Genomic DNA, 121805 nt, shown 5'->3' on the forward strand with positions numbered 1-121805 from the left:
TTTTATTCGTTGATACAACAAAAAAAAATACCAAGAACAATACTCATCAGTACGCATAAAGTCTCATTCCAGAGTCATGCCTGATCTATTTACTATTTAAATCATTTTCTGTGGCTACCGGAGCTTTGTTACTCTAGTTAAATAAAAGCCAGGGTGCAAAGCCCAGCCAGAGGCTGGCGGCCGAGCTGGGGCAGCCGCGGCCCAGTCCTTCGTTTTACCCCACACAGCTCCTAGCACAGCCTCCCTAACCTTTGGTGCCGATGGGTTTAGCTCCTTCCCAACAACACACAACGGATCCGATGGGTGTTGCACACCTCCACACCAGGCCTCAGAAGCATTTCCACAGCAGCCGGCATCGTTCGGCCCGAGCAGCCTCCTTGAGGCGCTCAGGCTTCAAAGCCGCCAACCTCCAGCAAGCACTTTGTGGGTGAAGATACACCGTGGAGTTTTGTTAGGAGAAAAGAGAACACGGGGAAAGCAGGACGAAGGCGTGTGGGACCACACAGGGTTCCTTCAAACCCTCTGCCGAGCACTGTGTACTCGCACACCCCATTTGGCCTCTCTGTGAAAAGCTCAAGGCAGTACTTCTTGCCAAAAAAAGCATCCTGCACGCCACAGCATGCTGTGGAGCTATGCCATCCCTGTGCCCACCATGCACAGATGGGCATGGGACCACCTCCAAGCCTGGTCTCCAGCCCCAGAGCTCATCAGAGCTCCTGTATGGTGGCACCGTGCCTGCTCAGGCTGCGTGCATGTGAGCCAATGCTACAAGCAGATCAACATCTGCAAATCAAAGAGCAGCTTCGAACCAACACTCAGGAGCTCTAGCAGGACATGTACAAGACACTTCTCATCGTTTAACTCCTGGGACCTTGCAATCACCACAAAATCCTTGGATTCCTCAGTTCAAGGCTGAGGGATGGTATCAGTCACACAAGCCTGCTCCCATTTTTCAGAGCCTTTCCTAAACCTGCCACCCAACATAACGTGCCTGGTGACTGTAGCCAGCATCACCAATGCACACACCCAGCAACATCACCCGAAAGCACACGAACACCACCAGCACCTCTCCCCAGACCTGAACAAGACCCATTTCCCACTGACATCCTAAGACACACCCCAATGCTTTCAAACATTTGGTATTCACTTACCTCAAAGCATGGATAGATGACTGTTACGAGCCCTCCTGTCAATGTATGGGCCAAACTGTAGCTTTTTCATTCTATGACTTGAAATGGAGTTTAGATTTTGTCTTCACCTCTGCTCTGCTGACTAGTTTTGATGCAGCACGGGCTCATTCTGGTGTGCAGGGCGGAATGTCAACTACTAGATGGTCCTACCTGTTCCCAGGGCTGGGACCAGTCACTCTGAGGACACTCGCTTGATCTTTCCCACCAGCTATCAGGATATATCAATGCAGCCATCTACGTCCACTTGGGTTTCCTTAAGAGACTGTTTAAATTAATGTGTTGGCCCCTTTCAGTGAAAACTATGAGACACACAAACGTCTCAAACGAAGTTCCTAATTGACTTTAAAAGTATATTTAAGTAGAAGACAGAGCCACAACATTCCCAGCAAAGGGAAGGCCATAGCACAAAGTTTAATTGCATATCCTTATACACCAGAGAATCCACAGGGAAGAAAGATACTGCAACACAACTGCTTGGAAATTTTTGATCAGAGCTTACACCTTATTAGACACAGGCTAAAGAGGACAAAGCCACACACGCACACAAAAATTAGCCTCAGAATCTCCTTCTCATAGAGCTATTCATACAAAAAAATATTGAGGACTCAAGCTTGAGCCAGACCTGCAGGTCTGCAGCAAACTGTGGCAATTCCCTCTATTTCTGCCTATTCTCAGGCACAACAAGAGGGATCTGAGTGGGAGAAGGGAGCAATGTCCGCTTTACAATTTGGGGTTATTTTGCCACAGATGCTAAACAGGTTGTGCCATCTTTGTCTGTTAAGAAGTTAATTTATTATCCCCTCCTGGTAAAAAATGTGAAAAGCTATATTCTAAACTAGACCAGTAAGATACATAATTACTCCATCTCTTTGGAGGTTTTCAGATACAACTTCAAAGCATATTATTCCACAAAGGAACAGCAAGTACCTTTCTTAAGAAAGGAAACTCTATAATGGGTCAGCCTTTTTCTTTAAAGCAGAAGAAGATGTATCCATTACAGGACTCCCTTTCTGTTTTAGATTACTCCTGTGAAATACCCTAACATCCTCCAGGCGGCACATACAGAAAGTTTTCTAAGGAGAAATATGTCTTTAAAAAGTGACTTCAGGAAACATGTGCAATTTCCTTTTAAATCTGTTTTATAAGAAGGATACCAATGTACATTTTAATAGTTTTATTTTCATTTTCCCCAAGAGGGAACCAAAGGCAGAGAGGTGTTGTGAGATACATCACGCTGTTCTTATGGGTAAATCAATTTGCAAATGTTATTTTACCACTCTATAAAAATACACACAGGAGTGTGAAGGAAGCAAAGTAGTTCAGAGTGGCTGTCATGGAGCAAATATCTTAAATACAATCAGTTTTCTTGCCCTAAAAATCGTGGCTCCTTGTGTTCCATAAAACCAAAGTCTTTAGTAGCCACATGCCACAGGAACAGAAATTTAAGTGGTAGCTTCCTTTGAGCATGTGCACACAAAAGCGTTAGTAAAGAACTGCTCCCATGGGACTAGACAGTAGATGTGAGCAACAAAGCCCCATCCACAGCAGGAAAGAAGATATGCATCTAGTTTTATTGTCTCAGCTTCCCATCCAAACTCCTGTAAACTGGTTCCATACCATTCAGGCATCTCTGATAAGAGTCTATAGTTCTATAAAAAGAAGTCACACTAAGATCGAGATATTTACCCTGTATGTGTTATGCGAGTGCGAAGAGGAACAACCTTCCAATTTCTCAAGATACATCCAAGCAATCTGTAAGTGACCCAATTCCTTTCTCTGTCCAGCTGTGCTGTGTGAAACTCAGTTAAGTGCCTCTTCACAGGTAGAGACAGTTTGCTTTTAAAAATATTAAGGACACATTTTTAACTTTTTTTTTTTTAAAGAACTTCCTGGAAAGTTACTGTGGAAAATGAAAGTGCTCCCATGGTGAGACCAACGTGCAAAGCTCTATAGACTTCCGTCTTTGCTGCTTTCTTAGTATTCCTTCCCTTAGCAGATTCGTTAAGATGAGGCTCAACACGTCGCAATGAGGCCCATCATCCACCTGTAACAAGCAGGTAGACACTGGAAAATGTTTTATGTTTAATCATAAAACGTGGAATAAGCCAAAAAGTATGGTTCAGATATGATCGGTATGGTCTCTTGAGCAGGGTTATATACCAATGGCCTGTAACACTCGCTTTTCGTTCTCATTGAGATGGTCTGAAAACATTGCATAGCAGGGCTGCTGTGCAAACTGACACAGGAAGTCAGTGAGATAGGCCTGAAAGGGAGACAGAAAGATCCAGTTAGCATCACTTCACTTCGCCAATTCTGCTTCTTTCAAGCACCCAAAGGTAAACGCGAACCCGCACCCAACACGAGAAGGGGACTGCAGGGAACAGAGAAGTGATGCAGAAGAGAGAGAGGTGGCAGAGGGGAAAGGCTGACAAACAGCTTCCAGGTGGTGCTAAAAGCAGGAGCAAAGTATGGCACAGGGCCTGTGACTGGATGGGAGCATCTCCAAGGGGAATATGACTCTGTAACATCCAATCTACTTTTTAGGAAATAGCTGTGAAGCTCATGGGTAGAAAAGTCCCATCTCCCTCTATTAAAGAAGTTTTGCTCACTTCCTTTTCCAAGTTATAGATATGATATGAAAAAATAGCTCCAGGCATTGTTTGGATACTTGGCACTTTCCAAAGCGATCTCAAAGAACTGAGTACATTTGGGACAATCATCATTAATTGGTGTTTCCGGTGGTGTCTTGCAGTTTTTTGTTAGAGTACAACATAAAAATAAATAAATTCACAAGGAATGACAGGAATCTGATTTAAAAATAATAATAATTCTAGAGCATCACCTGGAGATCTATTTGGTAAAGAGGGTCCTTTAACGCATCTGGATCATCCTCTTCATCATCTTCATAGTAATCCTCATCTGTCAGAGGCAAATCAGCAGGTTTTAACAACAAACAGAGCAAAGTATCTCAGGGTGTTCTATTGGACTACCATTGAAATCCAAAGATCCACAAAGAAATAGCTTCGGCACTGCTCCATCAACAATTTTGTATCCAGAATATTTGCTTCTTAAGTTCACATGGTTAGAAAAAAAAAAAATACGTCCCAGAACAAGAAGGGTCGCAGCGGGATTCTCAGGGAATGCAGAGGTGAGATGAGCATACACAAGATACCAGACAAGCAAGTTTGTTAGTTACGTGCACTTTTAATCTTACGCCTTGATCTTATGCCAGGGTGACACATTTCCAGTTCTGTGCTAATGTAAGAAGTCTCCCTTACTGTATCAGCCTGTAAGGTTCTCCCCTAAGACTATACGCAAACTGGGGAGGAGAAGAAAGGAGATACTATACACGCTCTGTCTGCTTTATGCCGCAATTATTTCTCAAGATCACTCCACAGGCAAGTTCACCCACTGCTATGACACTGTTGTTCCATCTCCATCACCAATCTACTTCTCCATCTTTGAGCAACAATACTCTCTTCTGAAAGAAACACCTGCACGAACCTCACAGCAATGCAAAGCCTACACAGCATCCAAACTCTCATGTGAAAAATAGTCATTTAATCAGTGTGTTCTTCAAAGACATGTCCCTCTCACACAGGAAAAAAAAAATCCACTTTATTCAAAGTCCCAGTGCATCTCCTTCCCCTTGCCTGCTATCAAGGAAAGAAAACTAAATAGAACATCAGCAACTCTTTTTTAATCTGGAAGTAATGACCTTGAAGTTGTTACTTACCATACTTGTTTGTGGACAGAATATCTGATAAGAACTGTCCTGCTAAGCCTTCATCTTCATCCTCATCTTCTTCCTGATCCTCCCACATATCATTTGAATCATCTGTTTAAAAAAAAAATAAACCTAGAAATAAACAAAATACAAGGCGCCCGGTCTATCAGTCATTATACAGGGACTGTATAGGTTTTAGGCAAACATCCCTGCTTTAGTAGATGGGCAAAGGGAAAAAGCTGCAACCACTGTCATCTCCTTGGAATGACTGACTCAAGAATTGGAGCTAAGCAAAAAGCAGAAGCAAGAATGTATCCCCAAACAGGGAGGAAGAAAAGAAAACTGGATATACCAAGCTAGGATAATTTTAGTGGGATATGGTCAGATCCCATCTTCCAGATAAAGTGACCCAAGGTAATTTCCAGGTATAAGAATACACAATAGTGACTAATCTTATCTTTTGGATTACTATTTAAACCTTTGTAATTACAGGTATAATATTTACTATTGTCAGCTTCTTATTACTGCAAATACTTCTGAAGCAGATTTAAGCCATGCAAAGAGGAAAACCAACCCCATGTTTTACCTTGACTCCAATCTGCGGTTGTCTGTCGTGATGCATTTGCTTCCATTGCGTTAGAAAGTTCATTTATTATTAATTTTAAGATTTTTACTAACAAAGGAATGTTTGTCCAGCGTTCGGGATCTATAAGAGAAGAAAACTACACATTCTCACCGCTTTTAATAAGTTAAAAAAAAAAAAAGCCTTTTTTGTTGATGTTGTGTTGCTTTTTGTTGTTTTTAATTTTACTGTACGTTTAAAATGCTCACAGACAAATCTTTCTCTAAACAGTAACCTCTGATCAAAGATCTTGGGCGCAACCAATTCAGTAGGACAAGTCTTACGCAAGACACTGGTCAAGATGTCCTAAAAAGTGGTCTCTAACTTGTTGACATCACTGCAAATATTTGTTAGTTTGTCTCACGAAAAAATATCACTTTTTTGTTTGTTTGTTTAATCTTTATGTTTACTAAACAAGTTTTCCTCTGAGAGAAGCTACTAAGCATCAGGATATTATCAGTTTATCTCATTAGACGGAACAGGATGATGTGGAACAGCAGCGAATAACTCCCCATCCCATAATCACCTCAGCCCCTTAGATAAAGTCAGAAACAGCAGGAGTTTTCCAGATCAGTCTCTCAAGTACTAGATACATTAAGCACCTGATGTATGGATTAGTTCTAAAAACAAATCTCCCACAGCTCTGCGTGACCTTGAAGATCTATTTTAAGGCCATTCGTAGCCTCCACTAACATTAAAAAAAAAAAAAAAAAAAACAGACTGTTAAGAACAGCAGAGTAATTACTTACTTTTGGCTGATTTTGATCGTGTCCGTATTCCCTCATCCATATTAAATATTTCTTCTCCCTTTACCCTAATGTCCTGAAGTCGCTTGTCATCTGTGTTGATGCCATACTGAAGGAGTTTACACAGTGCTACAGAGCTAGGGAGTAGGGAATAAGAAAATTACCGATCAGAATTTCTCAGAACTACCTGGCTTATACAGAGAACCGTTGATAGGAAACAAATCTCCAGAGCAGGCATTCAGCTGTCCCTTTTTCCACGTTTTCACCAAGAATAAGCATTACAGAATTTTCCTATTTGTCCTGCTTTTTGTCAGTATCCAAAACTGGACTCACCTCCTGACCTGCACAGCAAGCCAAAGCCTAACAAAGCTTTGGATTAAACCCTGCCAAGCAGTGCATACACACATACAAATTTTTTTCAGTTCAGAATGGCCACGAGGTTAAGCACACCCCTGAAACACTGCCTGCACATGAAGAATGAATTAAGAGGTAATCATGTTGGCAACAAGTATTCATTTCACTGATCCACAGCTACAAACATCTCTGTTGCTCTTTTCTAGTCTCAAAGCCCTTAATACTTCTGGTCCTTCGCAGCTCAGCTACTCCCAAACCTCCCAGTTCTGCTCCCTCAGTACCCTCACACATCCTTTCCACCTCTGCTGCTCAGATTTCTGCTCCAGACCTACAGCTGCTTTCAAACCTTCTACAGTCCCAGGCTGTTTTCAAGCCATATTAAGGATATTTGACCACAGGCTAAGGCTGCCAATTTCTACACCCAGCACTCTCAAACCTCTCTTGGCTCCACACTGACGTTTCAGAGCTCTGCATAACTTGTTCTCTTCATGCTCTCACTTCACACCCTTTTTCTCTCCCCACACCATGGCTCCAACTTCCTACACAGCTGGTTTGGACTCAGACCTTACACGCCACCTCTGACTTGCCCAGTGTTTTCCCATCTTCTTTTTTTTTTTTTTTAAATACAAGTTAGAGCAAATAGCCACTTCTTCAACCCACCACTCTCAGGGATAGGGACTGATGCACCCAGGTTTATACAGTGTAAGCTATTCCTGTTTTCCTTTCACTAACTTAGCTTTGCAGGGTCCCCTGCAGGAGGAACTTCTTTTCTTCATTACTCAGAAAACACCTACCATTTTCTAATGCATCAGGAGCTCCACTGTAAATAACACCAAATCAGGGTTTAATACAGTGCACAGACCTGCCAAATCATCCGGACACAAATGGTTCTAACCTCGGACAATACAGCGTTGTACAACAGAGTTTAACCTCGTTCTCCCTGTCAGCTTCAGCTTTGGCTTTTTCCCACGGCCAAAAGCAGCTCCAGAGAACCCTGCAGACAGCCCAGCCCTGCTCTCCTTCAGAGTGGGGATAAACCATAGCTCTCAGGGACAAAACAGACTACACGTGATTGAAAACAGAATGAACACTTATATTTTAAAGATGCTTTTTCTTATTGCTTATGCCACAGTCTATTGGGCTGCCTTGTAACAATGAGACTCCAGCACATAGCAAGATGTGAGCTGGCAGCTGGAATGACCCCCTAACAGTGTTCTGTTGGGCTTCTCACTTCCACAAAGTCAAAGGCATCAGCTGTGGCAAAATTTAAATACCAAGCATTTTGTGCTTTGGAATATTGTACTCGGCCTCCACTGGAACACAAGTGTGCTCCTGCAGGGAAAGGGAGAGAAAATTGTGTTGCAGTTTCTTTATTGACTTTTTAAGAGCTCATTAAATCACCAGATTATTTTAGGAAACCCTCTACAATACCCTGAGCCTCTACCATGGTCTACAAAGGGGATTTCATGGCCTGAAACTATTCTCATCCCATTCACACGAGTTCAACATTAAAAGCAGTCCTGTGCTTGCAACAGCCACCCCCTTCCCGTTGGGATCACGCTGTTCCTGTACAGAAACACGAGGCAGCGAGAGAAGCACTCAGAGGAAGAGCAGGGATTGCTCCAGTTACCACAGCTCTCCTGAGCCAAACTGACAGGGCACAAAAAAATCTCCTCCTGTCCTATGCCTGCACATGAATCCGAGCCTGCAGCAGCTCCCCTTTCCCTCGCCTCCAGAGCATTAACTGCAGTGGGATGATCACTAAGCTAACGTCAGCACATGGATCCTTACAAAATGCCCTACCTGACTTTGCCTTCGTACTGCCCGTAGAACAAGTGCTGCCGGCTCATCCATTCGGCCATCACAAACTCCAAGGCAGGCTTGCCGGTTGGTCCGGGGAGACTGCACAGGAACTCCAGGAGAGGTTCCAGTTGGGAGTGAACCAAGTGAGCAAACACCATAATTAAGGACTGCAAGGGAAAAGGGGAAACATTAGCTGTACATAATTTAACAGCTGAAAATGGTTTTATCAAATATTCAAGTAACTGAGTGCCCTGCAGGAATGGAGACCGTGCTCACCAGCCCTGAGAGGTAAAGGAAGTACAACCAGCTGCGAGGAACGCAGATGTGTGCTGCAAAGCAGGCAAGAATGCTATTACCAGCAGCAGCGATATTTAACTCCACAAAACACACTACAGGAATGAATTTACTCGTGCCCTCAACCAGCAAACCTTCCTAAAGCAAGGATTAACAACTTAAAAAATAAAAATAAAAAATTGGAGGTGGCAGGCTTCTGACTAGCAAAATATCACAAGCCAACACGCAGATACTGCAGGTGCCCTGGTCTGCTCGCTGGACCACATGCTGCACACGTGGTCCTGTACACACAGAGCTCAAGATCTATGCATGGATAACACAAATGTCACAACATCAAGCTAAGATCCACAGCCAGAACCCACAGACTCTTCCCCTTTCACCCATGGTACCCCATCCTCACAGACCACCTTTCTCTCACATCATCAGAATGCAGAGACACTCCTATTTTGAATGCACTTTGAACACAAGTTTTTGGGATAGAACTGCAAGGTTTAGAAAGGTTCTGAACAGTTATGAACAAACAATGTTTCCCAGGGGGGAAAAAAAAAATCAAGGCTTTAAGATAAAATCTGTGCTGACATCTGAATGACCTTCCTGCTTTGCCATGTGCTGGCTTGAAAAATGCACATCTAAAAATCAGAAATGTGCCCAAGATGAAAGGGTTAGAGCAGATGAGCCTCAGCCAAGTGCTTCACTGAGGGCAAAGGTGGGATCTTGCCAAACAACGGGACCTTGCAACAGGGCCAGCAAATTGCCTTCCCACAGCTGCGGCTTGGAAATCAGGGCAGGCATCACTTGATGTTCCACATTAAGGGCACAGACAAGAAAGACAGGATGAAGAATAAAGACTACGGGCATAAAAATGTTCTATAAAACCATGTGACTAAAAGTAAATCAAGCCTAGAAGTGATTGTGAGGCTCTTGTCTGGCCTGATGCAGGCCAACTACACCTCCTGTCACCAAAAGTTCACCTTGTCTCAACTCCAAGATATTCATTCATCCTAGGAAAAAACCACAGAAACACATGAAAACATGCCTTTGCCACAATATCTCTATTCAAGTTCTAAAGATTTCTTCTAAAGGTTCGCTGCTTGCAAGCACAAGGTCATGAGAGACTATTTAAGGTGCATTAAAGCTTACCCAACAAGAACCCAACTTACCAAGTAATCCGGACAACTCTGTATGGATAAAGCAGGCATTTCCCTGACTGCTTCAGGGGATGTGCAGAACCTCCAATTGCACTACCATAAATAATCAGATACACAACTAAAGAAAAAATCTGATTATTTTTTCCTCCTTCACTTCTAATTATTTTCCTGCGTGCCTGGCCTGCTCACCTGCATTACACTGAGCGTCTCCGCTTGCTGCATTTTGCTCAGGATAGCTCTCAGGATCTGGTCCAGGTTCTCTCCCAGCTCACTTCCTGCTTTGGAAATTAAAGTGGAGACCAGCCTGCCCACAAAGGCAGCAGTGAATTCTGACGTCCTTGGATCTAGAAGCTGGCTCACCACCTGCATCACATACCACAACCCATTGTGGCCTTGCTCATCATGCCACTGCGCAATTTGCTCCAGCGCCACCGAGACGTACGCACGCAGACACTCGCCGCCGTTCTAAACAAGAAAGTTATCATGTTAGGATTTGCCTTTCTAGCTGTGTGGAAGATCAACATGGGAAGACATCTCCTTTAACCACTCCCCAAAACCCCTTAGCCAAGATGACAACAATGGGCAAACTGGTGGCACTGTGAAAGATTCAAAGTCTCTTGTATACGATAAGATGGCTGCCTGTATTTCAAAATTATTTTAAAAATATTTCAAAATATTTCCGTTCATTATGAAGACAGACACTCTTCACCTACCCAAACATCAAGAGGATCACCTAGCAAATACAAAGTCAGTCTGAAATAGTTATGTTTGTGTTGCTTTTGTTACTCAGAGAAATTCCAAGAGATTCTAACAAATGAGAGATGAAGACAACAAAGTATAGCATGAACAAAACAAACCAGCAGCCAAGCTGCAATTTTAAAAAAATCTTCTCAAAATGAAGATCCAGCACAGCAACCAGTACACTGGTCTCCACCTTCTTCTTGTTGGTCTCTAATCTATTCTTGCTGGTATGTTATTTATGGAAAGCCATTTCAATGGTCCATGTTCACATGACAAAGGGGATCTTGCACTAAAAAATCCCTGTGTAAGGAAATGAAATTATCTTTGTTATTTAGAAGCCAGCTAGTAGACAGAACGAGAAGGCACTCTGCACTTTTAGCTTCAGAAGTTGTTTTTTTTTTTCCTGCTTGCTTAAATACCCTAAAGCCACCACCAGGTAACAGCAGAGCCTGCCAACAAGCACAGCTCAGGTAAGCATTACCACTGTGAGATGAATCTTTGCTATCCCTCCATTCAATAAGTGGCTCAACCAAGAATAAGTTTGCCCTCTCCTTCCCATCTTTTTCCAACTACGTGAGCACAGGAGAAAACTGCTAGAAGCAAGGTGTAGAAGAAGGTCTTTTGCTTCCCCATGCCTGAGAGTGTTCCTGCAGACTGCCTCTGCCATTCCTAGCTGTCATGAATGTTATTACGAAGGAATGTGAAAAGCAGTAGGTTTTCTAAGTTTTAGGGCTCCTCCAGAGCCCTGAAATAGGATAAAAAAAATCAAGCCTGCTGCTCTACTCACTCTGATCTTCCAAATTAAGGAATGACTGGTAAAAGTCATTGCAAGTACCCAAACAGCAATGCTTTAATGACAAACTGCAGGTGGGGGCCTACAGATAAATTGTAGGCAGCTCCTGAGGAGCTGCCAAAATAGCCATGGGCAAGCAAAGCCTGGGCTCCCTTGAAGGTTTTGCCAACTGTCTCATTTGGTCACCTCTCTTGAACTCGCCTAGCCCTGCTGTTCTTACCACTCCCTGCAGTGTTACCTGCATGGTAGCATTGTCATCTGTGTTCAGGCTGCACTGAGCCACTGCAGGGAATGCTTGGCAGATCAGGAGCTGGGACAGAGGAGGTTTTGTGTTCCTCACAACTGTGGTCAATATATCAATAGAAGTCTGAAAGGAAAACACAAACAAAAGCACTGTTACAACAGAAGCCACAGTATGTGGAGTCAGCATCGGTCAGCACTGCTGATATACAGTGATCAGTACAGCCAGAGAACTCTTCTAGCTAACTTGATCAATTTTGCTCATATCGATTTAATTACCTACTAGTGATTGTTACAGTAATACCACTCAATAGGCAGATAATAAACATATGATAAATGTATTTATGGGCTTACTTCCATACAATTATTCTATACGGTCAGTGCTTAACCTTTTATAAGTGGACTTTTTACAGAAGTGACAAACCTGTATAATTTATCTCCAGCAATTTATACAAGTCATGTATAAATCAAAAAAGGTCTCAGAAAAAAAAAAGGTAGGGAATTGTTACACATCCTGCTGGAGAATATTCCACCAAAAAGGAAAGACTGTCACTGGTGAAACAAGGCTATGGCAAAGCAAAACAACTCAGGATATGCTGCAGAGATTGGGATAAGTCCATAGCAACAGTTTACTTTTGGAAACATCTCCCCCCACCTGCAGTTTGCCTTCTCTCCACAAAGAAACCTCTACCAAGCACTGAAGTCATTGTTCGAAAGCACTTTAAAAGCAGCCTTCCTGCTCTGCAGACCAACCATCCTGTATGTTAAAGAACAGGGAATCATCTCCAGCTAAGACCAGGAACCACTAGAGCACTTACTGCACAAAGCCCTGCTGGGATCTTGTCAGCAGGGGCCTGCATGATGCTGACAAGAGTTGGTATTAGCCTCATCTGCATTGGACCCTGGCAGGCTTCTATCTGAGCTAGCTCCTTAAAGATATCTTGGGCAAGAGAAGCAACAACTGGATCTGGAGAGAGAAAGCACCATTTACTAAAACATACTAACAAAGACATCTCAATTTTTGCTACTGCTATTTCAAATCTGCATAGCAGAAAGTTTCTCTTCTAGCTTTACAATATAAATTATAATGGAACGAACGTTGATTCATTATGTTTTCAGCACAGTGATAATCCTGGCCAGGATCCATTAGCAAAAACAACCGTACTTTGAAAATGTAATTTAAATGCATACCGTTGCTGTACTTCAAAAAGATTGCAATTGTGAAGGGGCAGATTTTGTTCTCCACGCTTGCTGTAAATGCTGGGTCTACCGTACAGACAATGCACAGCGTCTCCATCACAAGGTTGAGGACCTCTGAACTGAACTGAGTTGCCAAGTGGATCAGTCCGTCGAGAATGCTAGGAAGGAAAGGCTGCAACACGTGGGTGCTCTCAGAGATCTTCAGCTGGTCACAGTAGCTAGGCAAGATACATAAAAAGGTGCAGAAGATATTTGAAGAGATTTATACATTTAACACTGGGTCATATATATATGAATGGATATTTCACCCCACCCATCCTTTTTCCTTAAAATCACAGGATCGTACAAGTTGGCAAAGCCCTCCAAGATCATCTGGTCCAACCACTCTGCAAGAGTGTCACTGCTTACACAGTATTTAATTACCATGTTCTACAAGCAAGCTAGGAAAGATGAAACAATTTCAGCAATAACGAAATATCCATGTCATTTCAGTGCAAATAGAAGGCAAGTTGGTTTGGGGTAAGGCTGTGTGTTTATGTGTGTGTGTGTTTTTAAAAACTAATTTTCAATTTTTGCTTTAGAACCAGTAGAGCGGGAGGTTTTATAGCTTCTTTACAAAAAGAGGGTGGGAAAAAGCAAACATTCCTTATTGCCCTGATTTGCTCCACAAGGACAAATTATGTTATTCAGCCATCTTTGTGCCTGCATAGGACTAACCTGGATTTAATTTATATGGTTGTTATCACTCCCTAGTTCTGCTTCTCTTTGGGACTGTATCCATTGTAACATTTTCCTGTAGCTAACTTTGAATCTCAACTTCTTATTCCTTATCAGAATTAGTCTACTTTGAACCTGCTCATTTCCACTTTTAATCTCATATTCATTCCATGTCATATTTTTTAAAATGTTGTATTTTAAAATACCACATTTAGAAGTGTAATTTATACCACCTGGGGCTTTGGAGTTTCTTTGCATTTGCTTACCCCCAGATGGCTCTGACTGCAGAGATTCGGACAGAAGGCGGCTGGGTTTCATGCAGACCGCTGACAGTCGCTTGCAGGAACTGCTGGATTAATTCTGGAGACATGGCCACTGTGAAACGGCTGGCAGCCCAAAGAGCACGGCCCAAGAGAAATGGAGACACTAAAAGAAAACCAACCAAACAAAAACAAAACAGTGGTTTTGAACTAAGTTTAATGAGTTTAAAATTGCAACTGCTTCCATCCATCATCCAAAATCTTCTCACCCCGGCAGCAGAGCAGTTGAGTTATGACACAGAATACCAGTATTCAGGCAAATAATTTTATTCATGGGTAGAATCCTTTTTTTTTCTTAGTTACTTAAAACAATAATTTCTCTTCCGTTTAAAATTACTTTACACTTTCCAAACTATTTCTTCAATCAAAATCAGCTGTGAAAAAAAAACTACTTTGTAATCAGCTGAACAAATGTTTCTTTGATCATCCAGCAATTTATTTTTTTCTGCATTGACCCAACTTAACATAGACTCACTAACACTGTTCATATTCACCTGAACTTCTCAAATACTGTTTATTTGCAAGGACTTTAGAAGTCCAATTTTCAACAACTTTGACTTTTCATGCTGATGTATGACAATATAGAAACCAGAAGCCTGGTTCCCACTAATAAGATCCTACTCAGCTAGAAATATTACTTGAGTTCATCTGCCTTGACTAGCATCAGCCTCAGCTTAAAGAAAATGGGTTGTTATGGCACTGTAGCAATCTTAAGCCTGTTAAATACTGCTGGTGTCTTTCCCAGAAGCTGAACAAGATATTTTCCATAATTGCCCTTCCATCTCCAAGCCAGACAGGTTCAAGGATCCAGATAACTGTTTGAACTGAAGGCACAGTGGTTCACATTTAAATGACTTGCATTAGATTTTGTAACATGTGTGCATCCAGAAGACAAAATGTTGGCCTTTTCAACACGGACAATGTGCCCAACTGCACTCACACCACCACATGCACACAGCAACCTAATTCATCCGATGCTTCCATTTGTAAGAGATTTCCAAAGCACTTAGCAGTTACTTGAATAATAGCCAGGGCCCACGTACCTGAAAGGTTGAGGTCTGCAAGAACAACGTTGGTCAGGAAGCCGTGCATATCAAAATGTATCCGACCATTCTTCACACTGTCTGTAATAATAGACTTCACAGAGCCCAGGGCAAGCATACAAGCTTCATGTATCTTCCACCTGTAAATGAATTCAGATGTTTTTAGGTTTTCCCCACACCATCATCTCAATAAATATACAATAATGTTTTTCCTTCAGCTTTTTTTTTTTTGGCCTAAGCTATCACAACTATTTTCTTGATCCTGAAGCAGAGAATTTCAAGAGACTGAAACAAATGAACGTTCACAAAACTCTACAAGCTCGGGGCCTGGAAACTAACCCAGGATGGGCAGCATTCTCAATTACTTTCTACATTTTTGTTTCAATAAATGTTACCTCTTGTACCACTTCTCCTCCCATTTTAAAAAATAGGAAAGAAATGAGAATTCGCTATGAAGTCTTCGGTCTCCAGCCGTGTCTTGCTTGATTATTCTATGTGCAGAAGCACTATGGTGCCCAGTACTTCAATGATTTTAAGAAGTTTATTTTTAAATTACATTTTGTTAATTAGGAGGAAATGGGGTTATGGGCAAATAACATTCCTCCTTGGTTTTGTCTGTGAAGTAAATAACCTCCTTTACAATTTATCACATTCAAGACAGACAGGGACTCATGTCTGACTGCTCAGGCGTTCAGTTGCTGCTCACTATACAGAGTGGCTATTCTGGCACTGATCTTCAGACCAACACAAACACTGAACTACTGCACTGTAAAACCAAGAGAGAGCAGTTCTGGAACAGCAATCAGGTCCTCTTTCAACTGAGTGTTTTCCTATCCCCAGGTAATATTAAAAATTGTGACTTCAAAGTTCTCAAATTGAACATACGTATTTGCATATAGCACCTAAATCTCCTCTCTACATCACTAAAAACAAAAAACAAAAGATATGCCTGAAATTCTGAGCCCATTTAACTGAACAGAAAGTGAAGGTACTGTCAACATCTCTTCAGATCACATATAACCAATAACAGCTTCCAATGACACGTTTCAGGGAACTGTCAGGACCTGGAGGCAGGGAGCCTGGGACAGATAGCTTGTGCTAGGAGTGGCTGAAACTCTGCCACATGAAGACTTCAGTATCTGGTCTGAGAGCTGCTGTACTTCCTATTTCTTCTTCTTAGAAGTCCCCAAATGCAATCCTTGCCCATCAGCAGTAATGCCACAAGAAGAAAACGTGATTGACTTGTGCTGCACTCAGCGCTCCAAAACAGCCTGCCACTTTTATCACTGTCACTCCCTGCTGCCCCATCTCCTTACCAGTGCTCAGCGCCGTTGTTTTTAGCCTGCTCAGCTTCCTGCAGGTGCCTGGTAGCTGCTGCAGCCAAAGCAGTGGCACTCTCATTCTGGAAATCAGCAGCCACAGCCTGCACAGAAGGAAATAATAATGTTTAATTGCACAGACTCTAAGAAGTTGGACTTTTCTCCAAATGCCCCACATAAAGCTAAATTCATTATTATTGTTACTTTGGCTGCTTCTAAATGTGGAACACCTTTCATACCAGCAACAGATCTTGTGCGGCAATTCTCACAGTATATGAAAAAGTATCATCATCTTCATCCTCCACAAACTGTTGTGGATTTGCAGTCCAAACTTTTATCTGGAACAGAAAGGAGACAAGAAGGACACGGTGAATACCAAATTCAGAAGAACAAGTGTAGAAGACAGCTTTTCTGTTCCCAGTAACCTAACTTTTGCCATAACTACTTTCAGAATTTCTCTGTCATTTTCTGTAGCTGATTTTTCTCATATTCTATCGGAGAAACCTTTGAAAAGAGGAGGCCTGCTCCGTACTGCATTCACCTTGCTCTACTGCTCCTCATTTGAAATCAGAATTTGACAAACTAATGACTGACCTGGAATCAATGCTACATGGCTTTATTTATAGATGAGGAACGGGAGAAGCAGATGAATCTTTAACAGAGTGCCTGTTTTTATGCATGCCTGCCTAAACAAGAGAAGCAGAAGATGGCTCACAGGCTTGGGAGGCCAGAAGGCATGAAGAATTTCAGTAAACATTATTTCATGCTACCCACACAATCCCTTCACTATCACAGAAACCTGGCTAGCCCTTTCAGCATAATAATCCTCATTTTCACAGCATATTCCTTCTTCTGCTGTCCACATTATACTCTGTAGGAACATCTGGATGCTACTGCCCTAATTCCTGGCACAGCAAATTGACAGAACAGCCTATTAGATTACAGCAGCTTCCATTCACTGAAACACTTTCTAGGACATTAACTGTTTTAAATCTCCTATCTCATTTGCTTCCTACACAAGAAAAACATGCTCACCTGCTCCTCTGTGATCTGCATGTAAAGGAGGATGTAATAAATCAGCTCTGGCAAAGCCTTCTTCACCGTGCTCTTAAATTTGTTGTTTTCCAACAAGGCATGAACAAATTCAAATATGCTGAACACCAGATTTTCAAATCCCAATACTTCACCTGAAAAAAGAAGAAAGTGAAAAAAGCAACGTGACTGAATATGCTAACACAGAGAAAGGTAAAAATGGGTGCCAAATATAATTACAGACTGTTAGGCTGTCTGGCGGGGTGATGTTTATTCTTACTCCTGTACTAGCTAGGACAGCAGCAGCCCCAGGAGGATGTCTGACCTCATCACTTTCTGCTCTTTTCCCACATCACTGCACACCCCTCATTAAAAATGATCAAGCCCAACCTAAAACCTGTTCGGTTTTCTTTTGTCCCATTACGTTTACCTCAAAATTGCTGTAAACCTCACTCCTTGAGTCATTAGAAACCTTAAATTATGCAGCTTCATTGATCACAGTCAAATGAAACTTGGAAAGAAGTGATGGATGGTGTCGTAACAGCGTAAATGTACATTATCACAAACTCCTAAGGTGTTTCTGCAACTGTTTTGGCAACAGTAGTATTTAGGTAAGTCCATTCCTCTTCATATGAGAGTGCAGAAGTGCAGTTGAACAAGTTCTTACCATCAGAATCCACAGGATCCTCCACCTCCTCCGTATAATTTACTTCTGTTCTCACATAAGTAGATGGAGTTAAGCAAACATGCGTGTTTCTGAGGAGCTGCATCTACTTAAGAATTAAAATTCCCATTAATTGAGATGTTTTCTTTCTTACAAAACATTGACTTGCACACACTCTTGTGCTTCAAACGGAAGACAAGCCAGGGGAGTTCCTGACTTCGTCCACTGCCCAGCTTCAGAGACCATTTCTCCATCACCTGACAGATCCCCAAGATAATTTGATACATGTAAACCAAATCCTCCAAGGTAACCCAAAACTTCACCTATATTTAAACTTTGCCAGAATGGAACCACTCAGACTCAACCTTCCCAGGGGACAAGGAGCCAATTCTAGACTTCAGGGCTGCTGAGGGTGAGGAGCCACGATGTGCTCCCACACGCTGCCTGGTGCTGGCTCTGCTCCTGCACTGGGAGGTGGCAGAAAACTAAGCTGAGAGCGGAGAGGAAGGAGGATTCTTCTGGGATAGTGAGCTGACAGATCCAACACATGCAAGAGCAAACCCAAGGGAAGGAAGGCCGAGACTCCCCTTTTGCAAACAAAAACTATTTTGTCAGCTCAGCTGCCAGCAGAACTGCAGTGGGAGTCAGGACAGGAGGGGAAGAAATACATTATCAGCAATTTAGCAAACAGCTCCTTGCGTTTTAACAGGTGTCTTTAAAAAAATGCAGTAGGATTGTGAAACGAAAGACTGTCCAGGCAACTTTGGTATGAAAAGGTCTAGATCTGTGCTCTCTTGAACAGCCATGCTTGTTAGATTACAAAGGAAAAATGAAATCAACCCTTGTGTTATTACTGCAACACACTGCCCAGTCCTGGTGCCAATTCAGAAAGTTCACAAAAAGCTACAAGAAGGCTCAGTATTCTCTAACTTACTGCCTCGCTACAAAAAGCTAAACCAGCAACTTCTGGATTAACAATATGGAAAGCTTTGACTTGTCGGTTTGCACGTCCTGGGAAAACTACCAACAGAATGCCTCTTTAACATAGCAGATTGTACTGCAAAGTAATGACTAAGTGATAACATTCAAAATGCAAATCAAATTCAACTTCTGCAGCAAGTATAACCACTCATTCGTACTGCTGCAGCAAGGGATACTGTAGATTCTTCTTTAAAATCTTTACATTGTGACTAGACCTAGAATCATTGGGCAGCTTGGGTTGGAAGGGACCTTAAAGACCACCCTGCTATGGGCAGGGATGTCACCCACTAAATCAGGTTGCCCAGGGCCTCATCCAACCTGGGACAACTTCCTAAGAAGGTAATTTTCAGTGAATAGTACCAGAAATACTGCAGTTTGGCCACAATTCTATAGCCTACAGTTGGTGCTCACGTCATTCAGAGTTGACTTAAGCCAAAAGAAACTTTATGGAGCCTACTAAGTAACAGAAAACCCATAAATCTATCCAACAGACTCGTAGTTCTGGTCCTCGTGGCGTAGGAGACAGTTTGTCTTGGTCTAATTGAGATAAAACCATTCACTGCAAAGGATATAAGGCAGCACTTTCCGTAAGGGTATTCCAGACGATGGGCAGGATCTGCTGCATCGACGAAACCATGTGCTTCGGGTAGTTCTTCACCAGTGCTGTCACAGCCTGGAAAGAAAGAAAAACATCAATCAGAAGGGCAACCAGGTATGACCATCAAAACACACAGCTCACAGGCTGCACTTTCATTAACAACTGAGATAATCCAAAGCCTTGCTGCCACTCAACAGTTTTTCTAGATTTTTTCTGAAGCATTGGGCACATTAATGGAGATAAGGTTAGGGCGATGGTGATGGGCCATGTCCCTCAGGGGTCTGTCCTGGGACCGGTGTTGTTTAATACCTTTATCAACAACACAGACAGTGGGACCAAGTGCACCCTGGGCGAATTTGCAGATGACACCAAGCTGGGTGGTGCAGTCCATACAGCAGAAGGAAGGGATGCCATCCAAAGGGACCTGGGCAGAAGTGGGCCCGCGTGAACCTCATGAGGTTCAACAAGTCCAGGTGCAAGGTGCTGCACTTGGGCTGGGGCAATCCCGGACATGAGGACCAGCTGGGAGAAGAACTCACTGAGAGCAGCCCTGGGGAGAAGTTAGAGCCAAGCCAGGCAGCAACTGGCTGCACCCACACCTGCAGCCAGAGTCACTGCAGGGACTCAGACATCACCACCATCACCACCAGGGTGCAGCAAGGCAGCTCCTTAACCCCTTCCAGCCACTCTGCCAGCCAACAGCCAACTCTATCTCAGCTAATTGTTCAGCATCTCTTTAAAATCACGTCTAACAGCTCTGCATTAAAGCCCTTTCTTTTGCTTCCTTCAAATCCCACTTGCTTCTTTAGAAGGAATCCCAAAGGTGTGGATAAAAGCTTCGCACAGCTCCCCAGCAGCAGGAGAGCTGACTGTTCAGCTCAAGTGCAGCAGGTGCACTTCATGTCCTTTGCTCATAAGCTGAAGAAATTTGCCTCCAAACAACTGACTACAACTTTGTCTTCCATGTTAGAACAAACAAGTTGTGATTAATTAGTTTTTGTACCTAATTACCTGTTCAAACAGCAGGAGAAGCGTGAGCATGAGTTTTCATACCCAACAGGTGTCAAAAGAGCAAATTTTACACATACGCAGCACTACAGCAAGGTTGTCAGATGCTTTAGACTCTTGGTTAATTGGTGCTCTTGATATAATTACTGCACACCAAATAAATCCTATCTGTATTCCCATGTTATGAAATTTGCCTCAACTCTATTACTTGTCATGTTTAATTACTCTGTTTCTCTCAAAACAATCAGCAGCGGCACGTTCAACAACAACATCAGAACTGGGATGCAAGGATCATGGAGCTGCAGATCCTCGAGCCTCAAAGGCAGCAATTTAATTCATGATCAAATACCAAATAACAAAGCAATGAACTACACTACGGGTATTTTGTTCTGGTCTTCACGGTTGAAAATATTTTTGTTCTGGCCAAACCTTCTCCACACCCTACGAGGCTTAAGGGCACTTTCCTGCTGATAACTTATTCTGAACCCGTAACTACACTTGGAAAGATTTGGGACAAATGAACAAACAGTGGTCTCACCCCAATGCCATCCAACCTACTTAACTTTCTTAAACTGGGTAACTGCCCTATGGGATCAGGCAGATGTGTACACTTCAGCAGAATTCAGAAAAGTTTTTGACACTGCCCTGCATAATGTTCTTAGATGAAAAGTACATTTTAGGTCAGTGCTGCCTCTGATTTCCCCTGAGATTTCCATGCACCTTGGAGTACACGGCTCTCAAGAGATAGGAAAGAAAAAAAAATCTTCCTGTCATTTGCTTCCTAGCACTTACACTGAGGGAAGGAAAAAAAAAAAGATTGAGTTTGCATCTGGTTGAAAATTTATTACCAAAAAAAGTCTCGATTCCCTCTCCAATTGCATCTGCATTTCAAGGGGTTCCTATAGTGATCTCATCTGTAGCGCTGGCTTAACTGATCTCTTGAGGTCTCTCACTTCTACATTACAATGACTATAAAATACACTTTCCTAGAATGAAAGGCGATTCATTGGTCTTACACTCAAATCCCTTTTGCCTCAGAAAATTGGTATCATTAGCTTAGAAACCCTAAGTGACAAGATCATGAATTGCCCTGAGCCAACAGCCAGAACACTCATCTCCTCACAAAAAGCGTGCTACAAACCACCCATCAGCAGACGATCTCCAAAATTTACTGTTTAAATCTGTACTGATTTTCTGCTGCCATCAATACCACCCAACGTGAGAGCAGTGTATTCAGATCCAAGTGCTGCACCTGTACCCAACAACGGCCAAAAGCAGATGCCCACACACAACTAAGGAACAGAGCAAGAACACGATGACATTTTCTCAAATACTTTCCCAGCTTGCCACATCTTACAAGAGATTCCTGCTGTATGTCAGTGCAGGCAAAGTAGAAATAGCTCTAGTTCCTGTAAAAAGTTAAGGAAATAACAAAAAAGGCTCCAGCCTGATGCAGAATGTATGAAAGTAATGTGAAAAGAAGGACTGGTCTACGCTTGCAGTCAAACTACCAACCACAAGTGCTTTCAGTGTAGGCTGAAAGCTTTCTCTACTATTAAAAATCCCAACCCGAGGATCTGGAATCAGAGACTCACAAATTCTTGAGCTGGAGCCTGTTCAGAGGTTATGCTGCGGAGTATCCCAGAGCACTCCCTTTATGTTAGCTTTGCTGTTCTGCACAGCCAACGGAGACAACAGCAGCATGAACCATGAACTTCTCATAACGAAGGCAAAACCACCACAAGAGACACTCTCAACAAACCCTGCCAACATCCCAGCCCAAACTCCCTTCCATGTGGTGCTGCACAGTGAGGAACGTGCTCCTCCTGTTTCCAGTACACAAAACCTGCAGCCTTACTGAGGAAAGGCAATAGGAGGGGAAGCGATAGGATGTTGTACCAGGGGACATCTGCCTTTAACAGCACTATGAAAACAAGTCCAACAACACAGACCTTAATAGCTGCTAGTTTGTATAATACAATAGTGTCCTCCCGCAGCTCCCAGCGCTTATTTTCATGGCTCCAGTGTAAAGCTAATAATTATGAAAAACGTGATGCTTCTTTTCAGTAACTCTTCCTTATTGTTTTCTTCAGGAGCATGGCTGAATGGGTTCATAAACCTGTACCCTGTGACCCAAGCAACTTACCCCAGCACACATGCAAGTAAATGAAAACCTGGATTTGATTCTGCAACTTCTGTTTCTGAGCTCCTCTTTTCTTTCCCACGTTGCAGGCAGCAGACCCTACAAGTCCAGTGCTCCCCCAGCAGCTGAAGGGCTCACCGTGCCTACACTGGCACTCTCGTCCCCAGGCAGCGAGCTACACACACACACAGCTCTGCAACCCACTTTCCCTTCTCTTGCAAGGAAACTGAGAGAATACAAAGACCTTCCAACTCCATTTTGCAGAGATAATTTAGTATTAAAGAGTGGGCAAGTTCTAGAAAAGCACCTAAACAAAACAAGCTCCCAAATCCTCATTGCAGCAGAATTCTGCAGCAGCTTTAGGACAGACAGAACTGTAACCACTGAGCAGGGTCCAAACAATGCATGCAAGGTGTCTCAGACCAGCAATCAACAAAGACACACATCCTTATGGATCTTGCAGGCATCTACACTACAGGCAGAATTATTTCAATGTTGTATGGCACTGGGAGCCAAAACAAAACCCTTTGTGTTTCCTAAGACAAGCAGTACCAGGAGAGGTGATGCACGCTCAAGTTTCTCAGTTTTCCAGCACACCTGACAGTGTAGTTGTATTTGATTGTTATTGAATCAGTCTTAACTGACTTACCTTTAAGACTTCCATCTTAAATCCACTGTCTGATGTGGGTCCATCAGGCATTTGCAGGGCCTGAACGAAAGCCTCTGTGAACTGCTGCACCACAGGAAAAATCAGGACTTTGGCAGCACCCTGGTAAAAATCAGTGCAAGCACAGGTCAATTCAAGGCAGAGATCTCCCGTCTGACAAGGAAAGCACCAGAAATAAGAGAAATCGTGTTTTCCTGCTACAAACCCAGAGGGACTCACGACAACTGCAGAAGGCAGTTACAGTGCCACTTGTTTCAGATGTCACTTAGGCTCTCTCCTTGTGCTGGGAACTGATCTCAGCTGAATCCCACCTTCAAACCCACATGGCCCAGACTGCCACAAAGCACGCACCTGCCTCGAAGCCATTCACCTCAGACTCTAAACAGAGACCCAGACAAGCCAGCCAGGAATCTCAGGAGCAGCACACGTCCTCCTGAAGCAGGCACCTCCACCTGATTAGATGAATCACCCCCTGCACCCTCCTGCCCAGGCTCCCCCGACCACAAAGAAGACCCAGGGTGAGCAGCTCACACACCATTAACGCTGAGCCCTGAGGACAGCATTTTCTCTTTTGAGCCACCCTCCCACAAACCAAACAAGCTCCTTCTGAGCCGAGTACCAACAGCTGGCCTCAAGATTACTGGGATGATTCTTCCTAAGAAAATGCAGGAAGTATTTTTCCAGATGTCAAAGCACTCCTTGGCCGAGCAAGTAATAGTGGACAAAAATATTTTTATTGAGAATTTTCATTATAACTCCATATCTAAGACAGCTAAGATGTATGTTTAAATTAACTACAAAATACCACGTTAGCAATTTATACAAGTATTACCTCTCCTTGTACGTGTCTCAAATTTGACCTGATTTTTTTTTTTTTTTATATAATGTAAAGGACACTTTTAGCCCCCCTCTAGAATAAGGCAGTGGGGAGCGAAAAAAGACTGGTACCAGTGGCTATATGGTGTTGCGTAAGTAACTTTGTCAGTGCAGCAGAGATACCCTGTGGCTATCAAAACTTCCCAAAAGCCTGGACTGAATTCCTCCCTGTGCAAACAGGAAGGAAACAGCAGAGAGAGACACTCAGCACAGACTCAAGAAAACCAGATGCTAGAATAAGTCGTTCCCATCTCCCAAAAGTTGGAAAGAGCTATTCAGTGCCTGGGGAGTGCTTTTTATCTTAACTGCTATCCTAAAACTTTTGTTTGGCTTCCATCGCCCCTTTGGGAACAAAGAGCTGATGTATGTTGGAGCAATCGATTAAGTAGCAGGAGCTTGTAACCAACGCCTAATGGGAGGGCCAGAAAACCAGCTATCAAAACCCAGACTGCCCAGGTGTGGAGGTTAGTTAGGACACACCGTCCACCTGGCAACTGGGATTTCCAACCACAGGGGTGATGCACCATCTCCTCCCCACACCGACTCTCCTTCTCTGAGCTCTCACATGCTTATCTGTTGATCTGTCACACGTTAAACTTAGTTAAGGAAACCAAGTCACAGTTTCAAGGCATGCATGTAGATGAGGGAGCGAGCCACTTTGCATGTATTAAATTACACCCTCTCCCCCAGCATTACAGCTGATGGCATATAATTCCCCAGGTGTTTCATTTTCATTATTAACAATTATTTAAAGCCTTGCTCAGTTTGAATTCAATGTATGTTGTAGGGGATGTTACACTCTTGCCTTTTCCAGCTCCTCCATGTTACAGATCATGTGGGCGCACGTGGTAAATATCTCCACTGCACGTGACCTTGTGCGAATACCATACACCTAGAAAAAAATGCCAATAGATCAGGAACATGAGATATGTCAATTTTAAGTCATCCTTCATTTTTTTCTTTTAATTGTATTTTTTTTGCTTTTATTCCCTTTTATTACTAGCTTCAAAAGTTCTATTGAAACGTTAGCTCTCATGAATTACCACAGCATTGAGAAAACTCTAAGTCTAACTCTTACTGTGTTATAGTTTAACTGTTAAACCTGGTGTTTCTGTGCTCCAAGGAACAGCCCCACTAAAATAATTCAGTACCAACTTAATGGTGAAGATCGTACCTCAGCCATTGTGAAAATTTTGTACATCTCTGGAAGAATAACAGGAGCAACATGCGGCATCTGTGTGTCTGTCACTTCTCGTGTGAACTCTAGAAGGTGGAAAAACAGAGCTAAGTTCTTGTAGGAAAACAAATTTGTAGCAGCACAACGGAGAATTTCTGGGAAAGACTAAAGACATTGGAAACACTGATTTCTACTTGACTAGATCGGTTTTGTCTGGCCTACATAATGGTAATCCCTAAAGGCCAGCAGAAAGGTCTCACGCTCTCACATACACGTACCTGTAAGCACTCTCATGGCTCCGTGCACTGCGTTCACATCCCCACTAACCAGCATCTCCATCAAGAGGCTGAACAGCTCGGGCCAGGCTTCAGGCCAGTCCCAGTGGGCGATTGCTGACACTGCATAGGCAACGCTCGAGCGCACTTTGCTGATCGATTCTCTCAGCCCGTTGGGTAGGAGCTCCCTAATTGCAACTTTTGCCTGTAGAAAATAACATTAGTTAGCAAAACACATCCTCAAACATAAGGGAATTTGAAAATATATAGACTTCTATATACCTATGAGCATCTCCTGATGCTGAATTGACATCAGTTTTACAAAATGAACACTCATGAGATAACAAAAGTTTGCATTTTATTTTTTTTTAATGGAAGACTGCAGGGCATGTTGTAAAGTACCCCTCTCTTCATGCAGAGCAGTCAGCCAAGCAAACAGTAAACAGCCTTTCCCAGCTCCCAGCTGCAATTAGATGGGATGTAGATATGGATGGAAAACATCCAGGGTTAGTTAAGATAATTGGCAGTTCCGATGTCAGGGACTGTGTTTGCTTACTTTGGAAGATTTGGTACAGCAGAACTAGTCACCCAACCCTGCAGGGACAGAAGAAATCAAGCCAGCACTTCTGGGGCATAATTCACAGGATCTGGTTCAAGGAACCATCTCTGGGTGGGATGAATCATACCCTAGATGTGAAGGATGGTCTAGCCAACAGTCAAAGGGCTGGAAACTTTGACCATTTTAACTAGTAGATATTTCTACTGAACAGATTTTGAATGAAACCCAGCAGACCTTTCAACTGAAATTTGTCATGGGAAAGTAGCCTGCAAGTCCCAAGCTGGAAAACACAGGATCCAGCAAATACCTGAATAAAAGACTGCCAGAATTTTAAAACTTTCAAAGCAGGTTTCCTTTAGTTTTACTCTCAGAATGACAGCAACATTATGGTTGAGCTTCTCTTACAGAAATCAGCCCAAGTATCCTTAGCCTATCATGGTTTCAAGCGACTGAAAATGCATTTTTGAAGTGGAAAATGTCAGAAAACCTTAACTGGAGTCATTAATCTCTTGTAACACACAAGAGCAATGACACTTTTAAAGCCAACTACAGAGTTAATACCCTTGATGGATAAAACATCTTGAAGTAGACAACGTGGAGTCAAATCTTACCCTTTCTGTGGTCTCTGGAGGTCTGAACTTTTCTGACTGAGAACACCAATGAGTTTCCACATACTGTTTCAAAATGACAGATGCTAGCTGTATTAGAAGAGAGGTCACAAGTCAGTAACAAATCCTGCAACCACGGTCAGGATTACCCCTGCCCCATTTGCTCAGCCTTCCATCCCATGTGCTGCTTTTGGAGGGGTGACAGCCCTTGTCAAAATGCAAAAATCTTTGTGAAATGGAGAAAAAGCCCCCTGCAGTAAGATGACCTGATGGTTGTTTCTTGCACAATGATGGCCTGTACAGCACTGACACAAGATGACAGCTTTATTTTCTCACCCCTAAGAAGGCATGAGACATGGCCACGTGGTAAGCACAGAAATACAGAGCCCAAACCTCCTTTTCAAGGAGGAAAACACCTGCACAATGGCCTGTGAAGACAGGCTGCACTTCTGCTTGCTGATGCCTGCTGCCCACCCACCAGGCTCCCCACGTGCCCACACCCAGCATGCTGCCCTCCCAGCACCAGGTTGACCGAGTCCAAAAAGCACCAGCTTCAAAAAAGGAAAGCTTACGACATCTGGATATATTGAAAGAGAAAGTGACAATTCTGCAGGAATTTAATCATAAATGCAGAACGATGATGAAAAACTACCTTCAATTCTCCACCTGGAAATGCCACAGGACATTCTACAAAGCAAGGAAATTACTGGGGAACTGATTTTTTCCAGTTTTGGGTAAACTCACCTGACGGATGGCCAGGGCACCCTGAGGATCCACAGTCAGTTCTGCTAAATGAACACCGAATTCTGCAATATTAAAATGAAAAAAAGGTTGTATCGTAGCTTTTATTCCCACACAGCAAAACTCATCAGGATTTTTGGAGAAAGAGGTAATACCGATTGAATGACTCATATGTGGGAAGGAGAAGACAATTCCAAAGTACAGCTTCTCACATGAATCACCAGCGTTAATTCTCCCTTGCGTTCTCTGCACAAACTCCATTTATTTTCTCAGCATCTCATTTCTTTCTCTCAAGGGCAAAAATTTTGCAAGCCAGGTTAATAACAAGCAAATGATTTAGAATCTTTACAAAAACTACCTTGCCTACAACAAAATGTCACTAGGCATGGCCCCACATGGGGGATACAGGGATGGGGTCCAGAAGGGAGCAAGAAGCAAGCAGCCACCTGGAGCAGGGGCATCACTGCGGCTGTCCCATGGGCACAAACCTGCACCAGCAGCAGGATCCAGGGCTGCAGGAAGTTTGCTGCTAAGGTTTTTTGTCTGGAAAATGCACAGGATGCTCGTGGTGACCAAGCAAGTTCTACAGCAAGGGCAAAACTGAAATGCTCACACCAATAAGTAAGAGCAGCTGTTGGGATGGTAAATCCACATGCCTCAATAAACGTCCTTTAAATCACAACTTCAAGCTCTGGGATAACTGTACTAAATGCTTCGTTTAATTTCATTCACCTACTTAAGAAATGCATTTGTGGTTTCAGTTCCAGAAAGTGGGGAGCAGAAGGGATGTCCCACGGTCCAGCCAGCACCACCAGACTCCCACGGACAGGACTAAATGTGCTTAAAGCATCCCTGGCCAAAATGGATTGAAAAGTCTTCTCAAATTGTTCTGCAGCCTTCGTCAGTGACGTATCCAATTGTTGCACAAACGTGGTCATCCTGTGGTCCTCCTAATAAGCACCTCATTCACTTTTCTGGCTGGGGAGAGAATTTCCCCTCACCTTCCCGTGCTTACACCAAACAAACCCAGTTCCTTCAACAGATCATGCATTTTAAAAAAGAAAAAGAAAAAAAAAAATCACTCTTATCCCAGCTGCAAAAGCAGGGAGACCCATCCTGAGATGTTCTTGACGTCACACTCCTCTCAACCACAGCATATTCCAGACCCCAACGCAGCACTGAACATCAGGCACATTTTAAAGGGTGTAAGTGAACTAAGAAGCCAGAATAAATACCACGGCTTCACACAGTTGAAGGCAAAACAGTCACACTAATGACATCTCTCAATCTGTCATTTTCCAACCTGCACCAGCGGTGCATTTTAGGGTACCTCAGACCGGTGTGTTTTCCTTGATAGCAACAAAGGCTGAGGCTAATCGCCTCACAAATCTTACCAAACTCTTATCATCCCCCGTGGCAGTTTCCTTAAGCAGCAAGCCGTCCCTTCCATCAAACAAAGCAGACGGATTTATCAAGAACATATCGTATAAAGCTGTACGAGCCGCGCAGCACCTAGTTAGCCAGCTGCTTAATGAGCTGTTCCAAGAATCCCTCTAGGGACTGAAACGACACCGAGTGCTGCATAGCTCACTGGCTCCTCAGTTTTCAAAGAATTGGTTCATTATTGGGTTTTTCCAGTTGACTGGGAACTTTCTGTCTCCGTCGAGGGTAACTGCAATTGAAATGTGCCTCTTCCTAAGCGCTTCCCCCGCTTATGTGCTGCGGATCTGACACACCAGAAACATGAAGTCTTCCTCCTAAGTCTGTAAAACCAAAAGCTCAGAAACTCGTAACGAAAGGCCCGTTACAGGGAGCATTTAGCAAACCCAGTTCCTCCCAGCTCCTCTCCATCAACCTTGCTTTTAACGATCTCCTGCTCTCCAGCTCCTCCACAACCAAGGTTCCCCTAGAGCATCAGCAGTTCACGCCAGCCCCATGCTGCTCCAGGGCAGCGCTGAGCCAGGCTGCAGCAGGGCCGTGCCTGTGCAGAGCAGACCCCAACACCCATGGGCAGGGCTGAACATCCCCAGCACTTCTTGAGGCATCGCTGGGGCTGCCTCCTCCTCCTCACTGATCAGCACCACCTTACACCTCCCATTTGCACACCCCACCACTCGGCTCCCTCCTGTGAAATCCCTCTGTGGTTTTTGCCACCAATTTTTAGGCGAGCCAAACCAAACAGCTCGGTACCACCGGCACCTTGGTCACATCACTGCTCGCTGTTCTGCGCGCCGTTAGGGATGTGCTGAGAAGCACAGCTCTGTGCGGGACTTCTTATCCTCTCCATGCAGTGTAGAACACAACCAGGCTCTTCTGCTTCTCGTCTTCAAGCTTTTAATCAGTTATTAACTCAAGGGCTGTCCGCAGCAGCTTGGTTTCTTCAAAAAGTTTCTGTAAGGGACTTTTCTAAAAGCTTTCTTGCAGTCCCAGGACTCCTTCAAGCAGCTCTTCCATCATGCACAGATCAGCTCTGCCACAAACAGAGCTGTACCCAATTCTACTTGTTCCAGCTCCTGACTTATTTATTTTTCATCAAAAGTGCCAACACCTATGTCCTTTCCTATTGCCTTTGGTTTTACTTTCAGCATCTTCTTTAGCCTGCTTGATGACAGCATGTTCCTGGTTTCTTTAAAGCACTTCTGACCTACATAACCCACACTTCTTCCCCTCACTGACCTGCTGCTGGCAAGCCCTGTGCTCCAGGACCTGACTAGGAAATGCTCTGAGCAACCTGTTCTGATATTGCTGGTGCTGCTTTCATCAGGAGGGCTGGAGACCTCCTGAGGTCCCTTCATTCACATCATTCTGTGCTTCCTTGGTTACTCCTCTCTTGTCACAGTCAAGCAGCACGGGAGGAATAAGCTATGTTTTCCATGTAAAAGTCAGGAGGAGGAGCAGAACTCACTCTCTTTTACTGCTTTCTTGTTCTGGGTGGGGGACAAAACTGGTGTCACCTGCAAACTGCACAAGCGTGCCCTCAGTACCCTTCTCCGGGCCACAGGTAAAGCTTTTAAACAGGACAAGTCCCGCAGTAAAGCCCCGTGGCTCTGGGAGTTGAAAGCAGAAAAGCCTTGGGGCATCCACAGCCTCTCTGGGCTACCATCCCTGGAGCTGCTCAAGGCCGGGTTGGACGAGGCCCTGGGCAACCTGATCTAGTGGGTGGCATCTCTGTCCAAGGCAGGGCTGTTGGAAGTGGGTGATCTTTAAGGGCCCTTCCAACCTGGAGCATTCTGCTACTCTATGACGAGGATATTTGCAAAGCTGTGAAAAAGAGAAGGCAAAGCTGACTCCGTTCCTCTTACCCTAAATGGTCCTGACCAGATGTAGTCCTGTTGTGTTCCTGGGCATCCGTCACCTACAGCCCACAAAAAGTAATGTTTTCTGGAAACCTGGTACTCAAACCTTTACACAAACTTGCTTTGATGTCTTGTGGTAATATTCAGACTGCCAGGAAAGAAGAAAGCTGCCACTGAAGAACACACTGACAACAAGCTCATACTATTGCGCTGCCACCCTTAAACCTCCACCAGCTGCAGCAGAAACAAACAAATTTCTTCCTAATGAACCAAGGAAGACTTGACCTGAGAGTGTTACAACGAATAATAAGGGGCTGTATAACCAGATATGTTTTTATCAAACAATTTGCCTTCCTTTCATCGCCCCGCTTTCACCCAAGGCAATCACAACACTGTTCGGGAGCCAGGCACACCCTTACGCCTTCCTTCTCTTTACCATAAATTGCTTTTGATAACGCGTCTGAGCTCAAGCTGAGGAGCAGAAAGAGTTTAAAGCGCCTCCCAGAACACCAAAATCCGACGGGAGGTGAGGTGAAGCGTGCAGGAGGCACCAGGACCCCACTGAGGAGCCCAGGATGCAGCTCCGTGCCCTCACTGCCTGCAGGACTCCTCGCAGAGCTTCCAGTGCCTTCCACGCCTTTCAGCCCTTGGGGTCAGGTCACCGAATCTGAGCTGATGTGAAGCAAACCCTGAACACCGGCAGCATATTTTAAGCACGGTTTGCAAAAGCATCAAGCACACAACCTGCCTCGATGACCCCACCAAAAGGAGCCAAAGGAGCGGGGGCTGTCAGGCACCGGGGCCTCTCGTGTCAGCTCCATCCCGAGAGCCAGGGCCCGGCCTCAGCACCCAGGGACCGGGTCAGCAACAGGGACCGGGCAGGGGCACAGCCCACAGAGAGGCACCAAGGGAACCCAGGGCACCGGTACCCAGGGAGGGAGGCAGCGGGTCCGGGCCCCCCCCGGTGCTCCCCGTCCCCTCCTCTCCTCCCCCCGGTGCCGGGGGGGCTCTGCAGGAGGCGGGGCGGCCGCGGGGGCTCCGCTCCGTGCAGGCGGCGCTTCCCGCAGGGCCCCGCTTGGGGCCAAGGCCCGGCCCCTCCCCTCCCCGCAGCCCCGGTTCCCGGTGGCCGCCGCCCCGCACTCACCCTCCGTCACCTCCAGCACCTTCACCTGCTCCTCAGCGGCGGCGCGCACCGCCTGCACCGGGCACAGGATCCCGGTCAGCGTCTCCACCAGCGCCTCCTTCAGGCCCTGAGCCACCGGGCCGGGCACGCTCCCTCCTCCTCCTCCTCCTCCTCCACCTCCTCCTCCACCGCCGTTGCCTCCGCCGCCGCCGCCCCCCGGCCCGCCCGCCGCCGCCGCGCCCGCCATGGCCCCCGCTCCCCTCCTCCTCCTCCTCCTCCTCCTCCTCCTCCTCCTCCGCCGCCGCGCGCCAAACGCACGCACGGCGCGCGCGCACCCCGCCGGGATGGCGGCGAGGCCCCGGCGCCGCCCCCACAGCGCCCCCGGGAGGCGCGGAGGGAAAATGGCGGCGGCGCCTCGGTTCCAAGAGAGGGCGGGGCCCGAGCCCTGAGGCGCCGGCTCAGAGGAGAGGGGGAATGGGCACAGGGGGGTGATGGTTGAGAAGCCGTCCAGTGTCACCTGCTCCAGCCGTCCCCTACCGCCACTGTCACCGCTGAGCCGTGTCCCCAAGCACCAGCCCCAACCTCTCCTGGAGCCCCCCCAGGGACGGGGACTCCCCCACCTCCCTGGGCAACCCGTCCCAACGCCTGCCCGCTCTGTCTGAGCAGAAATGGCTCCTCATTGCCCACCTCAACCTCCCCTGGCACAACTCCAGGCCGTTCCCTTTAGCCCTATCCCTGGTTATCTGCGAGCAGAGGCCGACCCCAACTCCCCACAGCTCTCAGGGAGCTGCAGAGAGCCATCAGCTCTGCCCTGAGCCTCCTCTTCCCCAGCCCAAACACCCCCCGTGCCCTCAGCCACGGGACTTGTGTTCCAGGCCCTTCACCAGCTCCGTAGCCCTTCTCTTGACACACTCCAGGGCAGCAACTTTACAAAGCACTACAATACCACAACGCAGTATTAACACTAGGTTGTGAAGGGGCTACCATGGGGAGCAGTGGGCTACTAGCCATAGCCAGGTGCTGTTCAATAGTCAAGCCACCTGTCACTTGCATGCATGTCCCTGTTCCCCTAGCTGCCGTTTTCCATCACGCACCCTTTTTATGTATTTTGTTACATGCCAAGCCAGCCTTGCTGGCCTCTTCTAAGCTGAAGTCCATTCTATTAGGATAACACTTCCAGTCACGTTCTTTCATATTTTGAAATGTTCTCATCCAGAAAGCTGCAAGCATTCGCGTAGATGACATACATAATGGTTGCAGCTTGAGTTCGAGATTTCCTCTAGGAGAAGCAGCAGCCTGATGAACAAGGGGAACACAGGCCCTGCACCCAGCAGGCTCCCCGCAGGCTGGGGCCAGCAGACATCATCTCCCTGAGCACAAATTTCAGTTGAGGTCGGAATTTTGTGCAGGGCAGACCTCGGCTGTAGGGCTCATGGCTACAGGCAGAGAACAGGGCTCCTCTTAACATCCTGGCACGCCGCACCGTGCACACCCCTGCCCCTCCTAGGGCCAGGACAGTTGGTGATAAGGCAGATAAGGATTGTTCCTCTGTCGTTCAAAACAACCTGACAACCCCCTGCCCCCCCACATGGGCTGGCTGATGTCAGAACCAACAAACAATAGGCCTGCACACGTATTTGTCATTTTTGTATCTTGGTAGCAGCCAGAGCTACTGCTTCTGTATTTCAACACTTTGCAGAAAACAAGGCCACAGTTTAGAGACAAAAGCAGTATCCCCAAGCAATGCTTGTCTAGCCCATCATCCTTCCTTTCCGCTCAAGTGACTGTACAGCAGCACTGAATGCTCCAACTTGTCCTTCTGTACCGGTAGAAATTACATTTATTTGAGTCTTCCAGGCTTTTTCAGGTTTGAATTCCCATCTGTTTTGTACATTGCACACTCTCTTCACACGTTTTCTGCACAGATGCTTCCTGCAAAGCCAGCGAACTGAGCTCACCTTTCAAATGCCGTATATTTCGTGTCAAGACCAAATGGGTTTTGGACATTCATCTTTTCTCTTGACATGCTTCAGGGAAGGAAGTTCAGTCACCATAAAAAGATGATACTTTTAGCATGAAGTGTTATTTTGTGATGAACTCCTTGTTTCCTCCTGTGATGCTTTGACTTGAGGTTACTGCAGGGCAAGGTGCACAAGGCTTCAAGTTCCTCTCTGCAAGGAAGACTCCACAGAAAGACCTGCAGCTGATACGGTTATGGTTGTAATCAGGAAAAATACTTCAAGAAAAATCAGGACCAGCACAAGGGACTGGCACAGGATCAGCCTGAATAAGAACAAGGGCATTACATGGTATGCATCCCCCTTTGTTTAAAATTTAACTTCAGGCAGCAAGAAGAAACCCCCCAAACCCAACAGATACTGAAGCAGACCAAACACCTGACATGTATTCTCTGACACTGGGTTGTCCTTAACAAGCCCTGCATGATGGAGGTGCTCACTGAGCTAATTGTGTGAAAAGCTACTGACTTTACTACCTATTTACAATGTTTATATATTTTAGGTGCCCAGCTAGGCAATCACATACATGCAAAAAACTACCCCAACATTGTGATGACACAGCTGGTACCTTTAAAAAAATGTTACTGCAAGCAGTAGGAATACCAAGCTTTTCAGGACTTGAAGGATTGGGGTGCATGAAGTACTTTCATTAAGCTGCATCTCTTAATTTCAGGTATGTCAGGATTTCTTTCCGTCTTTCAGCATACATTCTTCTCAGCATTTGAAATTTGGGCCCGGTATCATAACATCACATACAAATTTGTTTGTTCATAAAGTATTTCCTCCTTCTAACATTTTTTACTGGAACCCACTGATGATGCCAAATTCAATTTTTGTCTGTCTTAAATAGAAGCTGCATGCTGAACCAGTAGTATTAATCAAGCAATGACTGTTTTATCACCTCTTCCAGTTTTTTTTTATGATCTTCTTGCCTTCAGAGACTGACATGTTTACATCCTAGACGAGAACTCAATATGTAGCTTGTTCACTTCTGAAGAAAGAATAAAGCCATTCTTCGAGGCTGCACACCTCAACCCTTCTCTTAGAAGAGCACATTTATAGCTAGAATCATAGAAGAGTCATCTCAGCTTCTTAATTTTGCTTCCAGGTAGCAGCTGCCTGCACATATATTCTGGAACCCTTCCCTTCCTAAATCATGTGTGAGAAGTGTAGTCATGTCCTACTTACCCATTTCTCCTACGGCAGACACAGCAGCCTGATCTTTTTGTCTGCCCTGGTAGGGGTCTGGCCTACAGCTGAAGTCCCTTCCTTAAACTCCCTTTTCTCTGAAGTGTGCTAATGCCTAAACAATCCTCCATGCATCACAGGCAGCTCTAACACAAAACAGCTTTTGTGCCACGCTATAAAATTAACTGCATTTGTTCCTGCATTGTTCACATGAATATATGCATATTTAGTCAGTATTAGATCCCCTCCATCCCCTTTCCTGTTAACAAGTCACTGCTGAAGTCCCACAATGCACAAAGAAGGTATTTCAGGTCTGTTTTTCCTCTCCTAGTGCCATTCAATACATAAAACAACTCCACAGCTGTAAAGGAAATGTTCCCCCTCCCTGAATCAATTGTTTGTACTCCCTAATTTCCCCAGCTGTATATGAAATACTGGGATCTGATGTGTTGTCCTTAAGAAATTACATCCTTTTCTATATTTGAAACTCAGTTTAACCCCTAAGTAGTTTTACTTTTCCCTTTTTCTCAGCCTAAATAGGTCCCTGCACGGAGCATCACCCAGGATGTAACTGGGGAGGAGAGGACCGGGTTGTTTTATGGTCTGTGGAATACAAACAATACGTATGTGTTGTCTAGGTGTGAGTAGCAAAAATGGCTGGCACATTAGGCGGTGTAAGCACAGTGCTTGAAGAAAACCAGCACCACTTCTGGCACCTTTGTTTAGTGAGTGCTGATATAAGACAACCGCCTAACATCTCTTTTGCCACCTCCAGAAGAATCCTTCTGCAGAGATCCACAGCTGCCAATCCACGCAGTCACCGAGCCATCGCTGTGAAGCAGAGCACACAGTGACCAGCCTGGTGACCAGTTTCCCATCTTCCTCCCATCATGAAGGATTTCCTCCTAACGTCTAATCTAAATCTATCCTCTTTTAGTTTAAGACCATTCCCCCTTGTTCTATCATTACCTACCTGAGCAAGGAGTCCTTCTCCATCTTTTTATAAATCTTTTAAGTACTGAAAGGCCACAGTGAGGTCACCCCCTGAGCCTTGTCTTCTCCGGGCTGAGCAGCCTCAGCTCTGATCATCTTTGCAGCCCTCCTCTGGGCTCGCTCTAACAGCCCCACATCCTTCTGGTGCTGGGGGCCCCAAACCTGGATGCAGGACTCCAGGTGGAGCCTCACAAGGGCAGCCTACTTTTCTGTGCTTGGTTCCAGATCCAGGGCATCTCCAATGTCTGCTGGAGTCACGAAGACCCTAAATCCCACTTTTGTATACTAAACAGCCTGCCAGAGCCAAAGAGTGGCCCACAGGCAGCTCTGCTCTTGTGGGCTAACGAGGGGGTGGAGGTCAGAGCACTCCCAAGTCCGTTGCATTCATTGAGCCTGATGAGAAATTTTGTAGTCAGAACCATCAATAAAATCACAACTTTTTCTTGGTCCTTAATTGCATCATATTTCTTATGGCACTTCTTTTTAAACAGCCATCTCTTTAATGGAAATAAAAATAAAAGGAATACCATGAGAGAAAACTTGGTAACATTTTCAGCTACATCAGAACACTGTGCAAGCTCCTTCAAGTTTGTTCATCTACCTTCTTTAAAAGGATGACACTACAGATCAGTTCTTTTTCCACAGCTTGGATTGTTATCTTGGCATTGCACAAAGATTTCTTATCACAAAACATTCTTTTGACAATTACAGTAAAGGATGAAGTCATAATGGGAAAGTATACACACATTTAACTGCTGTAAGTGTGGTCAGGCTGACTGCCTCTGCCCATTTTAGACAAATCATCTATGATTTAATGCAGAAGAATCTAGAACAGTTAAAAATTAACATGAGACTAGAAAGCATAACTAAAGGAGTAAAACCAACAGAAAAAACAACAAAAGACATCTCCCCAAAACCCAACCAACAAAGCTAACAAACAAAAAAAAACCAACTAGGAAATCTAATTGCTACACAGTTCTCACTCACACATCCACCACGTCGTTATCAGCCACGCACTGCTCGAGGGCTTTGCACTGTGCCCAGAACCTGCACATTGTTGCTGCAGGGGAAAGGTCTAAAAATTGTAGAAAAAAAGTTTACCAGCCATTTCCTCTTGCTGATGAACTGAGGGAATACCAACACTGCCACATTTCTGGTGGCGACAGGATGTCCTAAGAGTGCTCTCTCTGATACAAACATCTCCTACACCTCCCATCTTCTAGGACTTCTAAGTTTCACCCTTGGCAGACAATCAGCCCCATCACTGGCATCGGTCCTCTCCCAAAGGAGCAGCTATATTCTGCATTAGCATTTGCTCTCCAGTAAGCCCCAGGTGCTTCAAATTCAAAGCTTTTGGGCTCAGAAAAATAACTTATTCTTAGAGGTCTTGTCCCCTCCAAGGCTGTTGCTACTGCTGCTCCTTCCCTGTGCTCCTGACTCCACTTGCTTTTTGTCCCTTTCCTGTGCCTCTCCTCTCCCTCCAGGCCTGGAGGAGCTCTGGGCATAGTGCACTTGGTTATTTTATTCCTTTCTCCTCCTCCTTACTGCCATCAGCTACACCGTCCCCTTCTTTCCCCACATTAAGGTCCTCAAACACAGCCTTTGATGGAATCATAACCTGGCCAGAAATCTCCTCATTCCTCAGGCTTTTAGCCCAAACACGAGCAGAAGCAGCTGAAAGGAATGAGGGAGCACTCTGTGGACTGCCAACAAGCATGGGCCAGCTGCAATACCTGTGGCAGGGAGAATCCTTCTTGCAGGAGGCAGCTGCACCACGCTGGCAGGAGGAGCTGCTCTGCACCTTTGCCACCTGAGCCAACTGCCCACTCCTTCACCTGCCAAACTGCAGTCGTGACCCTCTGTTCACCCAACCTGTAAATAACCAGTTTTGGAGAAACTTTGAAAAGACTTGAAAAACTTTTTTTTTTTTTGATGTAAGAACCTGAGTATAAAAGGTAAGAAAATACCGTTGCTTTTTTTTTTCTCCTTTAAGAGGGAATTCTCTTGAATATAAGAACCCATTGACCAAGATCTATCCAGAGGGAAATGAAACTGCATTTCAAGCTCTCTAAAAACACCAACATTTAATTTTATAACATAACCAGGGGTTTATTCCACAATATAAACTGCAACATTTGATACAAGCTACCCAAAAAAGGAGAAAGCCAAAATACAGCTGTGGCAATTACTTTACAGAGCTTTTTTTTTTTTTCTCTCCTGTCTTCTACGTCACTGGGCCATCAGTGACTCTAGGATCTAACATTTGCTTTCTGTACATCAACCAATGCTAAAAGCAACACGCTGTTCAGAATTGTCATTCCAGTCACTGAAACCAGACATAGAAGTTATTGCTCAGATAAATAAACCTAGTCTACGAAAAACAAAGTGGAAAAAAACCTAAAGTCTCCAAAGAGTTAACAGAGTAAACAGGGATTTCCTCAAAAGAGGATTTATTGGAAAATCCATGGTGCAGGTTTTTTTGCACCTAAACCAAGCTGAATTAAATATGCCGGTAAATCCCAGAGAGGTAATTTAATGCTGTACAATAAAAGGTGCATGTTTCAAATGCCTTCCAAATTGGTGGGAACCCCTGCTAAACAGTCAGCTTCTCAAACCTCAACAACCACAAAGATCAAGGGAAAAATACAAAAGTGTCAAAAATTGTTTTGAGTTCTGGAAAATGATCCCATGAGGATAGAAGTAGCACCATTTGCAATCTGGTTCTTAAACCAGCCCCTGTGGCTTTATTGGAAAACTCTGATAACCTTCTTTACTCAAGTTCTGAATGGTTTATGGGGAGTTTTACTTCCGATACTGAGAGTCCTTCCCAGTGCAGCTGATGCAGATGTAGTCCTCCTTCTCTGCCATTTCTGGAGAGATGCCCACGCACACCTGGTGGAACCACTGGTTGCAGCTGCCATCGCACTGGACCCAATCCACCTAATGGAGAACAGATACAGCAGGGTTCAGAGAAGGACCAGACAAATACAGCATTCACTAGCTATTTTTCAGCTCTTCATCTATTTAAATGAGTACAGAACACGCCATTCTATGACTGGGTACTGCTGGATACTCATCTTGTGCTCACCACTTTCTGGACTGCTGTAGTCCAGCTCCTCTGAAGCTGAGAGAAGGGCACACTTCTTTTATCCCTCCTGTTTTCCCACCTATAGGAAGTTTATGGCTGATAACTGGCTGTCCCAAGCATCCGGCAATGTCCCTCTTCTCCCCTCTTCAGTATGGATAGACCTATGCAGAACTTTAAGGCGCTGTCTCTATCCATAGAAAATGCAATCCACAGTCTTTCTACACTCGTATTTCAAGAGCACAGTGGATGTGCCTGCACATCCCCATCTCCTTCTTCCAAAACTCCATGCAGATGTTTTGATGTCCACCCACCTTCCCCAATTCTAGTTATTCTTGGAGAAGGTGGGAAGGATCATTACTAAAGGTGTCCAACAACAGCAGACAACGCCTCTGGATTTCTAAATACCTCATGCCCTCTTTGTGAACAGTGTTTCGTAGACAAAACATTTTCAGTGCAGCTGAATGTTCCAGATCCCAGCATTCAGAACACCACAGTGGGTTTGTCTTTACTGACCTCATCTCCCTCAGGCTGGAGACAGTTCACAGCAGGGCAGATGGCATCTTCATCCTCAGAGTCCTCCTGCTCAGAGAATGACATATCTGAGGGAAACAAGTGGCTTTCACTGGAACGCTGCATCTCGAAGAGTCGCTCACGCTCTCTCTCCAGTTTGTTAGTGCAGAGATCCCTTGAGTGATTCAGTTTCAGTTTCTTCTTTTTGGGTGTTCTCATTTTTTTTACCCTTGCTCTCTTCTCATCACAGAAGCTCTCTCTCTCAAAACGCCGCTTTAGTTTTCTTTCCATGTAACTAATTCCATCCTTTTTTCCCCGGCAACATTCATTCTGTTGGGAAGGTATTTTGACAAGCTGTTAAGTATACAACTAACTTAGGTTCGTCATGGAAGTACACACACACAAACCTCATTGTAAAACTATTATGTTCTGGCAGTCAAATATATATTTTTTTCCCAGCTTTGGGACTACACCTCTACTCCCAAGTGACCCCAATCTCATTGCTGTTTTCAGACACTTGCCTTTTCATTTGTCGGTCCAACTGATGACTTCTGCTCTGTTTGTGAAGTGGGGCTTTGCTTTGTGAATAGGATCTGGTACAGCTCCTGTATTTCAGGCAGAGAAACCTGTAGCAGCTGGGCTTCCATCATCAGCTCATCCAGCTCTGTGCTAATGACTATTATGAAAGAGAGAGAAGAAAAGGAATTCTTCCATGTCAGCACTGATGAGAAATGCACAGATAATGAAAATCCTTCTCCGGTAGCACATAAAAAAAAAAAAAGTCTTTCACAGTTTGTTTTTTTTTTCATCTGCAACTCTACAGATTAACTCTTATCTGTTCCCTCTTCACTGCTCATTTTTAACAGCAGGGTTAAAAAGAGATAAAGGCATCCACAGAAGTTACTGAACAGTACAGTGACTCAGTACCCCTCCACGCTTCCATTTCTTGCTGGTTCTAGGGTAAAACACTGCCATCATTATTGGCAATTTCCCCTTCCTCTGAAAATACAAGAAGTGTAATGATCTCACTACAAAACAAGCGGATGAGATGAACAAACTGAGTGGAATTTGTAAGTGAAGCCAAGAGGGGAAAGGAAGAAAAGCTGAGGAGATGAACCTTGCAACTGATTCCTGCTGTACAGCCACCAGCTACTACTACAACGAAGCTTCCAAAACTTGCATCAAGCTTTTGAAATAGACACAGCTAGGGTACGTCAAAATCTCTATTTAATAACTCTTTAATACAGCATGCCAGGAAACTCAAATAAGGCCTGCACAGTTAAACTTGGTAGCCAAAGGACTGCTCTGCTTCATTTTACATTAAACTGTAGTAAATATTTTGTGTAGTCTTACTATGGATTAAGCTGCACTGACTCGAAAACATGAAGGTAAGGACAGACCAGGGTCCCTGTAGCATTATGCATCAAGAGAAAAAACTGCCATCAGCTTCTTGCAGTCCTACAGTGATGTCACTTCTACCATGTCTGGGTTAGTCCAAAATACACAAAGTCTGAGCTAGGAGTGTGCAGAACTGTACCGAACAGCACAGTGCAGCCACAACAGCTAAGGAAGAACTCAAAAGTCTCTGTGGCTGTAACAGCCATGCTGCAAGCAAACGTATGTGGACCTGCATCCTATGGAATAAGCATCCTGTTGTCTCCAGCACTACTTCCCTATGCCTATGTTTTTCCTATCCAGTTCCTACGATTTCAATGGTCTCTTTCTTCCCAAATCCTCTCCCATCCACTTCCGTATCCTGCAACCTGCTTGGCTGGCTTCAGCTCACTTCTGTGCATGTGGGAAGGGGCCAGCTGTCTGCTGATGCCTCTTGTCCTACCATGCCACATCTTCTCATCACACACATGGGAAATCTGTACCAAGAATTTACCTGTCTGCCAAATGGGACATGAAGTTCCAAAGCTCCTGAGGGAATAGAGAAGCAGACACACTGCTGCTCAATTCTGTGCCTCCCTGCCGTAGCCAACTCCTATTGACCAGGACACTCTCTATTCTCTATCAAACGCATGAAAAAAATAAATAAAACAAAATAAATATCAAAGTGAAGATTACAAACCATGAAGTGGGATGCATTGCTGTCCTGTAGAAAATGGAGAATGTAAATATATGGTTCTGTTATCCCAGTCATGAGGCATGGAGAATGACATAGCTCCAATTGTTTGGGAAACCTAGAAAAAAACAAAACATAACATAATGCATAGATATTTTCAGTACACATTTAATTTTGAAGTGTCAAATAGCTGCAAAAATTTGAATTTGTTTCTCTTGCAATTCCTTAAGGCTTGCATTCCTGCAAAATGTTCCATCTGTTACACCTAAATCCTTCATCCTAAACCTGCAAATAGGCAAGAGCAACTTTATTGTCAGAATTCTTCACTGTGAATTAAAATTTCCACAAGATCAGAATCTAGACCTACTGCAGGAAACAGCATGCTCTGCCCGTGGAGCAGAGACTACACAGTCACTGTAGGAATAAACCAACAAATTGTGGAAGCAAGAGCTTCAGCTCTGAAGTTGTAAATATTATCCTTTCTCTTGTTCGTAATACAAAAGTCATTTCTCACAGAAAGTGATCTGTCATGATCTAGTGAGATACCAAGCTGTTTTGAAGAACTTTTCCTTACATCAACACATGCAGAAGACATGCCAATGGTAAAGCTAAAAGGTCCCTTAGGTGTCACATTCAGGATGCTCCATGGCAGTTGTCTCCCTAATCTGCCAAGCTACTTCCAAATGTCTCACCTGATGCCTCCCAAACAATCATTACCTCACTGCCCAAGTGTTTGGGCCCCTTTCAAAATCTGGCTCACACCTCCAGCTGCTCACAACTGTTTTTCAAATCAATTTCTCAAACTCAGTTAAATGCTCTTCACTTTGGCCAGTGCCAAAGAAACCCAACTCCAGTGGATTGCTATGAGCACCTCTGGGGAACAAGTGTTGGATTACCCTGGAGAACCAGGGAAAACAATTGTTATGGGACAAGAGAGCAGTGCTGAGAGCCTTGATTCAAAGGAGAAAAACCTCAAGTCCGTCGAGACTGTGGCTTTGGCTCAGAGCTTGTACTGAGCTGGAGTGGACCTGTGATGTGGTGCCACACTGAGCTAATAAAGCTACGTTAATAAAACCAGCCTGTTTTCTATTTCTGCCCCAAACATCGGTTACATGCCCACAGTGTTGCCCAGCTTTATCAACCATAAAAGTTGGCCTAGTAAAATATACTTTTTATACTCTAAATTACCAGAAAAATTCTCCTGGGTGCCTAAATACAGCTTTGATTTCTAAAGTTAGGCTTGTCTGTTCAAGAAATGTGGTCAACACAGGCAACTTGTTATCACAGCGTTATGTGAGAAGCAGCCTCAACATCTCCTTGAGCACGCATGGCATTTTATATCTAAAGTGAGCATGAAAACACCAACACAGACCATCTTCAGCAGGGTTCAACTAGCAGAAGTAACATTTCTCAGTAAAAACATGAGAGCAACAGCGCATTTAACTTCAAGGTATTTTATATTCTTTAGGCTGCACAGGTCTTTTATTTCACTTTTTTTTTTTTAATGCATTTATTATCTCAAGAAAGCTAGAAAGCTTAACCCACTTTCCTTGCCCTTTTTTTTCTGAGAGATCTCTTTACTGGAGGCAGCTTCTAATTCCCTCGAGATCACACCTAAAACACTTACTGCAGCTTAACTCGGGGTAGCATTAGCCAAGATTCCCCTTGGGAATTCTAGCATAAGTGATAAGGAGAAGGAGCAGCAGTGGATGAGGACACCCTGCTGCAAACAACCTTATCTGAGTTCTAAGCTTGTTATAAACTGGAAGGTTGATGCCTCTGCTACTAATTCTCAACATTAAGATTATATTCAAATACTTGTAAGAAAAGAATATAAAGACTAATTGAATACTGAGAGCTCTTCGAAACAATAGCTTCAGCGACTGTCATATTAATGTTAATGGTGTCATATTAAATCAAAGAAGCAGGGAAAAGGAGAAGGAAAAATAGGCCCTTTACGAGTAATTGTTCTTAGGACTCCAGCAGAAAAAGAACACCAAGCTGTTGCTGGAGGATATGCACACCCTGGCTAACTGTCAAGACAAAAGACTAAGTCCTTATATTTGTAAAGGAACGCACAAACAATCTGTCTCGCCAGTATTTGTGAGCAGATACAACATTCCCAAAAAACAAGAGAGGTGTTTAAGACTGTTCTTGCTGACCACATACCACCCACAGCCAGGAAACCCTGAAGCACTCAGTCTTACCTTATTTGTCTCTGGCAAATGGCCTGCTGTGGCTTGCCATCTGTTGTACAACAATCCTGAGCCAACTTTGTCTTGTATAAGTTTTAGATTCCCTGAATATAACATTTGTTGTGCTCTGTGCTGCCAGTTCACAGTTCTCTCTATCATATACCGTAAGGCATCCCCCTCGGGAAGCCTCACACGGATACGCTGCAAGGAGGCCAGCAATGGCAAGATTTTTTCTAAAGGTGGTTTTTCTGATCGATGACAGTGTGGACAGAGCCATACACGAGGTCCCTGCAAAATGTTGGGCACCGAAACACAGCTGGTGTGGAAGAACCCTCTGCAGAGCTCACACTGAATCATCGGAGCAGCCGGCTCCTTCTGGCACAGACAGACTTTCAGTTCTGCATCCTCTTCATTAGACAGCACCTTCACTTCATTTGCTGCTCGGAGAGACCGCAGCGCTTCCATCTCCTTTAACCGGGCTTCCCCGAGCGTAGCCATCTAAAAGGGAGTTCAGAGAAAGAGATGTAATTTCTTAAGAAACCTTGCTTACTTGAAATGGGGAGACCTCTGCACAATCTTCTGAAAACAGCAGAACAAGCAGAAAGGAGTGAAAGGCAACACTCCTGCACGTGAGGCAAATACAAACATTCAAAGAACTTCCAAGGAACTGCATTTCAAAAAAAAAAAAAGAGTCACATACCGCAGATGCAGTGTCTTTGCTCTCAGAAAGAGCTCTTTCTAAGTCACTCAAGCTCTCTAGCTTAGTGCTTTTCTTCTTCCCACTTGGCACTGGCTCCTTCAGCTTCTTCTGCTTTCTTTTAAGATTCAATATTCCAATATCACACCGGGGACATAATACCTAGTGAACAGGAAAGCAGCATTGTCTGCAACATTTGTAATGCATTCATCTGGCCTTCACACAGCCACATACAACAGGGATTCCTGCATTTTTTTCCATCAAAGATTTGGGAGACTAGGGTGAGGTTATCTGGAAAACAGGGAGAGCTGGAAGGTTAAAAAATCAATTTTATACAATGGGCAGACTGCAAACACCTGGATATTTCACTCAGCCTGCTGGGACATGAGACAACTGATGCACTGAACAGCTTCCTTCCATGCAATTTAAGCTGGAAGCCCTGAAACACAGCACGGGGCTTCACGAGCTGTATCTCATTCCCCAGTCCTAATGGAGAAAGGAAGGTTGAGATGGAAGAGGGGTTCTGTGTAGGCTATAAAGTGTGGATTGCTCAAGAACCGCAGATTTTGACACACATGCAGAGGGACAGCTGAAGCACCTACAACTTCAGCCTTACCCAGCCAAAAAGCCCTGCAGTCATCACAACTGTGGTGGACAAATGAGATACAGATCTACACTCCAGCTGCTGCAGCCTGACACACTGAAGTAAGTTCAGTGACACAAATTTGCAGTCTTCCTATACTCCTCTTGGAAATGTTACTGTGGAACAGGATTCTCACACCACCCGCTTATTAAAAAGAATAGAAAGTAAAAGCTAAATCTTAACCATTTTCAAAGTTTAAAATTAACATGAAAAGCATAGATCAATTAAGTAACTTTAGGATAGGTAATATAATCCTAAAACTTAATATTTATTGCTATTTGATGAGTTAATACCACAACTCAGATGTGCTTTTGCTGTAATATGAATGGTGGTCTAATCCAGAGCTGAGATCTCTTACCTCCAGAAGAGAATAAGGGGAATTCTCGCACAGAAATGTGTTAGCTGCACACTCCTTCCATGCCTGAACTTCTGACACCAAGGACTCAAGCCTCAGCAGGTAGTCCAGGTGCACTGGAATAGATCGACCTCTTGTGACCAGTTCCACTAACGTGTCCAGTACCGGCACACGACCTCCAACCTGTCAGATTATAAATGAGGAAATGCTTGATGTACAGAAGACATAGTATGAATCACAGTAAATTATTTAAATTAACTGAAGATAGAGAATTTATTGCTTAGACACTTTCATCACTTTTGTACCCGTTATTTCAACATTTGAGCTGCTCATACTCTAGCCATTAAGTACACAGACAAAACTAATAGAAGTTAAAAAAACACTTAACAAATGACAGTTAAAAAAAAAAAGACTGAACAATATAGCCAAGCCCCCAGTCTAACAATCTGCATTCCCAGTAGAAAATTAAATTAATTTCAAAATAGACCCAGAAGGCAAATCCAAGCCACTCCTCAGTATGCCAAGAGCAAGGAAGAATTTCAAATATCCAATTTGCCACTTGAAAGTGACCTCTGTTCATTCACGTGGCATCTGATGCTTAAGGCAACAGAGTTCCAAGGTCAGCAGTAGAGCAGGACCAAGAGGTAATTTCTAAAATAGGCAGTGATTTGGGACTTGAGAACCATTCATCCAGAACAACCCTGACATCTCTAGCAGCCAACCTCAAACAACAGATACCATGAGCTGTCAGCAAGTCACAGTGACCTTAGGCATTTACACAAGACTCAAACTGTGCAAAAATTCTTGGCACATACAAACACATTTTTCCATATTCAGTAGGCAGAATTTTCAGAGTCTAAAATATGAAATTAACCAATACCAAGAAAAATTACTTCTCAAGGTAACCCTTAAAGTTAGTGAACTCCGAATACAAACTTTGTTCCTTCAAAAATTTAAAGCCTAAGAATTTTTTTTTTAATTAAAAATGCCTTGACTCATTAAAAATCCCAATTCAAGTCAGATTGGCCTGAGAAAATTATTGCCAGGTTAGAGCTCACTTCATGGAAAAAACATAACAACAAATGAAAACTTCAGAAATCATTTGGCCATTTATGTCGAAATGTGACATCACTGCAATCACAGACCAACCCTTTCATCATCTGTACATCAACCCCTTGCACCAGGACTTGTGAGGCCTGAGACGTGAACCACTTCAAAGAGATGGTCCAGCCTACAATTATTCACTTGGGCTTGAATGAGCAGTGTCTGGCTGCACAAACAACAGCGCTAACATGAGAAAGGAAGTGGGCAGTGAGAAGGAAGGAGAGTTAAGCTGCCACTGAACTGTAAATAAGCAAAAGACCTGAAAACACATGAAAGGAAATTGGATCCTCAAAGAAAACCATCTGAAAGGTCAAAAAGGTCTTCAAGTGAGAAGTCCCAGAAGCCAAGTAAAGACTTGTACAGATCTTTCTCTTTAGAGGACACTTTTTTTTTGCTCATTCAAAGACTTATTTCAGAGTGCAAACATGAAAACTGAAATCACGCAAGGCTGGAAGGAGTTTCAAAAATAGAAAGGGATAGAAGAAACAACGAAGGAGGAAGAAGCCAACTAACTTCCATTTCCAAATTCTGGCAGCACTATATTAAATTACAAGTACTTTAATCTATGAAATCAAAAGCTGACCATAACCAATAGAACAAGAAACAGCTTTGAGACTGAGCACGCTTAATGAGGCCATACCTCTCAACACTACGATATGTGAAATGCCGCTACGATACAGCTGCAGAAACAGCAAATGAATTCTACAGGGCCTCAGAAGAGGCAATTGTACCACCAGCATCAGAATTTCTAGAGCATCAGGTCTCGCTGAGATGTCACTTACTACCAATCCCCAAAAAGCTAACAGCTCATGTTACCTACCTGTAAAGATTCCACTTCCTGCAGCCAGTCTTTGGCCTTCTGCACTGCATCTTTCAGTGCAACACCATTTGGGAGATAGGCTGGGATCTCCTCTATTTCTTTCAGTGCTGCTACAAGACTGCTCAACGACTGCCGTGGTCTAGGTATACAAAACAGCTCAAAATGTAAAATACTGCAATACAGTTCAGGTATACTTAAAATATGATGTTATACCTGGTACTAGCGATGCTTACTGTACAAACACTGCATAAGTAATACAGGTGTTATTACTGAGGGGAGAGAAAAAACTTAAAACCCTTCCTCTGTGGCAAAAGGAGGACTTGCCCAATGATATTGGAGCACCACAAACACTGCAAGCCAACACCAGCATGTAAAATCACTCAGTCACACCTACCACCTCTATCCCTTTCCTTTCAGGATCGGGAAAGTATTTGCCTTTATGTTGTGGACTATATGAAGCCCTTCAGACATAAAGCCAACTATTTCCATCTTAAATAGCTTATGGAACTACAAAATGCAACAGTAAGATTTAGCTTCTACCTGGCCTTTATCAGATTTCTGGCTTTGTCATCCCAGTGTTCAGATACAGTAAGGAGCTCTTGCAGCTTTGCCATTGCTTTCTCAACCGCCGGGTAGGGAGCCAGTCCAACACCTGAGTCTATAAGACGTCTCATATCATCTAGAGTAAGAGAATTTTGGTCTGAGGAAGCCAGTTGCACATCCTCGAGCCAGCGTGCCTGTTCCAGACGTATCCGCAGCTCAGCAAGCTGGGGTAAATCAACATCAAAATCGAAGCTGACATCCAACAGCTCCTGGAGTTCTGCAGCACAAGGCATTTCTTCAGAAAGGAGTTTTTGGCTTTGCTGTTGAAAAGCTTCTACACGATCAAGAAGATCCTGAAATATATAATTTCAACATCAAAACAGAAGAAAACGCACTGCCAAATCTCTTAAACATTTAAGTGTAAGCTTAAACATTAAGTGTAAGTTTCCTGGCAAGCATCACGTTGCCAAGCATACAACATGCCCAGCAAATTATTTTGACATTTGGAACACTTAGTGCATCTTCAACACACAGTATATATCAGCATCTCCTCAGAAATAATGTCTCCACTAGCTGGAGGATCATAATACAAGTGAATTCCACTCAAAATACCTTCAAACTCAGGGACAGGTTTCAAATTCAGAAGAAGCAAAAGGCTCCAAAGGGAAATAAGTGTTCCATCAGTGCTATTTTCTGGCTTTGTTCTGGGATGATGAAGAAGGCTGAAGAACGTCAGCATTAAGAAGGATGCCAGATGTCTGTTTGGGTGTCTGGCATTTTTGAAATTCTGCTTTTTAAGGAATTAGGTACCTTCACAGAGTTATGGTGCTATTAACAAATAACTGTAAATAGCACTATATATTATCTGAATCATACATTCTAGACCTGATAAAGCTTCAGAAACCACTGTCATAAAGCTGGGTTGAACTGGTTACCCAGACTTGTGATCAGATTCAAACAGCTACACGTTACTGTCTGGTCCCTCAACCCTGTATCTATGGACATTCAAGGAATGGTTCAGGAGTGGGCCACTGTTATCTTCTGGTTCTGAGCCTCAGATAAGCAAAGCGACTCTTCTTTAAGACAGGAACCACATCTGCCTAGAATTTATGTCCATTTCCTTGGATTACCCACTTTAGTGCTTCAAGATTCAATTTTCCAAGTTACCTTCAGTAATGGTGTCTGACTGAGGACGCAGGGCAGAGCATACAGCTGCCTTACAAACAACCGGAGCTCGTTCACAGTCAGCTGATTTTGAGATTTCCCTCCTCCAGAGCGATACCTGCAAATGCACACAATAACATTTGTTCTATGCCACTAAAACCAAATCTAAACTTCTCAAAAATCTGCTTATAATTTCTTGTAAATTGAACTTTACTCATAGGCAATGTAATAATCAAAAGGCACCCAAGCAGCCTAGGGCTTACATACATGGGAAAACTTATGTTGGCAATAGCAGAATAAACTATTGTTGCAAACAATCTTTCATATTAAACAGTATTCTGGAACAACTCCTCAGCCTTGGACGGGCACTAGTTATTACAGAATAAACTTAGACTTTTTTCCAGAACACAAAGCAATTGTGGGTAAACTATTCAGTTATGTTGCAATAGCTATTGTAGTAAGCTCTCCCCATGCACATACCAAAAGAGAACAAATCCCAATTTTGAATGGGTTTTGTATTCACAGGTTGTGTAGGCACTTCTGAAAAATCCTCTTTAAACTGAAATCATCATTTTCATTTTTATCCGAAAGCCTTGTATCAAATGAGTGGCTGATAAGTGTTACCAAATCAGCTAGTATTAAAAACCTCTCTAAACTCAAGCCAGTATTAACTAGGTCTGAGTATCCTGAAGAGAAAAGGAAATAAATATCTTACAATGCTGGCTCCATTTAATCCACAATGTCATTTAAATTAAAGAGAAAAACAACCTCCCAGCGGGATATGCCACTAGAATATGAATGCTATAAAATAAAATTAAGTTTACCGCTCTGTGTTAAGAATAGGTATTTCTAAAGGATATGCAAGATAATATTGAGAGTTCCAAAATCCATATTAGGTTAGGCTGGAGACGAGGAAATAAAAATGAATTCAAAGCCTCAGGTAAAACAAAGCTATTTTAAGGTCTACAGAATTTTACTATTTTTGTTTAAGTTCTGCAGTATCTTCCAGGAAAATGCAGAAGTTTTTCAAGTAATCTATGTATGCATACACACACACCCCTACTCTGCAGTATTGTCACAAGATGGTTTTTATAACCAGAGAAGACATGAACTAAAAAAGGTATTCGCAGAAGAAAAGCCCATGATTATCCAGGGTTATTGAGCATACAGATGTACAAGGTCCCTAAACTCCTGGAGTCTCTACTATGCAGAAAAGGTGCCAGGAGACCCGGTGAAGGATTGGGATGGGTATAGTGAGAGCATCCCTTTCTACTTGCCCTGTTGTCATCTTCCAGTATCATCTATAGGCTAGTGCCAGACGAGAATGATTCTGATAGCTGTAGAGGGAATGATTTTCCAAACAGTATCTATTACAGCTGTTTAATCACCTATTACCTTAAGAATCAAAGTACAGCCCACCTACGTTTCTTCAGGTACTACAGACACAGAAGGTGAGCAAGAGTCACAGGATTTACTCAGAGAATGTTGTAGACCTGTTGTAGAACTTTTCTGTTGCTGTGACAGGAAATTCATCCTCTAGAGGTGAATTTGTATTAAGTCTTTGCTACAAAGAAGTAAGCAAGGATGACTAGAAAGGGAAAGTGCAGCTACAAAAGTCATGTCTTAACAATAGTTGAATATTTTGCTGCCAAAGTCCTTAAGAAGTCAGCCTTTAAAGAGCTGCATGAACAGAGTGACAAGCTACAAGATTCCTGCTGAGGGAGGCAACACGAAGAAAGCACACACGTGGGGTTATGCTAAGACATAGAGAAGTTACACTGACAAATACATTGTTCAAAACAGCAGAGAGGTGAAAACTGCCCAGGTGGGCCAAAAGAGAAGCGGTTTTCCCTGAAGTACTTCATGTTATTACATTATTGGACTTGTGTGATATTGTCCTAGACATAGGTAAAAAAGTTTTTGTTAGAAACTTGTCATCCCGTGAGGCTAGATGTAGGTCAGGGAGGGGAATCTGCAACAGAAGATGGCAATCTGTGATTTCTGAGACATCAGCTGGTACATCAATACAGTCACAATAGATTTGGTGCAATCAGGAGATCTGGCCTTGTCCTATACTGGATCTTCTGACTCCTTTTAACACATTTCAGGCTTGGAAAGTGCTAGCAAGACCATGCAGACAGACATCCAGTTCACAAGGACTGTATTACCCAAACGCTGCCCTATCTTTAAATTCCTTGAACAAATAACACGTCTAGAAGATTTAACTTAAGTGCTGCCAAAGAAAGAGCAAGTATTTTTCAAGACCTCTAATACAAGAGCCCCGCTACATCACCTCAGGAAGTGAAGGTAATTTATTTTTCTATGAGGCGTAGAGTGTAATGAATATGACATATGCGCCACTGACAGTTTTTCAGTTCTCACTGCACAAAGGGACTGTATCATCTTGGGAGTTGCTCTGTCTAGAAATATCACACCATTTTTTCCCTTTCAGGGAACAACTGAAAGAATTTACTGCCCAGATGCTCAACAGAGGAGAAGAAGAGATAGGAAGCTCAGGATGTTCAACTTATTGCAATGGCAGATAGGTGGGTCTCCCCTGTAAAAGATGACTCAAAAATTAAAGCTTTTTTTTTTCTTCTCAAGTCTTACAGAACACTGGCATCTATGTCTGATGACTCAATTTTGTTGCAAACATGTAATAACATTTACCTGGTTTGTCTTTTGCCATTAAGAAGCTGTTGTGCAACTGAGGCACACTTGTCCGCATCCTGTGTAACTAGTCTGAGGTGTCGCAGGAGGTCATTATCTGGAAACTTTTTCATTTCTGATTCTTCTATCAAAGCCTTAAAACTGACAAGACCTTTTGGGAAAGATATTAAGTTAACATAAGATAGTAAAGATACTAAGATAACTAAGTTTGTGATGGATTTTAAAAATGGTAAGGCTGAATAATACAACACATTAAATATATTTCTATTTCAACTTCAGTTAAATTTCATGGGAAAAAGTGATTTATAATCTTCTCACACAGGGACAGCTTAGCATAATTTCTGGAACTATAACAGATAAGTATTTACTTTAAAACAAAATTATACACAATTTCCTTCATTGTCATATAACGCAAAATTTGCTAATGTTCAAGAATTAAAAACTTAAAAATTAGTCTTTTAAAATTACGTTTTGCAAACAAAAGGTAAGGTTCTTACTTCTTTTATTGTTAATTTTTGCCTCCAGAGCTTCATTAACATTGGAAGCCCATTCGTTGTATGATTCTGCACGCATCTTCAGTGCATTCATCATTGGATAGAGCTCCTCCAGAGTGTAGCGGTACCTAGAAGTAACACAGAATTCAAACTTGAGCAAAAACTGGGGAGGAACATGAGGATGGGAGGGAGAGGCATCAAGATATGCTGGCCCATACAACACAGATACAATCTACTGTGCACTAAGGTTCATATAGGACCCATGACCACACCATGTTCCACCTGAGACCACTTAAATCATACAATTACTTCAAAAAGCGCACAAGCTACATTCACGTAGGACAAAGATGCAACAAATATCAGGAAAAAAAAATGTGACAGCAGGAAAGAAAGCTAACAACAAATAAAAGATTACTCTGCAAGGACTGGAAGTAATATAGGGGACAATGACATTGTTGCTATAAATAAAAAAAAGCAAACTAATTTATCCAGTAATTTTTGCCCTTATAGAACAAGAGCAGAATGCTGAGAAGAAAATGTCTTTGTCTAAGAGCACAGAAAAGGCACTTTGTTTTGGGGGCACTCTATTTGCAAAGGACTGTGAGAAGCAGAATACTGAGACTAGCACCATTGACAAAACGGCACAGGCACTGGATTGTTAGTCTGCAATATCTACATGTATAATGAATATCTCCAGAACCCAATGTTATTTGCTATCTAAAGCTTACCCCAGTTTATATTTGTAGCTGGGACAGGAACAAAGATCCTCTACATGATACAAGCATACCAGTAATCCAGGTTTACATGGACAATAAACAGCAGACATGAAACAAGTGGTTTTACACTTTAAGCACTGTCGCTCATCATCAGGAAACAACTCAAAAGCCACTCTCTCCGAGTCAGTCACTCCCTGAAAAAGAACACGTTACATCACTTCAAAGTCTAACAAACAGGTGATTATTCCAAACTAAAACATTAGAGGCTTAGTTTATCAAAGGGATAATAAAGTTTAGAAATAAAATATTAAAACCAGGCAGACAAAGATTTTGTTTAATGAAAAATCAGCTATTCTGACAACATTACTAAGAGAATGAACATACTTTAAAGAGAAGTCTGAACGCTATTAAAGGGCAGATGATAAAACAAGACTCATGATAAATGGTTCTTTTTCTAAGCATTCCTCTGAAAGCAAGCGCTACTACTCAGGAAAGTACTATGTAGCTTTAAACCACTGACAACACAGTGAAGTACAAGAACGTATTGTGCACCACTATTTCAATGTTCTTTCATTCATTGTAATATTATTTCCAACAACTCACCAGTTTCTGAACCTTCTCACGCAGCATCTTCTCATCATCAATCATAATAGCCATGTCCTTTTGAACAGTAGATGCTACCACAACATCAAGAAACTCTGCTTTGGAAGCCATTTTACAGATCATCTCATCATGAGAAAACACACAGTAACGGTGTAGCAAACGATAATGTTCTACACATTGGCGACCCAATGGCAGCTGCATTGAAAAAATCATAAAAAAACAACAAAGAATTCTTCGTGAAAATTACATTAAGGTAATGACTTCTTATGTTGCTAACCAAAACTAATCAGATTAGAGGTCAAGACAAATCCTTCCAGCAGCAATACTTATAATTCTGAATGTAAAATAAAAGGGAAGTCAAGACCCTCACTGATTTCTTGTAAACCAGAACTGCTTACAACTCCTTCACAGCAGACATTGTGAATGCAAGTTGTTTAGCTAGGCTCAAGGGGAGAACACACCATCTGCAGAGACCATATCGAGGGGCATCTAAATCATTACATCACAGTATGCCCAGAAAGATAGAAGTTAAAAATCCATGGTGGCTGGGGCACCATGGAGGATGCAAGGCATGCTGGACTTTTAGTCTCAAACCATACGTCTGTTTTACAGAACACATCAACTGTACTTCAGCATGGGAAATCACTGACTCCACAAACAATTACAGTCCCTAATTAACCCCAGACAGACTTAAGAATTCATTAAGAGCTGGGCAGGTTACTCATTGCTTTAATTTAAGGCTCTCTGCTGACCCAGGTGATGCTGATGCTAAGGTTACATGCTAGTCCCATATAAAACTCACAGGAGAGCAAGAGGGAAAAATGAAACCAAACTAAACATTATAAAAATGCAGTCACTGTGCTGCAGAAAGGTTACTTTCGGGTTCAGTCACTTACTTTTTAGTCTCTTTTTTGTTGTTTGGTTGGTTTTAAATATAGCAACACTTTTAGATAGGTCACAATTACAAATAGCTAAGACCACTTGGGGGAGCGGTGGCAGATCATAAGAGGATTCATGATCTAGATGTACACTAGAGGTGTACATCAGCTAGGAACAATTTTGGAACCGCACACTTTATGAAATACCATTTTTGGAACATACCCAATCAACAGTGCAGAAGTTCACAGCTTCAGCAAAATTGAAACCCTGATTGAAGCCACTGTGATAAGCTCTTGGAAAAGTGATCACAAACTCTCCAGCACACTGATTGGTTCGATAAACCTACGAGAAAAGACAGACAACCATTAGGTCAAAACTGAACAGAACTGCATGTTGAGAATACAGATTTCCAGTTCCCAGTTACTTCTGTGGTAACCTCATATAGCTTTCAAACCCAAGAATTACAACTGGCATTCAGTAACACACAAAACCCCAGAAAGCACAGGGATTTCATTCAGCCATACTCGCACTCTGAGCGATTTTGTATCAGCTGTCTGCCTTTTGCACTTTTAGCTCTGTTGACAGTTACACAGGTGAGACTCTCTTCAACATGTAGCTGAAAGGGAAGAGGAATTTGGAACATACTCAAAAGTTTATACACTGCTGTAAATCTAATACTTCTAGTGATAGACAACCGGCATGAGAGCAGGTGAATCATCTTCCTGCATCTTTAAATTTTGAACTCTATCAAATCACAGCAGACACTGTAAATTGTGCCGCTTTTTCCAGATTTTCCTTTAAGTCCCAAGGTCAGCTAGTCAAAAGCTAATTAAGTTGTAAAGGGACATAATTCCCATGAAAAGTCTAATATGGAATATGATGGAAACTGATGAAAAATGTTTTTAAATAGCTGAGAATTTAACCAGGAAAAATAAGAGGATGTGGATGACACACAAAGGAAGAACAGGTTTTGGCCACTTGCCAGAAACTCTATGCCCCAAAAAATGGGTCTGATTAAACTGACATACGAAGAGCTCCTGTCATTGTTTCAAAGGTCATGACTACACTTTCCATCTGAGATACAGAAACAGAAATACTCTAAGGTGGATCTCCAGAGAAGAGTTTGCCAAGCAATTCCAAAAGCAATGATTCCATTGCCCATCTGTTCATACTGGCACATTACACTAGACAAGGAAGATACAACACACATGGAAACTACCACAACATCTCTGTAATAAAAGTGGTTTCAATTATCAACTTTGAAGTAGAATTCAGAGCAAATGAAAGAGGGTTGGGTTTGGGGGAGTAGCACAGGAGTCCAACAACATACAGGCACTCCGTGGGCCATCAAAGTATTCGGGTTCATTATGGTGACAAGTTGGTGCAAGAGATCTGGCTGAGATTCAAATAGCTCTGGAGCAAGCTTCTTCATTACATCCTCCAGCTGTTCTGCTGCATAACCTGGGGCTCCATACCACGTTTTAGGCTCCCCCCTGCAAGATTATTAAAAAAAGTTAAATATAAACAATCTTGTAAGATACATTTTCAGTCTCCTGCTTTAAACACACCATGTCAAAAGAAGAGTATATCACCAGGAAGGAATGTAAAGAATATGCACTTTCCTGAACCTTCACTTTTTATGCAGATCCCTCCTTCAAACCTAAGTTTTTAACTGCCTACATTTCTGAGTGCATACTTTAAATATTCAGGGGGTGGGGTGGGAGAGCGACACATGACTAAAGACGTCCTCAGTGAAGTTCTATTGATTCCAGCACAACTTCAAAATCTAAGCTGTGTACTGTGTAAGCTGTGTACTATGAACACAAATTCCCTGTTGGATCTAACAGCCAAAGCCATTTCTTTTTGTCTTGGTCATAATTGCCATAAAAGCAACGCATAGTAAGCAGAAATTAAGGTTCCATATTATGTAACTATAAGAGAAGCAAAAGACATCAAGGAAAAAAATAAATCCATATCCAGAGTAGGAACAAAGAACCTTTAGCAAGAGTTTAAACCACTGCAAGCCAGTTGAGAAAAATCAAGGTAACACAGATGTTTTCCAACAAATGTTGTTTCAGGTTTACAATGAAGCTGGCTCGCTTCAGAGATGAAAATGCCTCCCAAATGCTTATAAAGAGAGATGTTAGAAAAGGTATTTAGAAATGAAAACAGATCACTTTCACCCAGGACTACTAAAGAGCTGGCAGAATAAAGCCGACCCAGTACTTTTTTCCCTTCTTTTCCTCTGATAAATCATAAAACAACTGGGAGAATTCCAGAAGAAGAGAGTAAGAGATGACAACTCAAGAAGCATATTCTCCATATCTAGGAATTTATTCCTATACTCAAAACAGCACCTCTATCATGGTGAAGAAAACAGCAAGTGGGACTGTGGAAGTAAAACTATATTAATATCACCAGGAGTGGCATAAGTAGAGTCTTTAATACGCAAGTGACTAAATGATTACATGGCCCAGGACTTGACCATCACCTTGGAACAATTCCGTGAGTTCACTAAGAGTAGTCACAGATCCAACTAAAAACTGTCCTGTGTAAACCCAATGCTGGATAGGTGTCAGTGTCAAGTACTGGATGACAAGCAGTTATGAGCTGTTCTAAACCTGCAGCAAGATACCGGGACCAGGGGTTTCTGGACTCAAAGAGAACAGATAGTTTAGAGTTTCTCCACTATGTGTAAGGTTTCAGTCTTATGAAGGCAGCAAGCTGAGGAATGGATAAAGGCGACAGTTCTTTCTGCACTGCCACCAGAGAGCTCCACATTCCTGCCTTTAGTATTATTGGCATCAATGCTAGCAATTCTTCCTCTCATTCATATCATTTACATATTTGCAAGCATCATCAGAAGCAATTCTTTTTCTTCTTGTTTTATCTATTTCAAGAACTAACACAGAATTTACAGCCACGTAGGAAAGCTATTTCCTTCACCCCTGAAGGTCTGCTACTGTAACCTGGTTCACTTGGGACTGTCTACTATAATGTACTAGGAACCAAGCTACTTCAATGCACATGAGAATGCTGAAGAAGGATGTCCCATTCCCAGTACTTTGCAAGAATGAGTCCTGCCTTCTGAAGCCTCTTCAGAGTTTGGAGCACAGTCTCTCCAGCAGCACGTCATTACAACTTACTTCTTCAGCCAAGAACACTATTAACCCCAACTACACATTGTTCTCAAGTAGGCTAAAAGGAACAACAACAAAAAACACATAAGCTTATAAGTTGAAGGGACATACAGAAGAATATCTGCAAAGGAAAAGGGAAGACATCAAAAGACATTCATGTCAGTGTCTGTGATGTATGCACGTGTGCATAAACACATGCATACACCTATGTATATGTCTGGCCTTGACTGCAAATACCAGTGTGATTTAGCACAAGTTATCCAGAAAGCACCACCACTCCAGCTCCCCAGCAAGCTCTCCTAGAAGAGATAAAATTTCTATTTGATCCAAAAATCCCATAGCTTTCAGACTGACAGAAGATCCAGACCAAAAAAAAAGTGACAAATGACAATGAAGAACATTTTTACAATGTGCTCTTGATCAGTTACTTAATCTCTTTCAAAAATTGATTTTAATACTGCCAAATACTAAGAAAGAAAGCCTTCTAAGTCACTGACTACTCAGAGTGTGCTACATTAGAAGCTATTTCAAGGAGCAACAATTGAATAACTGACCAAAAAGACTACCTACTGAATAGTGGCTGGGATGTGGTTTTACCATTTTTATGGAATACGTAAGGAAATAAAAAGGAAAAGAGCTTGACAGGTTTCAGGTAAAGTGACAATTCTGAATAATTCAATCTCTAGAAAAGCTGTTCAAAGGTGAGAAGTTTAAAAAGTTCAACCTATTTAGAATATCAAAGAGATGGCAAAGATATGTCCTGATTACGATTGACAAGTGTTTGCTTGATGAGAGGATTTATGACAAAAATCTAAGAGACAAAAAGTATGCAGGACCCTAGGACTGTTAGTTGAAGCTACATGGTTTTTAAAAAAACTTGCATGATTTTTAGTTTCACACTGAGCATAATAAAACATCTGATGGAGTATCTGCTGCATCTCTCATGATTTTTTTAAAACTGGGAATGGATGTCTCTTTCCAAAATATGACCTCTTGTTCAAATGCAGGGATCATTGCATCAAATTTAAGCCTGTTATTATAGAATTGTAAGGTTTATTCCAGTCTGAACTCTCTGAATCTGGTTTTAGTCCATTAATTAAAAAAGGAAAGGGTGAATAAAAGGGAGATTACTTCTCAGGCTGAGTTGATCCCTCTCACTCACCAATGCAGATAGTTAATCGAATAGCTCCAATGGTCTTCAATATGCCAACAAAATGAAGAAAAGCACATTCCTACATATAGCCAAGGTAATTTCATTCCACATATGTCTGCAGTGATGTGAGCAAGAACAGACTGCTCCATCACAGGCATGTTGTTTAAATTCCAGCCACTATCAAGGTATTCCTGAAAATTGAACAGAACAGTCACAAGTTTAAACAACATGAAGTGCAAAAAAAGGTGAAGCTGCCAAAAGATCAATAGAAGAAAAGCATCTTTCCAAATTGAAAATTGTAAAAAACAGGTCTATGAATCATAGAACAAAACCTCTGTTGACTTCACTCTTTCTCAAAACATTATCTGACCTACGTTAGACTGAGATTAACTAAATAATAATCTCAAAATTATTTATTCACTTTTAATATAAACTCATGACTTTTTAACATAAAAAAACTGATGTAATTCTCTTCCTCAAATGCTATGCCAGATACATAAAACACTTGGCAGACCAGTTCCATTATGTTGGTTTGAATCAAAGAGACCTATTTAATAAAGAGATGATACAAATATACCGAGTGAACTAATAAAGACCTACCTCTTCTTCTGGTCTCACTTTGAATTTCCCATCTCTAACTGGGAAGCCACTGCCAAACTCCTTTGAAGCAATATCAGCTCCATATTCCACTGTAACATCCTCTTCAATGGTACTAACAAGTCTCCAGAATTCCTTTTCAACCAGCTCAGTGGGGACCATCTAGGTATGAGAAAAAGTATAAATGTACAAGGACTCAGGAATCAGTATATAAAGGGGCCACGCATAAAATCTAGCTCAGGGAGGAATCTCCATTAACTTAACACATTTCATGTCTTAATTGCTTCAGCAAAACAAACAAACAAAAAAATGCAACAGAAATGGGTTTGCCCCCCCAGACACGTTGTTTCTTTGTAGTCTCAGCAACAGACAATGGCTGGAAGAGTATTTTCTTACTTACAGATGCTTTTTCAGAAGTGAAAAAAACATGATTTGACATTTCTTCCCATTCAAAACTGGGCTTCCACCCTCCCCCATGAGTTACATAAGCACTAAAAATGAAGTCTACATTATGGCATTAGGGTAAATACATGAACATACATGTACTGGCATGTTAAAATAGTCTGACTTGAATGCATCTGCCATTTCTCCAAAGGTGCGCAGTGTATAGTCTCTTGCTGCTTGTTCAAAACCAAATGCTTCTTGAGGCTTATTACACTCCTGCAATTGAAAAAATAATTACTTTAATGTATTAATAAGACAACCTGCACTCAGATTTTACACAGATGGGTTAGTATTACCCCATTTGGCAGGGGCAGGAAGGCACACCAATATGAAATGACTGCCCCAAGTCACACAGCCAGAGGACAAGTCAGAAAGCACACTCAAAGTGCCCCGACTCCATGCTCTCTGCTTGATTCACCAAACTATGGTATGTATTGGTAAATCTGCACAAACACCAATGAACTAATATGCCAATGCCATAATTTCTCCTTCCTTTAATACAGCTAAGCAAAAAAGATGCAGAAAACTCCGTACTGAAACACAGTGAGATTCCGATTTTAAATACAAAGGGAAGGCACCAACTAAAATGCAAACTATTCTTTGGAATTTCAGCAATGCTAGTGCAGATCATGTTTTGGCTCTGCAGTATTAAGTGATAGCTTTGTGATTTGAAGCACTCCAGGTCTTCATTTTAGTTTCGTCCTTGATCACCTTGTTTGCACAACTAAGCAATAACAAATAGTGTTTTCAATCCCTGGGGCCACATGTAAAACAGACAATTTTCAACCTATCTTTTACAGTTTGTCAAATTACCTGAGCCAAACACTGGGGGCACCTCCAGTCCCCTTTAGGAACATCGTGAAGGGGTGGAATTAAACAAAAAGTATGGTAACTGTCATCACAGCCATCACACAACAGGAGACGATCCTCATCGTTACCACTGCCACATAAGAGACATACATACAAATCCACCTGTAACAAGAAATTGCCAGAGTGGGAATTTGAGCACTTAAGGTAACTCATGGTAAAAGACAAGTTTGGTAACTAAGTCATCCATGACATTTGCCAAAGCTTATTTATTTTCTCTCTGAAATAGAAGTGAGAAAAGCAAACACAACATTTTTATGTCTTTGTAATTTATATAACCCCCTTTGAAATTTAAGGAAACACTACAGAAGTTGCAAGCTCTTCCATGTAGCTTTTTTCAAATGATGGGAAACTTGATGCAGCAGCCAGGACAGTTTCAAATCAGCAGTATGTGGATTTGACAAGAACATTTTAACATCTATCGGTGTCTCACATATCCTTTTTCTTCTTGCTGTCACGCATAACGTGCACAGATGTTTCAGCATCCTCTGAGACCAACTGTTTTGAGTCTCAGAAGAGACAAGAGGGTTCCTCTTGATGGGACTGTTCCTGTTTTTTCTCAGAAATACTACCCAAGACCTTCCTTTTTCTTTGGAAAGGTACTGGCTTCCCAGCAAAGGTATGTACTTTTGGAGAGGGAGGCACAGTTTTGAAAGAAGTCTGATGGAAGTTTCACACAGCAGCTGCAGAGCCCCAAGAAAAAGGTGCAGGCACACCAAACATGTGGGAAGAGAACCCAGGTTGTAGCATAGACAGAAAAAAATCTCAGTATTATCTTCTCACCGGCGAGGCAATACTACCGCTTTGCTGCTTTTGTTGTTGTTTGGTTTTAGTTTAATTTAGGGGTGGTTGTACATTGAAGGCTGGAGCATTAAATTATTTTTATGAAGAATTTTAACAAGAAAGCTTCCAAGTTTGTAGTGAAATGTGAGTAAGTGGCAGGTTTGTTCAAGACCTGGGTGCAAAAGCTCGCATTTAAACTCCCTTTGAGATTAGATAGAGAGATCAGTTCACAGAAAAACAAGCTCTATTTTGACTCTTCTTTCAAAATTATTTTGAGGCTGTACCTTGGAGACAGAAAACAAGTTACATGACTTATAGATAGTGAAGCTCATCTCTCCTGTTATTTTCAGCTTTGTAGCAGCCTGAAGCTTTACAAGTGTCTACACTCCAGCAGGCACAGGCACTGCTTTGTTTCAACCACAGAATTACACAAAGAATACAACAGAGTCTTTACTGCAATCTAAGTGACATGAAAATGTCCCTACATACCCTAAAGAAACCCAGAAACACCTGCAAACAATATGAAGCATCAGGAATGAAGGGCATACTCACAGCATTAGTAGGTTTTTTGGATCGGGCTTTGGATTTGTCTTTCTCTGGCTCCCCAGCATGCTCTCTCTTCTCAGGAAGTTTCACTGAACTATACATTTCCTTTTCTGGTGCAATAGGAGAAAAATAAGGCTATCACAAAACGTGTTAACACTTAGCATCACTGGTTATTACTTATTTTGTTTGCTGTGACTTGTTAAGATTGCCACTCTGTTATTTTTTGGAATTACTTTTGTCCTGTACACACATTGGAAGCACCTCTCTTTCAAAGGGAATTACCATTACTTAAGGTTGTACTAAGAACACTGACGATGCAGGCAAATTCGTAAACTGTTTTAATCTGTCATGTGCAGAGATGGTCACTGATGCCTGATTTTATGATAGTAATGAAACATTAATACAAATAGTTTCAGTTGAATTAAGGCAAGATTTGAACACCTGCAATGCCCACATAAGCCAGTACTATCGGAAAATCTGAACATGCCATCACAACCTAGAAATGACTATGGCAGACACATTTTAGAGTGGGTATTTATCGTCTATTTATCTTCAAAACCGAAATTTGTTTACATGTGGCGTTATCAAATGTGGTTGAATAACTCCATTTTTATGACAGCATGTAACACAGAGAGATGAAACACTGCAACTTCTTGTGATGGTCTTCACACTTCAGTTTCTTGCAGTGGGAGCTTTCACGACAGCGTATGATCAAAGATGACCACGCAACAGAAGTGGCGCTGAGAAAGAAGCATTTCCTCTACATTCTTACATTCCTACCTAATTTGGGCATGCTTCTTCTCAAGCCTTAATTCCTGACATTTTGAACTAACAAAAAGCAAATGTATGTTCGCTTCTATACAGAAGCAGAGTTTGGAGAATCCCAGGGTTCTGGTGTTGAAGACAAGGGGGTAATGGAAGTTCTAAGCTAAACCTACAAGTGAGCTAGAGACCTTTCCACAGGGATGTGAGACAATCCAAAAACATTTCTTGAAGTCCAAGAGCTAACAAATATATTATAAAGAAGAATGTCTACATTTATCAGAAAGAGAAAAATTGACTATAGCTTTTTTGTTCTAAAGATAAAGTAAAAAAGATTAATGCCTAGAGACTTTTTAAGAAAAATATTAAATAAGACCATAATCAACACAAAAATTCTTGAAAGCAGACTATGAATGAAAGAAAGATGACTCATAGCTGCCTAATGTCAATCATTAATTGCATATGCTTGCCATATTTGCTTTGTTAAATTAATTGTCAACAAGCTTATTCTCTCAACTTGATGGCATTAAACATTTCTTCTCAGTCTGAAATTATTTCTTGACAGGTAACAGATTCAGGACTATTGACAGAAGCAATTAAAAATGGTAATATCGGAATTTTATGGTTAGCTTCACAACATAGTATCTTTCATCTTTGTGAGTTTCAATTCCTTATTTCAAATTCTTTCCTAAAAGTTTCTGAAATCTGATACCTTCCTAAATGAGTTTCCTGTATTTAAACCTAACATGTTGATGCTACAAGCGATTTAAAATTCAAAACAGAAATATGGCTTAAATCTCATTTCTGCTTGCTCTATAATAGACACTGAAGATTAAAAAGTACAATTATTCATCTTCAAGAAAACTCAACGATTCACAAAACAAAAGATTTCAAAGTCATAAAATGACTTTTACAACAAATTCCATTTTATTTATTTTATGTATTTTATTTTAACACTCCTGAATTGCTTCAACTGCTGAATTAAAATTTGGTCTTGAAATAAGTTATTACAAAGTAAAAGAACTTGCATTCCCTTTGTTTCACTCGCGACTCACCGTTTTCACACTTTGGAGGTGCACATCCCATCCTGCGTCTCAGATTATGAGTTCTGGCCTCTGAAGGTTCAGATTCACTTTTCATATTGGTTGCCTTCAAAACAACAATAATAATAAATAATTAAAAACCGCAGTAAGATCCTTAAATAGAACGCTGGGCTTTACATTTGTATTTGTGAAACTGTTCACTGCCATACAAGCTCACGACTACTTGCCCAAGTACAGACCTACAGCTTCTGAATGAATTGCCCTGCTGTTAACACCAGCAGCTCCCAAACCACTGGCCACTGCACATGATGCTCCAGGAAAGGCTGCACACCCAAAGAGATCTGCACATCGTTCTGCAAGTCTCTAAGCTGAGTAACTTTGGTGTCAGACCCTTGCAAGGCTTTATATTTTTTAATGCTTTCAAAGCCAAGGAAAAAAAATGAAAAAAAGACAATGGCTTTCAGCCATTAAGGTACTGGTAACCTGACTCCTAGGGAAAAGCCAGGCAGGCAGAAGTCAGGCAGACTTCGAGAACTGTGCTTACACTCCCTTACACTCCCTATTTTATGCTTGTAAATGAATAAATCTAAAAAGGTAACCTAAATTTCTTCAGTGCTTTATAATTTAAGAAAATAAAATTAAAAAATTAGACTTCAGAGAAAAATAACACAGGGAACAACCTGAAGAGACTTAAAAGGAAAGTCTACAAAAAGCCTGTGGCAATATTGGCACCATAATATTTTTAATTTCATCTCACGGGAACTCAATAAATAGCAAAGGAGCAACAAACTACTTTGGCTTTTATAAGATTTGATTTTACTCTTCAAAAGCAGAATACTCCAGTCTTCTAAGCTGGGAACGTGGTGTATTGTGGAGCTTTCAACACAGAATCATGTTTCCATTTAATTCTTTATTTCTTCTCTTTAGTTTTGACACAGAGAGGCCAATTCTCAAACCCCTCGGCACAAAGATGGGTTTCTCCAATACTGTGTTTTTTTAAGCTTAGTTTCTTAAGGAAATGAGGTCATGCAACTTGCTCCTCACACCAGTCAGTCTGTTGTCCACCCCTCCTTGACTCCCAAATAATGCATGGACTTGTTGGCCTAGCTCTAAAAGCTAGGCTTCCATCATTATCAGGTACTTTTTCATTTTGTTAAAGAAGTATATGTGTTTTTGACACTGTTTCCCCACCACTTCGTGTTTAATCTGTCCAAACTCCAGTCTCTATGAGAACAAACAGAGGTCCTATTGCTTAAAATGCACCATAAATAAATAAATAAAAACTGGTAATATTTCAAAGCATGAAATAACCTGAGTTGGAAAAGATCTACAAGGATCATCAAGTCCACCTTCTGGCTTCACAGAGGACCACCCAAAAATCAAACCCTATGCCTGACATTGGAAGGGAACTTTGAAGATCATCCAAGTCCAAACCCCCTCACATCTTCCACTAGATGAGGTAGCCCAAAGCCCCATCCAACTTGACTCTGAACACTTCCAATGATGGGGTAAGCACAACTTGTCTGGCACAACCTGTTCCACTGTCTCACCACCCTCAGTGTAAAAAACATCTTCCTCATCTCCCATCTAAACTTAACCTCTTTCCATTTAGAACCACTGCCCCTCGGCCTGTCCCTGCAGACCCCGGTAAAAAGCCTGTCTTTCATATAGGCTCCTTTTACGTATTGAAAGACCACAGTACGGTCTCCCCACAGCCCTTTTCCAGGCTGAACAACCCCAGCTCCTTCAGCCTAGCTCCATAGCAGAGAGGCTCCAGCCTCTGATGCTCCTCTAGACCCTCTCCAACAGGTCTAACTTTGCACTGAAATGGATCAGAAAAACACATCCCTTAACACATCTTAACTTTTGGAAATTGTCTTAAAACACTACAATTCCTTCCAAAGCAAGCCAGTCCATGCTGCTTACGCCAGCCTTATCTCTGTTTCAACTTTGTTTTTGATCAAGTATTTTCTTTCCAAAAAAATTAGGTGTATGTCAGCCAGTAACAATCAGGAAAAGAACAGAGAGCGTAGCCTTCAATTTTGGCTAGGTATGAGCAGTTAATTTCCACAGACATGATAAAGACATTAATTCTTTGTTAGTGTCATCTGACACCACTGACAGCTAAAATTTTAGTATATATTTCCCATACTTCTTTTTATCTTTAAAAACACTTAAGAACGAACACCTTTCAACCCCAGGCAGATACTTCAAATGGAAAATTTCAGCTCAAACTGCTGAGGTTTTCTCAGAATTATAAACCTACTCATAATAGGCTACGAGTGGAAAAGCTTTAGAAAACCTTAGTTGTAACTTAGAAAAAAAAATATAAGCAGAATTTGCAACAATTAAGCTGTATTGCTTGGTAGTAATAAGAACCACAATTAGAACAATGGGAGTTTAATAGAGACTGAAACTAACTGGATTATAAACAGAGTCAATCATGACCTTCCTAACTCATGATGTCACCACTACTAAGACAGTCTCCTGGGAATGAGCCTCTTCAACTGCTCAAACAAAAGAAATAGTAAGCTCTGTGAAGGCAGTAACATCAGGCTGGAAAGACTGAAATTACAGCAGAACAACAAAGGAAACACAACCATTTTCTAAAATACATCTTCACCGGATAACTCATTGCATACGCATTTTATGTTTAGCCAAGTAAGTATTATTTCTTAAACACATATTAATCTTGTTACAACTATTCTGAGTTAATGTTATGCAATTTTCTCCTCAGATTGCATGGAGAAAGTATCTCAAACTGATGGAAATCACGGGGTCAAAAATGAAGGAAAACAATGCTAATGTCATAAAGAAAATGGTCTCTAATCTAAATTCTGGCTTCAACTCACAAAAGGTTAACAGAAACCTCTCAACACATTAAAAGAATACCTGCTGTTTACTGACTGTTTTCTGAGGAAATTAAGATCAAAGCTGCAAAAAGACAAGCTGCGTTTCTAGAATTTATCACTTGTGTTTTATCTATAAACCCCATATTATAATTATGCTACAATAATATTTTAGCATACACACTCATAACTAGTATGCAAGTGGAACAACTTCATTAGAAGAGCCCCTCAGAACTCCCAACCTTAACATTTTCTTTTCTTTTTAAAGTATCAAACAAGTCTTACTATTTATAGTTCATACATTTATAAATATTTAGGCATGTTTTAATGAAGATTAACAGCTATTTACTATTTATGTATTTGGCAACCTGATAGAAATAAAACGCACACAACTTAGCTAAAACTTGTTGTGCCATTACACCATCGCACTGTTAGGTCAACTATCTCTGGATTACAACTTCAAGCTCAGACACCACGGAGCACTTACCCATATAAAGACAGATTATCTCACCTCTGCTCTTAGGCGTTTTGCTCGACGAGCAGGTGGACAAGTTTCAGATGGCTGAACAGACTGTCTCTGCGGAATATCATGGGGCTTATACTCCTTGTCCTTCGTGTCACTAGCAAGATCTGGTTTCTGCAAACACTGAAGAGACACAATTTGATTATTTAACTTCTGTCTCCACTTCTAATACAAACTGCATAGAACAATTTCCTGGATAATGTGAAAGAATGCAGACAGGACTTTAATATTTACTGTGACGAGTTAATAAAGACAGTATTTATGACAATTTAAATGTTACCATTTTATACAAGTCACAAAATCTCTTTTTCCTGCCCTTTTACTATGTGCAGTACCCTTAATAAAGGCTCTTAAATAAAGCTGAAGTCATCCTTTAAATTTTATGAGCACCAAGCATTTCTCTTCCAGAACGCTGTTCACCAAAATAACAATTGCAGCAGAACGGTATAAAAAGCAGGCAAGCTTCCATCAGAAGATTTTCTCGTTTCCTCCCATGCCTGCCTGTCCAGCAGCCCATACAGTGTGCAATGAAGGTCCTATTTCACTGCGTTTACACAGTCTTTCATAGAGCAACACAACCAGCAAGTCTAGCCTTCTTAATCCTCAACGGTTCATAAAACCAGCCAAGTGGGAAGTTGTGAATTGTAGGACCAAAGCATTCTACACTTGGAATTTCTTGGAAGGCCAACCTAGTTGAGGGCTATCCAAACAGGACTACACAGTGCCCAGGGTGGGAAATTTAACACTTGGAAATTTCATTCTCAGCAAGTGAAACAGCATGTCAAGGTTTCAAAATCATTTGGGGAACCAAGTTATAGTCCCCTGCAACTCTGTAGTATGTTATTAGCTCTTTCTAAAATTCCAACATTTCACTGTGGGACTAATACCAATTCTTTTACTGGATGATGCTTTTGCAGATGGTATCAACCGCATACAGGAAACTGTTGTGGTGTCCTGACATTGCATCACTGTAATGCTAACGTACAGAGTAATACAAAAGTAAGTTACAGCCTATACATCCCTCTCAACTGAAACAGAACTTTGTCTGAAGAACACTAAAAATATGTTCTTTATGTATTTTTGAGAGAACAGGACCGCTGGGTGAATTATGAGCAGAAGGGAAGAAGAGATGCAAGAAGAGCTTTAGTTGTTTCAAGTAATTTCTATCAAAAACTGAAAACTGGGCATACATCTGGCAAATAATAATTAGTACAGCTCTAAGTTTGTCAAGGTACAGAGCCCTCAATAACAGGAGACAAGACATAACACGTTTTGATGGGTAAACAACAAACCCTGAAGAAAGGAAGAATTTTATGTTGTCAGGAAATATCCCACACAAATTGCCGGGATACAGTTTCCCCAGTTCTGTTCATCTGTTCCCAACAGAAGCATTTTGTCAACAACAGAGAAAACAGGATAGGAACTGCAGGAGAACCGTTACAGTGGCATAAGGACCGATTCTCTGTAGACAACACAAAAATCAGACCTTCAGAAACAAATCACAGTCAGTAGCGGGAGGGAAAGAGGAGGGAAAAGCAGTATTTCAGAAGATAAGTCCATGTTTTAAGAAATACACGATTGACAAAAGGGAAACATCAGTCAAGGACAGCAGAATATGATAAACTATCATGCAGAGGAAGTCTACGACACTTCTCAGAGAAGCCTCTGAATTTTTTTTCAGCACAGACTTTGTTAGCTATAGATTGATTCTTTGAAAGCAAATGCGTGACTTCAACACTGAATACACACAGAAAACCACTGAACATTGCAGCTTAAACACAAAATCAGCACACATCCTGGCTGAGGCTCAAAGGCAGGTATGTTCCTATGCTGGGTGCACAGAGCATTGCAGCTAATCCGTCAAAGATCTTGCTCCCTTGAGGCTCGGACTGAAAGAAGATAATGTGAATTATTTCACCTTAACATCAGTGGGAGAAAGTCACAAACAATTTCTCAGGAGAGAAAAAGACCAGCAGAAAAAGACAACTAAGTAGGAGAAATATGAAAACGAGTGACCAGAAAAGTAAAGGAGACCAAAGTCCTGCAGAACACTGACACATTTAATAACTTTTGTAAATTCTGGTTCCTTGAATTATGCGCTCATGTGAAACCTGAACCTTTCACAAAAAAAGAAGTTTGTACTCCTTCTGGTAACAGAGGACATATGATCCTTGAAAGCAAATACCTAGAAGGCAAACAGCTTTTTCTAAACAAAACAATAATGAAACCTGGAAAGAAAAATAACAAAGAGCAGAACTTGCCTTGTTTCATTGGAGTGTCCAAGCAAAAAAAAGAAAAAAAAGAGCACTGCTCATTGAAAAAAAAAAAAAAAAACCTAAGTTTTCAATAACTACTTAAGTAGAAACATTTCCCAGAGCCTCAGTAACCTGAAGGCAAAGCAGCAGTATGAAATGACTGTTAGTTAACATTTTCAATTTTACCTACAAGAGCTAGGAGCTAAAGTCCTGCCTTAAGAATGAGAATTCCTCTGAACCTATATCACTCTGTGACTGACTCTATTAACTGCAAGCACATGTCTTTAACAAAGGCTACTAACTGCTATTTCTTCAGTGCTTTCCTCTCCCAGCCAGCAGAGCGTTTTTGGAAACGTTAAACTTCTACTGCAACTTCTCTGGAGCTACATCCAAGACCTGTCTAGTGAAATATATCAAGTTAAGAATAAAATAAATTTACCCCTGTGAAGAGCTTTGCTGAGTATTAGAAAAACACCAATTTCTGGTGTTTGACTGAACAATAGCTTTAGTAAAAACATGCTACTAGTTCAATACTAAACAGCTCCAGATAATTTCATTACTTTTTCATAGATAATTAAATATTTCCAGATGAGCTACTGGTCAAAACACCTTATGAAGACAGTTTAATATTCATCTAACCCACAAATAAACAAATAATGTTATATTCAGATCTGGACAAGATTTAAGTTACGGCACAGCCAACAGTGGAAATGATATCCTTCCATATTTCCCCACATACAGACCACAGGAAGAAAAACAATATTGCAAATACTACCAATTAAGAAGAAAAATTAGTGAATATAAGCACTAATCCGATGAATGATAATCCTAGCAGCACGGAAAGCTTCTCTTGAAAGGCTTGTTGAAGTATCACAAGAAGAAAGCACACATCTGAAACTGACAGCTGTCAAACCCAATAGCTGTATCTTCTCCCAGCCCCCCCCCCCCCAACAAAAAAAATCACAGATGCTTAGAGTCTCAGTAAATCACTGAACAGACATAAAATAAAATGGATACCTCCACATGAAACATCTAGGAAAGCACCACTTACTGTGAACACATGGAAGAAAGCCAAAACAGAATCTCATCTGAGATTCATCCTAAAAAATGAATTGCAAAACAAACTCAGTTGGAAGACAACATTATCAGGAAGAAAAAAAAATTGAGTGGAAAATGAGCTAAAAAGAAGACTTCTGTGGATTCTCTCAGTTCACTAAAAATGTACATCATTCCCACATGTAGGAGGGAAATATTTTAACAGATTTTATGGGTGGAGTTAAAAAAAAAGCAAAGTTAAACATACCAACATGGCTTTTCCAGAATTAAATGATGCACTAAACACATCAGTTTGGAAAAAAAATATCAGGTGTCAATTGCAAGAGAAAGCTTGGAAAGTTACATTTAAAAAGAAGCATGACCTCATCAAATGAAATCACAAGCAGTCATCTGAGAATGTTTTTCTATTCTGAAAGGGTCCACTACGGAGAACACCATGACCTGTATGATACATCAACTGTACGATAGGCACTTGCACAGGGAACCTACATTTCCATGGAAGTGTAGCACCACGTGAACTGCTTTCTAACCTTTAGATCTCTTTCCCTGAGTAACTGCATCTCAAAAATATGAAACCAAAGACAGGTGTCACAAAACAGACCACTTTGGAAGAACAACAACTCGAGAATTAAAGGTTTTCAGAACAAAAATGCAAACTTTTCAATGACGTGCTTCCAGAAAACAGTACTACTTTCCATGGCTTCGCATGAACACCTCTGAGGCAAGGCAAAATATTTTTGTCACAGCAGTTTCCCTAGCATGTTATCACGAGGCTGCTGTAAACTGTAGATAGAAAATACAGAAACACAGAATTCAAACCAGTCAATAAGTTAGCTTTAAGAATCCTGCTTAGCAATGATTTAAAAAAATATATTTTTGATTAAAAGTTTGACTACGGTTTTCTAAATTGCTTACCGTCACCCACATGCCATAAAACATAAAATGCAGTCTTTGGAAATATGCCATCAAAAAATAAAAAATAAACAGACTGGCAGCTAAATTAACTGGACTTCAGTTAGCTACAAAATAGCTTACCAATAGGCTAGCTCCAGACTGGAACAAGTTGTAAGGATAGAGAATACGCTCATAGTGCGCACGGATGTGCGAACCCACTGCTTTGCCAGGAGCAAATCCCATTCTAGTGGCTATTTTGGTCCATTTTCTCTCCTTGCAAACTACATCAAATCCTCCTTCTTCTGCAACTAGCTGAAAAGAGAAAATAGAATGATTATAAACTTAATACTAAGATGAGCAGCATTTATGGAAAGCATTGCTAGTTTAAATAAGATAAGGACAACACCACAATGTGTATTTTAAAAGAGAGAAGTATAGATTTTTTAAAAAAGTAACAATTGTTCAAAAGCTGTAACTGGAACATATAACTTAATCAGGACATGTAAACATCTTTGAATTACTTTACAAACAAGTCAGCATCTGTATGTGATGACCAAACAGCAATTCAGCCGACTTCTGAGAATTTTTCTGGATGCAATTTGCCATTCCTCTACTTCATATTCCAATAGACCTTCTAGCACAGTACAATCAGCTCTTCTCACTAGAACATTTACTATGAAATAGGCTCAAAACTAATCAAACACTCCCCTGAACGTAAAGAAGCACTGAAAACATACCCTTGAGGGTCAGTGAATCCCATCCCTTGCTATCACAATATATAATCTCCTCCACAAGTTCAACAAGCCTCATCCTAAAAGTAACTGGATGTTGTTCTCTCGTATTCTTAATAGAATAGTTTTCTCACTGCTGTCATGGTTCAGAAGCTTCTTCCAGTTAAGCTTAAGTTTATTCTTTGTATTCAATTTGTATTCAAGTTCAACTTTGAAGAAGACTTGGAAATTTAGTTTAATCTCCCTACTCATATGAAAGCTTCCACAATTATTATATTTCCTATTATTTTGTCACATTAGCTAGGTTAGGTTGAATAAAGTAATACGTTTCCATCTTAGATATACCCCCAAACCTATCTTGATCAATTATGATACCATCCCAAAACTGTGATAATACAACTTTTTAGGAAGACTTTTCTCCATAGTCTTACTCTATTAAGCTGAAATAAATCCAAGATCTTCCTCTCCACATGTGGAATTTTCAGTGTACATCCCTGAAGTTCCCAAAACTTTGCAATCTGGTCCAGGAAATTCAGCTTCACACGGGTTTGGGCCTGAAAAACAAGAATTGAATGGAATGCTAAATACAGATAAAGCTTCTGTTTCCCACAGCTTATAAGGTTGCAGCCTCTATTGCATGTCTGCCTTTTCCCTCTGCAATTGTAATTTTGCATTTTTTCCTTCATGTCATATGCAGGGGAAAAAAAATGTACAAATATCATATGTCTTTCCTGAAGTCACTTATTAACTTTTTGTAACGCATTTAGGAAAGTACTGAGAACAGACAAGCAGCAAGTTATCACTGCTAAAAAAAAAAACAAACGACCTAAATCCTGGTAACGCAGGTACTTTATTACAGGTTGCTTTTGTTAGACTGCATTTGGATCATTTGTATGAAGGAAGTAAACCAGTTATTGCAAGGAAAGCCAACTACTCTGTTTGTAGAGCACGTCACACAGTAACATCGGGCTCTGATTGAACACTTGCTGTGTTAAAGAGTAGTACCTTAAATTTTGCCACATTTCAATTTCATCACAATTTTCTGTGCTTAAGGTAGAGAACAGCCATGTCTATACACACCAGCTTGTTCTTAAGCTCCAGAGAGAGCTCTAAGCCAGTCTGTGTCCATATAAATCTCTTGCTTCCCTTGCACCTGAAGCCAACATTTGAGCTCTTACCCTGCACTTAATATAATCATGACGTCTTTGAAAAGCAAGCGTCCTCTGCTCATGAGGAAAATCAGGCAGGCAAAGAGTCACCATCATTCCAGTTCTTACCAGCAGTGAGCCAACCAGGACTCGCTGCCACTCCCTTCTTCTAGTCTGAATTATGAAAGCAGTGAATCAAAGTGCTTGTGAACAGCAGATTTTGCACCAACTGAACCCAGATTTTGCAATTGTTTCTTCCAAATGGCTTGTTATTTTTAAAGCACTCTGTAAATGCTTCATCTCTTCTACTTTTTAAAAGATGCTGTATACATGGAAAATGCAGACCAAAATTTATGGCACTTGAGAATTTGAGTTTAGCTGCTTATAAATGCCTCTATGTGGAAAAGGCCTGATTTTTTTGTTATTGTTGTTCCTTCGGCGAACATTAACTTTACTTTTTATGGTTGGTATGTTTTCATGTAAATTCTGAAACACATGGATTTGTGTGTGCTAATTCAGAACTGATGTTCAGATGTACCGAATGCTGTGAACTGAAGTCAAACAGAGCTCACGGACAATCAACTGGAAAAAAAAGGGGGGGGGGGGAAGAACATGTAAACATTCTGGAGCAGAAGCAATGTTTAGTTTTACAGCTTACCTCTAGTTCATTAAGCCTCTGGATCCTCGGAGTGAAGTGAAGCTTATCAACATCACATGCAAATGGAGGCTGCCAGTCCTGGAAAAAAAAAAAGTGCTTCATCAACAGACCCGGAAAATAAATGAAACTTCTTTTTAGTCCATTCAAAAGCCAGGTAAGCCTGAAGCACGGAGAGGTCTTTGTGTTTCCAAGCCCACCCCCAGCACCACACAATATAGCACTGTCCTCTGGGACCACAGCTCTCGGCCGTGCAGCCCCTGCTGGCAGCCATCTCCTCCCTCCGCCTCCATGAGGCTGACCCCTTTCCAAAACCCATCGTTATGAACACAACTAGCCAGGGAAACATGCAGCATCAACCCCAGCCAGCCTCACTGTGCAGCATTTCAATATGTCACTGTGCCTTTCAAGTAGACAGACACTGAAATGGTGAAAGAAATGACATTTTGAAATGGAAAACCTGTCCTCAAAGAGCCCTCGGTCCCCCTCCTGCACACACCAGGCAGCAGGGCCCAGGCTGTTTGCCCTATCACTGCAAAGGCCCCACTCCAAAATGGGAACCGTGGGCAGCTGAGGGTTTTGTCCATCCAACAGAGGAGCACTGCCTTCTTGCAACTCAAACCTCCCCAGGGCTTTAGATGGGAGTAACAAACACCCAGTAACAATCCTGAGATACAGCAACAGCTTCATGTGGTTACCACAAAAAAAACATTGAATAAGGAAGAGTTTCATGAACCATGATCCAAAACACAACGCCTGCCCTTACGGGGAAGCCCAGCATTTGGTATCAGGCATTACATGCTCCAGAAGGCCAACGCAGCAGCTAGCTCTGGTAACCGGCGGGCTCAGGAACAACCAGCAGCTGCACTACAGAGCAGAAAGAGTTTCTTAATTCCTTGTCTGCAAACATGTTGGAACAACTGGAATCTGATCAATTAGAAATGATTATTATTACTTAAACAAAATACCTGCAACTGCTAGCGTTATTTATACCTACAACTATAAAGCAATTTTATCTTTTACATCTCTGACATCTATCACATGCAGTTGGTTTGGCAACACGGAGCTTCACAGAACTAAATTAAATTTGATTTGAACTTGACAGTAATTTATTACATATAAAGCTATCTTATTATCGCTAATTACAGAACGAAGATAACGTGCACGAGAGCTTCTGATAGCAGAGGAAGACAAGAGCTGTCTACCAGGAAAGACAACAGCGCTTCCTCAATGCCTGCAGCCTCAGACAACAAAAATAAAACCAGTCACAGGCAGAGTATTTGTTACTTTAGCAGAAGGGCTTAATATGAAAACTAGTGTCAAAAATAACCATAAGGGACATGCAAGGCAATTATCTTATGTACCAACAAGCAGGCTGAATTTGTACTGTGACAATCTCATGCTGTCACTCCAAGCAAAGCCCGCAGCAGAAGCAACTCAAGGGAAGGGACACAAGAGCCGCAGAGTATGCAAAACCTGAGTGTGAAGGCCACCAACCTGTGTGTTTTATCAAGCACACACCAAACCTCAACATTGGTAATGAGAAGCTCTCTGATCCTACAAGGCGTTTTCAGCACATCAAGACTTGGCAAGGTTGAAATTAAGACGTGAACTGGAAGTTGGATGACACCAGGGGGTCTGGATGGCAGATTACCGAGAGGACAGTCAATTCCCAACAGCACGTGCTTCTCCATCATTTCTGTTCCGTGAGCAACACTAAGACTGTTTTCCAATGTCACGATGTTCACAAGGATAAAATTAACCCCACTTTTATTGACTCTTTTATTTCCCAGACCACCAAACCGTGAAAATCCCCAGTCTGACAGGAAAGGCAGGACGTCCTTTTGTGATGTTCAGACACTCGATGAACCATTTCTTGCCACTGAACTGTGAGACACGACTGGGAACATTTGGAGGCAGCCTGGAATGAAGTGTTGTACTTCAGCACAGCGAATCTGCCTTTCAAGCTGGTCCCATGAGCAGTTAGGCACAGCTCTGGGGCTTGCTCTGGGCATGAAGACAGCAGACAGAAGGCCAGCAGCCAGACCGGAGGAGGACAATCGGTGGTAATGACACAAAACACCCATGGGACATTCTGGAGACTAAATCACCCAAGGGAGAGCTGTAAGATCCTAAGTGCTTTGCTTAGGCTGAGAGAGTAAGGGCAAACAAAGAATCGTGTCAACTGGCTGCTTAGCTAAGCCAGGGCTTGCTGCTGATGGGTCATCCACAACCCAGAAAAGGAATCTGCAGAGAGCAAGGAGCAGGAAACGGGAGTGAAAAGAGCAAGAATTCGGATTATGCAGGGCAATGACACCACCTATGGCACTGTTACTGGGCAGAAAGCTGGGTGCCACTGGGACACAACAGGAGGAGCGAGATTCCCACCTGATCCCACAGGTTTCAGCTGATGCTGAAAGACAGAAAGACGCCAGGCTCTGCAGGACAGGCACAGACCTAAGACCCACGGCTAGGAAGGTGCCTGTCTTCAAACAGGACAGAAGCAAGCTTTTCCTCTCCAATGATGAAACCAAATGAAGTTGATGTGCATTATCTAACAGAACACCTCACTGATAACATGGCATACAGAAACAAACTATTGCAGAGCTAGCTAATTAGCTGTACACATCTCTTACTCATTACTGACTGGGGTACATTTTGGGAACTTCTCCCCTTTTTGCCAAAGACACTTGCTCCAACAACAAACTAGTTATCTATATTCTTGGGGGAAATTCACGTGACTCCAGACAACACTGACTTCCCTAACGGTATTTTCTACACCTTTTAGTTTTTAGGCTTCACAACACAGCAGTGAACAATACGCAGAGCAGAATGCTGCGGTGGCACGTCAGCTGCTTTACCAAGAGCAGCTTCAAACTTCATCCACCCGATACACGGCTCCCAGTCCAGCAGGCAGATGGGTCTGTCACCGCAAATTTAACAGCCGTAAAAGAGTGCAACTTTTAGCAAGGAGAAAGTCACTGCAACAACTCCTGTCGAGATACAGTAAATTGGCTTACTGAGAGGTAACACGGGATTTACTCTGGCTCACTGTAAAGCTCTTGACTTTTTTTTTTTTTTAAGCAGGAAGAGCTGAGGGAAATATATGCTAAGCATTATACAGCAGGTCATACTGGTTATTATGAAAAGGCTCCTCTGGCGTCAGAACCACAGCACCGCACACCTCATTTATCGCAGAACCCGTTTCACACGACGTTAGTCTGAGCTGAAGATACACAGCAAGCATCATTTGGAGAAATTACAGCATGAGTGATGAACAGGCAATCCTTACTATCACCGATTCACTTTCAAGTCACAAACAGCTCTATTTGGAGCATTTCAACTGAATTAGAAGTTGGTATAACCCATGAAAATAATATTTCGCATCTTATGTTCCAGCATATGGCAATTGCCTCAATTCCTAAACAAGATTCTTATAACTCTTCTTTAATAACTATGTTATTTACTCAACAAAAAACTCACATGCAATTTGAACCACAATTTACTAAGATAAACACAACTTTCATTAAAAGTGGAGCTACAAGGCATATGTTTGGAAAAAAAAAGCACCTCTGAAATGTAGCAGCACCACAAGAGGGAGCTTTTTCGTGGCGATGCTCATTCTGCCAGGCTGCTGATCCGCACGCCAAGCTGTGCTGAAGACAACAGCCCACACAAACCAGCTCCACAGGCCCATTTCCCTTAAGCCAGTTGCTGGAAAGTCTGTAAAACTTGCCTTTTGCATCCAGCGTGCATTTGCAAGGTCCTCAGTATCAACTGGTCTGGATCCCCTCCTACCCCCTATTTTTATTTAAAAAAACATAAATGTTTAAAAAGGTCGATTTGGCTTACTTTCAACAACCAGTCTAAGCACTAAGGTTAAGGATACACAACAAACAACAGAAAGGAAGAACTGAATTTCCTACAAAATCACGAGTTTTTATAGTGCACAGACTCTTCATCTGAAATGACTCCATGGCTTTCTATCGTCCGTAGATGACTGTAAGAAACCTGCAATAAAGATGAGCAAAATTATTTGCCTATGTTAGATTGCATTTGTTAACCAGATCTCGGCAGAATAAACCTGAACAAATCCATGCAAAAAATACACTGACATCAAAATCTGAAACTTTTCTACAAACTTTATAGGCAAATGTAACTATGCAGAAGGCATACTCCCAGGATCACATTAATATTTAAAGTACCAATGCAAACTACAGACTACAAATGCTTAGGAGAACTATTTCTATACTCTTCCTTCCAGATTCGCTGTTACAGAGATAACAAGCTTCATGTAACTACAGCTGACAAATCTTGTATCTCCGCCCAATTCACTAATTCAAATTTAACACCCCAATTCTCCAAATTCAAGCAAATGAGACTACCACTGTCATGGGTAAGCTGCTCTACAACTTTGTTAGCTTCACTATTTCTTTTTCCCCCCCATCCCCATCTCAGTTTTTTCCATCAAAAATCTTGCTCGCTTAATGTCCAAGAAGCTACTCCTGATCACTTCTTGGAAACAACGTTCAAGATAGTTTTCAATAAACAAATCGTATCTTTTTACATCTCTTCACAAAATCAGCTTTCTAGTGCTGCAAATAATGATTTTCCCCTGGATTTTTTCTGAAGCATCTCCTATTTCTTCAACACCTTTTGAAAATCACAAGTAGCATTTTAGTTGCTATCTCTCCAATGTCAGAAAAAAAAAAAAAAGTCATTATTTTGCTAGACAATGTCTCATAGTAAGATCCAAAAGAATATCTTAGCAATTCTTGCCATAGAAACACGAATTCATTCAGTTAACTACAGCAATTCCCTGCTTCCCAGGATGCCCACCCTGTACGCCTGACCTACATTCTTTGTTCCCCGATCTATGATCTTGCTTTTACAAAGGTGTGACACGATCGTTGGCTCCAAGAGGAAAGGAGCAGACTGGGTGACTCAGGAGGTCCTTTTTAGTCTCGTGTTTTTATGGATGTATTAAAAACACATTCAAAAGACACTCAGATCATCAGAGAATCTATGCAAAACTGGTCTGCACCACCATTTATCATCCCAGCAGTGTCAGTGGGTCATCCACAAAGCTTTCTTTGGAAGGGGAACTAATCCCTCTTTGACCCTGTTAAAAGGCTAACATGAGTTGATAACTCCAATCACCAGCTAACCTAGTTTGTGATGATGCGGTCCTCACTCTGTCATTTGGAGCGAAGGTGATTTTTCCAATAAAAACACTGAATTTCTCCCTGCTGATAAAGGGTCTTGGGTGAAGTAGCATACCGGTTACATGCAGCACTCTTCAGTAAAATGAGCTTGTTGAAGTATTTCTTTTAGTGAATTGAACTGGGCTCTGTTACATACCACAGATTAACAAAGAAAAACAAACAAAAACATGAGTCCTTCCCAACAGAGAACTGCTGCCAAAAAGATGAGCTTGCAATGGGGATCACCTCTCCAGACCCAAGTGTTTCCTGTGCCAGCTCCAAACTTGGAGAGAAACAGAAAACCACATTAACTGGATGATTCTCAAGTGTCAGAGCTGGCTGCTCCTTGGGACCCAAGGGTAGTGGACAGAAACTACAGTGGGATTTGAACAGCAGGACAAAACAGGCACCAGGGTTTGCATACAGATCTGTCTGCTGGAGATCTGGGGACTCCCTGAGCGTGAATAAATGAGTCCAGCCTGAGATGGGGTCAGACAGGAGCTTTATTGCCTATGAATGGTGAGAGGACACTTGGGCAGCACCTCCAGCTCTGCTCCCCCATTTTTTGGGAAATGATTGCAGAGACCCAACCTAAATGCTGATTCAGAGAAAAAAAAAAAATGTGGGGGGAAAGCAACCATTTCAATGTGAACAAAGCTCGGGCTCCATCTCTGGGAAGGATGGACCCTTAAGTAGCTTGCTAAGTGCCACCATCCTGAGGAGGAATGAGGCAGTGAATAGGGACAATATGGAGAGAGCCTTGGTGGAGCCTATAGGAGTGGCACACCCAGCATTGTCTTCACTGGAGGTGGGGAGCTGGAAGCAATCACAGACTATTAGCTTTTAACTGAAATGAATGTGCTTTTAGTTAGGATAAACTTCTCAGCCAAACCTCTCAAGTCTTAAATATTCATAACCCTAACACCACACCTAGCAGACAGCATCCATCTGAGTGGGGCCAGGCTCAGCTGCCAGTGCTGAAGGGCATCAGCCCCCAGAGCTCCGCCACTCTTCCCCCAAGGCCTAAGGGCTGTGGATGGTCTCATTTTTTTGGTCTGGACCTGCTGCTACCTCCAGAACATGTCCAACCGGTGAGCAGCACAACCACGGTGCTGCTTGTGGAGCTCTCCCATCCCAGCGTGTAGGAGCCGCAACCACCAGCTTCCAAAACCATTTTTAATCCCAGTTTAACTCGGATTATGGGAGGATCTGAAGGCACAGCAGGCACCCAACAGACAGACACACGAGAGCCATCTCCAGCACCAGCACCCGGCTGATGATGGCTCCAGCTCTGGGCAGGGTCTCCTCTCTGGCTCAGCAGAGGCCTGAACTCGCCTTTCAGGCTCTCCCTTCAGATTATTTTCACTTGCAAAGCACCTACTTCAAGTGAAGACCATTGCTTAGGCTCCTGTAAGGGTGACAGGTTTTGTAAACCCAGAGGTTCTCCCCAGCTTTTCGAGGCCTTCAGCTTGGCCTCCTGCACACACACCCAGCCCTCGGCCCTGCAGGTCCCAGCAGTGACCCAGAAATTTGGGTCTGAGAGAAGGAACATCCTGCTGGACACACAGGCATAATAAATGTGTTCTGCTCATGGACAGCATTAGTTTCATGGCTGGGGAGGGGGCTGCTTTTAGTTTGAAGCTCTAATTTCAGCTTTTAGCTCACCGACACTGTTTATGTCTCTCAAGTTAAACAAGCAAACTGAAAACCAACAAAAACTCCCCAAACCCTGCACTGCTGCCTCACAATTAGTTTCAGACTAAATCGTTTCATCTGAAGTCTTCTATGAGCTAGACAGAGCGTCTGAACTCCACGCTGGAAGGGACTGACTCGAGGTGAGGATATTCTCTCATCATTCCTCAAGTACACTCCATTTTTTCAGCATTTCTGAACTGCAGAAAACACACCACTGGTCACGCTGCACGGAACAGTTGTCATTAGTAATATAATGTTGCTTTTCCATATTTCCCTGATAATTAAAGCTCTGGGACACCGATAAACAAGCTGCTCTGGATTTACCTTATTTCACAGTATAACCCCTGGATTGAACATAGCAAATTCTTCACGTAAAGACCTCCTGAAGAGCTTCAGTGGCAGATCTCATTTTCTTCACCAGAATTTGACAGCCTGTAAACAGGAGCCTCAGCACCAAGATACCTCTTCCAGAAAACACCCATTCTTGATCTGAATGTGTCAGAAGGTGGCAAACTCATCGTCTCCCTTATTTTTTTCCCCTAACAGCCGATCACCTTCCCTGTTAAAAATGCATGTCCTGTTACCCAACTCGAGTGAACCTGGCTCCGGCTCCACAGGAACCAGCGGCTTGCTGGCGCTTCTCAACCCGACTGCCACGCTATGCTGTACCTATCATTTTCTCCCTATGAAGCTTGCTTATGTATTGTAATTATCTGTTTTCTTTTTGATAAAATAAACAGACCGAGCCTCTGCGCATTATCAAATCCGAGGGATCACCACCATCAGCTTCCTGTTTAGGGCAAACCAGAGCAATTCTCTGCATTAACTCCTGGTGTAGCTGTGCTGCTTTACAACTCCCTCAACAAAGGTGTGCCAGAAGTTAACTGCATTTAGTCCATAGCTTGAAGGAAATCGCTTTATTTCTCCATTAAAAAATAAATAAAATCAAGGAGGAATGTGGGAAGCAGGAGGGACTTTAAATCCAGACCAGCTCCCTCAGCAGGCTGGCCACACAGCTGAATGAGCAGCCTAAATCAACGCTGTTCCTGAAAACGTGCCCCGGAACAACAGCTTCAGTTCTTAGAAGCCCCCGTGCCTTCAGCTCGCCCCACTCAAGCCATGGTACAGTGACATTTTTCAAATTCATTCTTCCGTGTGCAGAACTTTCTCGACACTTCTCCACACCCGCTCTAATTGTCAGATCTCTTTAAATTTCTCAGATGAATGCAGCACTCTAAATGCGGCACTCTTCTCAGAACCGTGCTACTAGAGGTAAAATCATCTTCCTATTCTTTACCAGGAAATTCAAGAGCTGCGTTCGCTGATTTACCCAAAGCAGCTCTCCTAACATCAGACCCGTTTCCACAAGGATTCAATTATTTTTCTGCAATCCCCCCTCCTCTAAGACTGGTCCAGGCTCCTTTGTTCCTAAAGGTAAAAGCTCACATGGAGTCCTACTCAAGTAGTGGTTATTGTTTCGTATCTTCCAGTGTTTATTAGGCAATCGGGATCACCCTGTAACAATGAGGCACCTACCATAAACCTGTGATCTATACAAAATAATTTCCTTTGTTCTTCTAGACCCTTAATGAAAATTACATACTGTTGGCTTGAGGTTTTGAAAGACCATTAGAAACCTATCCTTCATTATAATTTCTCATTAATAGCTGAAATAATTTGTGATTCCTTCGGCGTGGTATCAATTTTGCAGAATAACAATTATTGTAATTAGAATACTGAAACATGCTCAATTATAGTTTATAGATCTCAGATCATGACAACACAACCAATTTAACCAAACACGTAGTCTAATGGAAAACAGGAAAACTAATCTGACAACACCATGCAATCGTATTTCATGGTATCACCTTTTGAGTTCCTGTTCAGGACTGTTATCAGCCATTCTTCCACCCTGAAGGGAGACACAGTTAACATCTCTTGCATGCAAAAGAACTTAAAGCCATGAAGAAGTTAATTCCTCTGGAAAGTTTCCCAGTATTCCAGGATTTATTGGAAATTTGAGTTGATAATTTAGAGAACTCCAGTGCCAATTCCTTCAAGATTTCAGTAACACTAACACAGATAATTTTAAAATATTTTGTTCTACCAGGGCAGACTTCAGGTTACTTGGAAGCCTTAACTGCGCTTCTCCATATTCACATTACTCAAAGCAATGACATTTAGTCTGAATGTTAATGTTTGGCTATTGGAAAAATACAGTGTTTCTAGCCTGTTTTACAGAATTTTGTATTTTGAAACTGATGCATATGGCAAGGAAGGCTTAAGTAATTGTTATCTGTTATTTCTTCACGGCTGCAAAGCAGCTACTCAACCAACTGGAAAGAGGAGTCCATTCTCAAGTCAAATTTGGAGCAGGAACGGTAAGATGTGCACTACTCATTACCTTTTATTCTTGAAGCTATGCTGCGAATTCAAGAGAATGCTTACTTTCATGAATTAATATTAAAAAGCTACCTATTTCAAACAGCACTGATACCATTCTCAAACAATACTTCATTTCATTTAAGTTCCCCTCTCAATGCAGTGCTATCACAAAGTCTTCCAGAATGTAGAGCCAGCACTTGACATGCTGATTTTTGGAATAAGCCACTGTTCCAGCTTACCATTTATAAAGGACAACATAATAAAGGATATTTTCAGTTCACAGAAGAAAATCCAACTGCAACACAGCATGTGAAGGACTGCAAACAAGCTATACGCCATCCAGTTTTCTGCTTCTAGCTTTGCATCTTCCGTTCAGCAGCACAGAGTCAAAAATAATTTTAATTTAGGTAGCACATTAATTACTTGAAACAACCACCACCAGTAAAGCTTTGTATCTGGCTGGCACAGCTGCCAGCAGGACTGTCTCCTCATGTTCAAGGTCATGAACAAGAAGCCTTCAACTTGTTTTTCTATGTCATGCAACACAGTGTCAGGGCACACGGTTACCGGTGTGTCCTCAAGACAGCCATTTCAAGTCCAAACCAGTTAGCGTGGCATTGCTTTGTGCCACAGTCCTCCAAATAAGAGCCAAACTAAGCCATCAGTGATGACTGGAACGAAGAGGAAGAAAGCTGCTTTTGAGCACTCAAGTGGAAACTCTGAAATTCTAGTACTGCTGTGCAGGAATTATACCTGCTGTTAGGTCCCTGGACACCCTTTCATCCCGAGAACAGGCAATGAGCACCTAGAACTTGCTATTTTCCACCTGATGTCTATCAGTATGTCAGGTGCCTTGATATCCCCCTCGCAGAACAGTTCACTGCCCTACAAACCTTCAGCATGGGAAAAGACACCACAGATGTGTTTTCCCAGGCATATCTGGTGCCCAGATAATGCTAGAAGAAAGGTGCCAGAGAAGATATTCCCCATCCTTCAGAGACCACAAAGTTCTTCTCTTTGTGCTCCAGGGCAGAAATATCAAAGCTATCTTAGGAGCACTGACTTCTTCATAAACTTGTGAAGATATGACCGGGCATCACCAGTTCCGTATAACATTACTCCATACTGCAGTTCAGACAGAAAAGCACAATTATTATCCAGCAGAGTTTAAGCTAAAACAATGCAAACCCAGGGATCAAATTAAAAGTTTTTTTTTTTTCTGTCCTGGATCCTGCACAGTTCACAGAGCTGCATACCTGCTGTACAGCAGCCCTGGCAGGTAATCAGACTGAGAACGCAGGCAAAAGCTTCACTTGGATGCAGGAAGATTGCCAAATGTAAGCCATCCCTGAACAGCACGTTTGGCTAGAATGTACACAATTTTGTGAAAAGATTGGTATAATTTGTAGGCCACAGTATTATAAGCCACCTGATTATACTGAATATTCGTTGCACCTCCTGCTTCCAGGGGGAAGGCCAGGAACTACGTCAACTTCAAGGCTTTCTCTGGTAGATTTGGAAGGGCTCCCTCTATGCTTCAGGCCGGTGAACGATCAACTGCACTTGCACAAGTCTCCGGAGTCATTATCTAGGGTAGATAAGAGCTGTAGTAGCTAAGCTCTCATGAAAGCCAGGCCCCATATAACTATTAGGTGTTGTTCCGCCTTCAGCAGCTCCGACTATTTTCATCCTACTTCCAAATACGTTCAGTGAAACATATGAACATAAATACAGACAGATCTTCGCGTTTCAGTAAGTGGAGATGAGAATATGCCGAGAATGCAGTTGTAGTAACTAATTTATTCCTTAGGAGAGCTGTTCATTTATGACTCTCTAACAGATAATGTAGCTCACAGGAAGCTTTATGATAGGGCTCTGACTTTTTTTTTATACAAACAGATGAGAAACATCGATGAGATTTTTAAAACAAGTCACAAAGGAAAAAAGCCTCCATAAAATTTCTGTTCTGCTCAGAGTTGCTGAAATACTGCTGACAATATGCTCTCCAAAAAGATTATTCTACTCAAAAAGATTACATAAGTTCAGTGTTGACGGTATAATGAAAACCATCTTATCCCCTTAACTATGTCAGCACTGCCTGAAAAGGGGCACTGGTATATTCTACCTAGATCTAAATTCAGGAGCGTTCTCACGTACGTTCATACAAACGCAAACCCTTGCTGTGCTCCCAGAAAACAGAAACATCTTCCTCTCCGAGATTCGCATCATTCGCTTCTGCACAAACATTTCTATCACCTCAGACAGTAACGCAGCAAGTTACTTCACTTTATTTTAATTCGGGAGGAAAAGGATGGTTACCAACAGGAGTCCCAGCAACGATTAAAACACAAAACTGAGAAGAGCGTGAGTTTCTGAGCATTATTTTCTTTGAACTCCAAGCATCACTCACAAAACTAAAGTCTGCAGAAACGTTTTGTCAGCTTCACCTCTCGCTGGATGAGATTTAAGGCTCTCAGTTGCCGTTTAACATTCGAGTTGTTGCCGTCACGTAAACCACCTCAAGCCAGCTGCACCACCCCGGACTTGCACCACCCTCCACTTAGAGAAAGAGCAATTCACCCAAAATAAGATGATTCACACGTGCCTGTTAATTAGATTTTTACTTTGAGAAGCCCCTCTCCTCACCAGTGCGATTGTTTATCCCTGTAAAAGAACTAACAATTATGACTACACAAACTATGGTGCTAAGATCTTTCACAGTATTTCTCAGTAAATTGGGTCGCCTAACAAAAGGAAATCGGAATTCACACCACAATCGTGAGCACGGTACACCAAGAGTCGAGGTGATGATGATGAAGATGAAGGCTTATTACTCTTCCCACTGTGTATTGCATTCTAAAATGGTGGCCATGTCTGCCTAGGCTTCAGCTCGCACAGACACCACTCCAACTCCGGGCTGCGGAGTTGGACGGCGCTCAACTTGAGGAAATAGTTACCTGGATCAAATAAAAACTGAGCCGGACCCCATCCAGGGCTAGGGCCGGGCCCCCGGGGAGGGGGGCGAGGAGAGGCTGAGGAGCGGTGTCCCCAGCCCTCCACCACCACAATGCCAACATGGAGGGCAACACCCAAGCAGCTGCCTCCTCCAGGGCTCTGCACGGGGGCTGCTCGCCCCCAGCAGCGGCTCCGGGACAGCGCCTGGGGCCACGTTGGAACTTTTTTTTTTGGAGGGGGGAAGCTGGGGACAGGCAGGAGAGGAACGGCTCGGCCTTAAGAGCCTGCGGGGAGCCGCGGCGGGGCCGGCTCAGCCTCCCCCCGGCTCCAGCCACTTTCGTGTCGGGCACGTCCAACACTTGGGAGCCACTTTGGGCAGCGGGGGGAGGCCGGGGAGCCCCCCCCCCTCCAGCCCCGGGGGCGACCAAACTTCTCAGCGGAGGAGGAAGAAGATGAAGAAGAAGAGGAGGAGGAAGGGGGGGGGGAAGGGAGCGGCCCCACCTGCCCGGGGGGCACCTGCGGGCCCCCGGGGGAGGGCAGCGAGCCCCGCACCGCCGCCCCGCAGCACCGGGGCAGGGCGGCCGGGTGCCGGTGCGAGCCGTGCGGCCACACAAAGGCCGTTCTCCCCCCGGCGGCGCCATGCGGGCACTCACCGGCGGCGGCCGCACCTTGCAGATGCCGGTCTGCTCGGCGATGGGCCGGATCTTGTGGATGAAGGCGAAGGGGTCGGCGAACTCCTCCCAGCTGGGCTCGAAGACGGGGCACTCGGGCGGGGGCAGGAACTCGGCCATGGCCCGGCCCGGGCCTCGCCGCCACCACCAGCACCACCAGCACCGAACAATCCTCCGCCAACCGCCGCCTCCAAACGGGACGTGCGCGTCCTGCGCCGGGAGGAGGCGGGGGTGCGGGGTAAAGGGGAGGGGTGCTCGGGGTGTGGGGGGGGTAACGGGGGGGAGGGGGGGCAAGAAGGCAGAGAACGAGAGAAAAAGAGTCCGCCCCGGGCTGGGCGGAGGGGGAGGGAGCGAGGGAGGGGGCGGCGGCCGCCCCGCCCCGTCACGCGCCTTTGTGAGGGGGCGCCCGGCCCGGGCTTGGGGCCGGTTGAGGGGTTGGGGGCTCCAAGTGTTTGTGGGGGGGGGGCGAAGATTCGAGACCCCCGCCCTTCACGGGGGGGGGTTAAGGGCCGGCTGCGAGCCTTGAGGGGCGGGGAACGGGGGGCAGCGAGCCCTCAGCAGCGCCTCGCCGGGACCCCACGGGCGCTTTAGGGGGGGTTATATGGGGGGTGGAGGGGGGGGGTTGTGAGGGGGGGGGGAGCTCACAAAATGTCCGCCCCAGCGCCTTTGTGCGCGGCCCCCTTTCACCCCCCGCTCCCAGCCGCTCCCCTCCAGCACCGCTGAGCTCGGGGAGGCCTCGGGACCCCGCGCTGCGCCCCCCCCAACACCTCCCAACCCCCCCCTCCCACCCCATCCCCAGCCCCTCCGCTCTCTTTGTGGGGGCCCCGCGGCCGGGCCCCGCCGCGCTGTGTTTACATGCGCGGAGGGATCCGCCCCAGCTGACAGCGGCCGCCGCCGCCGGCCGGCGCTTCTTTTTTTAAAGAGCCTCTCCGCCGCCCGCCATTGGCTGCGCCGCCGCGACGTCACCGCCGGGGGGGCGGGGCCTCGCCGGGCCGCGCGGACGCATTGTCTGCGGGCACGGCCCCGCGGACGGACGCGGGGAGGCCTCGCTCCGCCGTCACGGCCCCGCTCCCCTCACGGCCCCCCCCGGTTCCTTTTGTTCCGCGCCCCCGTTGTCTCCGCTCAGCCCCCGGTGTGTGTGGGGGGGTTACGGGGGGGGGGGGTGCAGGCCGCGGGGAGCCGCCCCGGAGGGAGCCCGGGGAGCCCTCCCCATCCTCCCCCCCCCCCCCCCCCCCGCTGCACGTAGCGCACGTGCCCACGGCTCGGCCACGCCCCCATTGTGGCCACGCCCCCTCGTGGTGGCCCCGCCCCCTTCTCCTCAGGAGGCCCCGCCCCTCCTCAACTCGCCTCAGAGGCGCTCGGGCGCCGTCCTGATCGCCCTCCCTCCCTCAGCTCGGCCCCGCCGGTCGCTGTCCGGGGGCTTTTTGGGGTCCCGGTGGCAGGGCCCCGGCAGCAGAGCCCTTCCAGGCTTCCACAATCCGTGTTCTAACTCCCCTCAGCCCGCCCTGCGGCACCGAGCCCAGCACAGCCCCGTGGGGAGCCCTCAGCCCGGGCCCACGCCGCCATTTCCTGCCTTCCCTGCACCCGCTGCCTCAGCCTGCCTCGGGGGCTCCCAAATTGCGATTTTTTTGCTCATCCACTGAAACGTGGCTGTTACGCACAAGCACACTCAGGCTGCAACTTCCTTAAAACTTCAGCTGCTGGCCTAAAGTTTGGCCCCTTTGAATAAAACTTACCCGGCATTATCAAAATCCCATGCAAAAACACTTTTATTAATACAGCAGTTGGGAAAGTCAAACACACCTGAGCTGGAAACAGGACCCAAAAGCACAGAAGCAGCCGGGTGGCAGTTCAGGAAGGAATCCAAGGCCCAGGGTAGCTTAATAATTTCAAAGCTGATACCATTCGCAAACACAGCCTGAACTTTCACCCTACCAATTTCCTATCATTCAGCTGTTCCCCTGCCACAAGAATTTAATTCATGAAATTATTTAGAGGAAGGAGGAAGTTGTAAGCTCTCAGAACTTCTGCTTACCGCTCAAATAAATAGGAAACTAAGTACAGAGGAGTCACTTCTACAGTTAAGAGTAGACTTATTCTCCTAGGAAGAAGAAGGACTGCTTTTGTAAAGGGCAGAAGGAAAGACAAAGGGAGGGATCCCCTGCATTTAGAGCCGAGCTCTTTTCAAAGCCCTGCTCTTGCACAGACAAGCTTACCCCGTGACTCACGCCTTGATCTGGCTTTAGGTAGCCAGCCAGGCTCAGCTTCTCAGAGCCCAGCAGCCACCCCAGTTGTTGGAAGCACCTCAGGTTTTCATGAGCTCTAGGACGACGTCCCTCCAAGTTGCTTGGTTAAATTTTATCCACAGCTTAGAGAAGTCAGCGAACCCACTTCCTTGTACAAAAGCAGAGCAACAATGAGAAGTCTTTAACCATATACATGAGACACACCGTAGCCGTTTTATACTTTCCTGTTAATACTTTCATTTTACACCAAGGGAACCTCCAGTACAAGTCACCTAAGAGCAGTCTGGGGAGAAAACTAAGCTGCTTCATCACCTTGGAACAGCTGCTCTGCACCATATCCAAAACTCTAGGGTCTCTGGCACCGAGGAAAAAGCTCTGAGCAACATTACTTTAGTGACTGTGGGTCTGAGTTTCTCAGGAGTCTTAAGGATGCCTAAACAACTATGGTTTCTGAGGTACAGAAAATAGTCTTTGTGGTAATGACTCCCCAAGTACTTGTTCTGTCAGCTGGAAGGAGCATGTTTGAAAGGATTATTTCTGCTGATAAAATCAAGAACAAAGGTCTCCTGTGGGACTCTGATGAAAAAAAAATAAATAAAAACCACTCAGGTGCTTTACCTTGGAAGTTACTACTGGGGAAGAAAAAACATTTAGTACAAAGATCTTCAGTTGATCAGAGAAGGGATACGAGTTATCAAGAGATAACCCAAGGATAAAAAGCAGATTTCTTGAAGGGAAGGTGAGGTGGCAGAAGTCTGGATAGGAAGGTAGCAATTGCTTAAGTAGTAAGCCCTGGAGGGGCTAGGGAGAAGCAGGACCTCAGCCCGGAGACACCACCTTTCATCCCAGCAGCCTGGACCCTGCTCAGTTTAATCCTGTAGCACAGCAAGAGCAGCCACAGCTCTCCCAGCACCTGCTGAGCACTGGTTGCACTGGCCTAGGACAGTGGGAACACTGGGAATGGAGATGAGCTTTAGGAAAGACTGCACCCTGCATCTCCAAGCAGACGTACCTGCAACTCTGGGCACTGAGAAGGACCAGAACTGCTCCCAGCAGCTCAGAAACTAGCAAAAGTCATGAAAGAAGGCGAATACTACACAAGTTTCACTCCAGGGCTACCTAGAAGCAAGCTGGAGCAGATCCTGCCCATGAGAGCCCAAGGCAGAGTTTTACGCTCCCAGGTCCAGAGAGGCTCAGTGCTGCACAGCGAGGCTGCAGCCAGGTTTTTTCCCTAAGTCATAGATAAGTGAAACTCCATTGAAGTCAAAGCACTCGTTTCATCAGAGAGCTTAGCCTAATTAAAATACTACATGTTCACAGTACAGGGCAGGGAGGGAAATATGCTGAGGCTCTCAGCTCTTTAAGAAAATAGATTCCTGGGAACAAACATATTTAGTAAGCAGAATGTGTAACAGATCAAACCAAACCAGTTTTTCCTGGGCCAACCAGCAGCTTGTACGAACCTGCAGAGTGGTTTGAATTTCATCATCAAGGCTAGAAAAGGGTTTTAAATTTGAGAAAGCCAGCTGCTCCCAGAGATGCTGATGCACGTCACTCCTCAGAGAAGTGTCAAGCTACTGAAATCTCAGGATCCTGATTAGAAATATGGAAGGATAGGAGATTCTGGATGTGAGATTCTGGAAGTTTTGTAAGCTCAGTTTGCAGGCTGTAGGCATTGTGCTGACTGCTGCCTCGGCGCTAGGGACCCAAACTCTTTGCCTCCCTCGTGTTTTGTCTTGGCTGAGAAGCGTTCTCTCACGTAGAAGAATTTGGTACTTTTTTAGCAGCTTTTACTGCAAGTATGGAGAAACATCAGTATCAGTACCTAGCTGAGTACTTTCTTGCTTTTCTTCCAGAAGATGTGCTCCATACCCCTAGCCTATTTTGGGCTGGCTGACAACATGCAGGCCTCATATCTGTACCATGCCTTCTGCACTCTGGAGAAGCCGAACGAGCACCGCAAGCTCTTAACTCTTCAGGCTGCAGGCTGAACATGTCAGCTACAGGAAACCATGCAGAGGGGCCACACTGAAGGGGCGGGCAGGAAATCTGAGCCTCTTTTGTGGGCTAGAATTGAGCTGGCTGGCCAAGGACGGAAGTCCCACAGCTGCACACAGCTCCTGGTGGGGACTATGTCAACAGACAGGTAAAAACAGCTGGTTAGCATGTGGAAGCCAAATACAAACGCTCAAGCATGGGAAGCCGTGCACAGTTGTGCAACTGCCTTCAACGTGACTTTTATTAATAATTCGGAGAGCCCCATGCCCTGTCATTAGCTTCTATTAAAGGCTGAGTGAGGTCTTAACTCCAAATCCACGGCGGGGCTCCCATGGGCACAAGGATAAGCGAGCCGCAGCCGTAGGAAGCGCTGCAGAGGCAGAGCTGAGGTGCTGCTGTTTCACACGCCTCTCCTCGCTCTCGGGCAGCTGCTGACTCACGCTCGAATTCCAGCTGTACCTGCTTGCTCCTCGCTGTGCTAATAGCACCTGGCAGCGCGGGACGCAATCTGCTCCCAGGCAGGACGTGCAGAGGGTGGGATGATTTGGTGAAGTGTGGAGGCTGACAAGGGAGCAGCCATCCACGGAGCGCTTGGGCAGTCAGCGAGGGTGAGGCCCAAGTCATTATCTTCCAGCTGGTGGCTAAACTAGGTCAGAATAACCTCACCCTAAAAACCCCTTGCGCTGACAAGTTCAGGTCTAGACCTCGGCACTCAGGGAAATGAATCTACTCATGGAGTCCCTGCAGTATGATGGGGTAACTGGAGAAATGCACCTTGCCACGATGCACAAAGCTACAAAGCTCAAACCTTTCTTAGAAAGAAGAATTTTTCAAAAGTTAAGGTGCAGCTTCATCACCCCCAGCCCCTTGGCTGCTGTGAAACAGAAAGTGCTATCACAACCGGTCCCTGAAGCGTCTGAATTCAGCTGTGGTTTCTGTGTGGGTTAAGGGGAAGCGGCGCTAAAAAAAACTGCTCTGAAGAGACCGTACCAACTGCACCTTCTGCCACTCTCGCCGAGCCCGCTATCACAACGGGCAGACACGTTGTACCACCGCTGATAAGCCCACTGCCCTCCTCCCCACCGCACGGTGACAATACACAGGGCCTGGTAAGGACGGAAGCTGGTCTTAGAGAAAGTGTTTAATTAACAAAGCTTGTTCCTACTCAAGCTTCCTTTCTCAGCTGCAGCTGAAATCCCCCACAATTAGACAGATCTGCTCCGGGATTCACTTGTTTTTAGACAAAGGGGAGCATTAAAGCAGTGGTGAGGAGCAAGAACGTAAGGTTTGAGGGATCCTTGTGCCCAGGTAACCCACAGCTGCGCTCAGGATGGATTAACACGCCTCGCTCAAGTACACAGAGAGAGGCCCAAGACTGCAAAAAGCCCAAACTCCAACCCAGGTTTCAAACAGCAGATACGCACCAAGTCATCTAAGCCCTGGTGGCTCTTTTAAATGCGTTAAAAATGAGTCTACAGCTGGACAGACAAATCAGAACATATGAACGGGTTTTAAAAGTCTTGGCTGATGAAGAGCCCTGGAAAAACTGCTTATAGAGATGTAGACATTGAGAAATGGCACAGCTACACGAATTAAGGCCGAGAAAATGTTTCAGATAATACTGATCACATACACGATGGCAATTGTAGCCAAGCAAAGGTGGTAAGAAGCCACATGAATCACAACCAGGCGGCCTGCTACAGGATCTGGTGGATGGCATTGGAGGTTTAAAGCCAGCTGGGGAGCCAGAAGGCATTCAAAGGAGAAAGGATGTGATTAAATAACCTGGCAATGGAAAGAATTTAGGAGCTCTACAGGCAATAAACTACTAAAATAAACAGAAATCAGACCCTCAGAATGCAGCAAGTTCTGGGGGCTTTTCACGTGGCTTTTCCCAAAATCAAGTTCCCTGGGAGGCCCAGCTTACTGCACTGATCTGTGCAACCACGCACATCCCACAAAGAAAGACAAATTTCAAAATACCCAACTGATGAGCATCTTTTGCAAGAAAGCACAAGACTGGACAAGAAAATAAGCTTCCCAGTGACCACAAGTACAACAGTGAGGATTGCTCCTGATCTGCCAGCACCTACAATTAGCAAAAAATGGGTGCATCAGCTCTTAGGTGCTTTGAGAAGTGTTCTGCAATAGGCTTGTATTTAATACATCCGATCAACTCTGAACAAGGTCTGAATCAATATGCAGACAAGCTGCCCTACTCAGCCTCATCAGACAAGTCTCACATGCAGACACACGTAGCAGCCACTAAATACTTGCAGCACTGCAGATAATGAAGCCAGTGCACACATGCTGCAATACACGGAGCTGGAACTTCACCAATGTTGGTAACTGTAATAGCAGCGAACAAGAAACAGACTCGGTGAGAAAACAAGGAGGAAGATAAACACTAAACAGCCAAAAGAATAAGACAAGAAACGGAAGTATTTTGCCTAGGAGGGCCAGAAACTGTTGCCTGAATGAGAGAAGCCATGGAAGAGGAAACCCTCCATTTCTGGGTGCCATATGTGCTTGCTGCAAGGCATTAACACCATTTTCAAAAGCGTTTGTGGACAATGGCAGAAGCTGTTCTGTAACGTGCTGAGACGTGACTGGGACACTTCACTGATGCGTGCACGTGATCCTGCATTCCACATAAACACTCCATAAGTCGTGAAGAACAAAGGCAGAAACCATTTTGCAGCAGTCAGCACCAAACCATGGTTGAGCCTGTGGTTCACTGAGCCTATGGTTCGACTGCAGCTGGCCCGTGGCACCCCATGCTTCCCCTACACCAGCTCTGGCCCTGGGCTGATCCCGTGCTGAGCCATCTTAGCTCATGAAGCTAAAAGCTTCACCCTTTTCCCTTCCCCAAGGTGCGTTTTCTTGCCCATTTAACACAAAACAGTGCCAGAACCAGTGCAAGAGCAGAGACAGGATTGTAGGGGTGACGAAAGAGGGAGTGCAGGGACAGTGGTAGCAGTTCAGATAGCTTAGATTGTCCCAAAACAGCAGACACAGGCATTCAAACCGAACTGAAAGTAGCTCTGCATGCAACATAGCTTGGACAGCTGGTGCAGAACTGCACCAGATCACCTCCAGACCTGCTGGAAAACAATGCCAGACAATGTTACATTAGCATCTCTTTGAAACAATGCATACCTGCAGCCTTCAGCCAAGGCAGGTTCCACACACTGGGTTTTGAAATAACCGAAAAGCCACAGATCTCTGCTCTCAGTCCAGCCAACTGAAAAGCAGCTTTTGCAAGTGATGATGTAAGACTATGAAATGCATTTGACAGTTGTAGCCATAGAGCTCTGACAAAAAGTAACGTGGAGATGCTTAAGGTCTTCGAAGTCTTCTTGAATACTGCTTGGAATTCATCCCTAGCATGAAGCATTACGACCCACTTGCACAGCACCTGCCTGTGAAAAAGGAATTTGAACACACAAAATAGCCAGGAACCTTTAAAGGCCATTACCTTAAAGAAATGCACAGGTGACAGAATCAGAACACTGAGCACAGGCTGAGGAAGTTTGAGCCATCCTGGACAGAGGGATTGTTTTTGTCCCAACTCAAGTCTCTGGAAGTAAAATGCACAGTTCTGGAGTGAAAGGGCTTGAACCTTCAACAAGCACATGGTGAGGAAGTTCATGCAATTCTATCATCAGCATTAGAATAGACAGGAAAAGCCCTCTGTTGGTTTTATCTTCTTCCCTAACTACCCAATAAGGTAAAAGAATCCTAGCAGACCTAGCACTGATCACAGGTGACACATCCAGGTCTAATATTTGGAAGAAGGAACCTTACCCAACCATACGGCATTTGGCCACAAGCATCTCCTCCACTCATCTCTGTTCATGAACTGCCTGACTAGCAAAGCTCACAGATGGATGCTCAAGGAGCAATATGCACATAGAGACCAGCAAAAGCATCTCATCATTTCAGTGCTAAATATTTACAGAAAAAACACGCTCACGAACAGGCACGCAGCGCAGTGTAATAGCAGTTAAACATCCATCACTTCCAAGAGCTGAAGTGGGAGAAATGCCGAAACAGTATTAATGCAACATATTTGGGACAGACTTTCTGGTGCTCTGATTGTATCCATATGCACAAAAACTCAAGCCTGTAAAGTTATCTTGAAGTTCTTATTTTAACTTCTCCATGAGCATCTGATCTCCAGTCCTGTTCTTACAAAGTGAGAAGCACGTGAAGCTGGCCGTGGAAAGCACGGTCTTCAGAAAGCCAGTGGGTATGCACCTGGCATCAGGAAGACGAAGAGCCTGGGGTTTAACAGACTTAGCCATCTGCAAAGCTCCACAAAAGGCACTGCTCTTCGTAAAACTCTCGCCCTTCCACCCTTTTATTTATTCTCCTGGTAGTTCCCAGGCCCTTGTCAGCCAGCACCTCCATTACCTCCAGAGCACTCTGATTTCTTCCACCTCATCACACTCGTTCCTTCTCTTCGTTAAGAGTTGAAACTATGAGCTTCTAAACCCCTCGACCAACTTTTAGAAGAAATCTGTAGATCAAAGTCTTCACACAGCCTGGAAGTTGCTCCTTCTATTTCAGACTGATACAGAGAAGGGATCAATCATCATCGCTTTGCCAATACAAAAAATTCCTACAGCACTTCTACGTCCTGCAATAGGATGAAAAATTGTTCAGCTCTTTACTGCCAAATTCACTTATAAACCCAATCCATGACTTCTGAGTTCAAACATAAACCATCTTCTCTTTTGAGTGAGTATAAACACGATGTAAGAATCTGTGAGATCAGGAGTCACCTAATCCAGTTCCTTATTCCTGACAGGAGCCTCAATTACACTTCCTCTGTACTTTCCCAACCTCTGGTAATGCACACTGCCTACAGAAGACGTGGCATCTGTTTAATCACCTGATTTTTCTTCCCAAACTTTTAAGACTTGCAAAAGAAATATGAACTCAACAGCACAAAGACACCGCCTGAAAAGTAACTTGGATCTTATGTTGTTGCAGTACTTCTGTGAAAAGCTGCCCTGGTACATGAAAATAGTTCTGTATTATAATCAACAGCTGAAGTTTTGTCTCTGTGAAGCATCTCCTACAGGAAAACTTGACCTTGTACAAAGGCAGACAGTTTGATTTGGCAGAAACAGGCTTTTAAAAAGTTAGAAGAGAATGGCACAGGGCAGCACATCAGCAGCACTGCGTATCAGACGTCAAGGCCTGTCTGCTGCTACACACAAGCAGATTTGGCTGAGAACTGCAGAGCTGAGCACAGAATGACATCCTCCTTGCTTGTCCTGCAGGATTTGGTAAGCAGCATGTCAGCAGAAGGCCTAACAAGACTGAAGGCTGCAGGCTTGGGATAATATAATCAAAAACTTTATCTACGTTTACAGCAGTGCATTAGCAAAATAATGAATTGACTTTGCTGTTCCAGCTTTTTTGTAAGTTTCCATGACTAAACTGCCAGTGAGATATTAGTGTATGACTCTGTATGACTATCACAGAGCAAGAAAGGCACAAAGCAAAGCCAGAAAATCCTTAATACCACTACCACCACTTTTCTCAGACAGTGCTCACTTACCAACTAATACTCCGAAGAGCTCCGCTTTCCTAAAAAGTTGATTCTATTCAGCAACAGTCTTATAGGGTAGATGTTATCCAAGTGGTCTCAAGGTATCTGAAGTACAAAAGCACTTCCTGAACATGAAAAATCTGCTCTGTAGGAAAGGGTGCCAAGCACATGCACTTGTATCCTTATTACCTATACTGGCCAGAGAGTTAAAATGTAGAAAGAATTTCGTACAGTAACAGTGGCATACTTACTATAGGAATTATAAATACATGTAATTTCTATATTATATATATAACTAGCACATTAAAAGCTATTCATATTGCTTATTCAGAGGACAGAGTGGGTGGAAGTCAGATTCTGTTGCACTGCATTCCATTGGAATGGCACCAGAACCATCTCAGAGCACATCTTACAGATACAACCAGCAATTTAGTGAACTACATGGCAATCCACCATGGGTTCCAGCTCATTTCCTCCTCCTCCTCCACTTAATGAGTCATAAAGTTATTCTATATCAGGTGATAGCTGTTAATTGCCAATCTCAATAATGGAAGAAAGCTGTGTCACCGCAGGTAGAGATATATTTAGCTACCAGGAGGTAATGCCTGCACTTCTGCCCGTGCAAACAGGCACAGAACTATTTTCAAAGCAGAAGAATGGGGATGAAGACACGCACGAGAAGTTCAGATTTAAAGAAAGGTTGTCACTTCCCTGTCACTTTGAAAATCTTAGCTTCTGAAAGTTTCAGGTACTCGGTCTTACTCAGATTTTAATTCAGTACAGGATCTCCTCTACACTTTCAGGAAACAAATGAACCACCCATTCATTAATTCTACCGTACAGCTAGCAATTAGAGCATGTTTAAGGATTTCAGCAGCTAGCTGAAGCAAGATCAGTTTTAGCAGGATTTTCCTGCTGTAACTACCTTGGCTTCCTATCTGAGAAAAACACTATCTTATCTTAGCTCACTATGCATATGCCTACGCTGCGAGTTAACTGCTCACTAGCTAATGAAACAGCAGGTTTCCTAATGCTGGTACAAAGAAAAATGGACTATGATGGAGGATGTGACTCTGTGCATTTTCAGCATGAGTCCAATGTTTAACAGGTGACAAGCATCTCTTATTAAACCTACCCCTGGCAGCTTTCCAGCTTGCTATTTTCTCAAAGCTGCATTACCTGTCTTGGAAAATTGAAAGCATAATGCATCTCAAATCTAATGACTGCATTGACTGAGATTCCAAAGTCCAGGGTTTTCAAAGAACTCAGCATTTGGTATGCAGAATCCTGTTACAAGAATGCTTAGTGCTGTCCTGCACAAACTCATCTTTGTACAGGTGCATTGTACAAAGGACATTTTGACGCTGGGGGCCAATTCCCAGCAGCAGCAGCATCCTACAGGGTAACCTGTATGTGTAATAGACCACAACAAACCAAACAGCAGGAAACAGCGTGCAGACCCCACATAATGAAAAGAAAAATCCAAAAAAAAACAAACAAAAAAACAAATTATTGCTAAAAACTGTACTAAAGCCCTGTTTAGAAATCCGCTCCTACACATGCTGGTAACACAAGTTTTAAAGGCAGCCATGGTGCTGGCACTAGGAACTCTGTGGTACTCGTGATCTACTTTAGTATGAGACTCCACACCAAAGACCTAGACATCTGTGAGGCACGAAGCAGCCTCCTTACACACTATGCTTGTGGTATTTGCATCACATTAAAAATCTGAATACATGCAAGGAAATGAAGTCAATCTGACTTGCAACGAATGTGACTGCCTCTTGGGCTATGCCTAGCACATTTACTTAATCAGCTCATAAGCAGGAAAATAAGTTAGTCAAGAAGACTTGAAGCATTCTACAGTTGGTCCATGTCTACCCTAGAACCAAAACAAGCAAAAACAAATGAGAAACTCACTGAAACCTGAGACATGATCAGCTATGCTGAATGACCAGAGATGTGATTTATACATTTTTACAAGATCGTGTCTGACAAGACAGTCTGAGCAGTTGATCTAGATTATAAAATAGACTATAAAGCCTGAGGTTGTCCCCATCTATATAAAACTAACTTCCACACATCCCTAAATAAGGTGAATTTCACATCAGATGAATTAATTTAATCCAATGGCTGCAAGAACATGTGCAACACGGTAGCTCACAACAACTTAGGCTGAGCAAATGAGCAGCCCTTGCAGATCAGGCTATTCTGCTAGGACTTCAGTGGTCTAAACTAAAAGTGATACCCCCATAATTAGAGCAAGCACACCCAAGTCACAGCCAAAACTGAGGTCAGGGAAAGATCCCCATCCTGTGAGTTTATGCCAAATACTTCAGCATTATCTAAGTACTGTAGATTTCCCATACAGACGGAAGTTAAGGCATTTTTCTGAGCACAGTTAAGACTCCTGCTAAGCAGGTATGCTCACCTTAATCAACTAAGACAGGCTTCAAGGCTTGGCCTGAATCATGTTCAACAATTAAATCAGAAGGAATACAAATAAGGTTGAAACAGAACTGGGAGGAATTCATCTCAAATGCCAGTCTCCTGGGGTCAGACTTTGGTATCATACAACCATGATAATCAAGCATAACATTTGACTATTCCACTTTTGATACTTTGGTGGGAGACATTTTTCAGAATCATCCAGCTAAGGCAGAAATGGAAATGGGTTATTTGGCTTGTGGATCACTAGTGTTCCAGTCCCCCACCCAGATTGTGCTGAAGGTTTCACAGCTGTCCACATTGATGATAACCTGATTAGCCAAATCCTCCTGTGTTATACCAGATATGTGAATTACCATTTATTCTTCTGCTTTCCATATAAGATGAACCAATGAATTAATTTCTGAATCACTTTCAGGGGAAACTGGTGTTTAACCTCAGGCAGCTAGCTCAGATTTTTGCTCTGAATTGAGCTTCAGCCACAAGGCTGCACTCCCAAAAGGGCATCTCTTCCCCCTTCAGCATACCATATCTCATACCATTCATGCCAAATCTATGTATAGGAGAAAAAATTAAGCAGCCTTTGTCTTTAGAAGTGTTGTACCTTTTCTTAAGGTTAAGTAATACAAGGTTAGTTCCTGTTACCTTGTATTGTGACAGCAAATTAGAACCTTGAAATAAAGAGTAGCTAACTCAAATCTTCCACCAAATGCTTGAGCATGTTCTAGTCTTGGATTCTGGGGGCAAATATGTACTGTTAGCTCTTTAAATAGCAATGCCTTAAGTAAAACTCCTCTAACTCTAGAATGATTACTTTATTCACCTTTCTCAGAAAGAAATTTTATCTCAGACAGACTATTTGCATATGGTTAATGAAGGTACATAGTGTTTGGACACTACTGCATGTCTTAAAGAAGTTTATTCCAATCATTAGACATGATTTACACTGCTACTAAAAAGGCAGTAAGTGGCAGAGACTTGCAATTCACTTCTGTTGCATTTAATATTCTTCACCTTCATCTTCTCCATCCATCGAGTCTGTGCCCACTTCTTCGTAATCTTTTTCAAGTGCAGCCAAATCTTCCCGAGCCTCTGAAAATTCCCCTTCCTCCATCCCTTCTCCAACATACCAGTGAACAAAGGCACGTTTGGCATACATCAGATCAAACTTGTGGTCTAGACGAGCCCATGCCTCAGCAATGGCTGTAGTGTTGCTCAGCATGCACACCGCCCGCTGGACTTTGGCTAGGTCACCACCAGGAACCACTGTTGGTGGCTGGTAGTTGATGCCAACCTACGGGAAAAGCAGAAGAAACCATGAGTTGCCTCCTAGGATGTGACAGTGACTATAGAAAGTAGCTCTGTACAAGAACATAAGCCTCCATTTATTAAAATACAAGTCAGGTACCTACAGGACATTTTAACAAGAAAATACACTTTGGACGCCCATTACAGTGAGCAAGAAGTCCAAGAGATTCATGATGCAACTGAGACTTGCCTTAAAACCAGTAGGGCACCAGTCCACGAACTGGATTGTGCGCTTGGTTTTGATAGCAGCAATAGCAGCATTGACATCCTTGGGGACAACATCCCCACGGTACAGCATACAGCAGGCCATGTACTTGCCATGGCGAGGGTCACACTTCACCATCTGATTGGATGGCTCAAAGCACGCGTTGGTGATCTCGGACACAGAGAGTTGCTCGTGATAGGCTTTCTCTGCTGAAATAATTGGGGAGTATGTTACCAACGGGAAGTGGATGCGAGGGTAAGGCACCAAGTTAGTTTGAAATTCAGTAAGATCCACGTTTAAGGCACCATCGAATCTGAGGGAAGCGGTGATGGAAGACACTATCTGACCAATGAGGCGATTGAGATTGGTGTAGGTCGGGCGTTCAATGTCCAGATTCCTACGGCAAATGTCATAGATGGCCTCATTGTCAACCATAAAGGCACAGTCGGAATGCTCCAGGGTGGTGTGGGTAGTCAGGATGGAGTTGTATGGCTCAACAACAGCTGTTGAGACCTGAGGCGCAGGGTAGATGGCAAATTCCAATTTTGATTTTTTCCCATAGTCAACTGATAGGCGTTCCATCAACAGGGAAGTAAAACCTGAGCCAGTGCCTCCCCCAAAACTGTGGAAAATCAGGAAGCCCTGCAAGCCAGTGCATTGATCAGACTGAAAGAGAAAATACAAATGTTAGAGCAATCGTACACATTAAGAATTCCAAAACAAGCCTACTTAAAAAGGCATGAAAGAACAATTCTGACACATACCTGAAGCTGATCAAGCTTCAGGAAACTGATATTTAATTCATCCATCATTAATCAAGGCATTATCCCATAGAAAAACTTTCCAAACTTGTATTCTTAGCTGTTTTAAGCCACCTAAATCCTGGAAGGCAGCCCTTCCACTTCAAATGACTACCTCAAGGCTTTCTCTACCCCCATTCTCATGCCAAGGCAGTTAATTAAACAAAGCAATATTCAAAGCGCTATGGATCACCTACCCCTTATGCTGATTTGATATTCTCTACTGCATAAAGCATAGGATACCCCATCTTAGAACTACTGCTATAGCTCTGTGCAGGCTGCAAGCACGCAGCTCAGTTCAGGAAGATGAGCTGTCAAGAAGTATTATGCTGCCATTCCAGTTTAGTCCTCTCAAATGAAGCAGCTAGACTGCCTCATCCTGAGAAAGAGTGCCACATGATGCTTACCTTAATTCCCAGGACTGGTAGGGAATTAAACCAGCTTGTAAGAGGAAGTTATAACCATATTTCTCAGGTCAAAGTACAGCCTGCTACAGTTTTAGCTTTAGAGCCCGTGGCAGCCAAGTGTTGATAATATCAGCTTTGATCCACAGAAGGTGTGTTTTCTACTACTCATTTAGCATTCCATATTAAAGCACCAGAGGTAAAGTCCGGATTTTTTTAAACAGTGAGAACACCTTGCCTTTATGACACAGATTTGGCAAAGTATATACTAACGGCCCTAGAAAGGGAACTCTAACCCAAGCTGATGGCTTCATGATCTGCCACATGATCAAAGCACTAGGAAGCCTGAACCACCACAACCTCCTGGGATTTATTCCCTTTTCTACTGCTGTTACCATAAAATTGAATCAGAAATTTTAACAGGAGGAAATGCAAACAAAAGTCTAAACCACATAAGCAAACACACCTACTTGAGCTTCCTTGCAAGAGCCCCAGCCAGAGACCAATCCTTTTCCAGCAGAAACTATGCAAATCAGAATAATCTCTGTCCTGGCTTTCTGAAGTTAACATGAAGCTAAAAAGAACTGTGGTGATCTCATCAACATTTTAGGTCATTTTGAAGCCCTATCTGACAGAAGTAATCCAAACATCCTGTAAGGATAAAAATGGATGCATTGCAAGTCCACAGCTTCTCCTACCATGGAACAAATTAAAGCACAGCTTACAGGCCTATGTATTTTGACAGTTTCCAAAACCTAATTTCCAAATGCTGAAAAACAAGATAAAGAAACTTGTTTGTGAGCCTTCAGTGAAATGTCTTACCAGTTTCCTGATACGTTCCAGGACTAGGTCAATTATCTCTTTCCCAACAGTGTAATGACCTCGAGCGTAGTTATTTGCAGCATCTTCTTTACCAGAAATCAGTTGTTCAGGATGAAAGAGTTGCCTGTATGTCCCATTCCTAACTTCATCTGAGAAAAGATAGATATTTTTCAAAGTTAACTTTCTATGTAGATCAGGTTTTTCAAACACCTGGATACCAGGGTATTTTTAAAGTCTGGATACCTACTTCTGAAGGTATCCAGGCTAAAATACCTTAGCCTATATAGGTAGATAAAAAGCAGCTTGTTTTCTATCAGGAGGTGATACCAAATACATAGTACAGTGTAAGTGTTGAATACCCAAGGAAAATGAGATTACTGCTTTGGAAACTGCCCTCTTTTCACTAAAAGTTTACATTACTGACATGTCAGAACAATTGTAAATTGTCTCAAACAGCTGTCTTAAACAACTGTAGTTTAAGACTCATTTCAAGGCCCACTTGAAACACTGCTTTTCCTCTGTATTTTCCAAGTCCTCCAGAAGCTGCTTTCTGTAGTCATGGGTAGTCAGAGCCTGCACTGCTTGCCTATCTCCTGATTTCCTTTACCTGGACTTTCTGCCAAGGGTAGAAGAGAAAGTTCAAATGGAACAGCTGTTCCTGTACAGATATTCAGTTATTCAAATATTACTAGAGCAAATGTAAACTCTAGCATGAAAGGCTGCTATAAAGACAGCATATTAATGAACACAGAACAACCTCCACCCTGTGACCAACCTCCCTCCCTTCCCCAGCTATCTGGAGAACAATTCAGAGTTGTGACCTCCACTTGCTATCAGAAATATGCACTTATATCTAGCAGGCTAAAGCTCTGTCCTACCACAAAGCTAAAGGCACTCAGCACAGCTTTGTCTCTGGTTTAGCTCAAGCCATTCTTGAGCTATACCATAATGCAGCACTCCATACTTTAATTAAAATCAGGTGGAAAACCAAGAGCTTTATTAACTACAGATGAAGTTGCCTGTGCACATATATTCTTTTTAAGTTGAAAATAAGTACATGAGACTTAAAGCTGTGTAGAATTCAAGATTTATATACACTTATTATTTGAACCAATTTAGACTGACTGGCTACCACTGTAAGTTGCAGTCCCATACTCCAAAGTATTTTCATGACTGCGTCAGAACAAAAAAATCAGAGAATTCTATTATTCAAAATACAGATTTAAGACTTCTTGATCTACCTAAGTTGAGAGAAACAAGGGTAAAAGGGAAAAAAATATAGAACCTTAGGAAAAAACATAACTGGTGGGGGCAACACGAGTCAAGTTCTGGGGCAATAACAGCTTGAAGAGTTACAAGGAATAGTCATCGGACTGTGAAGGAACAAAGAACTTGGGAGCAGAGTGGACAGCTGAAGCAAGTTTTCCCCAGGACATGTTAACCTCCATGTTTATGTCTAACTGGGGCAGATTTAAAGACACTTACATCCCTAGGCATGTTTCTGCTGCCTTGCTTCTTGGTGGGAAGCTTTGACAGTATTTTCACTTCCTAAACAGAGCTGCTGCACACGTACAGCAGTCATGCTGCTTTCACTGAGGGCAGCATTGTTATGAAGCTCCAGAAATCCCTGGTGTGCACACATGGCAGCTTCAGAGCTGCTGCAAGCACAGTAGATGTTTTCTCAGGCAGTGCAGAGGGGCATGCTGCATGCAAAGAACCCTGTCCATGGACTTAAATCTCTAGTTTTCAAATAAGCAGGGCTGGAATAAGGAAAGCAGGCCAGTCCCCAAAGGCACATGATGCAACCTTTACAACAAAAAGCCCTCACTTTTTTAGTATTACCAAGCATTTCATAAGACAGCCTTCTGCCAATCTCCAACACTACATTTACATCATTAGCAAGCACTGGATCACTGCCATTTGCAATTTGTCCCAAGACTCACCAGCTCTTCCCCCAGAGGCAAGGTGAGAACTTTGCCACCTGCTCTCCTTCACCTCATTTCTCAGCCTTTCCTGGTTGCTTAGAGCCACCACCTGGCCAGCAGCAGAGGAAGCAACAACCATGGGGCTCAAGAAAACAGAATATCTGACCTACAACAGCTCCTGGGAATAATACAGCATAGGGCCAGAATGTGCTTTGACTCAGTGGACACAGCCCTAAGGGACTGGCTTAGTGATAGAACTCAGTGCTTCAGGTTTCTGCTTGGACATGACCTTGAAGGTCTTCTCTAACCTAGGTAATTCTGTTCCAAAGCTCAGTCTGGCACTCCCAGCCTTTGGCTTTCCTGCAGAACTCATCCCACTGTATGGCCACAGTGCTTTGTGGGGTTTGTAGTGTGGCAATTCACCTACAAAAGACCCTCACTTTGCTTATCCAGGAGTAGCCCAGGCCTATTCACTCACCTCCCCCTTCCCAACTCTTCCTACATATTACAGACAACAGACAAACACAGCAAGTGCACATGCACAGGCAATGCAGCCCTCCTCTGAGAGCCCGAAATCACCACCTAGGGCAAGCCAGCCACAAAGCTGACTGCAGCAGAATTGCTTCACGCACACGGATTGGCAAGAGCAACACTGGTGACTCAGGGAAGGGGCCTTGTGAAATGGGGGAGCTGAAACATGCCACTGAACAGGGAACTGGTCAGGGGCAGGAGCATGGGCTGCCCATTAAGAGCCAGGACTGTCAGAACATGGCTACGACTGATCTCCAGGATAAAAGCTGCTCGTTAGTCCAAGATAAGGCTGCAGCAAGTTGTAGTGTAGGCTGGGAGGTCCCTGGATTAAGGCTACCAATTGAGATGAGTTACTGCTAGCATCACACAAGCTGCAAGATTGTTTTGGGAAAGCACAGGAATCACACTGATGTAGCAATCTACTTCATGGTGTCTATCAACTTTCTAAAAGGTCGCTGTTGCCTACTGTACACACCACACCACAGAGTTTCAAGAGGTTGTAACGAGTACCTTCTATAGCAAATGTATGTGGCATATTCAGAACTCCACAGGTTAGCAGAAGACAGCATTTAATTCTTTAGGGCTCCAGAACACACGTTATTTGCCAGTCTCAATGAACACAACACCAAGCATTTCTCATTGCTAGGAAGATGCAGAGAAGCTTTACACAGTAAAAATTTAAAGCCCCAGAGGCACAAGACTGGAGAAATGGATCCCTTGGGCAAAAACACCCAAGTTAAATTAAATCTTCCAGCGTGTTCTACAGACCCTAGCACAGAACCTCGCATTTACCTATTACTGCTGGTTCGAGGTCCACAAACACAGCGCGAGGGACGTGTTTCCCTGCACCAGTCTCACTGAAGAAGGTGTTGAAGGAATCGTCGCCGCCGCCAATGGTTTTGTCACTCGGCATGGTGCCGTTGGGCTGGATGCCGTGCTCCAGGCAGTAGAGCTCCCAGCAGGCATTGCCGATCTGCACGCCAGCTTGACCAACATGGACTGAGATGCACTCACGCTGTGGGGAGGAAAAAATTGGATCACTCAACAGAAACAGCAGTTCCCAGGTTTAGGAAACATTTGCACACACACAGCTTGAACTCCCATACTGCAAAGCTGATAAAACATCAGCCTCATTGTCCTGGTGTTAGGGGCACCTGGCACAAGCCACCATCTACCTCCACCTAGAAAGGGCCCTTCTGGACATCGTCACTCCCACAGACTGATTTCTCTTGGTTTATCCTGTCCTCAGAGAGACCAGAAGAGTTTGGTCAACTCTTCCAAATCCTTCAGCCAACTTCTCTTCATAATCAATACTCATTTAGAAAAACTGATGACCACACCTGGTGTTTGCTGGCCTAGAAGCCCAAAAACCACCCCAACACTCCAAGCCCCATAAGCACTGCCACCAGAGGGAGCAAACCCTCCTGCAGGACCCAGGGCCATTTTGGTGCATCCATACATGAAATCCAACACTTCTTGATCCCTTTAGGACAATTGCCCATTCACAAGGAACTCTTTTCCTACCCAAACCATTACTATCACTGTAAAAGTGAAACATTAGGGCTCACATTGCACTGCTGCATGCAAAATACTGAGCTCCTCAGCACTGAGCAGACCTCAAATCCATCAAACCTCATTTATTAATCTGTGTACAAAACAGTTTGTGTCAGCAGGAAGGACAATTCATACCCATTTACAGATTCCCCAGTTGCCTTTGATGTCCAGAGCACAGTGCCAGCTTCCTTATATTTCACCATACAGCTTTGAATATTAAAAGCCAAACCACAACTGAACGATCTCCAACCTCCTGGTCTGTAGCATTTTATATTAACTTCTGGTTTTGAGTTAGAGTCAAGCGCATTCTTCTGAGTACAGAACAGTTCTGAGCAAGTCCCATTTGACCATGCTCAGACCCTACAACTGGGTGATACAATTAGTCTCCAAAATTTCCAGGATAAGCAGAACTGCCTAGTTCACACAACTAACAAATGCAGGGAAGTAGCAGCAGTTTTTTTTTTTTCCTTGGGAACACCCAGAAATTAAAGTCTATTTGCTAAAAACACCACCTGTTCTCAACTACAGCACTAAGAAGCTGGGAAAAATTTCAACTCTCCAACCAACTACGCTGTGCATTCAGATACACAGCACCCAGAGCAACCCACAGCCTCTGCAACCAGCCGGGCTCAGAGCTGCTGCCATCCTGCTCCTCTCCAAGGCCATTGCTTCATCTGCCTCCAGGAGAAAGCCCTGGGTTTGGCAAGGTACTGGAACAGCAGAGGACAGCCAACCCACACACCGTAAATAGGTCAGCTTCAGTACACAGCCAGCAAGGCTGCGCTGTCCCAGAGAAGCCAGGCCACATCCAACTCCCAGGGAAGCAGGCCAGCCTAAAACTTTTTTCCACTGAGAGGGAAAAAAAGCGGAATGTTAACCCCACAGCCTCACCTGCAGCCATGTCCTACCAGTGAGGTCCACTCCTAACAAAACTCCTAAGCAGGTGGAGGTCACTGAAAGAAGTGTGTAGGGTGCCCAAAAGGTGAAAGCATGGAGGATGTCAAAATAAGGATGGGCTTTCCAGCATGAGATGAACTAATATCACCTCTTGAAATTACACAGAAAATGAGAATTTATAACAAAAAGGCTTGGAACATACAGCCTGGGCAACTCAGCCCCAGTTCAGGTCCTGCAGGTGTCATCTCAAACGCATGTTTACTTTGATCAAGTGCAAAGTTCAGCACTCGGGGCAAATGAGTCCTTGCCTCAGTGCAAATAAAGAAACTGATAACTGCAAGGCTGAAGAGATCCTGGGGGTCACCACAGAAGCCATCCTGGATGTGCAGCAAGGCAGCCTCATCCTGAACAAGGCAAGCAATGTGCCAGGCTGCCAAAGGAGACACGCTGCAAGAGAATCCTTCCCTGCCCTGCAGGGCGCTTCAGGTCAGCATTAGGATGCTGGGCAATCTGGGCTGGGTGTTAGGAAAGCTTCACCTGCAGGGTGGTGCAGCCCCCAGACAGGTCAGCAGAGAGGCAGGAAGAGATCTGCATCCTCGGAGGGTTTCAAAGTCTGGATGGACAAAAATTAGGCAAACCTGACCCGGCACTAGCATTGGCCCTGCTTTGGGAGCTCTCCAACTGCTTTTCTGCAATTTTACCAAGTCCCTTTACATAGTAGGTGGCTATTTAGTGAGACAAGCATTGCTATTAGGCACTGATGTCTAAGAGTCTGCGTATTCCCTTCCCACCAGGAACACTACCCAACAAGCCCTGAGCCTGGGAAGTGCAGTGCCCAAGACCTAAAGAGAGGCAACAGACAGCTGTCATTAGAGCTTTCGGCCTTCACACATCACCACAGTGTCACCTTAATAAGATTTAAGTACATACTACACACAGCACTGTTAAATGCCATATTCAGGCCACATGTCAGGACACAGAATTCTGGAGAAATTAATACTACAGGGCCTCCCACACCTTCCACACACTATTTTCAAGCACAGACTCGGTTTCACTGAAGTTTCCCACAGAACCTGGGAAGTTCTGCACCCAACCCAAACCTCCCGAGCCCCTATTTGCCTCTGCCTCCTTGTGTGACATGATCTGCTCCAGCTTAAGTGTTGGCTTGTCTTCTGTAACTGCCTTTTCTGTAGCTGCAGACTATTAAATGGCCCCATGGCGTGCTCTGCCAGGCTGCAGAAGCCCAGCTCTCTCCACCTCTCCTTGCGGATCATGCTCTAGGTCCCTTATACTCTCCAGCACCGTATTTCAGGCACAGCTTCATCTGCGTAGAGGGAAAGCAAAGGTTCGTGAAAACAGCTGTACTGGCTCACACCAAGCTCAACAACGCAGTCAGGAATGTGGTGTCCCAGGTACGAAGCTCAGCACTGGCATTACCTGTGGTAACTGCATGAGGCGGGGGGCTGCAGTCACACTGACACCGCTCCAGCCAAAAACATGACCCCAAACAGCTCCAGGGGAGGGGAACAACACAGCAAGGACATCACCCCAGTGCCCCCATACCACAGCAGGCATTTTCTGTGCCTCCACGGGGATTTAGAACCGGTCCGTCCCACTCCTTACCCCCCCCCACAGGGCTGGGGCACCCCCAGCCCCCTCCTGAGGGGCTCAGGGCGCTGCCCCCACCTCTCCCCACCCCCCTCACCCCTCAGCTCCGGCACCCGGCGGAATTAAACCCCCAGCGCTGCCCCTTCACTCCCAGCCGGGACCACACCAGCGGGGCCCCCTCAGCGCCGACCCCGCTCCCCCCCCCGGGGCCCCGCCGCCGCCGCCGCCGCCATGTTCTCGGCGGAGCCGCCTCCATTTTGGGACGCCTCCAGTTGATCCGCTCCGTGCCCGCCGGCACGAGCAGGGCTCGCCCGGCCTCCCCCGTCCCTGTCCCGTGTCCCCGTCCCCGCCTCAGCGCCCCCCCGCCCCGCTCACCATGGCTCCTCGGGGCCGGCAGCGCTGGGGGCAGCAGACGCGCAACGGGTCTGGGCAGCGCCGCGAATGCGGCCGCCTTGCCCCGGCCCGCCCTATATAAGCGAGGGGGCGGGGCTTCTGGCTCCCTCCTTCTCTCTCATTGGCTGAGACTCGCATGGAGGCGTCACCCTCCCGCAGAGCTATTGGGTGGCTGCGCTTTGAGACTTCTCGCTCTCCCAATCGGCGCCGGGCGGCGGCGGAGCGGGACGCGCGATTGGAGGGCGGATATGAATTTCAGCTTGTTCGCGCGAGCCATTGGCTGGTTCGTAAAGAGGGGCGGGGACGGGGGCGGGGCTCAGCCTTCCCGCCAACGGAGGGCAGCGCCCATTTTCTCCCCTCAGCCTGAGGCGCTGCGGTCCCTGCATGGCCCCGGGCCGGGGGCTCAGCGCTGGGCGCCGCTCAGAGCCCGCCCGTGCCCGGCCATAAGCGGCCAGGGAAAGGGCTCGGTGCCTGGGACACCCGATCCAGAAAAAACCCTGCTGAAATCAATACGTGTCACGTTGAAATAAATGCTCCAATTTAAAGCAAGTGTTAAGATGGTGTAAAAGCCCTGTGGTGTGTCCTAACATTAATGATTTAATTAATATATGTATTAATGCCGTATTTTACATATTAACAAGTATTAATGAGGTCACCAAACTTACTTTTTGGGTGGGAAGTGGCAGCTACGTGGCTCGCCTGTGACGCTTCATAACGGGGGCTCCATGGCAAGCACAGCACCAATTCAGGCTCTAAAACCTACAGAAAAGAAATTTCCACAATGATTTTTTTTTTTTAACCTTCAGGATTTATAAAATGCTCTGACCTGAGATAACACTCCCACTCCTCTCACTGTCCTTTCACCTCTGCCAGTGCAGGTTAGCGATGGGGCCAGCCCCTGAATCGTCAGTGCCACACAATCCCACCGTGGTGTTTTATTCTCCTTTATGAACGCCACAGGACCATACAAACAGCATGGTCAGACACCTGGCAAAGGCAAAATACGAAAATGGTCTCACCGAGTGAGTGCAACGAGTGCTCCTCTTAGCTTAGTCCACAAGTAAAATTGGACTCAGGCCAGGCTGGGGTATTACAGCGTGCCTTGGTCCAGCTTAAACGGAGGTTTTCACGTACTTAACTACTCTGCTAATTACCTGGTCTGATTTGTCTTAACAGCTCTGGGAAATGGATTTTGGCACAGAGCTCAGCTCCGTAAAGCAGCATTATCCCCGATCATCTGGACTTACCAGGACTGCCCCAGCTGCACAAAGTGGTTCTTGACTTCACTGAGAAAATCAGGTTTTGGTGCTATTTTGACCAATTGCACACGCGGGCACCTGAAAGCTGCTCTGAACTGCAAAAAAGCCTCAGTCCCGGGGCTCCAGCGGCATAAAAGGGGCATCAAGACAGTGGGGCCAGGCAGCTTACAGCTCGTGTGCCTTGGGGTGCCTTGCCAAGCTGCACTGGTGAGAAATGAGGCAGCCCTACACAAGCTGGTGTTGCTGGATGCCTGGAAAAACATTGCCATGGGACCCAAATGCATTTGGTTTAGTCTGACTAAACATTAACGTGAAGTCCTAGGGGCTATCATGTATCCACAACTTCTTGAATGCATTTTTTTTTCCTCCCTTGCTGGATATTATTTCTGAGTGCGGTGTGAGAGGTTTTTATATTTCTCCAGGGTTTCTCCATGTCTGGGATTGCTATCAAGGCCCGCAGAGCACAGACTTTGGCTGTGTACCACGTTTTCAGTGAATATGACACTTCCAGAAAATGCCAGAGTGCTGTGGACCTGCGATAAAGTCCCGGCAGCTCCACGCTGGGGCTGGGGCTTCTTGGATGAACCTTTGAACGTGCAACCATGCGGCTCTCATTTTCTGTTCGTGCTGAGAAATGTTGGCCAAATGATGTGTGCGCCGCTGAAATCCTCGGTCAAAACGTGGCAGCCTTGCCCCCACATCTGTCTGCTAAATGTCGGGGTTGGGTTTGAGATGATCTGGGATTTTCCTGTGCTATTTTCCAGCACTCTGATCGGCCTCAGCGAAATGCTGCCAGATCTCCACTCCTCATTCCCAGGTCACAGAAAACTCTTTGGTGTCCTGCACTGTTACAGGGCCGGGTATTTTGGGGGCTGGCGAGGGATCTCGACGTATTTTGCTTTGGTTTTCACCTTCATTTCCAAAATCGGGTGTGGCTCCCTTGGGGTCATCCGACCCGGGAGCGTGCCTGACCTCCGGAGGGAGGCCGGCCGCCCCGCCGAGCAGTTTTATGGGGCCTCCGACTTTATGGGGCCTCCGACTGCACGGCCGACCTTTGGCTGCTGCCGAACACGGCTCTGCGAGGCTGGGAAGGGACGAGGCTCCTGATACCGAGCCAAGCAGCGCCTTTGTTAGCCCTTTGGAGGGCTGGGAGACAAACAGGGCTAAACAGGGTGCTTGTTGTTTATATTTCTCTCCGTAGGCTTGCAGGGAATGGCAGATAAGATCTCTCCTTGCCCCCGTGGCCAAGGTACAAAGGGGCCAGGCCGTAGCAGAAGGTGCACACGCAGGAGATTTCCAGAGCCTGGGCAAGCTGAATGTCAACGAGCCCGGCTGGAAGGGAAGGCAAACCCTGCCCCACGGCTCTGGGCACGTGGGGTGTACCTGGGGCGTACCTGGGGTGCTCAGAGCCCAGAGGGACACTGCAAATGTTGTGGGAAATCAGCTCATATCGCAGGGCTTTGGTTGCAGTGCCAAATGTTTGTCCCATCCCACGTGGAAACGCTTGGTCCACATCTCTCAGGCCAAACCTCCACGGGAGGACGTGGATTCTCCACCAGGGCTTTGGGAATGTGTGCTGGATGCCAAGAAGCATCTTTCATTTAGAGCTGAAAGATACCCAACTAGACGGAGCTGAGTTAATTACTGACCTAAACACTCCCTATCCCAGATGGGCTGGAGATCCATAGGTATGGGGCTGGTGACAGAACACGTAGCTGGAGTGGGTCAGACAAGGTAAGCGATTGTTCCTCTCCTGAGCACTGAGCACGTTCGGTAGGCATATCTCTAATTATAGGATTCCAGCCTGTTTATACCCAGTCCTTTACCTTGCAGGGAGTGTCAAAACAAGTGGCAGGATGTGCTTGAGTTGCCAGATGGGAACCCCAAAGGGCTGGGCTCTCCTTTTGTTTTGCGAGATCTCCTACGTGATAGTCAGCAGAAGTGCAGCACAACGCGTGTACTTGGCTGATTAATATTTCACAGGCAAGTTTAATATCAGCATTCTCTCCCTGGATCGTTTGACTTCGTAACCTTAATGGGCTATTAATGTAGCTTCTTTGCAGGTAATCCTTAAATAAGTTCCTGTTTTTAATGGCCTTAAACACATTCCCTATTTTTAAATATTTCATTATTTGCTCTTCCAACTCTTTTAATCCTGCTCGTGCAAGCATGGACTTTGCTACCTGCCCTGTTTTTTGTTCTCCACAAGTCCACATTGCAGGGGCTGCTTCCAATCCCTGCTTGCTTTTAACGCCATTTCAGCCCTGCCTTTCACAGGATAATTCCTGCCTGCCTGGGGTAACAAACCTCCAGCAGGCATTTGTGGAAGCTGAAACAGCTCCTCTGTCAAGCCACGTTATTTATTTATTTCACACTTAAAGGCCTTTGGAATTACTCACCTAATTGCAATGCCATCTCTGTATTGAGAGTTTTGTGCTGCTGTGCTTGGTTTTGGTACCCCTCCAGCTCAAATTATGCCGGAGTTTGGATCGAGCTGCAGAGGGCACCGAGCCTCCAAACTGCCTGCTGACACCTGCAGCCAGATCTCCCTCATCAAGGGAGGTTCCTTCACTAGCCTGAAGCCACTTTCCCCAAATATCTTTTCTCCTCTGGAGCCGAGCTGTGTGTTTGCTGACTCCTGGTGCTTCTGTCCTCGTAGCCTTTTTGGTGCTAGTCCCTTGGATCCGTCACAGCTTGACAGAGAGCAGAGTCCTGCTTGTGTCAGAGAACGGGAGCCACAGGCTGCTCCCTCCCCAGCAAAGCACGAGGCAGCTCTTGGAGCCACGTCCTCATGTGCCAGAGATCCCAAAGTAACCAGAGGCTCTGCAACGAGCTGTGGTCTGGCTGTTTGCCACGGAAAGAACACGCTCTTCACAATGTTCCAGGCAGCGTGCGGAGCCAGCTGCTCCAGCAGGAGACAGATACCTGCGTTGACATGGCTTTGCTTGTTTTCCCTTGCTCTCAGGGCATCTCTTCCAGCTGCGCTCGAACAATTGCAGGGGGTTGCTCCTGGCAGCACGCACCCGAGCGCTTTGCCTCTGCACGCACAGGGATTAAGGCAAGCGGCTGTCTCCCTTCCTCCAGGGGAATTCAGAGCCTCCTGGAAGATAAGGAACATGAAAGCAGGAACAGAAACCCAGCTGAGTATACACACACTCCCTGCTGCTTCCCCGGTGAGGAGCGGGGATAAACACACCCGTGCGGGAGCACTGCTGGCACGGCCGCTCGCCCCAGGGCCTCCCCTCGCTGTCACAAATGGCTCTGAAAGACTTTTCAAGGGCAGCCGCTGCCTGCAGTTCTGCCCTGTCCTGCCAGCCTCACCCCCGCCAGGCAGGCAGGCGGCTGGAACAACCACGGCTCCGGCTCTCACCGCTTTGGCCTCCTCTGGCGGCTGCATCGGTCAGAAGTTGCCCCGTTTTCAGGCCCAGCTCGTTTATGGGATGGGAGCCAGCCTCGAGATGTTCCCCTCCACCCCAGCCGACACATCTGAGAGGCTCCTGCCAAGGAGGGGGGGTTGCTGGCTGTTTCTTCACACAGCAGCCATATCGGGACGGTTCACATTGAACCGAAGACAAAACCGAAGCCCCCAGAAAGTTACCGTGGTGTGTGATGGAGGGATAGATCCTCTGCCTCCAGCTGGTACCCCCGTGCAGCACCCTCTGAGCTTCAGATGTGCAGCGTTTAAAAATCAGGTTGCAGCAGCCCACAGAGCTGCCCGTGCCGTTCCAGGGGAAGCACTGGAAAGATGCAGGAACCAAACTCTCCAAGGGGCATCCTGCCTCCCCTCTTCAGAGATGGAAACACGATCTCAGCAACCCAGAAACCCGTCCAACTCCTCCTCTGGGATTCATGTAGGGACCAGAGCACTTCATTTCCACGCTCTGCACGGTCTTTAAGGCAAGTCAGGCTTTCAGATGCCTGCGCATTTCACCCAAAGCACACCTGTGAGAAGACAACCTTGGCTTCTTTCACCCAGCTGGGGGCTGCAGCACCTGCCAGGCCACCATCTCCCCCCTCCCTGACCCAAAAAGGTCCAGCAGCACCTAAAGCTGCCCTTTAAGACCCCGTCCGAGGAGCAGCTCAGCCCCAAAGTATCATTTATGCTGAGATGCACGATAGAAATTGGTTAAAGGAGCCTAAAGCTGGCTTTTATGAAAATCTTTCTCTCTTTGCACTTTTTTATGGTAAGTTCCACTCCTCTGTTGTGGTTTCTTTCCATGTCCCCCAGCAACTGCAAAATACTTGGTGGCTTTAAGCAAAATACTTGGTGGTTTGGTGTTCCTTTGATTCTAGGCTTTGGCCATTATTAACCTGGCTTTGCAGGAGGCAGGGAAGCATTTCCCTGCACTATTTGTTTACAGACCCTGCAGCTATTTCCTATTATTTCCTATCCTCCTTTTCTTGTTCTTGCCAGGGAGTGAATTGTCAGGCACGTAAAATAACACGCAGAGACTTTTTACAATACATTTCAGGTATCCCTCTAGCTGTCTCCTAGTAAACCTGGCCCTGTTTTTGTCATTCCACAGCTCTTTCCTGAACTTGGCTGAGCTCCGTGACGTGCTACATGCTGGCAGGAGGTTCCAGATGCATCAAGCTGCAGGAATTGCAAAGATCCTACCACCTTTAAGCCCTCCTGGTGACAAACTGAATGTCCGAGCTCTAGAACTGCAAAATTCTCCTCCAAGGTATTTCTTAACAGCCCGCATTGTCTGCCCTGCTCTGCCAAGGATTTCTTCTGTTAAGAGATGAGGAATCGTGGAGACACTCTGGTGTTGTCAGGCCCAGAAACCAAAACCTTTTTTGCTGACCTACAGAGCTAGGGAAAGAATTGGGCCTTGATTTCCAGTCCCCGCTCCAAGCACCACTTAGCTACGCCCATGAAATGCACCTTAAAGAGGGAAAGGTGTGAACACAACCTCTCACCAAGGGGCGACTCGTGGCAGTTATCCAAGACAGATTTCACAGCCTCCTGCTGCCCAGCAGAGGAAGATCCTCATCTCGTGAGCAAAGTCTGTGCAGCTATTTACGTAGAAGAATCCATTTCCAGCTTAATTTAAAAGCAATCTTCACGTGGAGACAAGGGTTTCTGCTCTGTCTTGTCGATGATAAAGATGGGCTGCAAGATGCGTGTGAACAGCTCTTACGTAAGCATTTCCTGCACCTGGTCTGGCTCTTGCCCTTTTTTTCTTGCCTAGAAATTCCTGCAGGCAACCGGGAAACGGTTTTGCAACACGCTAGATCAACAGTGAAAAGACCGTATGTGGGGCTAAATTGTTATTAGCTCCTGCTCACACAGGAACTGTTCAGCACTTCACGAGCTGCTCCCAAATCTGATGTTGCATGCGAGCAGCCCTTCCCCTCACCCCCCTCGAGGCAAGGGCTGCTGACTGCAGACATTCTTCCTCTACAGCTCAGTTTGTATCACAGTGGCACTGCCCAGGCTGAGATCCCACACAATGCTGCTTTTTCCCTTTTATTTTCTTTGGGGGTTGCTGCGAAGCCCTGCTGCATGGCTGCACCTTTGCTGGGAGGACATCCCTGCCCACGCTGTGTGGGCTTCAGGGCTGCATCCCCCAGCTGCTCCGTGCTGCCGGAAGCCAGGATCCCACCCGAGGCTGAAAGATCCCAAGATCTCGTGATTCTTTCCCATCTCTGAGCATCACCACACTGCAGAGGATTCGGATCTCTGCCACTCTGCTTTGAAGGCTTTGACCTGAGATCTCCCAGCTCTCAAAACAAAAAACCACCACGACACCCACGCTGTTTAAATATGCAAAACTTACCAAAGATTGGATTGTCTACAAGACAGAGGCATCTTCTTTATTTATTGTTTACTGCTATCACATTGCTTTTGTTTTCTTCCCAGGCCACCAGTAAAGCTGCCTCCACCTCTGCTCCACCCCAGTGCTCCCCACAGATGGTTGCCCAATATCAGGATTCCACACACATTTTTTGAGAGGTGTCATTTACTCAGCATTAGCCAAGCTGATATCCCCAAGCCTGCACAGTGATGTCCTAAAAACGAAACAACTGCACAGTACATCTCATATTGCAGTAACACAGACCAAAATCTAGCTATTATAGGGCAAAACACATCCCTAGTAAACAAACTGAGTGATAAAGTGACATTGAAGTGATGCGGTCCCACTATTTCTTTGTCCCTCCTGCCCTTCTAGGTACATTTCCTCAATGACCCTGTTCAACTACAGAGCTTAGGGCTAAACAAGCAGAAGGGCACAAAGAAAGCAGCACAGTTTTCGTGTTGGATGTGCACGTGACACATTTAGCAAGGACATAGCACAAGACTCACCTTCTACCCCAGTGAGAGCCTAAATCACACATTACACGGGTATACTCCCCCTCCCACTGCCTGCCCACAGCTGACGTTTGTAACAGCAGCCCCAGAACAGCCAACATCTCGGTTGCTTTACTTTTATATTAAGGCAGAGTCTTCAAATCTGAAAAGTGCAGGTGCTCGAGCACTGGAAAAGAAAGGACTCGTTTCTCCCTCACCTGCTGTCATCAAACCAGACCGGGATGCCTTTCGGGACAATCTACCTGAGGCCATGCCTGTTTTAGGCTCCTGCCACCAAAATGGTTTTAGGAGAGAGAAGTGAGGCAAAAGCTTCTTCCACAGCCATAAGGAGCAACATTTTTCGTCTTTACCTACGACAGATCTTGACTGTGGTGGTGAACAAAGAACTTCATTGCCCCAGCACAACACCAGCTACATCAGTACCAGAAGTGTTTATTAGCACTGCATACTGATACACCTCCTGCAGCAAGGCACGTCCTCTGGAGATGTGCCTCAACACAACCACCATAAAGCTGCTCCATTATTCATCCAGGACTTTGCAAACCGAGAATGCAAACTGGACTGTGACTGCCAAAGACTGAGAACCATGCCTGCTGCAGGCTCCTTCAGCTTTTGGTCAGCTTTGTGCCCATCTTTTAAGAGAGAGGCCAGCACTGGATGCAATATCCCAGCGCTGCTCTTGCCAGCTGCTCTAACAGAAGAAGAATCGTCTCCTGACATCTCTGTTTAATGTGCACACAGCTGTTTTGACATTCTTCAGCACTGAGACACTCGGTCATCAGACGCTGCTTGTCCAATGATTCAAATCCTTTTCAGGATGGAATCTCTTCACTCTTCCTTCCTGGGCTTGCATTTTCTTTATTTGCCATTCTATCAGTGAGCTCTAGCTGTATCTTATTTTATTTTCAAGTACTCAGTTAATATAATGACATTAGTTAAATGCCTTACACACACTTTAGGTGCCATATACTCTTACAGGTTACAGTTGTCAAGTAGGATGAGGTTTTAGAGAACCTAAATGTTAAAGTTTGGGGCAGGGTACATCTCTTCTGAAAATCAACAGAAGACACAGCCTTAAACCCTACAATTGCTTTGGCTGTAGTTTAGACAATTTATGCTGCCGCCATGATTCAACACAGCAGTCCTCTTCTCCCCTTGCCCTTGTGCCAGCATCCACGTTTATAAGACTGTGTCACAAACCAATCAGCCTGAAAGACATCCTAAAACATGGAAACAGCTGCCACACGAGGAAGAAGTGACAGAGAGCAGCCAGGAAGGCCCGGGACCGCTTCTAGCAACAGTGGCAGATCAAGCTACTTGGCGAAACTGTCAGCGAGCTGTCCCTGCGGGTCACTGGGGACCTCCCACCAGTGACACCCTCCCCAGGTGGGCTCTGGTGAGGAGCCAGCTGTGCCGATGCTGCGTTTCTTGGTTAGTTTATGGATCAGTGCCCTGGGCCAGGGCAGCCAGCAGGGCTGTAAGTCAATAAAGCCGTGGCGTTGCCAGGCTGCGGTCAGTCAGGCACACGGCGGCCGAGCTGTGTTCACCCAGCTGGGCTTCAGCTCAGCCCCTCGAGCTGTCCGGTAGCAGGGCAGCTGGGCTGCAGGGCTTCCCGGCAGCCGGTGCTCATCATCCCTGTCCCCAGCCCAGGCCGTGTCGCCGCTGTCACTCGTGGGCCACGCGCTCCAGTGCCACGTAGAAGCTGTCCTTGTCGTCCAGGCAGTGCCAGCCGATGGGCCCCGCCTCGCAGTCGGCGCACACCAGGAACTTGACGTTGCCCACGTCGCGGGTGAAGCCCACGTTCTCGAAGGAGAACATGTCGCGCACCAGCCAGTGCTCCCGCACCACGTCCCCGCCGCTCGCTGCCGCCGCCGCCACCGCCTTCTTCTTCATGGCGGGCAGGAGGAGCTGGGGGGGGGGGGAACACAACATCACCACCCTGCTTGTGGGGGGCACCGCCACCTCCCTGCCCCCTGCACCCCCACCTCACTGCCCCCCATTCCCTCTTTCTACCTCCCCATCCCCACCTCTCTTTCTGCATCCCCTACTTCCCTCCCGCCGTTTCTGTCCCCCACACCCCTTCTCTGTCCTTTCTATCTCCCTGTGCTCCCTCCCCTCTCCCTGTGCCCCCCACACCCCCTCTTTGCCCCCCACATTCCCCCTGTGCCCCCCACACCCCCTCCCTGCCCCCCAGCCTCCTTCTGCCTCCCCCCACCTCCCTGCCCCTCTCCCCCTCCTCCCTGCCCCCTCCCCTCTCCCTGTGCCCCCCCATCCCCTCCCTGCACCCCCTTTTCCCCTCTTTTACCCTCTTTTCCCCCCTTTTTCCCCCCCTCACCTCCCGCCGAGCGAATGTGGCGGCGCCGGGCAGCAGCACCCTGGAGCCGCAGCGCTGGCACAGCACCGCCTTCAGGTTCCGGCCCTGCGCGCACACCAGCTCAGCCGAGCCCGGCACGGCGGCAGGAGGAGAAGGAGAAGAAGGAGAAGAAGAAGAAGGGGAAGGAGGGGAAGGAGCAGCGGGGGCAGGAGCAGGGGATGAAGGCGCCGCCGGCTCCATCCCGGCGCAGGCCGCCGCCATGGCCGCGCAGGCGCGCTGGGGCCGCCGCCGCCCTGAGGCGCTGGGCAGGGAGCGGAGGTGGCGCCGTGCGCCTGCGCCGGGCGGGGCGGTGCTGAGGGGGCCGCCTCACAACGCCCCCACCTCTGGTCACGCAACAGCCAGAGCACAGCCCCCAGGGTCACCCCCAAGCACAGCACCCCCCTTAGATTACCCTCCTCACATCACCCCACACACTTCGCCCCTCTTAGAGCACCCCACAGACATCGCCCCCCTCGGGTCACCCCTCTCACACCACCCCGATCCCCCCCTTCAGCCCGTGTGGCCGCACCCAGAATCACAGAATCACAGAATTTCTAGGTTGGAGCCCTTCAAGATCACCCAGTCCAACCCCTGACCTAACACTAACAGTCCTCCACTAAACCATATCACCGAGCTCTACATCTAAATGGCTTTTAAAGGCCTCCAGGGATGGTGACTCAACCACTTCCCTGGGGAGCCCATCCCAATGCCTCACAACCCTTTATGTAAAGAAGTTTTTCCTAACATCCAACCTAAACCTCCCCTGGCGAAGCTTTAGCCCATTCCCCCTCGTCCTGTCACCAGGCACATGGAAGAACAGACCAACCCCCACCTCGCCACAGCCTCCTTTAAGGCACCTGTAGAGAGCAATAAGGTCACCCCTGAGCCTCCTCCATGCTGAACACCCCCAGCTCCCTCAGTCACTCCTTGTAGGACTTGTTCTCCAGGCCCCTCACCAGCTTCATTGCCCTTCTCTGGCCTAGGTGATCCCCAGACCCCTTCCCACCTCGGCCATTCTGTGACCCCGTGAGGTGGAGGGAGCCGTTCCTACGTGAAGTGGGGCAGTTTCATAAGCTGGCAGCGACCAGTTGGCAGCCCAAATCTGTTTGTTTGCCAGCCAGCTGGGCCCTGCGGGGACAGGCAGCGCCTGGCTCGTGGTGTCTGGGAGGGACGGAGGGCAGGGGGTTCCTGCGAGGCTGCCACGGGCATTTGCTGTGACCCCATTTCTGAGAGCCTGGGCTGAGGACAGTGTGGCTCGTGGAGGCACAGAGGGAACTGTGGAAATGTGGATCCAGTGGGGAAAGAGGGGGGAAGAGGGCATTGGAAGGGCACAATGGTTTCCAGGACAGGAAGATGGAGCTGAAGGAGGAGCCCAGGTCCTGAGGCCCGGGTGGCTTAAGCTCACCCATGAGTGTGAGGCCCTGGGGGTTTGTGCTGATCTCAGGACCAGCTGGGGGCCCACTGTTAGCTCTGCTGGAAAAAGGGAAGTGGCCCGGTTGATTTGAGCCACTGCTTTGTTGGGGGTACAACACAGAAGAGCCCCGGTTCTGGCTTTTTCCTGACTGTATTATAAACATGCACCATCCTCTTGCTGCCTCCTGAATGGCTGCGCCTGAGATCTTTTAGGAGGAGCCAGAAAAGGAAGCAGATGTTCAAGGTACTAAATAGGACACAGGATTTCATCAGAAATCCAGCTGATGAAAGGCTCCAGCTTGGGAAATCCCAGAGCCTTGGCTGCTGTGTTATTGACCACAGCTCCGCTGTCTGCCAGGAGCTGGGAAGTGAGCGTGGCTGTTTGACACAAACCCATCGTCCTGTGGATCTTGTGGGTGTGAGGCAGAGCTTGGGCACTGGAGCTCCTGAGCTATCTCTGGGCTTGCAGGACAGAGAGGAGGGTGGAGGCAATAAAGGTGGTGTGAAGCTCACCAAGACCCGCTGTGAGCAGCCCCAAGGCACCCACTACTCCAAAGAAGGCTGCTGGGGCAGGACACAGCAGCTTGTTTTAAAATCACCAGAAGGTTTGTAGAGAGAAACCAGGAGAGCAGTTTGCAGCTACGCCAGTGACA

The 121805-nt window shown here is 44.6% G+C and overlaps 4 protein-coding genes across 6 annotated transcripts; all 4 read right to left on the reverse strand.

Annotated features, from left to right (window-relative positions):
* Window positions 1-2349: 2349 nt before the first annotated feature.
* Window positions 2350-32267, reverse strand: IPO9 (importin 9). The gene is made up of 24 exons (XM_038168333.2): window positions 32027-32267; window positions 27590-27651; window positions 26849-26935; window positions 25682-25883; window positions 25401-25489; window positions 25032-25118; window positions 23333-23452; window positions 19507-19607; window positions 17957-18015; window positions 17293-17444; window positions 16497-16595; window positions 16255-16361; window positions 14939-15078; window positions 13842-14001; window positions 12850-13076; window positions 12477-12625; window positions 11657-11785; window positions 10074-10349; window positions 8443-8609; window positions 6289-6422; window positions 5504-5623; window positions 4927-5028; window positions 4033-4109; window positions 2350-3453 (listed from the first exon to the last, which is right to left on the reverse strand). Exons 1-24 carry the CDS (start codon window positions 32250-32252, stop codon window positions 3343-3345), a joined length of 3183 nt encoding a protein of 1060 aa, XP_038024261.2. The 5' UTR covers window positions 32253-32267; the 3' UTR covers window positions 2350-3342.
* Window positions 32268-38273: 6006 nt separating this feature from the next.
* On the reverse strand, window positions 38274-87417 carry KDM5B (lysine demethylase 5B). Of its 2 annotated transcripts, none has more exons than XM_027444941.3 (27): window positions 87092-87417; window positions 74203-74280; window positions 72828-72950; window positions 71807-71977; window positions 67449-67583; window positions 64101-64194; window positions 62290-62393; window positions 60901-61059; window positions 60184-60303; window positions 59647-59805; window positions 59056-59237; window positions 56084-56246; window positions 54976-55095; window positions 53875-54069; window positions 53284-53465; window positions 52559-52683; window positions 52062-52212; window positions 49395-49509; window positions 48225-48580; window positions 47685-47823; window positions 45764-45943; window positions 44766-44924; window positions 44078-44563; window positions 41877-41988; window positions 40324-40478; window positions 39806-40132; window positions 38274-39144 (listed from the first exon to the last, which is right to left on the reverse strand). In XM_027444941.3, the coding sequence occupies exons 1-27, from the start codon at window positions 87227-87229 to the stop codon at window positions 39007-39009; spliced, it is 4566 nt and encodes a 1521-aa protein (XP_027300742.1). In that variant the 5' UTR covers window positions 87230-87417; the 3' UTR covers window positions 38274-39006. The 2 variants fall into 2 exon arrangements, with proteins under 2 accessions (XP_027300742.1, XP_071884506.1); XM_072028405.1 differs by lacking the exon at window positions 87092-87417 and adding an exon at window positions 86441-86575.
* A 12847-nt stretch (window positions 87418-100264) lies between these two features.
* Window positions 100265-109964, reverse strand: LOC101797289 (tubulin alpha-1C chain). 2 transcript variants are annotated; one of them, XM_027444970.3, is made up of 5 exons: window positions 109794-109964; window positions 106152-106374; window positions 102904-103052; window positions 100863-101543; window positions 100265-100658 (listed from the first exon to the last, which is right to left on the reverse strand). In XM_027444970.3, exons 1-5 carry the CDS (start codon window positions 109947-109949, stop codon window positions 100365-100367), a joined length of 1503 nt encoding a protein of 500 aa, XP_027300771.1. In that variant the 5' UTR covers window positions 109950-109964; the 3' UTR covers window positions 100265-100364. The 2 variants fall into 2 exon arrangements, with proteins under 2 accessions (XP_027300771.1, XP_071884508.1); XM_072028407.1 differs by lacking the exon at window positions 109794-109964 and adding an exon at window positions 108930-109085.
* Window positions 109965-118268: 8304 nt separating this feature from the next.
* RABIF (RAB interacting factor) lies at window positions 118269-120017 on the reverse strand. The gene is made up of 2 exons (XM_027444995.3): window positions 119722-120017; window positions 118269-119294 (listed from the first exon to the last, which is right to left on the reverse strand). The coding sequence occupies exons 1-2, from the start codon at window positions 119959-119961 to the stop codon at window positions 119052-119054; spliced, it is 483 nt and encodes a 160-aa protein (XP_027300796.2). The 5' UTR covers window positions 119962-120017; the 3' UTR covers window positions 118269-119051.
* Between the last annotated feature and the right edge of the window lie 1788 nt (window positions 120018-121805).

Source organism: Anas platyrhynchos, chromosome 27 (genome assembly GCF_047663525.1).
Source record: "Anas platyrhynchos isolate ZD024472 breed Pekin duck chromosome 27, IASCAAS_PekinDuck_T2T, whole genome shotgun sequence".
In the NCBI taxonomy this organism is placed as follows: Eukaryota; Metazoa; Chordata; class Aves; order Anseriformes; family Anatidae; genus Anas; species Anas platyrhynchos.

What these genes read in the sequence shown, in the direction of transcription:
- IPO9 (XM_038168333.2), bottom strand. Translation starts at nt 32,252, where the DNA reads ATGGCGGGCGCGGCGGCGGCGGGCGGGCCGGGGGGCGGCGGCGGCGGA. An exon ending in TGCAGATCACAGAGGAGCAG is followed by an intron (nt 16,596 to 17,292) that starts GTGAGCATGTTT and finishes TTTCTGTTCCAG; the next exon opens with ATAAAAGTTTGGACTGCAAA. An exon ending in TTTACCAAATAGATCTCCAG is followed by an intron (nt 3,454 to 4,032) that starts GTGATGCTCTAG and finishes TCTCCCTTTCAG; the next exon opens with GCCTATCTCACTGACTTCCT.
- KDM5B (XM_027444941.3), bottom strand. Translation starts at nt 87,229, where the DNA reads ATGGCCGAGTTCCTGCCCCCGCCCGAGTGCCCCGTCTTCGAGCCCAGC. An exon ending in GCCCCCAGTGTTTGGCTCAG is followed by an intron (nt 60,304 to 60,900) that starts GTAATTTGACAA and finishes TTTCAATTGCAG; the next exon opens with GAGTGTAATAAGCCTCAAGA. An exon ending in AAGTGAGACCAGAAGAAGAG is followed by an intron (nt 59,238 to 59,646) that starts GTAGGTCTTTAT and finishes TTCAATTTTCAG; the next exon opens with GAATACCTTGATAGTGGCTG.
- LOC101797289 (XM_027444970.3), bottom strand. Translation starts at nt 109,949, where the DNA reads ATGCGAGTCTCAGCCAATGAGAGAGAAGGAGGGAGCCAGAAGCCCCGC. An exon ending in CCTCGAACCAGCAGTAATAG is followed by an intron (nt 103,053 to 106,151) that starts GTAAATGCGAGG and finishes ATCTTTTCTCAG; the next exon opens with ATGAAGTTAGGAATGGGACA. An exon ending in GGTGCCCTACTGGTTTTAAG is followed by an intron (nt 100,659 to 100,862) that starts GCAAGTCTCAGT and finishes CTTTTCCCGTAG; the next exon opens with GTTGGCATCAACTACCAGCC.
- RABIF (XM_027444995.3), bottom strand. Translation starts at nt 119,961, where the DNA reads ATGGCGGCGGCCTGCGCCGGGATGGAGCCGGCGGCGCCTTCATCCCCT. An exon ending in CCACATTCGCTCGGCGGGAG is followed by an intron (nt 119,295 to 119,721) that starts GTGAGGGGGGGA and finishes CCCCCCCCCCAG; the next exon opens with CTCCTCCTGCCCGCCATGAA.